General features: G+C 37.0%; 2 protein-coding genes and 2 pseudogenes across 2 annotated transcripts; 2 read left to right on the forward strand and 2 right to left on the reverse strand.

Annotated features, from left to right (window-relative positions):
• Positions 1 to 15,613: 15,613 nt before the first annotated feature.
• Positions 15,614 to 16,032, reverse strand: LOC114028576 (annotated as a pseudogene).
• Positions 16,033 to 23,565: 7,533 nt separating this feature from the next.
• HIF1A (hypoxia inducible factor 1 subunit alpha) lies at positions 23,566 to 72,886 on the forward strand. Its single transcript, XM_027842847.1, has 15 exons — positions 23,566 to 23,964; positions 45,081 to 45,271; positions 46,927 to 47,072; positions 47,163 to 47,247; positions 50,313 to 50,425; positions 52,547 to 52,749; positions 56,889 to 56,995; positions 57,982 to 58,129; positions 61,339 to 61,559; positions 62,377 to 62,648; positions 65,044 to 65,166; positions 65,613 to 66,013; positions 69,412 to 69,520; positions 69,971 to 70,097; positions 71,191 to 72,886. Exons 1-15 carry the CDS (start codon positions 23,930 to 23,932, stop codon positions 71,340 to 71,342), a joined length of 2,433 nt encoding a protein of 810 aa, XP_027698648.1. The 5' UTR covers positions 23,566 to 23,929; the 3' UTR covers positions 71,343 to 72,886.
• A 19,961-nt stretch (positions 72,887 to 92,847) lies between these two features.
• LOC114028621 lies at positions 92,848 to 94,991 on the reverse strand (annotated as a pseudogene).
• Positions 94,992 to 99,218: 4,227 nt separating this feature from the next.
• SNAPC1 (small nuclear RNA activating complex polypeptide 1) lies at positions 99,219 to 136,221 on the forward strand. The gene is made up of 9 exons (XM_027842887.1): positions 99,219 to 99,378; positions 103,599 to 103,758; positions 103,922 to 104,062; positions 107,856 to 107,960; positions 111,410 to 111,568; positions 113,840 to 113,908; positions 117,433 to 117,495; positions 120,145 to 120,283; positions 135,786 to 136,221. Exons 1-9 carry the CDS (start codon positions 99,251 to 99,253, stop codon positions 135,809 to 135,811), a joined length of 990 nt encoding a protein of 329 aa, XP_027698688.1. The 5' UTR covers positions 99,219 to 99,250; the 3' UTR covers positions 135,812 to 136,221.
• The last annotated feature ends 7,958 nt before the right edge of the window (positions 136,222 to 144,179 follow it).

Below are 144,179 nucleotides of genomic sequence, written 5' to 3' on the forward strand. Positions count from 1 at the left end.
GAAATGGCCCAGGATACAATGGGGATCCTTGGCCTTTTCAAGCTAAGTCCTTAACAGGTCTCAGTTTGAGTGAGACAAAGCCTATTGGTGATTAAGGCTTAATAAGAAATGAAGCAAAGAATGCAGTTTAGACTAGATCAGTAGTTCTCAAACTTTTTGGTTTCAGGACTCCTTTACACTCTTAAAAATTATCGAGGACCCTCCCCCAAGACATTTGGATTGTGTGGGTTATATCTATCAATACTGACTATATTAAAAATGGAAACATCTTAGTATACATCTAAATACTTAATATTTTTCTTACTAGGTTTGACCTCAAGAACCCCCTAAAAGGGTCTCAGGGATCCCCAGGAGTGCTTGGGCTACACTTAGGGAACCACTGGACTAAATTATTTGAGGCCTCTTGTAGCTTGAAATCTATGATAATTCATGTTTCAAAAATAATATCAATTAATAAAACGTTGTCTCCCCTAACCCCTCTCCCCCTCTCCCCATATCACATTGCAGGTACTTGAAAAATATACTTAAAAGTTAGTTTCTGACTCAAGTTAGGGAATAATGCCTAGCTGTCATAAAGGTGAATCTACCCCAACACACACACACACACACACACACACACACACACACTGCCCTACTTTTGTTTTGTTTTGTTTTGCTTTTTTTGTTGAAACTCTCTTTATCTCACCTAGGCCAGAAAGGCAGTAGCTGACCCTATCCCACTACTAACAGGTAAAAGAGCTTGACCCACTTTGTTTCCATCCTGAGCTGGTTTGCCCTTCCTTAAACAAGCTATTGGCCCCCTGCTCCCAAGGGCTTACCATATTGGATTTAGTGCAGACACCATAACCACTTAGCCCACTGAAGTTCAGAAGTCTTGAGTTCAAGTGATCCACCAACCTCAGCCTCCCAAGAAGTAGAGATTACAAGCATGTACTACCATGACTGGTTTGACCCAGTTATAAGTCAGATAATCTAAATAAATGAATAAAATTTTTAAAAAATTGGGGCAGCTAGGTGGTGCAGTGGATAGAGCACTGGCTCTGGATTCAGGACCTGAGTTCAAATCCAGCCTCAGACACATAACACTTACTAGCTGTGTGACCCTGGGAAAGTCACTTAACCCCATTGCCTAGTCAAAAAAAATAAATAAATAAATCAGATAATATTAGATCTAGTCTAACACTTTAATTTTTTCAATGTGAAAACTGAAGATCACAGAGGTAAAATGACTTGCCCAAGGTCACACAGCTAATTGATGAAAGAACCAAGACTAGAACCTAGGTTTTCTGACTCCAAGTCTATGTTCTTTCTGTTTCCTCTCCTTTAACTTATATAGAACTTGTCTACTAGGTTCCTGTATTGGTAAAAGATAGAGATGGTAGATATTAATAATACGGACCTATTTTGTCTCCCAACCACAGTCCCATCAATATTAAGCCAAAAATAGACTCCTGAGCAGAGTCTAGCATGGATGACTGAAACAGTATGCTAATCAAAGCTGGAGTCAAATGAACTAATATGCCTCTTTTTTCCCTGGAATCAAAGCCAACAACTGCATTTTGCAAAATCCCATAAAAACTCACTAATTTGTATTCTACTAAACTGTAACTAGCAATATTTATCAGAGCCAAATCACAGAGAGACAACAGGACAATCTCTCCATTGGGAAACAGGCAGTTAATCTGATCCAAAATAGCTACCACCACCAGAAAAGGACTAATGAATCCTAGTCAGATAAAATCTTTGAGATTTATGAGGGCAGCCAGAAAAGGAAGTATTGTGGCTAAGGCTAAGGCTGCTCTGAAGAGTGTGGAAAACACCTAAGGCAGTTCTGAAGGGAGGGAAGCCATGCTTACTATGATTCATCAATACTTGGTTTGGGGATAAGATAGGAAGGGATATGGCCAAGTGCAGGGAACACTACGTCAGGTCCGGAGGGGCAGATCACAAGCAATATCAGTTACCTAAATCTGAGTTAATGTACTACAGCAAAAGAGAGAACTGAAAGAGGTTGTTGAGCTCAAATGAAAAAGAAAAACTGAGAGTACATAGTAGCCAGGGTCAAAATCAAGATGGTCATAGATGGAAATGAAAAGAATGGGTCACTCTTGAGATGAGCACCAGGGCTGGGGAATTTGAGCATTCCTTTTGATAGATGGTACTCAAAGCTAGGTGGTGCAGTGGATGGCGTGCCAGACCTGGAGTTCAAATCTAGTCTCAGACAGTTAATAGCTGTGTAACCCTGGGCAAGTCCCTTAATGCCATTTGCCTGAGTTTCTTCATCTATAGAATGAGCTAGAGAAGGAAATGGCAAACCCCTCTAGCGTCTTTGCCAAGAAAACCCCCCAAAAGGTCACAGAGTCAGACATGATTGAAAATGATTAAATAATAACAATTGGCAAGGGTGCTAGCGACTACTGAAAAAGGAAAGCTTCAGCGGACTAGGAACTTAGAGTTCCACCATCAGCAGGGGCAAATGATAGAAGAAGCATTACACTGGATTCTAGTAACTACCAGCTGCTTGAGATGTGTCAGGCTATGCATTCCTCTGCTAACACTATAAACAACAGGGTCTAGCAGTCTAAAACAATGTCCTCACCAAATCCTGATAATATTAACCAAAGCTAAAGTTTCCTGAGGGGCAAGAAACTTAGCTTCATGTTAAAGAGAACTAACTTTTTATACTGTTTAACATTATTATTTGTATGCTCAGCATAAATGTGTCAATTCAACTAAAACTACAGAACCACTTTTCTTTTTCTAATGTTTATAAGAGAATTGTTGAATTAAGTCTTTTGAGTACATCATTACAAACTTGTGTTGATGGCTTATGTTTACATTTTAATCTTCCAAATGAGTTAGTCATTATCGATAGAACTACTATTCACATACTACATAACATGTGTTCAAACTTTAAAATTAATAGATCTTTTAAAGCAATCTTGAGGTACAACTTAGCTTAAACCAGATCTTTAGTAACTCAATAAAAAGCCATATTTATAGCTGAGCTCATCTGTGTACCTAACAACCCAGGATATTTGGCCATTTGACGTTCAAAGATCACTCCCACTATAAAATGTGATGTAATATTCTTTACTCAAGATTGTTACACAATACCACAATGAACTGTCTTACAGTAATTGAAAAGCAATATTTTACTCAAAGAATTGCAATCAGGCTGTTTACCATATGGAAAATTAGGGACTTTAAACTGAAATACCCACTACTGTTTTCATTTAGTAAACTTACATCAGCACTTGTCTTTGGATAGGTTGACTGGTTAACAAATAGGATTTTGCATGCCAACGACAATATTTTTTTTTTGAAAATATACCACAGCATAAAGTCATATGAGATTCTTAGTTAGACTTTTCCTGTTTAATGAATTAATGATTTTAGAATTAATTTTTTTAAATCTTTCAGGATATTGAGGTGGAGATGAATGCTTTTGTTAAAAATGTTGGACTTAACCAACTCAATCAAAGGCCAAACCTAATCAAATCATTTAAAAGGTAAAAAAAAAAAAGTTTGACAACTTAGTTGTGACTGGTATAAGAGAAAACCTACACATACTCTGAAGAAGGCAAAGGGTAAATATGCACATACTCTAAGGACTGGACCTGAATTGGCTAGTCCCCTATTATATATTTATTTATAAATATGCCTTAAACATAGTAGCTATTCAATAAATGTTTGTTGAGTTGAATCAATTAAATTGAATTAAGTAAAAGCCCTAGTTAGTAACACTATTAGCCAAAAATCCATGTTGCTCTTGAGGTTATTTATTTTCTTTCCTATAGTAATGCTTTTATTACGGGAAATCATTTGTCAGATGACTGAAATAGACCAAAAGGATAGTTTTGCAAGCATTTAAGGTAAAGCTGTGATCTTAAATGTGAACTATTAAGTAAAAAAAAGTGATAGCAAAGTTATGCATTTAATACTGATTCAATTAAATTGAGTCGTTAAATTGAACAGAGATAAGGAGGAAGATAATGGAATGAAATATTTAGGCTGACTGATATTCATTGGTACCATCTGAAAGGTGTGGGTTTGAGCTTTTGCCTTATTGTATTCTGGCCTTATGAGTCAATCTGTAGAAAAATACTATTTTAGAGACAGATCAGAGACAAGCATTTCTTTCCTATTTAAAGTAATATATTGTTTCTGAGGGATTAAGACTATCCTTGAAATGCTTCATCTGATTACCCTGAGCATGTTCAGTCCACTGTAAAGACAGTTATGCATTTTTAATGAAAAGCATTCATTCTTCCAACTGTTAGTTTCCAAAAGTGACTTTTCAAGTTTTATGAAGGGACACTGCTCATACGATAATAGTATTGATATCCTATTATTTTATATTAAGTATGATATAATGATGGAATTCATAATTAAGTATGGTGTAATGATTTTAATTAATGTTCTCTGAAAAGCTCAAGGAAGTTTACTGTACAGATGAAACAAAACTTTGTTTTCCTCACTTGTAGAAGATTATTTTAATAGCTCTGTGATCTCCATGATATTGACATTCTTTGCACTGGTACAGATTACAATCCAATGATTTATCATCTTGTGCTTTTCTTACTGATAGTCTTCTATAGATACCACTCAGGGGATTCACCTCTAGGTCTTTCTCCATTTCATGGGCACTTATTGTTGCAATATGAGTAGCTCACTTCTTTTTGTGACGAGACAGTTTCACAATAAGATCTTTTATGTCACCTCCTATGGGTAGATTATGATTGGAAAAAAATGTTACTGTCTTCCTGAATCTCTCCATTAAGTTTAGTCTTCAAAGATTATGGTTTTTCTAAACTAGCAATCATATAGCAATATGGAGAGAACATTTATTTTAAATTGACAGTTGTGAGTGCATGCGCGTGTGTTTGCTGGGGAGTGTGCAATTTCATACATGCAGTCTAGCCTTCTGTCCTCCTCGTGGAGCAGTACAGTAGAGTGCAAAGTACACTGGCTTTGGAGTTAGGACACCCAATTTTAAATCCTGCTTATGATGTGGGCTGCCCACAAATATGTTTATGTCTCCTCTATCCTTAAATAAAACTTTCATTCAATCCTACAATTCCACTAGCTATGTTCTGATAATTCTCCTTTTCTCGTGCAAAGTCCTTGAAAAAGTTGTGTACGATTTTTGCTTGCATATACCCTCTTATCATTCTCTTCTAAACCTTCTACAACCTAGCTTCCAACCCCAGCACTCAAGTGAAATTGCCCTCTCCAAAGTCACCAGTGATCTCTTAAGTCAACAAATATTTTATTAGATATTTTCTGTGTGTCAAGCACCTAGATATTATTTTATTAGGAATTTTATTAGGTATTTTCTATGTGCTAAGTTCTAGGGATATAAAGTAAATCAAACATACTCTTTGCCCTTAAGGAGTCCACATTTTAATACGGGAAGCAGAATGCAAACAATTATGTGTACATACAAGATATATACAGGGTAAATTAGAGATAATTTCAGAGGAAAAGCACTGTCAGGGAAAATAAATAGGAGACCAAGAAAGGCCCTATCCCCAAACCCATTGGTATGGGACTCTCCTTTTATTAATGGAGATTAATGCCCTGCCCTGTGAAAGGGTCTGGAGAGAGTTGTTGAGAGGTAAGAAAGCTTCAGTTCTCATTTTGTTCCTTTTGAGACTCTTCAGGACAAGTCTCCTTTGGGGACTCATCAGGTATTAAGTCACTTCTCGAGCTTCTGGCTTTCAGCTTCAAGAGAGAAGACAGAAGTCAATTCGACTTCAGGATGCTGAAAAAAAGGACTCTGGGAAAACATGAGAGGCACTGGCAATCTCCATCATGTCCCTATATCCAGTTTGCTACTCTAGAGACTTCAGGGAGTTTCCTCTTGGGTGAGAGCTGGGACTCAATCTCTCTCTCTCTCTCTGTCTCTCTGTCTCTCTCTCTCTCTCTCACTGTTGAACTGAGTTGTTGTTCAGTCGTTTCAGTTGTGCCCAATTCTTCATGACCCCATTTGGGTTTTTCTTGGCAAAGATACTGGAGTGGTTTGCCATTTCCTTTCCCAGTTCATTTTACAGATGGGGAACTGAGGCAAACAGGGTTAAGTGACTTGCCCTGGGTCACATAGATAGTAAGTGTCTGAGGCCAGATTTGAACTCAGGAAGATGAGTCTTCTTGACTTCAGGTCCAACACTCTATCCACTGTGATACTTAGTTACCTTGAGCTGAGTTATCTCTCCCCAAGTGGGGGAGATATATGTCACTCTGTATACTTATTTATATATATATATATATATATATACATATATATATATATATACTCTTATACTTTCTCTGATTTCTGATTTTCTATGATTTGGACAAATGGGTTTCTTTGCTATTCTGTATGTGTGTGCATTGTGGAATGGGTATTTGGAGGGAAAGGGGTCAAGCCTTGGATATAGAATTTGTAGTCTCCCTTTCCCCCAGAAATGGCAAAGAGATCAGCCTTCACCAAGGCTCTTTTCACTTCATTTGAATCTTAAAGGAAGCTAGAGGAACTGGAAGGAAGAGTTGAAAAAAGGGACTATTCCAGGCATGGGAGACAGACAATGAAAAAGAATGGAGTTGGGAGATTTGAATGTCCTTTATGAGGAACAGCAAGAAGGCCAGGGTTGCTGTGAAGAAGAATAACACTGGAAAGGTAAGAAAGGGGCCAGGTTGTAAAAAGCTTTAAAAGTCAAGCAGATTATATATTTGATCCTGAGGTATTAGGGAGACACTGGAATTTACTGAGTAGAGATGGGCTATACATTGTCAAACCTGGCTTTAGGAAGATTTCTTTGCTAGCTGAGTGATGAGTAAACTGAGTGAGGAGTGACTTATGGCAGAAAGACCAACCAGAAAACCATTGCAATGATCCAGATGATAAGACCATACCAGGGCAGTGACAGTATCAGAGGAGAGAAAGGGATGTACATGAAAGAGGCTGCAAAGGTAGAAATGTCAGGAGTTTGCAACAGATTAGATATTTGCGGTGAATGTCAGTAAAAGGTAGAAGATGACACCTAGCTTGTGAGCCTGGGTCACTGGCAGGATGGTGCTCTCTTGAAAGTGATAGAGAAGTTTGGAAAAGAGTAAGATTTTAGAGGAAAGATAATGAGTTCTGTTTTGGAAAAACTGAGTTTTAAGATGCCTATGGGACATCTAGTTGGAGATGTCTAGTAGGCAGTTAGAGATTTAGAGGTCAGGAGAGAGGCTAATCTCTTAATTGCCAAATTGAATAGGTTTATCACATTACTCATCTTTCTTGACCTCTCTTTAGCCTCTGACACCCAACTACCTTCTTTTTCTGAATATTCTCTCCTCTCTTGGTTTTCTTGAGGTTCCCTGCCTATCTGATTCCTATTCAGTCTCCTTTGTTGAATCATCATTCATGTACACTCAATGGTTGTATCCTAAAGCTGTATGGGTTGTCATTCATCCTTTTTTTTTTTTTTTGTAAGACAATTAGGGTTAAGTGACCTGCCCAGGGTCACACAGCTAATAAGTGTGAAGTGTTTGGTCTGAGGCCCTATTTGAACTCAGGTCCTCCTGACTTCAGGGCCGGTGCTCTATCCACTGTGCCACCTAGCTGCCCCCATCCTTTGTTTTTGAAAAGTACTAATGATACCATAAGCGATGTTTTGCCTTGTGCGTGAATTGGGTTTAAGTAAGGCAGAGTTACACAAAGTCTCACTCTCTTCTCCAGAATCATCAAAGGCCAGTGGCAGAACAAAAATCAAGATGACTGACAGTGGCACAAGATGCAGTGGACGACCTTGGCATCTGCCGTCTGACCAAGCTCTAAGCACTCCACAGTGCCTGCTTCAGCTGCCTTCATTGGCTCTTGGAACAAATTGTTCTCATCCACCCATCCTGCTGGAGGAAGTCTTTACATGCTTGGGGTAGATATACTTCTAATTCACTGATGGGTCTCAGGTCTGTTGGTTACCCTCATCCTGGTTTAGCCCCTCTGCTGAGATCGTTTTACCAGAGTGTGGCCATTATGCATGCTACAGCTTTTTCAGAGCTACAGCTGAGAGTTAGGTGACAGGTGGACACCAAAGGTAGATGACCAGCCCTAAAAAGGGCTCAGCAAGCCCTAACACCAGAGGTCTAGTCCTGCCTGAACACTCCATATACTCCCCATCTGTTATTTGTAAACTCTGTCTGTAAAATGGAGATAATAAATAGCACCTACCTCTCAGGGTTGCTGTGAGGATAAAGATATTTGTAAAGTGATTTGTAGCTCTTAAAGTGCTTTATAAACACTAGCTATTATCATTACTGTTGTTATTGTTACTGTTGTTTTATTACTATAGGGATGGTCAAATTAAATATTGCATATGAAAGCACTTTGTAATCATAAATCACTATATGATCATGTTATTGTTATTGGTCTCAACTCTGTCATTATCTGGGCAACCCTGGGCAATTCACTTGCCCTATTTATGCTTCAGTTTCCTTTTATGTCAAATAGGGATAATATTTACTTGTTGCTTCTCAATACTAATGTAAGGACCTGATGAAGTATAGCCTTTAAAAGCTTCTGAAAAGTTAAAATCATTATAAATCTAAGGTATTCTTGCTAAAAAGTAAACTGAAAGACATCTCTCACTAATCAATATAATTCCCAGCCTCACTATTTTCAGAAGCAATTTGGCTCAGGTAGTCAGGTCCTTGGAATGACTCCTTTGTTCATGTTATTGAGAAAGATCAGTGATCAGAAAGATCAAGGACTTCTTAATTCCCTGAGATAGATTAAATGCCTACTATGTGCCAAGTGCTGTGCTAAGCACTGGGAATACAAAGAAAGCTGATGATGATGATGATGATGATGATGATGGTGGTCGTGGTAGTGGTGATGATGGTGATAATGAGATGACAATAACAATAATAGCCAACATTTATATAGCACTTACTATGTGCTAAGCACTGAGGACACAAAGAAAGATGTAAGATAGTCCCTATCCACCAGAAGGGCAGCTAGGTGGCACAGCAGATAAAGCATAGGGCCTGGAGTCAAGAAGACTTGAGTTCAAATCCGATCTCAGACACTTACCATCTGTGTGACCCCGGGCAAGTCGCTTAACCCTATTTGCCTCAATTACCTCATCTATAAAATAAGCTGGAGAAGGAAATGGGCAAACCACTCTAATATCTTTGCCAAGAAAACTCCAAATGGGGTCACAAAGAGTCAGACATGACTAAAATGACTGAACAACAACAATAACATTCTTCAGGAGCTCACAATCTAATAGGGGAGAAAACGTACAAATGAACTATATACAAAATAAATTGTAAGTATTCAACAGAGGGGAGGCTTTGGAATCCAAAAGGTGGGGTGTTAGTTGGAATTTGAAGGAGGCAAAGATTAGGAAGGAAAGCATTCCAGTTATATTGGAAAGCCAGTGAAAATGCTTGGTCAGAAGAAGAAGTGTCTTGTTTGAGGAACAGCTAGGAGGCCAATGCTGCTGGATCAGAGATTCAATGGAAAGTGGGCTGCCACTTTTATTAGAACTGACTGAGGCAACACAGAGCTTGTGGTGAGCTCTGAAGTATTTATTTATACTATTTATTTTGGAAAGGCAGCATAGTGTAGTACAGTGGTGTCAAACTCAAATAGAAACAGGGAAGAGGGGGAACTCAACTATAAATTGTGAGCCCTGCAGGCAGCATATTGACTTAGAAAACCACATGTTAACATTATCTCTGTTCTATTGTGTTTTTATTTATTTTGTTAAATATTTCTCAATTGCATTTTAATCTGGTTCAGCTGCTTTGGGAGTGTTGCAGGCCGTGTATTTGACACTTCTGGTGTAGTAAATAGAGACAGCTGAACTCAGGGCCAGAAATACCTGGTTTCATGTCCTGTCTCTGACACATACTGGCTTTGTTACCTTGAATGAGTCACTTATTCTCTGTGCTTTAGGCCAGAAAGGTCAAACCCATAGCAGTGAGGTGAACCAGATTAAAATGTAATTGGGAAATCAAATAAATAAATATACAATAGAACAGAGATAATGTTAATATGTGATTTTCTGAGTTAATATGTGGCTACAGGGATCCTTATGTACATTTCCACTTGAGTTTGACACCACTGTTGTAGGTGACTAAGACTGTAAGTGGTGGAGAAGGTAGAGAAGTACTCTGCTGGAAGAAATTCCTCACCGGAAGAAACTTCCCAATACCAATGAAATTACAGATCCAATCTCTATCCTCATTTTTATGTTCAGAGTTTCACTTCATCCTCATAATTAATCTCTTTTAGTCATGGAGGATGTCCACTGATACTCTCCTGGGCTCAAAAGGGAGACCACAGTCTACTCAATTCCTAGATCTAGAAGACCTCACTATCATTTCTGCTCTCCCCAACCCTCCAATACTTTGAGTACTGGATTAGTGGCTGAGGCTTGGTTTTCTTGGAAAATATCCAAGTTTGCCCAACTCAGATACAATTTCTTCACTCTGTGTAATGTATGTAATATCCCCTCAAACTAGAATGCCTAGAATTCCCTTTTCACCACCCCTTCCAAAATTTCCTCCATTTCTATCTGTTCAATACTTTTCAGTCACTCAGGGCCCAGATCATGGCACCTCCTCTAAAAAGGCTTAGCTAATCTTCCCAGCCAGAAGTATTCTCTCCTTCCTCTGACCTCTGTACCTCTAGCTATCACATCTGTTCTATCAGACTTGGCTTTCCATGAGCACATTGATTGTATTTTAATCATTTGATCTCTCACAGCACCTAGCTGAATTCCTTGCAATTAGTAGGTGTTCAACAAATATTTGCTATCATGAGCTTCCCCCAATTTTTTTTTGAGAATTTTTACCTTTAGTCATTCAAATTAAATCTAACATGACCAATATCTGTTTCTCAGGCATGTATTCCTAATTTACCTACCCATGCACTTTGCTTATGGATGTCTCCTCTAAGTCTTTTTATAGATGAAGAAACTGAAGTCCAGAGAGGTTGTGACTTGCTTAAGGTCGCACAGGTAGCAAATTAGGAGCTGGGATTTAAATCCAAGTCCACTGATTCCAAAGGCAGTACTTAAAAATAATCCCAAGAACTTCAGTTTGCTTGGGAATCTTGTGTAATTTACATTGAGTAAATATATATATATATATATTCTCTATTTTTTTTCTTCTGTTGTGTTTTGTTTCCTCTTTCTGGTGGTTCCTCCTATTGGTTCTAATTCTTACTTACAACATCACTAATGTGAAAATATGTTTAATAGGAATGTGTATGTATAGCCTACATCAGATTGCATGCCATCTTGGGGAGGGTGGTTGGGAGGAAGGGGGAGAAAAATTTTAAACTCAAAAGCATATGGAAGTGATTGTTGATAAATCAAAACAAATTAATTAAAAAATAAATTAATTTAAAAAATCTCTTTGAATAAATATTCCTAAAGTTAATCAAAGCAATTGTTTCTAAGCTGTCATTGCAAGTTCAAGTATAATATTAATCAACTGTTTTTGAATGCTTATGATTCCCACTATGCTGCCTTTCATACTTAACGTGTTGCTGTGGGACAGGGAGGAGAGGGCTAGAGGAGGAGGGAGAATCAAGGGGATAAGCTCTCAGGTATTTTGTCAGGCAAATTCAATGCCACTGTGCCATTTGGGAGTAACTGGAAATTGCTTTGGGTGTGGAGGGCCATGCAACCATCTGCCAAACTGACATCACAGCACTCTGCTTTGGTGAGACAATATCTACGAGCTGGCCAGAGAGCAGATTGTTAGTCAGGTGGTCAGCCACTAAATGCTAGTCTTCCAGGATCTGTCCTTATTTGTCATCCACAATTCCCTCTAGTCAGGTTCAACCACTTCCCTGCCTCTACCTGCAAATGCTAGGTTGATCAAGCCCTGTGTGAATTTCTGCCCTAAGAGGAATGAGATAAAAAGCACTAGGTGCAAGGAGACCTTAGTTCTGTGGTAAACTCATACTTGTTTGGTACTTGAAAGCGCAGAAAGTTTTTTTTCTTTACAACCTCGTAAATGAGGTAGTACAAATACTAATATCACCGTTTTACAGATAAAGGAAACTAAGTTTCTAACAAGTTAAATGACTGGTCTATATTCACATTCTTAGTAAATGTTGCAGCCAGGATTTAAACTCAGGTGTTTCCTGACTCCTGGCTACTAAGAGGCTATTGGCAATATACCACAATGCCTCTCAGTTTGGGCCAGAACTATCTTAAGGTCTTCATGCAGATCTTAACAAAATTGGGAGATGCCTAAGTGGTTCATCATTTAGAGGTCAGGACAGTGTTTTAATTGCGTGGACTACATGAAGTGTTAGCTCATTATGATCAACTGATCTCCCTTTTTAAACAAGCCCAGAATGGTAGACTGGAAGCAGGGTATAGAAAAGTAGTAAAGATTAGAAGGGGTGACTGAACAATTGCTATGGTTCTGTATTCAGGGCAATTAATTAATTTTAAAGAGAAAAAAGTTACTAGGCAGGATTGGTTGTATTGATGTTACATGTTTTTAATCATTTTTAAAAGACTAAAAAAGTGATGATAGAGATGATGGTGTTGGTAAGTCACTCTGGTTCCTCCTATTCCAATCCTGACACAAAATATATCTCTAAAATGATGGCCCTTGATGATAAAAATAATTCTAAGAACTTCAGCCTGGTTGATCATCTTTTGTAATTTACAACTACATATTCAAAGCAAAAGTCTTTCTTTTAACAATTTTTCTTATTTAAAGTAAAGCAAAGCAATTGTTTCTAACCTGTCGTTGCAAGTTTAGATATAATGTTAATCAACCCCTTCTAAATGCCTATGATTCCCAAAGGCAAGTTCTGACAAACAGCTTTAGAAACCTACATGGTTTTTCCAATATAAGAGCCAAAAAAGCTAATGTTTCTGCATCACCCAGAGAAAATCAAAGGGAAAAAATTTTCCACCACAAATTGTTAGACAACATGAATTATTCATTATTTTAGTGCAATAGTTAAACCCAATGGAAAGAAAAAAGTAGGCTAATTATTCAATGATGCCAGTATCTCTCATTCATTTGTGCATTAATTACCTTAATTCAGGTTTTATAATAAATTTAATAAAAGAATTGTTTTCATATTTCTCTATAACATTGAAAAGCCAGTTTGTAGGGTAAATGATCTTTTAAAGAAAACATTTTCAATTTCCTTCCTTTTCATTTTTCATACCTGGGTAGTGGTGTTTCCTAACTGAAACAAGTTCTTTTTGGATAGAAAGGTTATTTCTTTCCCTAATTGAAAACAAGATAATAGCAATCTAAGGACCTTAGTCCTAAGGTTTGTCTTGTACATTCCTCTAACCTGTCTGCCAGCAACTGATTACTAGTTTTATTACATTTAAAAATATATATCCTTGAAACAATTATCCTGTTACAGAGAAAGCTGGATAGAGATGCAAACAAATTCTTCCGGGAGCTGCCTTATAATTAGGACACAATGTGACAGAAGCTTATGCTTTGGATAGAACTTCAGTAGATTAGAATTGAGAGTGGTTTTTAGTTGATCTTTCACCTTCAGGGGTAAATAAACAACTCTACCTGAGCTATGGACCCAATGGAGTTTTGATTGGGTTGTTTTGGGGTGTATTGTATTCATTTTCCTGCTCTTAATGTCAATCTCAACTCAAAAGGATTGTCAGAGAAGTAGAAAAGAATTGTCTACATCTCTCAGGCACAGCATCCCTCTTGAATATAGAAAAGTTATAAGTACTGTGGCACAGGAGAAAGAGCTGGTCTTCCAGCCAAGAAGACCTCAGTTCAATACTTCTCTCTGACACAGTGGCTGTTTGATCCTAGCCATATGACTTAATCTACCTGTGCTCTATCTAGCTAGGAGGAGGGATATGTGTGCTGGAACCAACTCCAACCAGTTTGCCAATTATTAAATTTTCAGTGTGAATATTTATGCTTTTGAAATCGACAAACTATAAATCAGGGCTTGACTGTTTGCTTTGTTGATTATCTAGACTTAAGAAAGCTATGGAGAAAATATCATTAATACAGATTAAACTTAAAAGTATGTTGTGTATACAGTACATTTCCCCCCAAGGAGATCTGATTGTTAAACATTTACTAGCACACTCCTGGTTCTAACCAACAGATTGTAAGTTGCAGAGAAGGTGCCACCCTACATTGGTAGAGAGAGTTGCCTCATCTGTGAGTTTCTTTTACAAATGAAACCACATATTTGTTAATATTTTTTAACCTTCATTTTTTTTTACTTAAAAGTTCCTTTTTATTATATTGAATTCAATAACACTTTCCTAGATATTTGTAGTTTTTTGAGGAACTATTTAGTAATGATCATGTCATCTGTTTACAAACATAACACATAATTTATAGAACAAGATTCCATACTTTCTATAATGCAAAAAATCCCAGGCAACTTTCCTAATTATAGTCTATATGCTCACTGTCAAACTGCCAAACTTTAATTTAATTCAGGTTATTCCTGAAAGCTAAAATATGCAAATAACTCAAATACCTTTACAAAAGTATGAAACTAATTTATCAAGAGGAAATTTAGTTATCATTCTTGTTACTCTTCTTGAGGAAAGAAAACATCCTCAAGATTCCAAATACGTAACAATGATAAAAGATTATGCAAAGGTATACTGTTTGCATACTTAACTTTTGGTCTCAGCAAGCACTTCATTTCATTTATAGGTAGAGTCTTATATACATGCTCTAAGTTTTCTGTCTTTTTGGTACTATTGCCAGACTTGAAACTTGATGCTCTCTTTTGTACTTAGTACAAAATTTGACAAAGAAAAAAATCTTTTCTTCAGCTCTATGAATATTGCCTATATTTATAAATTTAAAAATCTACATGTATGCTGTAAATTTTATTTCCTATTGTAAGCCAGCTTTTATATTTCAGTTTCAGATCTGTTAACCAAATCAACAGTATGACATTTGCCTAATTTACAGTTTAATTAAGATTATATCAGACTAACCCTTCTCAGCAATACAAGGATCTAAAACATCTCCAAAGGCCTCACAATGGAAAATGTTATCCACATCCAAAGAAAGAATTATGGGATTTGAATGCAGATGGAAGCATACTATTTGCTAATTTTTTTCTTCTGTTGTGTTTTTTTTTCCTCTTTCTGGTGGTTCCTCCTATTGGTTCTAATTCTTACCTACAACATCACTAATGTGAAAATATGTGTAATAGGAATGTATATGTATAGCCTATATCAGATTGCCCTCTTGGGGAGGAAGATGAGGAGGGAGGGGGAGAAAGATTTGTAACTCAAAAGCTTATGGAAGTGATTGTTAATAATTCAAAATAAATTAATTAAATTTTTAAAAAAAGATTATATTAGACTAGTCAAAATAGAATCTTCTAAACAATTTTTAAAGCAAAAATAATTGTCATGGCACTTCCTCTAGCATTCTTCATAAATACATCATTTTTCAAAAGTGTAAGTTATTCTGGTTGGATCGTCTGTGACAAGGACAACAAAAGGTGCCTTTCTAACTAGAAAGGAGGTTAATTTACAGAGGCTTAGAAAGTCTAGACTAGACACAGTAAACTTGATTGGCTCTCAGTTACTTACAATCCATACTATGACATCACTTAAGAAGTTTTCTGTATTCAGCTTAGGAGGTGTTTCTTCCCAAGAAATTGAACTTTTCTGTCAAATGCACTTGATCAAATGGGTAAATTTGGTTCAGAAAATGGATTCATTGCAAACTTTATATATAAATCATAGATATCACTAAAGAAGTTCTTTATTCCCTCTTCTTGTCTTCCTAATGAAGCATAAGAAATACCTTACGGCCTGCAGTAACAAAAGCAGAAACAAACCACTCACTGAACTTGTCCTCAGTTTTCAGGTACACATAGTTAGACAGTCACATATTTTCATCTACTAGGTCAGGGGCTGCATGAGCTATGTGGTTCAGATGATGATGAGCATCCTTAGATTCCACTTTTCCAACTCATAAAAATTCCATTTCAAAAACTGAATTATTGTGATGGCCTACAATTACAAAGTAGAAGCTTCCAGACATTCCTTCCAATGTACAGGTCCTATGGGCAGGACCAGGCACCTGAACTGACCACAAAAGCAACCGTCCTTACTTAGACAGTCAGGCTCCAACTAGAACCTCTACAACAGTGGTTCTCCTTATCTTTCATTTTCATAAAAATAAAATGAATACAAGCTGGTTGAACTGAATTTCAAATTTATTAGCTCATTATAATGTAGACATTTAAATTCTCCATGGCTAATGGCCTTCACAAAAAGATAAGGAGACTGACATGCCTGGATTTGCTCAAACCCAGGAGAGAGTTCAGTAATTCCCAATTAGCCCTTTCAATCTTTTAACCTGCTTAGAGAACTAATTTTGTATGTCTAGCAATGGTGTACAGGGAAGGAGGGGGTGGTATAGGGTAGTATATTATGAGACTAGCTATTCCCTCTTGGCTGGCCCCTACCCTAGTGTGGGCAGCAATATTCTTTCCCAGATCCTTCCTTCAGGGGTGACTTTTTCTCTAGTCACTTCTCTTATTTCTGTCCCTCAGAGATGATTTAGTCTTTTGTTTAAGCCCCACTCTCCAAAAGGGAAAGAGACAACAGAAAAAAAGAAATGCCCAATAAGGCCACCTCAAAAATGCCAGCTCTCAGCTCAGTCACAAACCTCCCCAAACCAGAAGCTTCTAGGATCATTTTAGGTATATAATAGTAATAGATGTTTACATTTATCCCTTGATTTGGGAAGTTATAAAAATATGAATCAATAAAGTCTTCTAAATAGCTCTTAGCTCCTATTAAGCAAGGGAAGAGTCCAGAAGTTATTTTTTTTTTTAAATCTCTCTCGGCACAAAGATATACTCAAAGATATACTTCAGCAATTTAATGGCTCATCAATTGCTGTATCTTAGAGTATCAATGAAACAGAAAATAAGAGAAACTCTAAAGAAACAAGGATCAGAAAATAAGTTCACTTCTCTCTTGACTAGGAGTGAAGTAAAGGACAGAACAGTATGAATTCAATAGTTCTGTTCTCTATAGAATCAATAGTGGCAGCACTCTCTATTTGTTCAATGTGCCTTTTGAATACTGTTACCGACTTTGTCTTAATACTTCAGCTTTTGCTTCCCTTTTCTCCATGGCAATGGCAACAGGGGTAGCTATGGCATGAGGGCAGATTTGTTACTCAAGGTTCCCCATTCTGTTTGCCCAACTCACATAGTCACCCCAGCTGATGTTATCATCTTCAGTTCTCATTCTTGATTCTCTCTGGAGCTCCTCTTGTAAAACTTCTCCTCCTTCCTTTAGGATGAGATTGAACCTAACCTTTTAATCATGGCCTTATGATTCCTAAAGCTCTCCAGGGGCTCAAGTAGGTAAAGGTTGGGAGAGGTTCTGTCCTCCAGAGCAGAAGTGTCACTTATATGGGCCCACAATATTCTTGAGTGCCATCCCCTCACATTAGATTAAAATGTAGGTTTTATCTGGTTTTTAATGTGTTGATATATTAATTTAAAAAAAAGGAAATATATAAACATGGGTGGTTTTCTAAGTTAATATGTGGTCCTTAGGGATCCTTATGTACAGTTTAGTGGCTACCATTTCTATTTGAGTTTGACACCACTGCTTCAGAGGACATGTCTCTGCCAATATTCTATAACATATGTACTTTTTGTCTATTCTTGTTTATAAATATTGATAATATACTGAATCAGGCTAAGGAATGTCTGGTTAACAAATTCTTAAATAAGGAAAATAATTCTTTTTTGACAGTGTGGTAAAAACTATGAATTTGAACTAACCGAAGAAGGGAAAAAAGTAATTGCTCTCTCAGGAAAGGCCCAAATAGGGGGAAAATAGTTTTCTAGGTTGAGTAATGAAATTTGTCAGATATACAAAGACTGTTACAAGTGAACAAAAGAGTGAAATCTATATGAAATGTATTTTCAATTATTCAAAAATGAATTTTCCCAAAGATAAAGTGAGCAGAAATGAGGGCATTATTTATCTTATTATCATTACCAATGCTTTGCACTGAGTATGGTTGCCCAAAAGTGAAGGGCAAGTGGAATTTAGTTTATATTGTTACTTGTTATCAGGTATAGAAAAAGGTCTGATTCAGTTAGACTGTATTAAAACTACAGTGCTTAATATTTATAATTTTTACAATATAATATTTAAACTAAAGTTTTACTGGCACTGCAACTATAATTCTCGTACCACCACTTTCATAATTCTCCAACCACCTCATCCTGATTTCCGGGTCAAAAGAAAGCTGATGTCAATATCTTGTTCAGTCGTTTTTCAGTCATGTCTGCCTCTTCATGACCCCATTTGGGGTTTTCTTAGCAAAGATACTGGAGTAGTTTGCCAATTCCTTCTCCAGCTCATTTTACAGATGAGGAAACTGAGGCAGACAGGGTTAGGACCCTGACATACCCAGGATCACACTGCTAGTAAGTGTCCGAGGCCAGATTTGAATTCAGGTCCAACAATCCATTGCACCATCTAGCTGCCCTTGATATGAATACCTACATCTGGTCATTTACTGGGTAATGTGTTGGATGGGAATTGGTCTGGGCCATAAATTTGATTTAGTGAGATCTAAATTAGAAAGATTTTGTTGGAGTTTGCTCCTCTCCCACTAAATTATGTCTTAGTTTCTTTATAAAATAAAGAGATTGGTCTAGAATTTAGATGACCCCTTTAGTTGACTACCAGCTCTCGATGCTGTGATCCTAAGCCTTTTTTTAGAACTACAGACAAGAAGCCTAAAAGAGGATAGGAGGACATCTTTTCTTTTAGTGGAGATGGAGTTAATAATATGTCTCACATATCTAGTTGTATCTTATATGCATCTACCTTAACTTTTTAACAAGTCTAACAATCAAAACCCCAAAATGGATATAGAGGATCATGGGCAGATTTTAGGGGCAGCTGGCATAAGGGAGAGGCAGGTGGCCATTGAAACCCTGCTGCTGCACCTCAGAGGAACAAGAAAACAACTGGAGTGTAATGGAAGAGCCCTGAATCAGGAGGTGGCTTCCAGTCCTAGACTACAGTCTCTGCTCTGCCACTAGCAAGACAGATAACCTTCCACAAGTCACAAAGCTGCTCTGGCAGTTATGGTAAGGAAACATGAAAACTGTATTAATAAAAGCGCCCTAAATTTTTGATCTATTGTTTCTGCTGACTAGATAAAAGGATGAAGATCTATTTTCTAAGTACTTATTCTTTCCCACTTCCATGCTTTCCTTCCCACACATTTGCTGATATGACTTCATCACAACTGGCACTAGTTGCCCAGCACTTAGAACATGGATACCCTATCAATGTTTAATAATATAATAATAATAGCAACCTTGTCCCATAAATCATGAAGAGGGAGCCACTTTCTTTTCTAAATATACTGCTTTTAAAGTTAGGGCTGAGAGTCAGCAGAGGCAATGTTTAATTTTTTTCTTTTTTTTTCTTTTTGATATCTGTCAAATATGTAATCCATTCCACATTATTCGCATTTCATCTCTTAACTAGGTAATATTGCCGTGCCCCCCACTCCCTACCCCCAGTCCCCAATCAATATCTCTTAGAATCCCTAATTTCCTTCAAGCCTGAGCTCAAATACCACTTTGCTCTATTTGAAGTCTTTCCTGATCATGCTAGCTAACATGCTCTTTCATTTTAAATTATCTTCATTTTATTTATCTATGTGCATGTTGTATACCTCAATAGAATGTTAAGCCCCTTGAGGGCAGGAGATATTTTTGCTTCTGTCTTTGTATTCCCAGAGTTATAGCACAGTGTGCATGGTACGAATTTAACAAATACTTTTTGAATCAAAGTTCAATTATCTATCAAGTTAGAGCATAAGCCCTCAGTGGGCAGAATTTATAGCTGAATGGCACTTGTAACAACATACTATGTTGATATGTCAGTCTCCTTTCATTTTCAGTTTTAATTGTAGTGATTTGATAATTTAAAAATTAATTTTATAAGAGATATAATCATTTCAACAATATATAATAATTAATATTTAGTAATTATAAATACAATCATTTATTAAACTTAGATCATGAAGGAAAATAAGCATCAGTGTTAAATATTGTGGAGGTTTCTTTTCTCTTATTTCCCATACTTTCCTGCCTCCTTGCTAGAAATGGAAAAACTCATGGAGTTTGGGGTTTTGAAAATCTTCCAAACAATTTAGGTTTTGACAAAGCCTCAAAATATCTCCCTCCCTTTCAGTTTTTCCAGCTGGAAGGTATTCGAGGGGAAATTTCATTAAAGACCATTACTTCAGTACCTTGCACATAGTAGGTACTCATTAAATGCTTTACTGAATTTGGATTGAATTATTTAGTTAAATGGAAATCTGAGCTATGCTAAGGAAGAAAACCACTGTACAAAATTAAAGCTTTGGTTTGGTATGAAATGGTGACAATTTGCTGTTGAAGGAGTATAAGCCATTTCTCTAATGAACATCATTTAGAATTCAGAAAAGTGCTGCTGTATCAAGTCCACTCATATTCCACAGCCTGGTGAATGTAGCTATTTATTTCCAGTACAGATCCTTTTTATTTTCATACTCCTTCATATTTCACACCTAAGTTCTATACTTCTTTATTATATAGTCATTTTTTTTGTTAAGAAAAACAAAAACTGTAAGTACTATTAGGCTAGTTTTTTTTTATTAGCCATGGTAGCTTCTTAAATATTGTAACCATTTGTAATAAGATAAATCTCATGAGGTTCATTTTTTTTAAAGGAGTTAGATGCTTTTTATTTTCTGGTAACAATATAGACTTCAGGCTTTACCTTGCATACTTCTGAGTCACTGCCTAACCTTTATTATTACAAAAGCTAGGGGCTAAATAGTCATTTATTAGTAATCTCAAAGTTCACTTAGGAAATATTGCTAACGTGAGTTAGAGTGAACCTTGGATACTTAAAAAAGTTAGAAAAAGTGGTTAGATGAGACCTATGCTTCTGAATTAGTGATCCAATTTAATAGAGTTATATGTGATTGAGGAAAAATAATTCTACATTTCATCCTAGGGAGTGCTTCATCTTGGTTGCTTTTTAAATACTTTTTGAATGTCTCTTCTGATGAAAAGTTGAATTTTGGGGCACTTTTAAGACTTTCAAAGTTTCACCTTTCAAAGATTGAATTGCTAGAAGGTTTGTAATTCAGTTTTAGGTAAAAATTAAAAAGCCACTGTTGATACTTCTTAAGGATGATGTGTGGATTTGCTATTACAAAAACGGTTTGATTTTGAAATGGTTTGATCACACGTAAATGATTAGCTGTATTATGTATAGTCAGTCATTGGTGACAGAAGATGAAACAGTATGTGTAGTAGTACATGTGGTAAATATGGAAGAGATCAGGAATCCTTCTATCCCATAAGGACACCATCAGCTTAAGAACAATAAGTATCCAAAAGCAACCACATGATAATCACTCTAGGTTACTGAATTGGCTAATTTTATCAGAGCCCCTAATTATTGTTAGCTGAGGAACAAATGACTGCTTTAACTAAATTAAGACGAATGTGTATCAGTGTGTAAAATTACCAATATTGTCCCTTTACCATTTTGTAAGATGTACACTATCTAGTTTTTAGACACCTCCTTATGTATATATGTGTTCAGAAATAAGAGACCGTAGCTTTGTAATTGAAACTTGTTGATCTGGGAGAAAAAAAAATCCAGCCTTAAAGGTTAATCTTTAACCTCTCCTTACCCCTTACTTAAATGATCAAAGCAGACATATCCCATACATATATTGGTTGCCTGATCACAATTGTATGTTTTCTCATTTAGACCCTTATTTTTATGTACCCCTGAGGGCAAGACATTGTAACTTCCATATTTGTAAATCCCACTCCCATTGTTGTAATAATACACATATGTTGAAGAGTGACAAGGAAAAACATTGCATAAAGTAAGGATGCACATTTAGAACATATTTATTGATTTAAGTGGGGAAAAAAAAGTGTACCTGTGATGGATGAAAAAAGAATAGGACTAAAACATGATTTCAAAGCAAAAAGATTCCAAAATGTCAGAACTGGAAAGGGCCTTACAGGATTTTGTATTTCAACATGTTGCTGATAAGGAAACTGAGACTGAAACAGAGGCAAATTACTGCTAATCTAGGAATAGAACACAGCTCTTCCAGTCCAATTTTCTTTCCACTATACCATTGATTAGGTATGCTTTTTGCTTTCTTTTCCTTTTCCTTTTTTTTTAAACCATTAAAGCATCGTGATTAACATACTAAGTAGCATCCAAGATACATTAGCAAATGAGAATTAGTGACTAAGGCAATGTTATGTTGATTTTTGGTTTAGTGGAACTCTGCCTGTTCTATGGGAGGGCACATAAAAAGTGCTTAAGAAAAGCTTTTTGGTTGAATGATTAAAGTAGACTTTATAGCTTTCCGACCTCTATGTAAATCAAATTGTAAGCAATTAACCCCGAAACCAGAAGGAAAGAGGGTGGAGAACCTTGCTCAACCTCATAACTCAATTAAGATTCTCTCTTAATGGAGGCAACAAACAAAAAATATTTTTAGGGTACCAAACAACCATAATTAATTCTTCCATCATGCAACCTTCAAGTTCCTTATCATTTTCCTCATATTAAAACATAAAGAAAACTTACATAAAGCAGGTTTTACATGCTTAAAAACTAAGAATATCTTGTCCATTCTTAGTGCAACTTTTTGTCTTGCTTTGCGATTTTGCCTGTTTTTTGTTTTTGTTTTGTTTTGCCTTTACATTGTAACAAATCGCTTGCTCCTAACATTGGGGTTAAGGAGACAGTTCCATTGCATTCTATGCCAAGTATAGGGTGATGGTGCTAGCTATTTCGTGTGTTAGCAAAAGGGACTAAGGCTACAGCTGAAGGAAACAGTAATAATGCATTAAAAAATAACAAAAACTGGGTAAATAGCAGACTCTTAGCCGCAGTACATTACAACGCTGCTTTTAAGGAATGGTGCGTGGGTAAAGGGACAAGAGCCATCTGATACAGGATGGAAGAATGTTCCAACAGGAAATGCAATGACGGCCTAGCATCCAACGCCTGAGATCATTTTCAGCAGCCCGGGCTCGCGAAATCCCGCCCCTTGCAGCTAGGAAAAAGAAAAGAAAAAGAAAAAACAACAACCGGCGAGGCTGGGTACCGCAGCCACTCCAGCTCTTTTTATCCCTCCTCTTCCCACCAGTCCCACAGCTGCACCATAGAGCCGAGCGTGCAAGCGCTCGCAGAACATCTCAGCTGTGCCTCCAGCTGACCACCAGCCGATTGCCCTAGTGGGGATAGGCCAGCTCGGGAGCTTCTCATTGGTGCTTGGGGAACCGGCCTCCCCCTCAGGTGAGGCGGGTATGCGCCTGCGCGTTTCTCGGGCTTTCCCCCCCCCTTTTTTCCTTCCTTCTTTTTACTCTTCCCCCCGCCCTCTCCTCCTTACTGGCGCGCGCGCGCGCTCGCGGCCTTGCTCCCTGCCCACTCTCCTCCCGCCCGACATCCTCCGCCCCCCTCAGCCTCCGGTCCTCCCTCAGCCTCCGCCTCCCGAACCCTCAGAGCTGCCTCTGTGGAAAGAGGAGGGAAGCAGAGGATCGGCGCTGGTGCGCGCCGGGCCAGGCCGCGCTGACAGAAACCGAAGACAGAGACACCTAGACTCGAACCCCTAGGATTTTCTGGACTCTCCCTCCCTCCGGAACGTTTTGGGTTCCTTTTTTTTGGAGTGGGGAGGTGGTGGTGGAGTCGGGGACCGCGTGTGTCCTTCCCCTTTTTAACCGCCGCCTCGGGATCGCCTCTCTCTCCATCCTCCTTCGTTCTCCCTCCCTTTTGCCTCGTGTGGGAGAAGCCGGAGCTTAAACCGGAGCTGACCCGGCCGAGGAAGCGCCTGGTGGCGGGGGCGCTTAGCCATGGAGTGCGCCGAGGGTGCGAACGACAAGAAAAAGTAAGTGAAGGGGGATCTCGCCGCCTGGCGCCCCTAAAGCCCTCCACCACGCGCAGCCGGGAGGAGGAGGAGGGGTGTGGATGTGTGAATGCGGGGGGGAGGGGGCTGCTTCTATTCATTTCTCCCTACCCCCTTCCTCAGTCGGGCTCCCCCCCCACCCCCCACTGTCCACGTCGCCATCTTGGTGTGGGGGGTTGGAGAGCCATTGAAAGTGGGAGTCCGGACGACTTAGCTCCTGGTCCCCTCCCCCGGCAGCCACCGCGCGGGCGCGCGCGCACTTCCCTCCTCCTGACCTCCCCCCCTTACGACCCCAGCCTGAAAATCCAGCCTTGGAAAATAAAGCTGCTTTCGCTCACTCAGGGTCACCATACTCAGCCCCCGGACGGGGCTCCCTCCCTCCTTCTCTGCTTACTCTCGCTTGGTTCTATTGAAAATCCCCTTCGGGAGAGGGGGGTGCAGTTTGACCTAGCTGAGCCCTGTAATTTTCTCCTGGGCCTTACATTTTGCACCCCGTGGTAGTTTAGTGTCAGTGTTCTAAAGTGATTGTGACTGTATCCTGCCAGGCCATGAGTGAATGAGCGAATTGCGATGGTTTGGTTGGGTTTTGTTGTTGTTGTTGTTTTGTTTATTTTTTTAGGACCCCGACTTATTAGATCTCTTTCTCTGCTTTATTTTTTCTATCAGATTGGTGGTGCTGGCATTTATTAAGCGCAGTGTGCCTAGTTAAGAGTGAGATGTTAGCAGCATTACAGAGAACACCCAGACTTGCTCTTTTGTGTTGGTATCAAGTGCCAAAGGAGAACCTAGATGTAGTAAATAGATTTGACTCCTTTGAAATTCGTTAAGGAAAAGGTGATGGATAGTTAAATGTTCGAAGTGACCAAAATGCGAAGCAAATAAAACAAAAGCTGTAAGCTCTGAGAATTCTTGGCTTTGCTCATTTTCCGGCCGGGCTGTGGTTGTGTTAGTTGTATTAAAATCTTTAATAAAATGTCAGAAAGAAATAGCCGTTTTCATGGAACTTCTTGAAAGTGTAGGAAACATTATGAACTTTAATAAGAACGAAAGAGTTTTTAAATACAAATATTTAAGGATTTGGAATGATTTTGAAATCGAGCATATTAGCTCCAAAATGCTATTTTCTAGGTGAAGAAATTTTGTGTGGGTGTGTGGATTCTAGAAGGAAACTTTGCAAGACATTGAAATTATATTTGATTTCTGTTTTGGTAAACGGGTCTTTATAATACGGTAAGCCCATCTAATCTCTATATGAAAAGGATATGTTTATGTCCTATTATCATTTTTGTTTTGGAGATGTTATCTTGGCACATTTGGAGTAGAAACTTTTGAGGAAGGTAAATAAGGTAGATAAAATTATTTAACATTTTTACAATGTAAAAAACAGTTAATTCAAAAAGTGGGTTAATTTCTCTGTAAAATGAGGGGATTGGAGTAGGTAGCTTCTGATGTTGCTTTCAGGTCAATCTAGGTCTATGCCTATGAGAAATCAACACAGAAGCTATTGTTGAAGTTGCCAGGAATGAATTGCTGTTCCTTTCATAGAAATAATTATAAAGCTTTTGCCTGAATTGGACTGTACATCCCAGGTTAGAGAATAACTGGATATTCAAATTGTAATTTGTGTTTAATTTTATAAGTGAAGATGCATTATAGCAAAATTACACACTTCCCCTTTGCAAATAATGGTACACTCCGTTTCACTTGTGTTCCAGCAGCTAATATTAATATTATAGCATTATCATGAAAGATTCGTGTATGGGTCACTCACTTGAACACGGATTATGTGGTAACGACTTTTTTTTGCCTTTGTGTCCTCAGGGCCTAGAAAAGTGCCTTTCACATATTAGAGACTAAAAAAAAATTGTTGAAATGTAGAAATTGCTTTTTGAAAGCTAGTAATTTTTGCATGTTGAGATACTTGAGCACAAGAACCATTCTGTATTTGTATTGGGAGTAAAATGAAGAATCCAGTTATATAAAATGTAACCACACATGGGACATTATTACTACTCCCTCTGTTGTAGGTTTTGTGCTACTCTTTTAACATTCTTAAACATAGCTTAAGAAGTCAACCTGTTTAGTCCTCACTTAGGCAGATTACCACATCCAGACTTTCTAAAGTAGATGTCCAGAGTCATAAATATCTTTGTGGATAGAAAGACCATAATATTCTTCTTGAACAAGTTTTCTTAATTTGGACTCCCTTGGGTCTGTGGATACATTTCAGTGAGTCTGTAAACTTGCATAGGGGGAAAATCATATTTATTTTCACTAACCATTGGTTTCCTTTGTAAAGCATGTATTTTATTTTATGAATTTAAAAACATTTTAAGAAAGAGCTCATAAACTTAAACAAGCGCTGAAGGGATCCATGACACACCTTTGTTGCTTCTCATATGTCAAGATACTTAATGTATCTTGAAATAAATTGCTGCAATTTTAAACCCATATCTTCTTGTCCTTTATTAGTAATGGAAAGTTTTAATATATCTCTATATACTTCAGTTTGCTGTCATCCCTAAGAGTTTGCTATAGCTTCAATTTCTTTAGCTTTCTTAAAGGTCTCTGTGAATGCTTTTATTCTCTGAATTTGGTTCACCATCATCACCTCAAAAATATGAAATTCAAAACTAGACACAGAACCCTAAAAAAAACTTACAAATATGTAATGTAACAGAATCGATCCTTTTTATATTTTTCTACTTCTAATGCATTCTTGAATTGTTAGTTTTTTAATAGTAGTATAGTATACACCAGTATTTAGTTTGTACTTCTCTCAGACTGGGTCTTTTTCTTCAAAGAGTTGGCTTTTTGGTCCATCAATGACGCATTTATTAAGCCTCACCATGTTCCAGCTATTGTGCTAAGCTCTGAGGATACAAAGACAAAAATGAAATAGCCCCTGCCCTTGAAGAGCTTACATTTTCATAAAGGAAACAATGTACACATTTTAAAACGTATTTGTATAATATATACAAAGTAGTGTGGGGAGAAAATTAATAGCAAAATACCTGACATTTGCTCCAGAATAATTAAAAATGTCATAGAACCTGGATTCAAATCCCAGCCTTAGGCAAGTCACTTAACCTTCTAAAAATTTTAGTTTCACCGAAATTATGGAATAGGTGAAACACAAAACAATCTTTGCTAAATGTGGTTATTTCTTTCTGAACACAGAGTGAGTGATGTGCTTAATAATTGAGTCAAATTAAATTGGTTGGCTCATTCAATAATAACAAACTTCACAACATCTTTAAAAAAATAAGTGTGGGGGCAGCTAGGTGGTGCAGTGGATAGAGCACCAGCCCTGAAGTCAGGAGGACCTGAGTTCAAATCTGGCCTCAGACCAAACACTTGACACTTACTAGCCGTGTGACCCTGGGCAAGTCACTTAACCCCAACTGCCTAAGCAAAAAAATAATAATAATAATAATTAAAAAAAATAAAAAAATAAGTGCGACATATCCTTTTTCTTCAGTCATTTGTTTATTTTACAGGACCTGGCACTGAGTTCACAACATTTTGACACATATTCTTTAATTCTTCATCAAGAAAGCACACTTAACATACTAGATATTAAGCATAACTTTGATAAACACAAATTATAGGCTTTTCATTGTAATTTAAATTAGGCAAATTTCAAGACCATAGAAACATGTTTATTTCCATCTCTTAGATTTCTTAATCTTTTGTGACATGGTCCAAGATTGTATTGTAGTGTTTGTCCATCTCCATTTGAAAATTTCTATAATCCTAGAATAATTCAACATAACAACATATTTATCAAGAGTTTCATCATTACCTCCCCTTTGTAAGTAAAAAATCTCAAACGTTTTTTCAGTAGATGTTTTACAGTCTGATGAAGATGTCCAGATCTTACAGGTCATCTGGATTTTTTCTGAAAACACTCTTGCTGTAGATTTGAATGAAAACTTCAGTTTTCATCAGTAAAAATTACTTTTTCCCAGTCTTTAGTACTCTTTTCTTTATATTGTCTTGCACATGACAGTTCCTTTATAGCAGTGGTTAACAGCTAGTTTTTACTAGTGTTTTACTGTTTTTCTAATTTTAGGAAACTTAGCACGTAAGAGAAATCAACTCCTTCAGCTGCCATGTCCTTCTGAACATGTTTTGTAAGGATTAATGAGACTTTCACAGCAATAATATCTAACAGTCATTAAGTGTGCTCTTTAATACCCATAACTTCTGCTCATTTCCTTGGAGAAATATCTATTCTTAAAGATCACAGGATTTAAAACAACAAAAGGGAGCAATGAAATGTACATTTGTCATGAAATTCAGCACTGAACTCACAGAGAACTAGCTAAAGGTGGGAAAACCAGCTCAGTCTGGTTTTATCTAGTTAAAGTCAGAGTTTATGAGTCAGATTACTCAGTAGAAAGACACAGGCATAACTATTGCTATTGAACATACCATCATTGATATTAAAGCAGCCTTTTCTCTGGTATTTAAAGCCTTCCACAATCTGGACCCAGTTATTATTCTTTCTCAAACTCTGGGTTATCACACACCTTCTTGCTTTTTCACAGTCCCTATACCTTGTGCCAATTCCCTTCTCATCTTCACTTTTCAGAAGCACTTCTCTTCAGTGCTCAGTTCAGGCACCATGTCCTCCTGTGTAGTCTTTCCATGATTATCACCTCACAACTTGCAAGTTGAATTGTATAAATTTTGGCAGGGTTGGAGAAGGAGATGGTGACTAGAGAATTTTAGAGTGATTGATACTCACTGGTACCATCTGAATGGTATGACTTTTAAATCTTCAATATTTATCTCACTTCATGGGTTAATCTGCAGAAAAATTCAGGGATAAATCTGCCACAGCTCTTTCTCTTCTGTTTACAATATTATATTGCTTCCAACAGATTTAGACTGTCCTTCAAATGCTTATTCTTAATACCCCAAGCATGTTGATTCTCATTCATTTTGTTTTAAAGATAACTGTCATTCTGAATGAAGGTCATTTAGTTCCCCCCAACTGTTAGGCCCAAGACTTGACTTCAAAGACCTTGTGAAGTAACAATGCTCAAAGGACTGCACCATGGAAATCCTTATTATTTTATGCTAAGTATGATATAATGATTAACTAATCTAGTATTTGAATGTGATTTAGAAAGAACTTAGGAAACATTTTGTTGATCACTGAATGTAAGCTTCTGGAGAATAGGAATTTAAAAAAATTTTTTTTTTTGGCTCTAATTTCCCCAGCACAAGCACATTGCTTGATATGTAGTAGTCAGTCAATAAGTATTTATTAAGTGCCTAGTGTGTGCTAGTTACTATGTTAAGCCCTAGGGATACAAAGAAAGACAAAAGACAGTCCCTGCTTTTGAGGACCTTACAGTCTAGTGGGAGAAACAATATGCAAGCACCTGTGTAGAAACAAAACATAGACAGAATAAACTGCAGAAAATCAACAGAGAGAAAGGCACTAGTATTTGGGAAATCAGAAAATGCTTCTGGGACTTTAGTTGAGACTTGATATAAATCCAGGGAACATAGGAGGCAGAAATGAGGGGGGAGAGAGTTCCAGAATTGGAGGACAGCAAATGAAAATGCCCAGAGTAAGTAGGTGATATGTCTGGTGTGGGGAACAAGGAGGCCAGTGTCACTGGATTGTAGGGTACACTGAGGCGGGGATGATGAGGTGAGAAGATTGGAAAGATAGGAAGTGGCCAGGTTTGGGAGGGTTTTAAAAGCCAACAAAAGATTTTATATTTGATCCTGGAAGCAATAGGGAACCACTGAAGTTGACTGAATGGGAGGAGTGGGGAGGCATGACATGGTCAGACTTTTTGGAATATTGATCTGACAACTGAGGATGAACTGGCATGGGGAGAGAGACTTGGCAAAAAAGACCAACTAGCAGGCTACTGCAATAGTCCAAACAGGTGATGAGGGCTAGCACCAGAGAGGTTGAGGCTTCAGAGGAGAGAAGGGACTGTATGTGAGAAATGTTAGAAAGATAGAAAAGGGAGGACTTGGCAATTGATTGAATCTGGGGAATGAGAAAGAATGGAGAGTCAGGGATAACTCTTAGCTTGCAAGCTTGAGTGACTACAAACATATTGGTACTCTCCAGAATATTAGGGAAGTTAGAAGGAAGGAAGGTTTAGGTAGAAGGAAGGTGATTAATAAATACTTGTTGATTGATGGTCAACTAAAACCTTATTTACTTCACTTGCTAGAGATTATTTCAGTGGTTTTTTGATCTCCTTGATAATGTTATTCCCTTTATCAGTACAGATTGTAACCTGTACATACATTTTTCTCATCCTGTGTGTGGGTAGTTTTTTTTTTTTGTTTGTTTGTTTTATCTTACATAGATTCTACTTAGAGGATCCACCTTGGATGCTAGAGGCTCTAGGTCTACCATTACATGGTTAATATAAACAATAAATTGGATCATACATCTCTTCTTGTTCTTGCAACAAGTGACCCACTTCTTAGGAAGTGAGTAGCCTCTTTCTAGATTTTAAGATACAGGAATGCAAGGCAGGGATGCCTTAGACGAGGTATGGATTGGATTAGATGACCTAAGACATGGCCTTCTAACACTGAGATTCTGTCATTAACCTTAATCAGGTGATCTTGATTTCACTGGAAATAAACTGTATCCTTCTTGGTGCCCATCATGTACCTTTCCATTGCCCCTGGGATTATCCTAAAGTTTGATTCTTCAAAGAAGATAGTATTCTAAGAATTACAGTGAATGTAGGGAAAACATTTCTATTAAACATTTTTTTCTGCTGGGGAACACTTTGGGATTGTGAAAAGCATTGTACAATTTCTTACATGCAATCTCCCTTTTGGGAATCTTTGCTTTTGGACCCTGTGTAATTCAAATCCCTTATTTGAATTGCTTTGCCACTTAATAGCTTTGTAATCTTAAGCAAGTCCATTAACCTCCCTGGCTCACTATTTTCTCACCTGTAAAGTAAGGTGGTTTGACTAACCAGGATGTACCCTTCAGCCGATATCTTGTTTTTATGACTCCTTTTTTTATTAATCAAAGTGTTGAACAACTAACAGCTTACCTGGATCCTCCACCAAATTATTTGAATAGACTCAAGTCTTCTGTTTCTCCTCCTTTCATCCAACCTTCCATATCGCCGATAGATTGACATTTCTTATGCATAGATCTGGTCACATCTTTCCATGTTTAAAAAAAAAATCAGTTCTCCCTTGCCTACTGAGTAAAATTCTTGTCCTGTTAAGCTTTCCACAGTCTGGTGTGATCCTATTCTTCTAGACTTATCTCATGTTACTGATATACATAAATACTTTGCCTCTGCCAAACTACACTAATCCCTGACTCCAGAACACACCCTACCCTTTTCTCTCTGTTTTGCTATGCCTGCAATGTTTTACCTTCCCTCTCACTCTGTTGAATTGCTCCCCAAATTTTAAAGCCAAATTCGGATGTTATCTCTTCCATGAAATCTTCCCAGATATGCTCAATCAATAACAACCTGTTTTATGCCTTTTAAAATTTATCATGTAATTTTGTGTATTACATGATAAAGCCATGTACTTGTTTTTATGTTTTATTCTTTTACTGGATTGTAAGATCTAGGGATGTAAAGCTTAGATCCTTGTTTGAAGAGAGTCTTTTTAATATCTCCTTTCTAAGATATATAGGGAATAGTCAAATTTATAATTTGTTCAGTCATTCTCTGGTGCACAGCCTCTCATTTTCTAATTCTTTGCCACCATGAAAAGGTTGCTATGCATATTTTTGTTCATGAGCCCTTTTCTTCTTTGATATGTAGGTAGTGGTATTGCTGGGTTATTCCTCAGTTGACAAATGGCTAAAGAATATGAGTAGGCAGTTTTCAGAGGACATTCAAGCAATCATCAGCCATATGAAAAATGTAAATTATTAATAATTAAAGAAATATAAATTAAAACACCTTTGAGATACCACCTCACACCCATCAGATTGGCAAAGTTGACAAAAAAGGAAAATGACAAATGCTAGAGGAGCTGTGGACGTTAAGGCACTGTTGGTGGAGCTATGAACTTGTCCAGCCATTCTGGAAAGCATTTTGAAACGGTCCCAAAAGTTGTTAATCTGTTGATACCCTTTGAGCCAGCAATACCACTACCTTTACCCTAAAGAGAGAGGAAAATGACTCATGGACAAAAGTATGCATAGCTGCCTTTTTCATAGTGGCAAAGAATTAGAAAAAGAGAGACTGTGCATCAATTAGGGAATGATTAAACAAATTGTGTGCGTGTGTGCTCGTGTGTGTTTGATGGAATGCTCTTGTGCTGTAAGAAATTATGGAAGGCATGGTTTCAAAGAAATACGGTTATACTTGTGTGAACTGATGCAAAGTGAAATGAGCAGAACCAAGAGAAAAATTTATATAACACCAATAATATTATAAAGACAAAAACCTTTGAAAGATTTAGGAACTCTGATTTGCACAATGAAAACCAACCATAGGTCCAGAAAACTTGTAATGAAACATGCTTCCTACCTTATAGAAGTGAAGGGCTCAGAGTGCAGATTGAAGCATTTTTTTTTTTATTTTTTTGGACATGCCTAATGGAAGAATTTGTTTTGCTTGACCATACATTTTTAATAGGTTTTGTTTGTCTTACTTTCTTAATGTGTGGGAGAGGGAGAGAATTTGGAACTAAAAATAAAATAAAATTGAATTTAAACAGATACGTAGCATCCTACTGATGCCCTCTGCAGGTTTTTAATTATCTGCAGAAATTGATTTTCCATACTTTGTGGCCATTTAGCATCACCAGAAGAATAAATGTTAAAAGATATGGCCATTTTCTTTAAGGAGAAGTTTAAGATTGTTAAAAGCATTGTATAATTTCCCAAGTGTATTCCTCTCTCCTATTCAATTCTGGACGCATCTCATCTGTCCATCAGTAGTATCTTAACTCAGTGTGTACTGACCTTCCAACTTTACATGTCATCTCTTGGACAATAGGCATTCTTCATCGACTTTTTTTTTTCTTCATATGTAGGTAGTTAGGCCAAACTTCTGAATTATTCATCTTATTTAGGAGGCCTCACAGTCTTCTGGGGCTTGATGCAGTGAGCAATGTCATCTGCAGATAGTATCTATAAGACCTCATCAGGTATCAAGATATATTTGAACAACCCTTATCCAATCTGCAGAGATAGTTTGTTTCGAGTTGTCCATTGAAATTATGAGATTACAAATTTTCATTGTCAATAAAATTCATTTCTGTAGTTTGCTTGATAAATGGCATAGACTAGTGTGTAGCACCCTGCCTTTCAGAATACTTAATATACAAAATTCTAGGTTAACCAAATTGATAAAGGAGGTGGTGGGTTTTGAAATGCAAAATCATTCCTCTATTTAAAAAAGAAGACTACATTTTTTCCCCTAATTATTCAGACTCCTGAAGGGACAGTGCAATTAAGAGCTTGTTTAAACCTCTGGGGCTGTTTGCTTTGAGAGTTCCATCCATTATTTGAAGATTTAAGAAAACCTTATTTTTTGGAGTTACAAGAGACTGAACTGGGTGGGGACTTTGAAGTGTTCTAGTCTTGGCTCTATTGTTAACCATTTGTGTGACCTTGAACAAGCTATTTCCACTCATTGGGTCATCTATAAAAGTAGGGGGTTAAACTGGATCTTTAAGTTGTTTTCCAGCTGTAAAATTTTTTGAGTCTAGTGAATGCCCTTGGAGAATGTTAGAATTTTTTAAAATTCTGAAAGAAAATAGCCTTCAGCTTAACCCTGAGGTTTTTTTTGTATTATAAACAATTGTTGATAATTTTGCTCTCTGAACCTGAGTTGAAATAGACTTCTGAGTAATCTAGGCCAAGCTGTATTCTTGAACAAAAATTCTCTTTCACATATCTGGTAAATGGTTATCCATCTTACTTTGCTTGAAGAACACTAGTAAGGAGAGGAACCTTTGTGTAAGAAAGTAAAGCCAATTCTCTTTTTGGAGTCCTGATTTTTATGAAATTTGTCTTTATATTAAACCCTCTGAAGCTGAGCAGAAGTCTAGTCCCGCTATTCTATATGACAGTCCTTTAAATACTTCAAACTATCATGTCTGAACTATGGCTTCCACTTTACTGGCTAAATATCCTCAATTCCTTTGATTAGTCCTAGTATGGCATCATTTCAAAGCTCTTTTACTGTTCTGGTTATTTTCTACTACATGCTCTCCAGCATGTCTGTATTCTTCTTAAAATGTGGTTGCCTGGAACCAAATATAGTATTCTGGATACAGGTTGACCAGGGCACAGAGTATGTTGGTACAGTCACTTCCTGTACGGTCCAGTACACTTTGCATCTTATAGCCTACAATCGTATTTGCTTTCTAGGTTGCCAATCACACTGCTGATTCTAGTCCACTAAACTGAAGGTTTTGTTCAAACTGCTAGTCTAATCATATGTTTTCCATCTTACACTCGTGAAGATGATTCTTTTGAACTCATGTAAAACTTGACATTCATCCTGCTTAATCTTATTAGATTCAATCCAGTGTTCTAGCCTATCATGAGCATTTTTAGGGGTTCAACGTAGTCTTAGTTGTGATGACCTCAGTATATACTATCCCTATTATCAATAGACGTGGCAGAATTTCAGACTTATTCAGAGCTATGGTATTATTTACAGCCACATGTAGGTGCTTTAGAAGTAAAGCTTAGTTTCAGAACACAAACACTAAGGGCTTTGGTTCAGCCTTTAATATAAAGAAATTCACTGATGTACCAAAAAATGCTGAAACATAATAAAAAAAAACAAACATGAAAACCTGTGGCTGAAATTCCCTATGAATGTGCACAAGACATATATGCATGCACCTACTCATAATCACCCACACACTACAGTGGAAACTTAAAACCAATCCAATCCTGTGTGACCAAGAAGCATTGAAATGTGTTATCTTCCATCTTTTGCAGATTAGGATCTATTCCAAGTATTTTGTAATAAAAAATATAACATCTCCCCCCAACAGATATCCTACTCTGAATGGGCCAGCATAAGTAAACCTAAGAAAAAAATTGTACTACATACTTAAATTTAGGACAATAATTAATAAGATTTATCACAATTCTGATACAAGGAACAAATCTTCTTGCTCATTCCATTATATCTTTCTTAGGCTAAGATTGCCCTTGCTGAACATATCCATTCATCTTGTCTTTCATGATTTTTTTTTAAGACTCAGTGAACAATTAGAATCTTCCTTCTTAAAGATAACAATTTCTCCTCATCTAATGGGGTGTTCAGGATGAATTTTAAAAAACAAACCAAAAAAAAAGGAGATCCAGTCTGTGAAAAGCAGGTTCCACTGAGCACCCCTACAATTATACTTTCACTTCCAGTTATACTGACATTAGCCCTTTCAGATCACTAAAGCTGAGGGGAAAGTCATTCCAATGTCCTTGATAATAAGAGCTGCCATTTGTGCATCTGCACACTGTCCTAAGAATTTGAGAGATAGCATGGCATAGGCAGGATGACAGGGAGAGAGCATTTTGAATCTTGTGTAATAATGTATGCTGTCACTAGCAGCTTTGTTTCATCTGCAGATTTTCTTGATCCAGATTGTACCTTTTTTCTTTTTGTAAATTTATCTTTAGCTACATAATAAATTGAAAGATTGGGGGTTTGTTTTTGTTTTGCCATTTGGTATTTTCCCAATTTTTTCTTCTATGTTGACAAGAATTAAATGAATTATTCAGCATGGTATATGGGGAAGAGCATTGGATTTGTAGTTAATTGACCTGTTTGAATTCTGAACTCTGATGGATGTTTTACCTGTGTGATCTTGGGCATGTCAGTTTCCTTCTTTAGGCCTCAGTTTTTTTATCTAAATGAGCCAGTTGGACTAGGTGATCTCCAAATACTCTTCCAACTCTAGATTCTGTGATCCTGTAGATGATTGATTCAAAGGAACTCTACTAGTTGAAGAACAATCAGAAATTAAGATGATCATTTCTAAAATTTTATTCATGTTATATTCCATTTTGTAAATTCGGGTAAGTATTAAGTAAAAGCTTGACTTAATCAACAAGCATTTATTAACTATCTACTATGTATCAGGAATTGTGCTAGGAACTGGGAGACATAGACAAAAATGAAATAGTTCTTCCCCTAAAGGAGCTTACCTTCTATGATGGGGGAGACATGTGTACAAATAAATATACAAAAATAAATACAAAATAAGTAAAGATAATGGGAAGGGATCCTCTAGTACTTGAGCTGAACTTTGATATACAATAGGGATTCTAAAAGGCCAAGGTGGGGAGAGGACCTTCCAGGCATGGGGGAAGGGGGGCAGACAACTTATGTAAAGGCATGGAGATGGGACTTGAAATGCTGTGTGTGAGGACCAGTGAGAAGGTTAATTTAACTGGACAATGTTGTGTTTGAAGGGAAATAATGTTTAATAAGGCTGAAAGAGGTAGGTTGTAAAGGGCTTCAAACACCAGACAAAGGTATCTGTGTTCAGTCTTAGAGGTAGTAAAGAGACATTGGAGTTTACTGAGCTGGGAATGACATGGTTGAACCTGTGCTTTAGGAATACTTAGGCAGCTCTTTGGGGAAGGTTTTGCAAGGGAGACTTTATGTAGGCAGACCACTTAGGAGGCTTTTTGCAACAGTTCAGGGAAGAGGGGGTAAGGACGGAAATTAGATAGATTGATAGATTGGAATTACTACACATGGATTTAGATGTTGTTTGCCACCAAATTCTACCATCCAACATCTTTTTATTTTCAGTTTCCAGTATTCAATGTTATTAATTCCGGGTTTATAAAAATGAGTAGTATTTAACTTTATAATTTGTATGTTAACAATCCTATACAACATTTAAAAAAGTTTAATCTGGGAGAACATGAATTCTAACAATGAAAATATCTAGGCAAGACTACCCCTTAAGCTCTAGTTCTTGTGACAACCCTAAGAGTGATAATAGGATAGTAACCAGTTTGCTACCAGTCTTGAGTAGTTTGGATGGGCCAGGTTTATCCCTGAATTGCTCAGGCATTTTTTTTTTTTTTTTGCATGTATAGCCAGACCTCAAGACTTGTCGTCTCACATCATATGGCCAAACGCCCATCCTTAGGACTGCCTCATAAAGTTTTGAGTTCAAGATTATTGTGCCAAAAAACCCCAAAGAATTTGGCAAACTTAAGGCTAAGTTAATGTATTACATTTAATTTTAGAGAGTAGATGTTAGTGTAGATTTATTCAGATATAAGCAGTTAGATATGAATATTGCCAAGAATCTGAGGTAGGAAATCTTGCATAGAATCTAGCAAGTCATTCATATGATTTGAGGAATCATTGTGCTTAATTTTAAGGGTTGCTAATTAAGTATGAATAAAGAGCTTACTACAGAGCCATGAAGATGACTTGGGTTCAGATCCAACCTCTGACTAACACTGAGATGGGACCCTAGGGCAAGGCACTTGGTTACTTAGTGTTCTAGGTCTGAGGTGTCGAACTTGGGGCCAAACAAGATTAAAATATAATTGGGATGTGTTTAACAAAATGATTAAAATGCAGCACAACGTAGAGGATACTGATTTGTGATTTTCTAAGTCAATAGGCTTAGAAATAAGTCTTCCTAAGAAGATGCCAACCTGCAGGTCTGATCCCTATCTATAATATCTTACAAGCTTAGGTCTAATAGACCAACACTCTGTAATAATACAGCATTTTATTTATAAAATAATTAACATCCACTTCCCCAGTATCCCTTTTGATCTGAGAATAACTGGCATAAAGGACCTGAAGTCTTTAAACCCTTTGGAGCAGAGGAAGTTACCAAAAGAGTAGAAAGAAGAAAAGAGAGGATATAGGATAGAAGCTTGAGTTATGCCCACAGTTAAGGAGTGTTACTATAGATAATGAATAGGCAAGAACAGTGGAGCTAAAATGTTCAGAAAGTTAGGAAGCAAACCAGGAGAGAATAGTGTCAGGGTAATCTAGGGAGAAGAGAATATCCCAGAAGAGAGGGTAGTCAACAACGTCACATGCAGCAGAATGGTCAGAAAGGATGAGGAATGAGAAAAGACCATCATATTTCATAATGAAGAGATTATTGGGAGGGCAGCTAGGTGGCGCTGTGGAGAGAGCTCCGGCTCTGGAGTTGGGAGGACCAGAGTTCAAATCGAGAGAGAGAGAGAGAGAGAGAGAGATCATTTAGGAAAGAGCAGTTTCATTTGAGTGAGGTTAGAAGGCAGATTGGAAACAGTTGAGGCACATTTGAAAGAAGAGAAAGTGGATCTAGTAAATGAAGCTAATATTTTCAGATTCAAGACATGAATGGGGAAGGAGAATATCAATATATGTACACACATACATACATATATACAAACATATACATATATACATGTGTGTGTATGTTCTTTACTCTCTCTTGACTATTTCTCTGCCATCTTCACAGGCATAAATCTACCAAACCCATCCATGATCAAGGCTAACACCCTTAATGCTTCAGAGCTCTTTTAACCAGACCAACTTACACACTATCTCACAGCCCTGCTTCCATTACTCCAAGACAGGAGTTCCCAAACTTTGCATCTCATGTGTCCCTTCTCAAAACAATGTGATTACTTAGCAAAATATTTTTTAAAACCAAGTTCATAGAACCCAGGTTAAGGTATATTGTTCCATGTCATTCTACACAGGAGCAGTCTCTGAGCCTTTTCTTTCCCTCTAAGCTCCAGCCTAGTAAGTCTTCATTCAGGCAGCCAGGTTTCTTCTGTAATTGTTTTCTGAAGGAAGAATGTCATCAACTCCATTTGGTTCCTTGATAACTCAGATACAATTTCTGACTCCCAACCACCTCATGGATTTGCTTTAAAAATTAACATTAAGTTGTCTTATTTTCTTCACACTTGTTATAATAATATTCAAACTTAAATTATGGAGTTGTTATTCACATAACAGAGTGCCCTTTGCTCTACTAAAAGAATTTGCTTAAGGAGATCCCTTAAATAGCTCCTCTGTTAACATTCAAAAGAATTTGTTTGGCAAACAACTTTTCAGGTAATGGTACAAAATTAAGTATGCTTGTACTTTTATGTGTTTTCCTTTTTCTATTGTCAAAGATAATATTGTCCCTCAGTTCCTTGGGGGCAGAAACTGTTTGACTGGACTACATGTAGGCAAATTGCTTAATAAATCCATTTGGTTATAGTTTGCTTATTGCTGTATCCTTAGTTCTATTTTATGCTATCTTTTTCCCTCAGTAAACTTGCTAGCTCTTCAAGAATGAACACTTAAAAATTCTTTTGTACTCCTTCCCTAAGATTTCTAGAATAGTATTCTGCATGTTAGCTTATTTATTTGCCACTGTATTCACTGTAATTATTTTATAACAAAGTAGTAAAATAAGAACTCTCAATCTCTTATGCCAGTGTGAACTGTTAATATTCATTTTTAGAGATTGGGTTTTGAGGGAAGGTAAGTGTAAAATGCACATAAGAACGGTCTTACTCTGGTACTCTGTCATGATATGAAGGTGACACATTGAGTTTTCATAGGCAAAGAGCATAGGGTCTGAGAAATTCTTACCAAGCTAGAATGTGTTTGAGTACAGGCATGGAGGTCTTGTGCTTTGCATAGATAGTCAGAAGATCTCTGCTTTTTCTAAATGTTTTGCAAACTCTGTGAACTCTACTTTAACAGGACATTCTGGAATTTTGCCAGGAAATAAGGTCAAGCTTATTGTCTTAAACTTTGAAAACTCTACCTTTCCCCTTTGAAGGAATTCAATTGAATATTTTTCTCCCCAACTAACCCATGAAGTTATGGAAAAATTGCACAAGATCTAGAGGCAGATTGGATTGAGATAATTTGAGTATGCTAAAGTCGTAGCAGCTTGTTTTTAGGCATAGTATTCATAAAAGAGTCTAATTTACATCTTGAAAGAAGGTAGATTCTTCATTTTAGTTTATTCTGTAACAAGTCATTAGCTTAGATTGTTTGAACCTCTTCCCACTTGTAGTCTTTTTACTTCATGGGTTAACATAGATCCTGTTCAGACATAGGATCTGGGGGGCAGCTAGATGGTGCAGTGGATAGAGCACCAGCCCCGAAGTCAGGAGGACCTGACTTCAAATCCGGGCTCAGACACATAACACTTAGTAGTTGTGTGACCCTGGGCAAGTCACTTAACTCCACTGCGTAGCCCCCCCCCCCACAAAAAAAAAAAAGTTTCAGGTATGCTTTTATGTCCACCAACATCTAGTTTGTCAGTATACGGAACCCTGTATCCAACTCTGGTCATTATTTCAAAACACCAAGACTTGTGCAGTTCAAAACCCTTAGTAGCAACTAACTTACCACCAATCACTAAACTGTATATACCATTAACCCAGTGATTCTACTACTAAACCCAAAGAGATCATAAAGGGAAAGGATCAACATGTACAAAAATATTCACAGCAGCACTTTTTGTTGTAAAAAAGAATTGGAAACTAAAGAGGGGCTATCAGTTGGAGAATTGTGTGTGTGTGTGTGTGTGAAAGAATGAAAAGTATTCATAAAGTGCTTATTATGTTCAGGAGGAAAAAGAATCACATTAACCTAATTTTTGAAAAACCAGGAGATAGAAGGAAGTTCAGAAGGAGGATACTGGTAGGACAGTGTTGGAACTCACTTGTTACATTTGCAATTTAAAAAAAAAAGTTATACTTAGTGGCGATTCTTGGCTTCTTATGTACGTTTTTTGAATTTCTGTTTAAAGTACAGTTTGTTCAAAGAAAGAAAAAAAAATTAAAGTATCATTTTCTACCCTGTCTTCTCCAGGTTAAACATGTCTAGTTTTTTCAACAGGTCCTTTTATAACATAATTTTCAGATCTCCTATCCCCCACATCTCAAATTCCACTTTGTATATGAAGTTTTTCCTGATTTCCTCAACTGCAAGTAGTTCCTTTCTCCTAAAATTATCTTGTATCCATCATGAATATGCCCATATTTATACATGTTGCACCACCCATCTAGATTGTAAGCACAAGGGCAGAACTATTTGGATTCCCTTTGGTCTTTTCTGTACATGGCATGATGCATAGCACAAAGTATGCACTTAATAAATGCTTGTATATTGATTTGGTCACCTTTTTTCTGTATACTTTGTCATGTCAGTGTTCTTCAAATGTACTCAACTGGACAAAAATACTATTCCTGTTATGGTCAACTGATACAGAGTATACCAGCACTCTTTACATCACTTACTCTGGATATTAATGCAGTTATTGGGAACTTAGTGAGCTTATAGACCACTTAAATTCCTAGGCCTTCACATAAACTACTTCCTACACTTTTTCCCTGTGCATCTATAGTCTAGAGGACCTCCAGGAGCTCCCAGACTACCACAATTTGTGGCATCATTGTGCTACTAAGGCCACAGTTTCTTTTGCTGTTCTAGGACTGTAAATCTACACAGCTCTGGTCTCACAGTGACTCTGGAATAATTGGTAGCACCTCCTCACCAAGGACAAATCCTCTTGCAGTCATGAAAGGAAACCAGGGTCATTCTTTGAGTTCCTAAAGCCAGAGTTTGAGTTCTATTATAATGCATGAAACAGCATGGTACAATGAATAGAGCTCTGTATGATTTTGTATTCAGAGGATATGAGCTCAAATCCCAGCTCTGCTACTTAGTAAATTGGGCAGGTTACTCCCTAGGCCTTAGTTGTTTATTCATAAAATGAGGTACTTTGACTCGATACTAACCTCTAAATAAAGTAACTTTAAATTCATCCTATAGGTGACAAAATGATATTCCTAAAGTACAGGTCTGATCTCTTCATCTTTTTTTTTTTCGTTCTTTATAAAAAATGTATTATCTTTGAAATTCTTTTTTTTTTTTAAATTTTGAGTTCCGTATTCTCTTCCTTTCCTTACCTCCTCCACCCAATGAGAAGGCAAGCAATATATCAATTATACATGTGAAATCATATAAAACTATTTCCATGTTAGCCAGATTGTTGCTCCCCTACCCCCCCCCCCCCAAAAAGGGCAAGAAAAATACTTCAGTTTGCACTCATTATTTTTCAGTTTTCTCTATGGAGGTGGATAGCATTTTTCTTCATGAGCCCTTTGAAATTGTCTTGGATCACTCTATTGATCAGAACAGCTAAGTCTTTTAAGAAGTTTCATTGGCTCCTCTATCTCTAGAATAAAATTTAACTAGATCACGTAACCAAAATTTACATAAGTGAACTGAATCTCTTCTTCACCATCAAACAGGTTTGGGTTGGGAAGAAGAGCATTGTTTTTCCATTATTTTGAGGGGGAGACACATAAAAGAACAGAAGATGGAAAAAGCTACAAGGTAGGGACAAAGGGAGGAGGAGTACGAGTTCTTTCTGATCTTGCAAATGAGAGAGATCCTTGCTAGGTTTTATTAGACCTCTTATTTCCAAAATATTTTTTACCTGTAATGGTCTTCCTTTCTACTACTGTACGTTACCATACACCCTGAAACTGATATCTTTCAAAGCCTAACTCGGGTGTTTTTCCATAAGATCTTTTTAACTTCTCAAACTATCCTCAAACAAAAGGCTATCACCTCCTTGAATCTTTCAAATTGTTATTATCTTATGTACCTAATCATTTTCTAACTTTTATTTTTTTATATATGCCCTATCTTCAGCCCTCCATCAAATTGGAAGTTTTTGGAATGCAATAATTTTCATGTGTGTTTCCCTAGCACTGAGGATAGTGCTCTGCACACAGTGGGCCAAATGTTTTGTTTTGGTGTATCTCCTTAAGATGGGCAGCTAGGTGGTGCAGTGGATAGGGCACTAGGCTTGGAATCAGGGGAAAAAAACTCATCTTCCTGAGTTCAAATCCTGCCTCAGACACTAGCTGTATGACCCTGGGGAAGTCACGTAACCCTGTTTGCCTCAGTTTCCTTGTCTGTAAAATGAGCTGGAAAAGGAAATGGCAGACTTTCTAGGATCTTTGCCAAGAAAACCCCAAATGGGGTCACAAAGAATCAAACATAACTAAATAGTTATAATTATAACTAAACAATCTCCTTAAGGAAAGCTTGATTTCTGGATGGTAATTTAGTATGTACAATGTATTGTTCTCTGGTGGGCTGTGATAACTTCTTGAAGGTAGCTTTCCTGTATGTGTGGCATAACCATTACAAGTGAATCCCAGAGGAAGGCTTTTGAATTTTTGCTTGTACTTGTAGTCAACTTCCTTGTGTGGTATGATAATGGAAGGAACATTGGATTTGGCATTAGATAACCTGGATTCAGATTCCAAACTTTACTACTTACTTAAGCTTTGTGATCCTCGAACAAGGTACTTTAACTATTTTCTCAGCAATATGAGGGGTTGGAATTGATGATTTCTGCACTCTGTGATTTGAGAGAAAATATTTTCTGCCTCTTAGCTCATGTCTATTAACTTGTTTAAATAATCCCTTTGGGTCAAGGCCCTTCAAAACCCCAAACAAAATGAAAAATAGTTTACATTTGCTATTCAGTAGGGCTATTGAATAAACATAACCTCTCTATTAAAGACAAACTAGAAGTGAGAAAGACAGACCCTGACTGGTTAGAAGTGAAGCAAATCACCAACAGTGCACCAAGTTTGTTATGAATGCCTCTGATAACAAGTTTCAGATAAAAATTTTTTTTTGTTTTGATGGAAATGTGTGTTTTGCCAGAAAAACTAAAGAAACCTTTCTTTTTCTCCCTTTTTCTGATGGAGTGAGAGCATACTTTTCTCTGAGAAGGGTATGTTATATAGGCAAGGACTTTTTGATAGGGTTATAAGACCAGTAGAACAGGACAGTACCACAAATGTAGCTTGTCTGGGTTTTAGCAAAGACAGAGATGTCAAACAGTACCAACCCATTTAACTGTTGTACTCGCTAGGTCCAAAGTGTGACAATTAGGGGCTCAAAATGAGTCACTCACTCTTCACTGGGAGTCAGTTTGATGTAGTGGAAAGGATTTTGAATCAAAATATACTACCACCTTAGGCAAGTCATTTCACTTCTTTAAGACCTCGATTTTCTCGTCTGTAAAATGAAGGTTTGTATTAGATGACTAGATCCTTTCTAGCTCAAAATCTGGATACTGTGAAGGAAGAGAGGTATTGTAGAATTCCTTCCTTGGTTGATCCTGCTCCACATTTTTATCAACAACTCAGATGAAACTCTAATAGTAGGTTACTTAACATATTTGTGGATACAGGAAGCTGGGGATATTGATAATGGATAACTTTGTTCCTTGACTTCATGGACTTTAGAATCTTAAGGGGAAGACAATACAAATAGATAACTAAAACAAAATAGAACGTCAGGTACAACTGAAAGGGTTACAACATGCTGTGAATTTCAGAGAAGAGACAAAATAATGCTAGGCTGGGCATCAGGGAAAACTTTGTGGAGAACATGGCATTTTGAAAAATGGATAGATATTGGACAAGCAGAACTGAAAGAGGGGCATTCCTCAGGTAGGAAGATCTTTAACAAAAGCATACTGTTCTTGTCAAGACATACCACTTTTATGGTTTAGATGCCAAATAGAAAGCATCTTCTTCATTCTATGGGGTTAGTATTAGTTTAGCCTCAGATTTCTTACAGAAATCCCACACATTCGTAGCTCGCCTGTCTACCTGTACTTATTAGGTGCTACGGCTAGGAACTGAATGTCTCTTGCCATCTCTAGGATTGATAACACCTTCACTCTCTTGGAATCTATGTATTTTTTTCTGTCCAGACCTGTGATTTTATGGAACTCCAGAGAGGAAACACCTTGTCCTATCAATGCAGATTAGCAACAGTTTTTCAATTTATAGTCTTAATTACCTACGGGTGAGTACTGAGAGGTTGTGACTTGTCTAGAATCAAATAGTCATTGTGTGTCACAAGCAGGTCTTGAACCCCCATCATCAGATTGCATGTCCAGTTTTTGCCTGTCCAGTTTTTCAATCCACTATGCCAAGCTGCCTCTCTTTTATATTAAGTAGAAGAAGAATATGAGATTGATGTTATTCAAATGACAAAGGTATACTATTTATTTTTAGAAATATGTATTTTTAAGAATCTAAATGAGCAAATGTTTTGTAGGATAAGCTCTGAACGGCGAAAGGAAAAGTCTCGAGATGCAGCCAGATGTCGTAGAAGTAAGGAATCTGAAGTTTTCTATGAACTTGCTCACCAATTGCCTCTTCCTCATAATGTGAGCTCACATCTTGATAAGGCTTCTGTCATGAGGCTTACCATCAGTTATTTGAGAATGAGAAAACTTCTAGATGCCGGTAAGTAAGTAATCCTAGTATGGTTTAATGTGAGTGAAGGCTCAAAAAGGTACTATCTTCTGTGGACTGGTCAAAACTTTAAAGGTATTCTATTTTATTAAGAGTTTGTTTTTTCTATCTAACTTTCCCACTTGAAATTCATCTTTTTTCTTTGAAATTGTTTTGTTTTTATTTTAGCCTTAGAAACATTTTCAGTTCTTTAACTTATTTTGCACTATTTTTCACACTAAGCCAAGGACTTTGGAGATAAGTTTTTGTTTTTAAATGATAATGTGACTCTTTACTTTCCTTTTTATTGGCCTGATTCATTGCATTACTATTAGCATTCACAGAGAGCAGCTGGCAGATCTTATTTTAGATTTTTTCAGCTTCCAGGGTTTTGTTCTTTCTTCAAATGAGTGTTACAATTGCATGAGAAAATAAACCTTAGAAATATTGAACACTAAAGAAAGGCTAAATGCACTTAATACTGTTGGGTTAAAATTTATTTGCAAAATTCTTAATTATTTTTAATACACTTACTGTGCCCTCTTTCTTCATAGTATAGGCATATTTGGGGTGAACAATTTCCTATTATTGCTTAGAAATATCTGTATGCTAACCTGTCTTGTCCATGCAATCTGAGGTTGAACTTTTCAACCACTTTTATATCATTTATGAATATGATATTTGTTTCTGTACCATCTAGTTCATATTAAAGCCAAGAAAAAATTAAAAAATAAGCACTTTCTTAGATAATTATTATACATTAGAAAAGGAATGTATTTAGTTATTCTGCCAGTAACCTGGCCAAAAAAGACAGGGTTCTCCAAAAATCTTTGTACAGGTTTAAGCTATTAAAGCTTAAACAGAGTTCTTGCTTAAACTTAAAACTTCACTAAGACTTTTAGGACACATACAGGTGCTACTTCTCTATAGCTGCATGCCAAGCAGGAAGTCCTTGCTTTATACTTAAAGGATTGTATAGTAGTTTGATTTCAGATATTCTTGAAGAAATGTGCCATGTGCCCTCAAAATTTACGTGTGTGTGTGTGTGTGTGTGTGTGTATGGATGTTTTTTGTTGACCCTTGTATTTGAAAATTTTTCTGAGGTAGTGTAGAATCTATCAAATGAGAGAGGATTGTATAGTAGAAGGAAATTTGTGTACTGCTAGGTGTACTGCACATTAGTGCAAATAATGTTTCCCATGAGGTGGTCACATTATACATATTCATACTGCATATTTCTATTGGACTGGAACCTATTACCATTTTTCACCCAGTTATAACTTCGAATAGTGCAAATTCAAATACATACAATCACTTCAAAGGATTCATTATTTGCATTAGTTAGAGACCCTATCTGTACATTTAAATGATATGGTATATATCATACCACAGATGGTACAGATCTCTGTGGCTTTATATTGACTTAGAAAAACACAAATTAGCATTGTCTGTGTTGTATTATATTTTTATAACTTTTGCTAAAACATTTCCCAGTGATTTAACTTTTCTTTTTTATTTTGAAGTTCTAAAAATAAAACTTTTTTTTTAGCCTTTGATATCTGAAAATAATAGCTTTTGGAACCACGGTAGCAAGAAGCAGTAACAAATTTAATACATTATAGTTGAAGTAAAACTGAAGTAATTTTATTTAAAAATCTTTTTTATAGGCAATCTGGAAGCTGAAGCTGAAATGGAAGCACAGCTAAATTGCTTTTATTTGAAAGCCCTAGATGGTTTTGTTATGGTTCTCACAGAGGATGGTGACATGATTTATATGTCTGAAAATGTGAACAAATGTATGGGATTAACTCAGGTAAAAAATACTACAATAACGAAAGGTGTTGTGTCATCATTATGTCCTTATTTTAAGAAGTAGAACTTATTTTTCCCCTTACGTTTACAGTTTGAACTAACTGGACACAGTGTATTTGATTTTACACATCCGTGTGACCATGAGGAGCTGAGAGAAATGCTTATACACAGGAATGGTAAGAAGTAGAAAAAACTGTTTGATTTAATGTAATGGATGGTTTTCATGAGCCCTGTTATAATCAGGGATTATCACCAGTTCTACTATATTAAGCACATTTTAATTACTTATTGTGATACTACAATTTAATTCTTACAATTGAAAGATTCACTTTAAAAATAATTATTAAAAAATTTTAAAAAATGGATATTTTATTAAAGTATATGTGCTTATGTGATGTGCTGCATTATTTTCATTTGAGACTGTTTAAATTGAAAAATAATAGATAACAAATTACCTCAAATCCAAGAAAATACAATAAAATTGTAGCTGTCTCCTTAGGCAAAATGTTATTTGGATTGTCAAAGATTTTCAGTTAATGGCTTATTGCTTTTTAAGCATCCAAGTTTTAAAAAACAGTTTAGGGTAGAAATCTACTTTGTTAAACAGTACACAATGTCAATATAGAACTTAAGTTATTATATGAGTGTGTTACTTCAGTTCTTCAAAGATCAGTAATTTGTAGTTATGGGTAGAAATTACCTTCATTAATGCAGATCACATCCCTGCTGTAATTTAGTAAACGATCTTCAGGAGTTGTCATGGCTGAAAAAATTGATTATCCTGCAGCCAGACTGGTTGATGCCCCCCTCCAAACTTAACTAGGTTGGTCTTTGAACACCAGAACTTAATAGTAACCTTCCATAGGCATGGTACTAGAATAGTATTCAAGAATCCAGTGTCATTAAATGGACATAAGTTATTTTACTGTAATACTGATGCCCAGAAAGCCTTATAAGGGCTGTTTACCTCCATAATAAATCTAAGATACAGTACTTTTTGAGTTCTTGTGCCTGCTGTTCCTAAGTTTTCCATCAGGTTTTCCATATCCTGAAACATCTCTTCACCTCATTTAGTTTTGAGGGCATAGAAATTACATAAAAGTAAGAAAGGACCTGAAGAGCTCTTCTCTGGGCAAAGTACATGGATTTTTTTCTTGTTTCTTGGCTATATTTTAGATAAGTAAAACTAGTAGGTATCTGAATTCCATATTGATGAGTTATATAGTAGGCCTATTGGGAAAACTGGAAATATGCAGTAAAAATAAGAAGTTTGTATTCGTGTAGAACCTTAATTTGAGAGGGAAAAATTTTTTTTGAGTAGCCTAATTTTTTAAGTATCAATATTAATATAATTTTGTTGTCTGTGATTAATTTTATAGACTTAATTGAGCCTTCCTTGAGGTAGAGGTTCAGGTTTATTTAAATTGATTTCTTCCTGAAATAGAAAGCTAGTATAACTTCATTTAAAATAATAAAAATTAAGCTATTACTAAACACAGTTTTTATTAATATTTGCCACGAACCTGAATTTACAGGAAGGAAAGTGAATTTTCATATCCTCTCCAATCAGAAAAACAGTCCAGATTTTAATATTCTCCTTCAAAAAATTATGATTCCTTACTGAAAAAGTCAGAATTAATGGTGCCATGTTCCTCCTACTGTTTTTGCATTTATGAAGCATTTTCATTTTTATTTCTGAAAAAAAAAATATACAAAAATGGAAAAATTTCAGTGTATCTAATTTCTGCTTGGTAACTATATAAATGTATTTGTCTAAATCAAGTTTGATTTGCTTAAGTGTATTTCAAATAATACAGGTTTCAAAGCCAATAATTTTCTCTGCATATGTATTGATAGAGATTCAGAAATGACTGCTAATACAAAGTTTACTGATCCCAAACTTGTGCAGAATAAAACGTAGCTTATTCACTTTTAATAGAAACAGCCACCTGTTTTGGAATTTTTTTTTGTTTTTTGGAGTTTTTTTATGTATCATATATATATGTTATGGTCATAGAAAATGGAAAACTATTTTCAGGAATGTGATCTTGAGTTTAATTGGGTAATAAAATATGGTTCATAACTATAATATTTGCTATTCAGTTCATAAAACATTTTATTAGAAAAATATTAATGAGTAATCTTGGTATGAATACACAAGATAGGTTGTTGTAAAAATGCCATACATACTGTCAACATAATTTATTGAGTAGAGAAACCAAACATGATGAACAATACATCCGGGAAAACTACATCATTCATTGATGTTGTCTTTCTCTCTCTGACATCCAAAAATCAGTCTGGCTGTATTTTGTATCAACAGTTGAAAGTGATTTTCAGCTATGAAAAGTATATTGTGAAAGTTCAGATGATTGTCATACTAGACCCTGGCTTTTGGGTATTTAGGCTCATTCTAGCTGTGTAACCTACCCTTGCTTTGATTATATTCAAATATTTGATTGAGACCCAAACCTTCTCTAGCCTCCCTATTGTCATGTGACTTAGGAATAAAGTAGAACTACATTGATCTAATAATAATGAAGCAAGTTGATGATTTGTATAGGAGCTTATCTGGATACACTGTCTTCCATTGCAGCTCAGTAAGTGGAAGTGGGTGGACTTTGTTCATGCTTTGCTACAAAGTTTAGTACATAACTTTGGGGAGACTTGTTGGTATCTATCTTCTGATTAGTAAAATGTTAGTGCTTGCTACATCCTTTTACTTAACAGAGAAATACGGAAAAATCATATGTGCTGCTCTTAATTATTAAAAAGAAACTTATAAAAATAACATCTCCAGTTACAAATAAACTGAAAACTTTCCTAAGACTAATAAAATTTCCTCAAACGAATATATTTCACGAAAGAAAAGAAAGTTTATTCTTTCTCCTAATGTATGCACTTATATTCCATACCTCCTATTGTGATTTTATTTTATTTCCTCAATACTGTTATTAGCACTACTGGCTTGAGTGATAAAGGTTTGTACCACAATTTGGATTCCTCACTTTATCACTCAAGCCAGTAATGCTAATAGTAGTATTGAGGAAATATAACCTATTGTGTCCTTTGAGCAGATCAGTATAACAAGCTAACATGAGATAAAAGTAATCATATGGCAGTGTGAGGTAATGTTATATCAATAAAATAACATGGCAGGGCCAAAAATAATTCTATCATAGGAAATCTATTTATATTTTTTTACTTAAAAATAAAATTCTCTTTTCTTGTTTCATATTAGGTCCTATGAAAAAAGGCAAAGAACAAAATACAGAACGCAGCTTTTTCCTGAGAATGAAATGTACCCTCACTAGTCGGGGACGAACCATGAACGTAAAGTCTGCTACATGGAAGGTAGTGAGCATGGTTTTTGCATGTGATTGGCATTTGACCTAACAATAGGTTCTGAAAGCAGATTGGTGATGTGTTCTACTAGGTGTCATTGTAGAATTGGTATAAAAAATAACTTCCTAATTTAGATAAAAAGCCATGTTGTTTTAAAGGTTATCTTGCAGGTAAAATTGAATATTATGTAAACACAGAAATCCTTAATCTGAACAAATGTTTACATTTTTCCTTTTTTAACTTTGCTTCCTATGCTTCATTTTATATGCATTAGATATTAGCGAGATTTTTAACTTCCCTTAATGTAACTCTGGAGGTTAGAGTTGGTTGAACTTAGCTCTTTTTTTTTTCTTCCCCAAAACAGCTGTAATTTGTGGAACATTATGGCTTTATCCCATTTTTGTTCTCATTACCCACTTTGGATAACAGTAATTTAAACTATCCTGGTTATGTGTTAAAAGTCTTCAAGAAGGACTTATCTCCTCAGTATTCTTTGGTAATATGTGCCAATTCATTTATAATAAAAATTTATCAACCATCTACTATGTTCAAGGCACTGAGAAGACAAAATAAGGTATCATCCCTGCCTTTTATGAAACTACAGTTGAATAGACATGTATGAAAGGAACTATTCTTTATTATTCGTTAAGGCAGAATGTGATGAGTACAAAGGAAAGCTCCACACAAAATACTGTGAGAAATTTAAGGAATCACTTCTGGCTAGGTTGTCAGGACAGCCTTCATGTAGGTATCTGAGTTGGACCTTGAAAGAAGGGAAGAATTTCATCAAGAAGAGATGGGGAACAAAGAAAGTCCATTCTAGGCAAAGGGGAACATGTGAGAAAAGGCAGGGAGATGGGAAAGGTAGGTAATTGAGCAATAGTCCAGTTTAGTTGAATTTGATTATATTAAGTATAAAATAGGACTGGAAAGATCATTTAGAGCTAGATTAGACTGGTTATTTTACTTGGTGGTGGATAGGAAGCTGCCAGTGGTTTTCGAGTTTACCTGTGAGTATATGATTAGAGGAATACCTTTGGAAGGTTACTAAGCAGCAGTATGAAAGATGGATTAGAGAAGGTAGACAGCAGAGGAAGGAAAACCAGTTAAGAAGCTGTATAATAATTAAAGTGAAAAGTGACGGATGCTGAAATTAGATTATTATAATGACAGTGGAATGTGAAGAACAACTACTAGAGGGATAATGTGGTGATAGAATTGACAAAACTTGACTGAAAAAATACCTGTTTTTAACTGACATCATAGCTCATCTCTCTTCCTCAAGTCTGTTCCTTCTCTGATCCATCCTCCAGTTTCCCAAGTGCTATTCCTAAAGCATAAATCTGATCTGTCACATCCCTACTCAAGATGTTCCAGAGGCTCTCATTTGCCTCTGGGATAAACTATAAAAAAGCTGACAGCCTACAGCCTAGCTTTCATACATGTTATTCTCTTTCACAGAATGATTCCATTTAGTGTTCCACATATGCAAAATTCTGTGTCCTGACTCTGTGCCTTTATCCAGGCTGTTCTTCATACCAGAAATAATACTTTTTCATCGCTTTAAAACTTAGCTCAAGTGCCACTTCCTACAGGAGGCCTTTCACAATTGCAGTCATCTATTAGTGTCTTCCCCATCCTCCATTTGCCAAAATTACATTACATGTTTTCTTATTGTTAACTCTGATAGAAAGTCTGAGCTCCTGAAGAGTGAGGACTATTTTATTTTTGTCTTTATATCTGTAGCACCATGTAGAATGCTTGGCACTTAAGTCCTTGATTGCTATTGGAGAAAAAAAATGACTTAATTTAGGAAAAAATGCTTAATTGATACCTTGTTCTTCCTATAGGTAAAATACAAGTATTGATTAGAACAAGAAATACCCTCAAATAGTGTATGTTTTTCTTTTATTCTGTTTGTCTAAGGAGTAAGCCACAGGGAATTAATGTAATATGTAATACCACAGCAAGTAGAAAGTATGAGTCATTTGTTAATGTGTATAGATAAAAAGTTCACACACAATTATATGTAAGCTGTACATCTTGGAGCTCTTTTTTCTGATTGTTTATCATTTTTTAGCTCTTATATAGAATGGATAATAACTGACATGTTTCCATATATCCACCTAGGTACTTCATTGTACAGGTCACATTCGTGTGTATGATACCTGCAATAACCAGTCTCAGTGTGGGTATAAGAAACCACCTATGACCTGCTTGGTATTGATTTGTGAACCCATTCCTCATCCATCAAATATTGAAGTTCCTTTGGATAGCAAAACTTTTCTCAGTCGCCACAGCCTGGATATGAAATTTTCATATTGTGATGAAAGGTAAATTAAGTACTGATACTTAAAAATTATTCCAAAAGATTTTGGACTATTCATAAAATCATAGATTTAGAGATGAAAGAGACCTCAGAAGTTATCTAATCCAACCTCCACATTTGACAGATGAAGAAATGGAGGCCAAGGAGGTAAAGTGTTTTATCCAAGTAGCAAAATCAAGTCAAACACAGGTTCTCTGAATCAAAATTCTAGCCATTTTTCCTTTGGACCACTCTGCCAGTTAGTAAGCAATAAATCATAAGCTTCAATTCACTAACTTTTATATATGGTTCTTTAACAGCCTTGTAGATTGTTATATTAAATTTGTACCCTTAGAGGAAAATCCACCACATAGGCCCTAAGCTACTTGTACTCTTTTGTTGTACTCTTGAATGGGTGGGATCAAGGAAGAGGACTCTGGCTTACCATTAATCCCTACTTATTTCTAAAGTTGAGGAGTAGAGAAGTAGATGTGTAGCAGGGTCAGAAAAAGGAGAGGGCAGCTTTGGCTATTAAGAAATTTCAGTTCTGTTTTTCTAGTTTAGAGGTATTCAATTTGTATAGTTTTCTCAATTGTAAGGTTGTCTTAGGGAATCCCTTGTTCTTTCTAGCTCTAATCTGAAATTTTATAGCTGTGTTTTCTTTTTCCTTATATTATTATAGTACCCAACCCTTCCATCTCCATCTCTCAACCCCTATTTTTAAGGCTGTTACGGTCTTAAAAAGCACAGGGTATTGTGGGAAGAAAGGAACAGGCTGTGTCAGCTTGGTATTAAACTTAATAAACATTTCGCTCTGAGCTAAGTCAGAGTAGTTGATGTTGGACCAGGACCATTTTACCTTGTTTGCTATAGACTAAACCTTGTTAATTCACAAAGAAAGTACTCCTAAAAATTCTCAGGGAAGAATTTCCTATTCTCCTTTCTCCAATAAATTCCAGTTTACCAGGAATTAAAATAACTACAAATCAGCAGTCCTTAGCATGCTGTAAAAATTTCCTTTTTAAAAGGACGTAACATGGAAATTTTAATTAAAAAATAGATTCAAGAGGTGATTTTTAAAACTCACATAGTTCTTTTAAATTCCCTGGTTGGTCCCTTAGTTCATATGAAATATTTAATTAATAAAGATTAAGTTTACTTTCCGGAAGCACATATATTGTAAAATATATGTACTTACTTATACTAACAAATATTTTATATAGAATCACAAAATTCCATAAGAATGTGAATATATTTATAAATTCTTGAAAAGAAATTCCATTTATTATTTTAATACACTGCCCCATGAGTTGAATTGCCTACATTGAGATGGCAGTGCATAGAAATTAATAACAGATGAACTAATTAAAAGTTTGTACTGAGATTTTTGTGAAAATTTTTGTAGAAAAAATTCATTAAATATTTAGCAAAAACCACCAAAAGAAGGAAGGTGCTAAAAATCAGTGAAGCATTTTTAGATTTAATTTGTGGTGTCTGTTAGATTAATTCAAGTGCTATTAAAAAATGTTAGCAAATTTGGAAATAAGTATACAGCCTGCTTTTTCTGTTACTCATTTCCTATATAATAGTGCCATCTGGTGGTCATAAAGTAGTTATTTGTAGGACATTTCCTTTTTAAAGACCAACATACTTTCATTATACCATAATAAACTATCATAGCTTTCAGTTTCTAATCTGACAATACTAACAGTATTCTTCATTATTTACTTTTGGGAGAAAAGACTTTTTTCCTGTGAGCATATTCTGTTTAGTTATTTGCTTGGTGGCTAACCCATGCTTTCTTTCTACTTCCTTTACATCCATCTCAATTGGAAATTTCATTGAAAACCCAAAAGCTTAAATCTAAATATTTAATCTGATGCTGACAGACAGTAGAACCGTTAGTTAGTTATTCTTTGCATGAAGCAGGTTGTAGGGTAATAGGTTGGGAAAAATTAAATCACACAGTAATTAATAAGTCTGATGCACAGTATGGAAGCTTATTTTATTTATTTCAAGTAGATTTTCAAATCATTATATGAACCTCATTCAGATATTGAACAGATCAAATGAGATACACATAAAGTGCTTTGTAGACCTTAAATAGCTACATAAATGTTAGATATTATCATTCAAATGTAAGTTCAAATTATTTTTCCAAGCTAAATTTAAACATCTTGTGCATTACCTTTTCTTTGACTTCGTTTTCATGAAAAAATGGAGGTGATTATTGGAATTTTGTATTGAATGTTACTCTAGGTGGCCTTGGCTCACAGAAGTTCTGTCCTGCAAAGAACCTGGTTATACTATACACTGTATATCAGTCATGAGATTTTAATTTGCATTTAAAATCATGTTGATGACTACTGTCATTCCATGATATATGAACTGTTTGCAGGAATAGTCTGATCCTTTTGTTTTTATGTGAATTTAAGTTAAATTGCAAGTTAATTCAACTGATATTTGAGGACCAAGCATTTACCCAGTATCTTGCTAAGGATTCCAAAAATTCAAAAGAAATTAATTACATAGTCTGTGATTTTGCTGACCTAAATCTTGTTTCTGTAGTAGTTAGAATTATATAAAATGATTAAAGTTTACTATAGATAATTAGGGACAGCTAAGTAGTAAAGTAGATAGAGTGTCAGGCGTGAAGTCAGGAACACAAACTTGTCTTCTGAGTTCAAATCTGGCCTCAGAGACTTAGTAACTTTCTGACCCTGGGCACGTCACTTAACCCTGTTTGCCTCAGTTTCTCATCTGTAAAGAAAGCTGGAGAAGGAAATGGCAAACCAACCCCAGACGGGATCATGAAGAGCTGGATGTGACCGAACAACAAAAATAGATAATTACCCACATTCATCCAAACAGAGGTTGTACTCCTAAAGTGAACTTTGAAAGTTAAAAAATAAAAACCTAGTACAACCAGAAATTATGTGATATTATACTAAAAAATGGCCTGTTTTAAAAATGTTTTTTGCCATGTAAAAATATGAAGCATTATATTAAATTAAAGGGAAATTTAGTGGGAAAATTTAATATGCCAAACAAATAGGGGCAGTTGGCTTTTTTTTTTTTTTGTGGCCAAAGCTGGAAGCTGATACAGTTGGGTCATTCACTTGTCCTTCTTCCTATTGCCTTTATGTCTCCTACCCAGTGGTGTAACACTCAAATCAAAATAGGGGCCACTATCCAAAATGGCCACATGTTGATTTAGTTTTAAAATGTGTGGTTATGGGGTTTTTTTTTGCATTTTTATTTATTTTGTTAAATATTTCCCAGTTATATTTTAATCTGATTCAGGCAGCACTTGGGAGTTTTTTGGGCAGTGTGCTCTGTGTCTGACACTACTGCCCTACCCACCTATTTTTAGGATAGCCCACTTAAAGCTTTGAAACCCTGCCTACTCTGGGTGGGGTATCTTCTTTGCCTCCTTTCCCCACCTGTTTTGTACTCCGTAATATTAGACCCCATAAAACCCTTTCTGCAACTTTAGAAGTATACAGTATCCAAGTGGGAACAAAGGTACAAATTCTTGCAGGACTCCTAGTGATCACTGTTTCTTATTATATACCCCCAGTGATGTTTTCTAGCCCCAATAATTCATTCGTGGGGGGGTGGGGCAGGTGGAGGAGGGAGAGAGAGAGAGAGACTTTGCAGTACAGTGAGATCCCTCTAAGAAATTCCAAGAGTGCTGTCTTAATTTGCACAGGCACCTCATGTGCATATATGCTACTGGGGAAACTTTTGGTACTGTTTCTGGATAGACTTGAAGCTTAAGCTTTCTTTGTGGTATTAAGAAAGCAATTATGAACAACACCCAGATTTTATACCAGCCAGATTTGAGGAGGGGGAAGTGGGCCTGTATTCAAACCTATACCGTAAGTGACAGCTTTCAGATTAGATTTAGTTACCTTCCTCACAGATTGGATAGGATATTTGCAGTTAAATATTTACTGAAACAAACAGGAAAAGCTTAATTTATCATTTGTTCCAGATCTCTAATTCCGAACATACTTTGGTGGGTTGGGTAAGGAGCGAGAAGTAACAACTAAGGTTGCTGTTTTGACTATCTTGAATTTGGGATTTCATATAAATAATGTATTAGTTATTTTATCTTTAAATTATTATATGTTTTTTCCTCTCTTATGTTTTGTCTAAAAGAATTACAGAGTTAATGGGATATGAACCAGAGGAACTTTTAGGTCGCTCAATTTATGAATACTACCATGCTTTAGACTCAGATCATCTGACCAAAACTCATCATGATAGTAAGTAAGACTGAACAACTAAAGAATCCTCTAAATATTTTTCTTATTGGAAACTTATTAGGTGATAAAACATTTATGGGTTGGAGTTAAGTTATAAATACCAATTTCATTGTAATCCAGTAAGAAACAAAATTTATTTCATTTCAAAGGTAAACTGTAATAAAATATGATTGTACTCAGTGGATCCTTATGAAATCACTAATCTTTGGACCCAAGACTAGTGTAGGTGATGAAAATAATGTACTTTTGGTAATGAAATCTCTTACAAATGGGATCCAGCATTCATATATGCATAATTCCACACTAATTATCATTGCAGGGCTGCATGGTTCTTAACACCCAGACAAGTTAGTATTTTATCGTAGAAAATAAAAGAATTAATGGATTGATTGTTAATCATTGATTAACATTGGTTAATTTTGATACATGATATAGGAGTCACAGTAAACAGCCTTGCATCTGTACCAAAGATCCAAATCTGTGGTTGGGGGGAACCCCAGTAGTGTTAGAAGTACAACCCTTACTATTCCTTACATGATGGCTTTAAGTCATCATGCAAGGTTATCTGAATATTAAGTCTGGGAATTTAAATGTCCTTGTTATTTTTGGTGGTAATGCCAGTTCCCTTCAGCAGCATCCTCTATATTGTCAGAGTTATACATCTTGACCCTTCAGTCTCTCCCACCCTCATCTTCTGCATTAGTCATTGAGGGATGCAGTTGTTATTGCTTCTTATAATTTTGAGTTGAAAGTTGGGGTGTGATGGCATATGGGGATTAATTTGATTGTGGGAGGAGTTTTATGATTTTTAAGTGTACAAGTTTTATTTTTCTCCCAACAATTGAATTTTAAAGGGAAATTGCCTCTTAAAGGGAAGACATTAAAATGAAACAAAGAGGAAAATAAAAGTTCTCCCCTTTTCCTCAGTAGCCACGTTTTCACTTTTGGAAAATAAATTTTGCATAAATTTACTTTTTCATTCCTAGTGTTTACTAAAGGACAAGTCACTACAGGACAATATAGAATGCTTGCCAAACGGGGTGGATACGTCTGGGTTGAAACTCAAGCAACTGTGATTTACAATACTAAAAACTCCCAACCACAATGTATAGTGTGTGTAAATTATGTTGTAAGGTAAGTTTGGTGCATAAATTCATTTGGTTTGGGGGAACTAAATGTAGTACTTTTCTACAGTGTCATTTCTATAATGAAATTGTTTACTTTTTCTTGTAGAAGAGCAACAAACAAAAATAATTTGGGGTTATAAGCATTATATCAATTTATTTCACAGGCCTCTATTCTAATTCCCTACCTTTCTCTTGACATAACAGTATCTGAATAGTGCCATGTACTCCAAGTTTCTATGAAGATGATACACAATTCTACCCATTTCACTTCATTACAAATGTGTATTAAGTCCTTACCACATGCAAGGAACTGCTCAGGGTACAAAGAAAAATATAACAGTCCCTGTCCTTTGAATTTTCCCAAATTTCACACACACACACACACACATTTCACTCTTATCTAGATGACATTTTTAACTGTTGAGTTGTTTTGTCTAGCTAAAGCCAAATATGGGTTATTTATCCCATCTCATAACCTTACTCTATTATTTTTGTCCTGTACCCTCTTCCTTCTTCCTCTATACTATTTCATATGGTGATCTCATCAGCTCTAATTATCATCTCTATGCTTCTGATTCTCACATCTTCTTATCCAGCCCTAAACTTTCTACTGACCTCCAGTCTGTTATTTCTAATTCCCCATTAGATATCTAGAATTGGATGTCCTGTAGACATCTTACACTTGTCTAAAATTGAACTCATTAGCTTTCCCCGGAAACTTTCCCCTCTTCCAAACTTTCCTCCTGTTATTGTCAAGGTCACCACAACTCAATCCCCCAGGCTTACAACCTAGGTGTCATCTTTAATGTCTCACTATTTCTTACCCCCTCCCACCCCCCATATCCAATCTGTTGAGAAGGCCTATTGATTTCACCTTTGCATCATCTCTCAAATACTCCCTCTTCACTCCCCTGACACTGCCACCGCTCTAGTGCAGGCCCTCATCAACTCATGCCTGGACTACTGTAATAGCCTGCCAGTAGATCTTCCTGGCTCAGGTCTCCCCACCCCAGTCCATCCTCCACTCAGCATCCAAAGTGATTTTCATCATCAAAGGAGATTGCTTCAAGTTTTGGTGCTCACACGTCTTCAGAACTCTCAGTAGCCTCTGCCTCTCAGATTGGAATGCTGGTGGAGCAGTAACTCTTCCAGAAGCCCAGCAAAGAAGGCTCTGAAACCCTGCAAACTCTTCATTTCCCAAAAGCTTCACAGATTTCACTCCACTATCATCATACTCCACCTTCCTCTTTCCACTCACAGAAAATGATGGTCTGTGCTCCCAATAAACCTATGTTCTAAATGGGGAAGATAGAACAAACATACAAGTAAATGCGTGAATGTATTACATGGAACTACAAGTTGAATAAATACATATAAGGAAATGGAACTTAAGGTTTATAATTGAATTTTTCTGGAGAAAGTAATTTTTAAACTATTTAAAGGAATTTATAGTTCTATGATTTGGTCAAAGAAGAATGAGGGTAACAGTAAAGTAATGTGTGAAGACATAGAGGTGAAAGTGAGCAAATAATATGTAGTACATGGGAAAGCAAAAATACATTCTCTTGTTTGCAACCATCTAGGGAAAGGAGGGTGATAGAAAAAGATGAATACATGAGCTAAGCAGATTGGTTGGTAGAGTGTGCAGCTAGATGACATTTGCACTTGTCCTCATGTGGCAGTGACACAACATATTGAAGGATTCCTAAAATCCAACTCTCCCATTAAGTTTTAACTGGTTAATTGAAAAAAAAATGGCATTTATTTCCTTAAAATTGCAAAACTGACTTGGATCTTTGTTCCCAATGTAAATATATAGTGAATTCTTATATTTCTGTATTCTGTAATCTTGTCTATTAATTATAACACAAAGGGAAAAACCATGTCTATTTAAAATCTATTTGAACAACCCAACAAACTGGCATTCAGCAAATTATTTTAATAGTGTACTTAGGGAAAGATTGTTAAACTCAGTAGTTCTTGGGTAGTTATCATTTCTAGCTGATGATTCTCAGATCTTTTTATCAAGCCTTAACCTCTCTCTTAAACTTTAGACTCCAATCTCCAACTGCCCTTTGAACATCTCATAATGGATGTCCTGTAAATATCTTCTACTCAGCATGTCCAAAACTGAACTCATTACCTTTCTTCCCAAACCTTCCCTACTTCTGAAATTTTATATACTATTCCGAAGGCATTACTATCTCCCTGTCACCCAGGCTGGCAAACCTACATGTCATCCTTAACTCCTCAATCTCTCACTACCCACCTCCCCCCACCCCATATCTAATCTATTTCCAAATCCTGTCAATTTTTCCTTCATAACATCTTTTGCATATGTGCCCTTTTCTCCCCCTGACACTGCCACTACCCTGGTGAAGGCCCTCATCACTTCATACCTCAACTACTATCCTAGCCTGCTGGTCAGTCTGTATACCACAAGCCTCTTTTCCAGTGCATCCTGCACTCAACTGCCAAATTGATCTTCCTAAAGCTCAAATCTGACTTTATCTTATCACCATCACCCCCTTCAATCAACTCCAGTGACTCCCTGTCATTTCCAGGATCAAATAAATCCTTAAAACCCTTTTCAGCCTGTCCTCTTTTTCCTTTCTAGTCCTCCTATGTACTCTGAGATGCAAAGACCCTGGCTCTCCTTGCTGTTCCTCAAACCCAGGCACTTTTACTGTCTCCCATATCTTCCTCCTTTCCACCTCCTGGCTTCCCTGGCTTTTTTTAGTTCACAACTAAACCCCTTTAACACTAGTGACTTTCCTTTATTGATCATCTCCAATTTATCCTGCATTTCATCTTTGTACATAATTGTTTTCATGTTGTCTCAACCATTACACTGAGTTTCTTGAGAACAGAGACTTTTTTTGTATCCTCAGTACTTAACACGGGTTTTGGCTCATAGCAGACATTTAACAAATGCTTACTGACTATCTGGTGAAGTCTCAAGATTTTTTTTTACACAGTCCATTTAGCTATTTGAGAGGAGATACTAATTTATAAAGCTAGTATTTCATTTGAGTTTTTAAGCCTAAGTGATATTTGCTATACCGATTAAGCTGTGAAAGTAAAACTGAATAAAACTTTCTTTTTTCATAAAATGTGTTATTAGCAGATTTCGAGAAAGAATGTCATCTGAAGGTTTTACTTATAGTATCAAGCGCTAATTTAGAGCTTACTAATATGTCTTTGTTTTTGTCATAGTGGTATTGTTCAGCATGACTTGATTTTCTCCCTTGGACAAACAGAATGTATGCTAAAACCAGTGGAAGCAGTTGATATGAAAATAACTCAGTTATTGACCAAGGTTGAAACAGAAGACAGTAGCAGTCTTTTTGATAAACTTAAGAAGGAACCAGATGCTTTAACTTTATTAGCCCCAGCTGCCGGAGATACTATCATATCTTTGGACTTTGACAATAATGGTGGGTACATGTTTAATAATGTGCTTACTATCTAAGGTAATCCACGTTTAGTAAACAGTGAGCTATATCTAGTTTTATTTATCATCCGTTATTGAGCCAAGTACTTAGAAACAGTTGCTTCAGGTTAATTTTATATACAAATATGTGTGAAAAATAAATACACACGAATATGAAATGTGTCATTTCTCTGGTAGGACCAATTAGAGCAAAGAGCTAGCTCAGCAGAATTTCATGCTGGTGTAACCACTTGTAGTCTTATTTCATTTTACTGGTTCTATATTGTCCACCTTAGCCTCCTTCATAAATTTGCTTGTCTCTCTGCTACTCTTGTTTCCATTTCTGTTATCATTGCAGTTATGCTTCAGTGAACTCTTACTCATATAATGTTTGATGTGTTTTGCTTAATTTGGTATCCTGCTCTCATTTAATTTTTGAACTTCGGCAGTTTAACAGAGTTGCATCACAATAAATATTGTTTCATGAAAAGCTAGAAAAACCACTGTTGCCCTCAGGGTCTCCAAGCAAAAGCTGCATTCCCAAACCAGAGTTTATATGTACAGAATATGGACAAAAACCTTTTTTCAGTGATATATGCAATTAGTTATTACTTTGAATAGCATATTAAAATATGAAGAATAACGTATTTTAGTATATCTGTATCCCATAACTTTTGTAAACTTTTCTCTCTTAGTATAGTTTTTGTTGTTTGATCAAATTAATCAGGCATTCTTTATATAGGGACATATGCATTTGAATTTAATGAGATTATAAAGATATCCTACAGATTCATTTTTTCTCACCATCATTCCACAAACAGATGAGCAACAACTTGAAGTTCCATTATACAATGATGTGATGCTCCCCTCATCTAGTGAGAAATTACAGAATATAAATTTGGCAATGTCTCCACTACCCACCTCTGAAACTTCAAAACCGCTTCGTAGCAATGCTGACCCTGCACTCAATCAAGAAGTTGCACTGAAATTAGAGCCAAATCCAGAGCCATTGGAACTTTCTTTTACCATGCCTCAAATACAGGATCGTCCAGCTAGTCCTTCTGATGCAAGCACTAGACAAAGTTCACCTGAGGTTGGTATCTTCAACTAGAATCTAGTTTTTTTGTTTTCTTTCAGAACTAAGTTTTTTCTATGTAAGAACTGAATCTAGAAATTTGATTCAAATTTTATTTTCAACTCAAGCACTTAAGTGTCTAAACATGGAATGCTTATGTTCCACAAAAGAGATAAATATGCAAACATAAATAATCAGCAAGAGAATTTTAAGAGGAAGAGAGCACCAACTGGAGCAATCAGAAAGCTCAGTATTCTGAAAGGTAGAAGTGAGAGTGTACTTCAGATCGGTGGGGAGGGCGCAGATGAGATTAGTGAAACATCCTATGCATTAGTTGAAGTGTACAGTTCATGATAATATAAAATAAGTTTGGAAAATAGGTGGGAATCAGACTCTACAAGGCCAGATTGAGAAGTCTGTACTTTATCATAGAGGCAACAAACAAGAAGGTTGTGAAGATTTTTGAGTAGGGAAGTAACACGGGAAGAGCTCTGTCTTAGCAATATTAATTTGCAGCTTTGTGGAGAAGATTGTAGGAGGGTGAAACTGGAAGCAGGGAGGCAATTAGGAGATTATTAAAACTGTCTGGAAGGTAGGTGATGAGGGCCTGAACTGGGGTATTGGCAGAGTAAGTGGTAGGAGGGGATAGGTGAGGTGGCAAGACACATGGAGATTGAAGGAACAAGACTTGATAAATTGGATATGGGAAATGAGTAAAAGGAGAAAATCAAGGATGACTCCTGGGTTGTGAATCTAGGTGAATAGAAAAATATTTCTAGTGGTGCCCTCAACAGAAATATGGACATCTGGAGGAGGGTGGAATTTAGTAGGAAAGATAATAAGTTTTATTTTGGACCTGTTGAATTTTAAGATATTTATAGGTCTAGGGTGAACTGTTCAGCAGAAAGATAAAGATGCAAAACTGTAGTTCAGAAGGGAGAAAAGGCCACAGGATAAAGCCTTAGTCAACATCCACACTTAGAGGGTAGAAGGTAGATAATGACATTAAAAAATGACATATAAGGAAGGTGGGAGACGGTTAGAGAACTAAGAGTAGTATTATAGATGTCAGCAGAAAAGAACATATCTTTCTCTTTTTTTAAATTTTAATTAAGACTTCTGTACAAAATCACTAATATGAAAATGTTTTACATAAAGTCTCAGGAAAGGGAAAGGGGAGGGAGGAATAGAATTTGGAACTCAAAACTTTAAATAAAAATGTCAATACAAAAAAAAAAGTATATCCAGGAAGAGGGGTGTGGTCAATAATTTCAAGAGCTTCAAAAAATTCAGGTTGGATGAGAGGCATGTTTCTGAGTTCTGTTTTAGGTGTCTTGAGTTTGAAATGCCGATGGGACATCCACATGGTCTGAGGACAGACCATTGGATTTAATGGTCAAGATCATTGGTAATCTTAGCAGTAGAGTAGTGGAGCAGTTGATTAACCTTTGGTAGAACAGTAGGATCAGAAATTAGATAGCAAAGGGTTGAAAAGCAGTAAAGTGGAGGTCTTTTTTTTCTCCTAGGAATCTGGATATGAAAAGGAAAAAGGAGAGGACTGGTACGTTGAGTTGGTAAACTTAAGTAGAGTGACAGGGTCAGAAACCAGATAACAAGGGGGTGACAAAGAAAAGAAGTGGAGTTAAGTATAGCTAATTTTTTTTCTAGGAATTTAGATTTGAAAAGGAGAAAGGAGAAGACTCATAGCTTGAAGGGATGGTGATCAGTATCTAGTGAAAGCTTTTTAAGGAAGAGAGGAAATCTGAACCATTATTAAGTGCCTATCATTTGCAGTGCACTTGTTCGAGGCACTTAGATACAAAGATGAAATGATACATTTCTTATACCCAAGGAACTTGTAATTCTAAGAAATTAGGGTGAAATCAAAAGTTGTTTAAAGTATGTCCTATACCTCACCATTATTTTATGTTAAAGGACAATTAGCCAGTCAGGAATAGGCAACAGAATTGGGTGTGATGTCAGAAGTTAAGACAACCTATATAATAGTTTGGCAATACTATATCACACAAATCTTGAATTTAAATATACAGAAAAAACTGTGGTATGTAGATATATGCAACTTATAACTTTTTTGGCCATCAATTTATCGGCTAGTATTACAGGTTTATCATTATTTAACTGCTCTATACACATGATAAAAGTCTTCTAAGCTTGTCTAGGTTCAGAAGGGCAATTGGGCACAATTTTACTATCTCCAGAACTGGAATGATAAACTAGCTCACCATATAAACTTAATAACTTCTCTTGTCTATCAGTGAAGGCCTCACCAAAGAAATGAATATAAAATTGTATGTTCTTCAAGAATTATTTTGCATCTATTTAAAAATCTAATAAAATGTGGAGATATTGGGGGAGAATAATAAGCATAATTCATTTAAATTTACTTTTACAGCCTAGTAGTTCCAGTGAATATTGTTTTGATGTGGATAATGATATGGCTAATGAATTCAAGTTGGAATTAGTGGAGAAACTTTTCGCAGAAGACACAGAAGCAAAGAACCCTTTTTCTACTCAGGTATGTAATAATTTTTTGCTTGAGTTTTGGAGTAAAATTTTTTAAAATTTTTTTTGGCTAGGCAATGGGGTTAAGTGACTTGCCCAGGTCACATAGCTAGTAAGTGTTATATGTCTGAGGCCAGGTTTGAACTCAGGTCCTCCTGAATCCAGGGCCTCTGCTCTATCCACTGCACTGCCTAGCTGCCACTGGAGTATATTATTTATATTTCCCAAAACACCTTTCTGTATATTCAGTATGCACTGAAAGTCTATTCTCATTCTATCTGCTTCATGGACATGGCAGAGCTAGGAAGTTTCAAGACTTTTTTTCCTTTCCATATGGTTTGAGTGACTAGATGTGGTATATTTTGGGTAATGTTTTGAAAGTATTCACCATTATTATACTGGTGTTACCAATTGAAAACTTTGTTCTCAAGGCAAAATATTTTGTATTTTTTTTTTAAGGACACTGATTTAGACTTGGAAATGTTAGCTCCTTATATCCCAATGGATGATGACTTTCAGTTGCGTTCCTTTGATCAACTTTCACCATTAGAGAATACTTCTACAAGTTCTCAAAGTGTGAGCACCCCTAACATTTTTCAGCAGTCTCAAACACAAGAACACACTACCAGCGATGAAGTTAAACCAGTGAAAATAGAAGGTACAGATGACAGTAAAGTATTGATTGCTTCTCCATATTCTGTTTACGTAATTAATGAAACTGCCAGTGCCCCAGCATCACCATATGATGGGAATCGAAGTCGGACAGTCTCTCCTGACAGAGCTGGAAAAGGAGTAATAGAACAAATGGAGAAATCTCATCCAAGAAGTCCTAATCTGTTGTCAGTCACTTTGAGTCAAAGGTATTAATACTCTTTATATAAAGAAGCTTTAATTTTGTTACTGAGAAAATTGAGACTTTTATAATAGCATCAAATTGTATTTCAAAATAATTTTATTGAAATTTAAAGCAAGTACATGTAAAACTGCTTTCCTAAATATGTTCTTTTTTTTTTTTTAAGTTGATTGTCATTGTCTTTGAAATAAATATTGGACAGTTAGGACACCTTTACTATCTAATCCCTTGTATTAGTTCCTTAAGGTCTCAGTATTATTTTCAGAGCTCATGTGTACGGTTACACCAAGAATTTGTTCTTAATCTGCACTTCTACAATTATTATGTAACCACCTTAGCTGTTATTAATTTCTGGATATCCTAGCCCCTAGGGTTTTTCTTAGCTCTTTAGAAAAGTGTTTTTACTCTTATTCCCAGTGCACTTCCAACCACAGCTCCCAACTTACCCTTGCTATACTCCCATCATTCTCTTGTATCAACAGACTTTCTTTATTCTACTTCATTATGTATTCAACTGTTTTTGAGGTTCCTGATCTGCTCAATCTTTATTGAAACTCTTAATATTAATTTCCCTAATCACTCTTCCTCTCTTGTTTATTTTTCTTTGAGTTTGGCAACAAGAAGAAATAAGACCATAGTACATATATCTCCCTTTAAAATTTATGGCATATCATTTAACTTGAAATGTGTATGTATATTGTGTGGTTTTCGTCTTGTTGATGCTTCAGTTTCCTTTTTCTGTTTCGATTACTTATGACTTACAAAAGTACTTTTCCTTTTCAGTATAGATGTTTAGTATTTCAGCAACACTGTGCCTTAAAGAGATTTATTGGGGATAAGCTGAGCATCTAAATTCTATTCATAGTATTTTTTCTATGTTCTAAACTGATTAAAATGTTAAAGTTAGAAACTTCCTCTTTCGACATTTTTATTTTAATAAGATCAAAGATATAATTAAGGACTCTAGGTTACATCCAAAGTGACTATATTTTCAACCAACTGTGAGAAAGACAGTAGGTGGGAACTATTGCCCTATTTAACTTTTTTTTCTGAACTCGGTTTCTTTAATACTACAGTTTCCTATGTATCTCTTCCTCCCTCTCTCATTCAACAAGTGTTTAAGTGTGCCTATGTGTCAGGCACTCTTCTGGGTGTTAGGGATACAAGTACATGAATGAAACAGTCTTTAATTGGAGGGAGCTTAACATATGTTAGACACACATATACATAAACATATAAAGAAAATAAATATAAAATTGTTTGAAGAAGGCAATAGGGTATCAGGACAATCATTATGTAGAAGAAGTTGTATCTTGAAAGAAGAGAGGGATTATATGAGGCAGAAGTGAGGAGAGTGAATTCTAAATGTGGGGGAGGGTTCCATGCAAAGGTATTTATTCAAAGATGGAGTGGAGTGTCATGTGTAAGAAACAGAGAGCAAGCCAGTTTGGCTGGATTGCCAAGTGCAATAGGAGGATTAATGTACAATGAGGTTAGGAAGACGAGTTGAGGCAAAGTTTTGAAGAGCTCTAAAAGGTCAACAGAGAAGTTTATATTGAATCCTAGAATAAATAGGGAGCCATTGAAGATGATGGAGTAGGGAACCTGACATAGCTAGATTTGTGTTTAAGGAAAATCACTTTGGCGGAAGTGTGGAAGATGAACTGAAATAGAGAAAGCTCTCCTCCCCAAATCCCAGACCCCAATTTTTAAAAGGGGAAAAAAACCCCTTGTTACAAATATACATAGTTGGGCAAAACAAATTTCCCAGGTTGGTTGTGTTCAAAAATGTATGTTTCATTCTGTTGGATTCATCACCCCTCTGTGTGAATTCATTACCTTTCCTCTAAAACCTACTATCTTCTTAAATTCCATTTCTTTATTAAAAGCATCACCATCGGGGCAGCTAGGTGGCACAGTGGATAGAGCACTGGCCCTGGATACAGGAAGACCTGAGTTCAAATGTGGCTTCAGGCACTTGACACTTACTAGCTGTGTGACCCTGGGCAAGTCACTTAACCCCATTGCCTAGCCAAAAAAAAAAAGCATCACTATCTTTCTAGTCATCTAGGCTTGATGATTCAGTAAACATTGGAAAACGCTTGAACACTTGGTTTCATCTTTAATTCTTTCTTCTCTTAGGCCACTCACAAGTCCTCTTGATCTTACCTTTGTAGTATCTCTCAGATTTGTTCTCTTTTTTCTGTACCACCTTCCACCACACTAATTCAGGCTCTTATCACCTCTCAGACTACTAAAATGACTTCTTGACCATTCTCCCTGTACCCAGAATTTCTGTTCCAGACTTCATAATATCCTTCATACTATCTTCCTAATGCATAGCTCTAATCACATCACCCCTTTGCCTTGTTTAAAAAAAAAAAATTCAAGGTGTCCCCTTTGCCAGCTGAATAAAAGTACAAACTCTCTATTCCCAAGTATTCAGGGCCCACCATGATTTAGCTGTAATTTACTTATTTTAGTATTTTCTTGGATCACCAACCATTACATTCTTATCCTTTCTTCTATAACTATGCCTTTGTTCTAGCCATAGAGGTGAACAAGAATTCAAAAATTCAAATTGAAAGTTTCCCTTCTTTTAGGGACCAACTTACATGATACTTACTCCTCAACCATCCCTAGGATATAGAAAAGAGGCGTTGGGATCCAACCTGTTGTCAAGCCTTGAAATTGTTGTGCTTTATTTTGTCAACTATCATGTCTTCAACTTTTACTTCAGATAATATTTCAGAAGTAATATACAGTACATAATTTTGTCTGTAGCTACATGATAGTCCAGGATCACCCCAAACATTTTCTTTCTGTATATTAGGTATGTACTAAAAGTCCATTCTCATGTGGAATGTCTGCTGCATGTACAAAATATTGAATTGGGCATGGTTAAATAGGGACACAGGGCAAAAAACATTGTTGTTGTTTTAGGAGCTTGTTTATTCAACAAGAATTTGTCTGATTTTTAATACTTGATAGGTATATACATTTATAAACACAAGAATGTAATTTCAGGTCTTTAAAATTTGTTTAAGCTTGACAGGTTTTAAGCTATAGCTTTATTTAAAGACAATTACATAAGATCAAGAAAAATACAATATTTTAAAAATTTGGGCTTACAGCTGTGGTGAAATAGTATCACCTTGCCTGTCTACAGGTTCTTTATCCTGAAATCTGAATTCACTTGAATGTAACTTGGAACAAAGAAATAAGTGCTAGACACCAAAATAACACTGGAGGCACCCCTTTGAAAATTCTCCATCCAAAATAATTGCTAAAAAAAAAGTTTTGGTACTTCAGTAATACAAACTTGACATGCCAGATAAATGAGGCTTGCTAATTTAAAGTTTTTTACAGCCTATTCAAATTAGAATGATTTTATTTTCTCTTCAGAACTACTGCTATAGATGAGGAGCTTAATCCAAAGATATTAGCTTTGCAGAATTCTCAGAGAAAAAGGAAAATGGAACATGAAGGTTCACTTTTTCAAGCAGTAGGAATTGTAAGTGCTGGTTTGTGTATATATACTTCTCTACTTGACAGATTTTCCGAACTATGGGCCATAGGTGTTTTCTTGTTTCTTTTTCCAAATTTGAAAAGATACTTATTTTGTCTTCTGTTTTCCAAGTCCTTTCCCTTGTTGATATAAGGAACAGAAGTACTAATTGAATTAAAAAAAAAATGAATATAGCTCTCATTTAAATATGTCCTGGTAAATTTTGTTTGAAATCATTTCCACAGATTGATTTTTACACAGTTAGCAGTTAGTCCTTTCGTTATAGAAATAACTTTATCTCTTCAACACAATGGCATATTGTTAAAAAAGAATGGGTAAGGATTTAGCATAGTCTAGCAGATGGTATCCTGACATATTATTGGTTTAGAAGTGATTTCAAAGCTTTCTCGGTTAAGATTTCATTGAGTGGAATTTCAATTATCTTCCTGTTTTTAGGGATCATTACATCAGCAACCAGATGATCCTGGAGCTACTATATCTCTTTCTTGGAAACGTGTAAAAGGATGCAAATCTAGTGAACAGAATGGAGTAGAGCAAAAGACGGTCATCTTAATACCCTCTGGTTAGTGTTATCTCTTTTTCTTCTTAGCATCACATGAAACAAGTAACTTAAACAAGTTTGAGAAAAAACAAGGTATGATTATATTAATCATTTGTACTAATGGAGGTGAATGAGGCAAAATAGCTTTGGAATTTTATGTCTTAAACATGTCTAAGCTCTTGGAGTAAATGTCGGAACAAAATTATGGAGCCAAATTGTGAAGACTTTAACCCACAGAAAAACTGGGGAGCTATTCGTTTTCCCCTTACATTTGTAGAATTTGAGCAGGAAAGAATCTTAAAGATTATATAACCCATTTGTAAAATACTATATTAAGATTGGTTAAAGGAACTGGCCATGTTTAACCAAAGAGAGAAGACTCAAAAGACATAAGTATTGGAAGGGCTATCGTGGAGAGAGAGATTAGATGCTCTGTTCTACTCACTGGGCTGAATCAGGAATAAATAGGTAGAAGTTTCAAGGAGGAAGATTTAAGCTTGATGTAAGGAAAAACTTCCTAACAATTAGAGCTACCCAAAAGTGTGATGGGGTGAGGGGGAGGGTTCCCCTTCCTTGGAGGTTTCCAAGCCGAAGCTAGCTGACCACCTGTTGGATATGTATAGTAGAAATATCTTTAGTCTTTGGGTTAGATTAGATGGTCCCCTGAGGTCCCTTCCAATTCTCAGATTCTGTCATTCTTTGAAATGAGAACACTGAGTCCAGAAAATAAAGGACAATCCTAAAATTACATAATCTGAAAGAGCCTAGAATAGAATCCATATTGACCAACTCTAGAACTATAGCATTTTTTTCCAGTATTTTGTGTTGCCTTCCTCCCTGTCCAAGCAAGTAGAATACCTAGGTGCTTAAACATTGCCAATTTTTTTTTTCTTTCACAGTATATTGGCAATCAACTGTTGCCTCAGATGTATACAAATTATCTACTTTAATTGAGTATCTAGGGCTTTCCTGATGGTCTTCAAGTGGTAATCTACACTTCTACACGTTAGAGTAAAGAGAATACGTACATAGATGGCTACAAAACTAGTTATCAGAGCTGTTATGCAGCTTTGTAATACTTCTGCTTTTTCTAAGAGACGTTTTTTTTCTTTAGATTTAGTAAGTAGACTCCTGGGCCCATCAATGGATGAAAGTGGATTACCACAGCTCACCAGTTATGATTGTGAAGTTAATGTTCCTATACAAGGAAATAGAAACCTGCTGCAAGGTGAAGAATTACAGAGAGCTTTGGATCAACTTAACTGAGCTTTTCACAATACTCAATTCCTTTTGGACACTGGTGAATCGTCACCTAAAGCAGTCTATTTATATTTTCTATATCTGATTTTAGAAGCCTGGCTACAATACTGCACAAATTCAGTTAGTTCAGTTTTGGTCCCCTTTCTACTTTATTTACTTTAATGGTCTTTTTAGTATGTTCTTTAATGGATCAGAAACAGCGCGTTTTTTATAATTTTTTGGTATTTAAACCATATAGTACACTATCGTAGCAATGTTAAAATATGCACCTTTTTATTTATTTATTTTTGGCTAGGGAACTTGTCCCTTGTTGAATTCTTATTAATGAAATGCCAGTATAGTTAAACTGGCAGTAGCTTTCATCATGATCATAGGCAGTTGAAAAAATTTTTACAGTTTTACTCAATTTTTTCATAAACAATAATGCTTTTACCAGCAGTAAGTCGTAGCCACAATCGCACAATATATTTTCTTAAAAAAAAAAAAATACCAGCAGTTCCTCATGCAATATATTCTGCATTTATAAGACTAGTTTTTAAGAAAATTTTTTGTTTGCCTATGAAGTTGTTAAATCTGGAGTATGTCATTGTTGGTCATATAATAATGGTTCTTAAATGCTGTATGGTTTATGATTAAAATGAGTGAAGCTATTTACATGGTATAGAAAAACAGGGGTTTTATCTGGAAGATCTAGCAGCATTTATTTGGATAAATTCTCTTAATTTAGAGAGATTTAACATTTCTGTAGTCACTGCCAGTTCAAAAGACAACAAAACCCTACCTGTAGTTGTGCAAGTTTATGCTAATATTGTGTAACAGATATTAAATCTAAATGTTCTGCTTACCCTGTGTTATGGTATAGGTGATATTTTGAGCAGATTGTATAAATAAATAATAAATCATGCGTTGTTAGCAAAGTTGCTCAATATTTGACGTTTTGGTTTCATGCACTTTGTCGCTATTAACATCTTCATGTTTTTATATAGATTTCAATAACTGAATATATTTTTAGAAACCTTATTTTAGGAATATATAGTTGTCACATTAAACATCTTGTTTTTTATTGTACAAATTTTTCATTTTCTTATTTTTTTTGTCCTTTGTGGTTGGATCTAACACTAACTGTATTGTTTTGTTACATCAATAAACATTTTATGTGGACCAGGCCCTCTAAGAACTGTTTCATCAACAAACAGTATTTGAATCCTAATGTAGCCACAACTTTTAAAATTGTTCACTTGCCTTTAAGTATTTTGCAAAAATCAAATTTGTCTTGACTATTTCTACTGTTAAAGCTAAATATCCCTTACTGTATTATCATCTTAAGTAATATTCTGTGAAATCCTTAAGTGTCATGTTGAGTAATATTAAGCCCTATTATCCTACCATAAAGGATGTGTTTTAGGGAATATTTGTTTAGATATTTTAAAAATTATAAATATTAAAATGATGCATTGTCAGTACTTTGGCTGGGGTGAGTCAATAAGAAATAATGGATATTGAATATATTAATAAACTCAAAACTAAAAGGGACATTTTGTGATTATCTGATCCACGGGTTCTTAACCCCTGAACCTTTTTCTTTGTATTTTAATAACTCTTTCAATAGAATTGGTTTATTTTGTTTTTTGTTTTTTGTTTTTTTTTCATGAAAAACTTTATTCTGAGAATGGGTTCATGGGCTTCACCTGACTGCTGGGGTGGGGGTGGTCCATACATTACACAAAAAAAGGTTAAGAACTCCTGTTCCAGTAAATAAGGAAACTAAGCTCTACAGGGGTTATTACTTGCCCAAGATCACACTGTTAGTGATGGGCAAAAACCCAGTGTTACTCCAAATCTAGTGCTTTCTTGACCATACAAACTGTACATGCAGCATGGCCTGGACTAGAAACCAGATCTCCTGACATGAAATCTAAAGTCCAGTGATAATGTGCCTTCTTGGAAAAATAAGGTATTCAGTGCCACAGGTATCAAGTTCCTTTCTTCAGGTTATTAAACCTAACGAATTGAGTCATAAATCAGAATGATGTCAAAATAAGTTTGTTCCATGCTCTAAAAGGAAAATAAAATGTGATAAATATAAATCAAATGTTTTAGACTAAAATCTCATATTGAAATAGTTTCTTGATACAGCCTATTTTGAAGAACATTTTAACTTTGATCAGATATAATTTTTATAAACTTCAATGTGCCTTTGAATAATTAATAATTTTGATAACCCTTCCATGCAGACTTAATAAGTTGCTGTGGCCCAAAATACAGAAAAAAAAATGTAATTCATCTTGAAACTAAGCTTCTAGTTATTAGCCTTTCTGGACTTAGGTGGTTTTCAGATGATAAAGCCATAGTGTCTTGCCAGCCCTGTTCTAAAGCCTTTCCACTTTGGTAGGACTAGGACCTGAAGAGCTTGTGCCTTAGAGAATCGAAGGTCACCTCCGTTAAAAGGAAGCAATAAAGTGAGACTCTTAAGGTAGGAATAAACAAGATCTGGGAACTAAGAGACTCAATAACAAATTTACTCAATTTAGGAAGAAGATTTACTGGATCTAATACTTTGACTTTCAAAAGGATAATTGGAAGCAAAATTATATTTAGCATTTTTAATTCATGTGGGAATGAAATTATTTGAGAAATAAGGCCTGGTGATGAAGATTATAACTAGAAATTTTAACAGAGAGCGAGGAAGGCCTGAGTTCAAATATAACCTCAGATGCTAGCTGTGGGAAAAAGGGTTATTATACTGTTGAGGGGAAATTACCATACTGTTTAAATCCAATCTTACGTGATTAAAGGTTGTCCACATCCAGAATGTCCCTTGACCCCTGTAACTCTGGGAATGCCAAAGATGGATACAAGGTATTTCTGATTCCCCCAGGCCCTAGATCCACCCTAAGCATTCTTGTTTTCAGTTACCACACCCAGTAATTCCAAAGGGTCCACCCCAGGATTCTATTTTGGGTTCGTTACTTCTGTTACTTCTATCTCAATCTACCTTGTTTTCAGGCCACCCTCTCAGCAGTATTGCTTAATTGTATATGTGGGCTTACTAGCTGTGTGACCCTGGGCAAGTCACTTAACCCCGACTGCCTAAAAAAAAAAAAATTGTGTGTGGGGGTTCCTGTGTGGGAAACTTTTGTCAAAATTGTACATAGAGTAAATCTTTCAGAATCTGGGTAGACAGGCCACTCCCTTTCTAGCTCACTCCCCTCTGCAAAATGACATGATAAATTTCTCTAAAACTTATTTCAGATTTTCGGTCTGTTCTCATAAGCAACAGACCCGGGCCAGTCATATAATCTTTCAGTCTTAGTTTCCTAGTCTGTAAATGGAAATAACACCTACCTTACAGGGTCTTGAGGATTAAATAAGATAATATTAATGAGATAAAAGTGTTTTTCAAACCTTAAAAGTGTTAATATATTAAAATATAGTGCTAAGATAAAATAAAATCATGGTAGGAAGAAATGAACATCCAAGTTTCAAAATTTTGTTTATTCCTTAGACGTTAATTGCCAAGCTAGGTTACTATGGCAAAAGCAGGTGGGAAATGTCTTGCCATTTCACTTGATTGTAAGTTGAGTGGAATTACCGAGGTAATGTTTTTGTCATATCATAGAGTACCTTCAGAATACCAAGCATTAAGGCACTGTGCTACGTGCTGGACATAGAGATAAAAGGAAAAAGAGCTCTTGCCTTTAGATAGATATATTCAGGGTAACTGAGAGAGAGAACTAATAAGTAGAAGTATCAGAAAAGGCATCTTGTAGGACCCATGAGCTGGATCTCAAAGGTTTGAAGTTTGTTTTTCCTGCCTTCAGTGTCATAAGTATAACAATAATAAGATCATATTTCTGTATTTTCACTATTGCCTTAAAAAAGCTAGCCAACCCTAGTCTTTCACAAAGAAAGTATAAAGTTGTGTTTTATAAAATCTTGTATGGGCCACTCTTACTAAAAGCACCCCCAGGACCTTTGGGCCTTTTCATATGACCTGTTCCTGAACCCAACTAGAATGTGAGCTAGGAACGATCTAGATTTTCCATTTGTACCCCCAGTGCTCAGTACAGTACTTTGCCCATAATAAGTGCCTAATAAATACTTCTTCCTAATTTTCACACTGAAAGCATTTGCCTGTAAATTAGTATTCAAATATTAAATTAACCTGTTTGGAAAAGATCACAAGAAAGGGATTAAGGTCAAAGCAGAAAGATTAAAACATAAGATAATGGGTGGTTGGAAGGGACAGAGCCACACAAAGTCCATTATCATTCAAATGGGAAATACTAGGTTCTTTGAGCTAATTAAAGTTTGATCTGTTAAAAATAGATTGGTCTCAAGGTGCCCTATATTACCTGACATGAAATTTAAATTTTACTTTAAGTAGCCTAACTTTTGCTTCTCTTGAGAAATATCCCTACAAAAAGCCATATGTAATAACAAGTGAAAGGCCACACTAATATATTCATTTTTCAAATGAACAAATAGAATTGAAATAAAATTAAATTTGGTTAACTTAGTGACTGCTTTCTAAAAACTCAATGGTGATTATAATATAGTTAATACTACAGCGTCAGAGATTTTGAGTTTGTTACGTGTTTTTGTTGTTAGTTGTTACATTACCTATTTTCCTATAAATTCTATGAGGATGGTGGTACAGGTGGCTTTACTTTACAAACTAGACAACAAGCTCACAAGGTTAATTTGCCTAAAATGACACAGCTAATTTAGCAGGGCCAGAATTCAAACTGAGGCTTTTTTGATCATTGTTAAGTACATAATAGTTCAATGAATGCTTGCTGAGTATTCCACCCTATTCTCTGATGTGCCCAGATTTCTTTATTGATGAGACTGCATAAGAACAGATACTAGTGTTACGCAGAAATTGCAAAGTCCTAGTTTGGTAATTTTTTCCTCTTAATCCAGGTTTCATCTGGGAATCTTGTTTTATCTGTGTAGCTGACATTAAAATGACACTTAATTTGGTTTTACTTTAAATTTATCATAACTACCACTACCATTCCAAACAAAAAGTTTTTGTTTGGAAAAAAAAACATTTCAAGTGGATAGAAAACCTTAAAAGTAGAAGGACAAAACTTTTGGCAGAAGTCCCTAAAACTGTATTATTTCATTTGAAAAACTTTACTACTTTTTCATGGATTTTGTTGTGATACCTTTGCAAACAGTTTGCTAGTTAGGTTTGCCAAAAATGCAATTAATACAGAAAATAACTGCCTCAACTTTTCCCACATTCTTTAAGCAGTTCCATAACCCATGAACGCCTTTTCCACCTCTGCAAAAGCTGAATATTTAGTTCAGGTGAATCTAAATAATAGCTGACGGTTATCTAGTACATTAAGGTTTGAAAGGCACTTTACTTCCATTTTCTCTTTTGAGCCTCACGACAATCATGTACGACACGATTACCGATGTTTCACCCCCATTTTACAAATAAGGAAACCGGCCCGGAGCGGTTAGGTGGCTTGCCACGAGCACACTTTGACTAAGTGTCATGTCCAAGACTGGACCTCTGGCTCCAAACCTAGCGGTCTCTTTCCCTCCCCTGCAACACATTTGCCTCTGTTAACTTGTTATGAAAGAGAGAATTTAGCTTGGGGGGGAGGGAATTGTTGGGTTCAGCATGCCTCCCTACGTACGTAGTTTTATTCTTACCTGTGGCTGACGAAGAGGTACAGTTCTTGACCGACATCCTCCTCCCTCCTTTCAATACTTGCAACTGCCCACTCTTCCACTCTGACGTCCTCCTCACTTTAGTGACGCAAAGGCCTGGCTTGGTAAAACAATCCTGGCTCTCCTCAGGACCATATCCAAGACAAAGGCGCAAGTGGGTGAGCCTGTCCCCTGAATCCATCCGTTGCAGGGAAATAGAGAATAAGGATGCTAAGCACCAGCCACTCTAGGCGACTCGCTCGTGGCCCCGCCCCGTCCAGCTCCCGGCCACGCCCCCGTACGTGCTTCACCTCAGCACCGCGGCCCCTTCCCCTGCCGCTTGCCCCTCAGGCCCAGGGCAGTTGTGTAGCTGCTGCTGGGCTGATAGCTGTTTCTCCGTGTGTCCGCTCCAGGCTCTCTGGCCGTCTACGTGTGATTGCGCATGTTTGGAGTGGGCTGTTCACTTATCCAGCCCTCTGGCTGGGAAGAGGGCAGCAAGGGGGTCAGGACCGCCTTTTATCTTGAGTTAACCTTAAGAACCTGATGCAGCCTTTCCCTCCCACAAACTCCATTCATACAACAGATGGGGACACACAGTGGAGCTACTTCTATTTCCTAGCAATGACTGGTGTGCACAGCTGATGGTGGTCAAAAAGTAAGGACGCTGGAAGATTCCTAATGATTTGAATATTGGTTATTTGCATTGTATTCAAAATCAGTTCCGAACTGCAAAAACAGAAAGTTGGGCTTATTCTGCAACTTAAGGAAATGTTTATAGAAATTGCCCAGACGTTAATTGCCAAGCTAGGCTACTATGGCAGAAGCAGGTGGGAAATACCTTGCCATTTCACTTGATTGTAAGTTGAGTGGAATTACTGAGGCAATGTTTTTGTCATATCATAGAGTACCTTCAATATACCAAGCATTAAGGCACTGTGCTACATGCTGGACATAGAGATAAAAGGAAAAAGAGCACTTGCCTTCAGATAAATATATTCAGGATGATAGAGAGAGAGAGGGTGTGAGCTAATAAGTATCAGAAAAGGCATCTTGTAGGACCCATGAGCTGGATCTCAAAGGTTTGAAGTTTGTTTTTCCTGCCTTTAGTGTCATAGTTAAAGTATAACAATAATAAGAGATCATATTTCTATAGCACATTGCTCTCAGCTACCATAAGAGGTAGGCAGCACAAGTATTTTTATCTCCATTTTACAGATGTGGATAAGTTTCAGTCATTATTAAGAACTTACTATGTGCCTGGCATTGTGTTAAAGCTGTGGGGATATAAATGTAAGACTGTTCCTTGAGGAGCTCACAATTAAATAACTTAGTGTCCAAGGTCACAGGATTACTATATATTCACTTGAAAGTCCACTGTAAGATATTCTTGAAGATGAGAAAGTCAGAGAAATGTTACAATTGTAGGAAGGGCAATATTTATACACTCTGACATGGTCTTAAATTTTATATGCCTGTAATTAGTGCTATAATTGTACAATTTATATTAATTTATATTTATATTATATAATATTCATATTATATAATAAATATATGTATTAGATATTTATAAACTACTTTGCACATAGTAGGCCCTTAATAAACATACACCTACCATGTGCCAGACACTGCAATCTAGCACAGGAGACAAAATGCAAACAAATATATGCAAAGTGGGCTATGTACAGGATAAGTAGGAAATAACAGAAGGAAAACGCTGGGATTAGGAGGGGTTGGGAAAGACTTCCTATCCAAGAGATTTTAATTGAGAATTAAAAGAAGGTAGGGGAGGAAGAGCCAGGAAGAATGAGAGTTGCAGTGTCTTGTTCATGAAGTAGCCAGAAAGGCAGTGTCTCTGAATAGAGAAGTAAATGTCAGAGAGCAAGGTGTAAGAAGACCGGAAAAGTAGGAGGGGGCTAGGTTATGAAGGGCTTTGAATGCCAGACAGAGCATTAAAAGTATATAAAAGGATATCTTCATCAAGGAATCAGACATTTTTCCTCTTCTACATTCTTCTCCTTGGGAGATCCTGAGAGTGCAACAGTCATATGAATGGGGGGGGGGGGAGACTGAGGTTTGGGTGGTTTAGGAGAAGCACATGGCAGAGGTTAATATGTATTCAACCATACGGTTTGAATATTTTAAATTGCTAAGGGTCATTTATTTAGTACCCCTAAGTTTGAGAGCAATCTTAGAATTAATTCTACTAGCCTGAGAAGGAGGATTTCTTAGGCAGCATGATACCAGAATACAACCTTCATGACAGATAAAGGGAAATTATCTGGGTAGCATGGTCTCGGGGATTTTTTTTTTCCTTTTTCTCTTCCTTTTCTTTTTTTTCTGACTGAAGTTCAAGAGTTCATGGATTCAGTCTTCTATCAACAGAAGGAGAATTACCTGAACATTGTGCCTATTAGAAAGAAAAGAGGATGATATTTTTGGTTCTTAGTGCTAAGAGGATACATAGCAAGGAACTAAAGCCACTCTATAAAGGAGCAAAGGATCTAAACTTTGCAATCTGCCATTATAGTAAGTTTTTCAGATGGTTTGTATCTGAAGGAAAGGGTATTTGCTTGGATAGCACTCATAAATGTGTGGTTCCTCCAGGGGAGTTAATAGTACCATAAAGCTGAATATCTCTATTGCATCTTTGTAAGATAAAGGAGGGACTCCCTGCAATGTGAGTGATCTAGAGAGGATGTTCTCTGGGTAGTCACTCCAAAATGCATTCCCTTCTGGGGAGTTCCAGTCCTCATAGTAATACACCTCTACAATAATTGGTTTGTTTTAAACCTAGCAGGCAACATAATGACTCCTAAAGTTCACTTGTTTCTTTCCTTTTCAGCTTTAGGGAGTTTATTTTAGATGAAAAGTTCCGAGTTCAGTCATAGTCACTACAAGTTCCAATTAGAGGCATCTGGTGGCTGGATAGAGAGAGAGATTGGGCCTGTTGTCAGGAAGTCCTGAGCCCAAACTTTACCCCAGACACTAGCTATGTGGACAGCTAGGTGGCGGAGTAGGTAGAGCGCTGGCCTGGAGTCAGGGAGATTCATCTTCCTGAGTTCAAAATGGCCTCGGACATTTACTAGCTGTGTGATCAAGGACACTTAACCCTGTTTGCCTCAATTTCCTCATCTGTAAAATGAGCCAGAGAAGGAAATGGTAAACCGCTCCAGTATCTTTGCCAAGAAAGCCCCAAATGGGGCCATAAAGAGTTGGAAACGACCAAACAGCAGCAACTGGCTATGTGACCCTGGCAAGCCACTGTTTGCCTTGGTGTCTCTTAATTGCTCTGTTTACCTCAATTTCCTCAGCTGTAAAAAAAGGGATAATAATAGTGCCTACCTCCCAGGGTTATTGTAGGGATCAACTGAGCACTTAGCACTTAGCACAATTCCTTACACATAGTAAGTACTATATGAAGACTTACTCATTTTCCCCTCTCCCTGTTAAGAAAATTAATAACATCTAGGTAGAGAGTGGACTTTTGGCCTAAATTTATATTTGGTTCTGTCTCTAGTTAGCTCCTGGCTTCTTTGTGATTAAGGCAAAAGTTGGTTTATGGAAACAGCAGATATCATAGTGTCTATAGATAAACAGGCAGCAAGAGGAGAAGTTAGGGAAAGAGCTGACCTTTCCTCAGAACTCCCTCATCCTGGGACCTCTACTATGAAGATGCCTGTCGAGCCAGTGACTCTCCTGGATATCTCCCTTTTCTGCCTCAACTTTGTCTTCCCTTTGGTCTTTGTTGGAAATGCCAGCTTGCTTCAATATCTTAGAATCCAAAGACTCTGTTTCTTCTCTCCATTTCTGAGATAGTTTCTTCCTTTTATGCAAATTGCTTAGACAGTGGCCCAGCTGCCTTTCACAGTGGCTGTGACTGATTCAGAGAGATGGACAGACCCCATTTGCCCTCAGTTCTGATTGCTTGATTCACATCAAGGCAGGCACCAGAGGCAAAAGTGCTGGTTCCAACCCTACCTTTAACAGTACTGTAAGGCTAAATGTCTACAAGGACTTGAGACTCCCTAAAACATTGGGTTTTACCTGTCTAGGAGCCCCAAGTTCAATTTCCTTCTGAAAAGAGTCTGTCCATGGTGAAATGCTGAGTTTTGAGGATTTTAGGACCCTTCGGAATAATGGGATCCACACCAGAGAAAGTCAGTCAGTCAATCAACTAGTATTTATTAAGTACTTCTGTGTGCCAGGAATTGTGCTAAGTGCTAGGGGAAAAAAGGCAAAAAACAGTCTCTGTTCTCAAGGAGCTCACAGTCTAATAGGAAGACGATGCTACAGCTATATACAAACAAAATATTCTCTCTCCGGCGCTATCTCTGTTTCTTTGCGCTTTCACCTCCAACCTGTGCAGTTTGTACAACTCACAATGCAGGGGAGGGGAAGGAAGGAGAAAGAGACAGAGAGACAGAGAGAGAAAATCTTGTTTGTACAATTAGTGGGTCTTAGACGTGTAGCAGCCAAACGTTCTAGGGGTCTCTCTTTAAACCAAGAGAGGTCTATACAGATGTTTAGTCTTAGAATACTGTTAAGGGTAGGGTTGGAATCACCATTTTACCTCTCCATAGAGTTGGGAGTGGGGCAAAATAAGGTATAAGAAGGCCAGAAAAATAGGAAGGGGCCAGGTTATGATGGGCTTTAGAAGGCAGTAATTATCAAAACTATCTGGTACTGACTAAGAAATAGAAAGATAGATCAATAGAACAAAGTACATGTACAATTTACAGCAGCAAATAAATATAGTAACATTGCATTTGTCAAATGTAAAGACTTAAGATTTCATTATTTGGGTTAAGAATTCATTATTTGGTAAAAATTGTTGGGAAAACTAGAAAACAATATGTCAGAAATTATACATTTATAAAGATAAGATCAAAATGAATACTTAAGTTAGATATAAAGAGAGATATTGCATGAAAATTTTAAGAACATGGGACATATTACTTATCAGACTTGTGGATAGGTGACAATTTATGAATAAACAAGAGAGAGAGCAGATTCAGGTGTAAAATGTATAATTTTGGATAATAATTTTGAATAATGGATAATAAAAAGGTTTTGTACAAATAAAAACAAATTTAGCCAAGGTCAGAAAGAAAGCACAAAATTGTGGGAAAAAAATGTATAGACAGTTTCTCAGGTAAAGGTCTCATATCTCAAATATATAAAGAACTTTGTAAAATATATAAGAAAACAAGTCATTCCCCAATTGATAAATGGTCAGTGGATATGAACAGGCAGTTTTCTGATGAAGAAATCAAGACAATTTAGAGTCATATGAAAAAAAATGCTCTAAATCATTATTGATTAGAGAACTACAAATTAAAATAACCTTGAGATATCATTTTATATATACCTATCAGACTGGCTAAAATGATTGAAGGGGAAATCAACAAATGTTGGAGGGGATATGGAAAAATTGGGGCATTAATTCATTGTTGGTGGAATTGTGAACTTATCCAATCATTTTGGAAAGCAATCTGGAATTATGCCCAAAGAATTATTAAACTGCCCTTTTACCCAGTAATACCACTACTAGGTCTATTTCCAAAGACAATTAGGGGAAAAGGAAAAGAACTTATATGTTCTAAAATATTTATAGCAGCTCTCTTTGTGGTAGCAAAGAACTGGAAATTTCAAGGATGCCCATCAATTGGGGAATGGCCGAACAAGTTATGTTATATGATTGTGATGGAATACTACTGTGCTATAAGAAGTGATGAGCTCAATGATCTTAGAAAAACATGGAAGGACTTGCATGAAATGATGAAGAGTGAAATGAACAGAACCAAGAGAACCTCAAGTACAGTGACAGCAATATTGTTTTAAGAACTTTGAGTGACTGAGTCATTTTGATTATTATAAATACCCTAAATTAACTACAAAGGACATATGAAGGAAGATGCTATCTGCCTTCAGAGAAAGAATTGATAAATAGATGTATAGAATGATTTTACATATATACATATTTGCATCCAATAGTAGCCACCTCTAGGGTGAAGGGAAGGGGCAGGAGAAAAAAAAGAAATTTACATGATAACTTTATTCTATATTTTAAAAGAATAGTAAGTTGTACATAATAGATTTGCAGTTTCATGTGCAATCATCTTTTTTTTATCATACTATATTATGGAAATGCTTGTTTTATTCCATAAATTAAAAATAAAATAAATTAAAATTTTTTTTTAAAGCCAAAGGATTTATATTTGATCCTGAAAGTAATAAGGAGGTGCTGGAGTTTACTGAATGGGGAGTGGGGTGTCATGATCAGACCTGCACTTTAATAAGAACAATTTGACAATTGAGTGGAAAATGGATTGGAATAGGGAAAGACTTTAAACAGTCAGCAGCAGGCTATTGCAATAGCCTGGTGTGAGGTCCAGGTGTGAGGTGATGAGGGTCCACTTAAGCCCACAGTCAAAGCTCTTTTCTGGGAAGTCACTCTGCTCATGGATAACATAATCATTCCTTTTATAAAAATGGATAAAAATTCCTGTTCTAGGTCCAGCAGGGTATCCTGTGCAGCCACAAGAGAAGTGTGGGAGAGCCCTGCTGATTGCTTCTGCTCTGGTTGCTAGGAGAAGAGAGGAACCAGAGTACTCGGCAATGGATCCTCAGAAAACCTGTATCTTTAAGCCCTGCTAATTGTCTTGGCCAGTTGCATGCTAGACTCTTCATGCCTTCTCGTCAGCTCTTCCCCCTGAGTTTGCATTCCAAACTCTTTTTGAGATCTGAAAGTCAGCAGAGACATTCATTTTCAAAGCACATAATCGTTTTTAAATCAGGGATGTCTTACCCTGTTAACACCAGAAAACTGACTCCTCAATTCTCTCTCAACATGACTTTTGTTGGGGTCCACTTTTGTTGTGGTCAGAGATGAGCAGGAGAGGGGCAAAGTCTTCTGGACCCTGCTTTAATTTGGTGTCAGTTGTAATTACAATATTGCCAATGAGTAAGCAGGCAGGCTCTTCACAACAGATCTTATGAGGAAAGTACAAGTGTGTATTACACATTTTAGGGTTTTTTGGAGGCAATTGGGGTTGTGACTTGCCTAGGGTCACACAGCTAGTAAACGTCTGAGATTTGATCTCAGGTCCTCTTGACCTCAGGGCTGGTGCTCTATCCACTATTCCACCTAGCTGCCTCATATTACACTTTTTACTTAGTTATGCTACAAAGCCATTAGAACAGACAAAGCCGTGGCTGTCATGGAGTTTAAAATCTAAGACATAAACATTTAGAGGAAGTGTGTTAATTTTAAACATTGAATGAATGCATAAATTAAATATTTACTGTTTAAAGTAAAAGCTGTCCTGTGCAGGGTCCACATAAAACAACTCCTGAAGGAGGCAGGGTTAGTTAGTCTGTCCACAAGCATTAAGTACTAACTATGTGTTCCACACACCACAGTAGGAAAAAAATCAAAATTATAAGTAGCCCAAAAGACAATGGAAAGATATATGGTGGCCTTTAGCATGTTACCAGTGATGATTTACATGGTGGGTTGTTGTTGTTCAGTCATGTCTGACTCTTTGTGACCCCATTTGGGCTTTTCCATTTTCTTCTCCAGCTCATATTACATATGAGGAAACTGAGGCAAACAAGATTAAGTGACTTGTCCAGAGTCATACAATAAGTGTCTGAGGTCGGATTTGAACTCAGGTCTTCCTGACTTCAGGTACTTCACTCTATCTACTGTACTACCTAGCTGCCATGACTTACATGGATAAGAAGTGGCTTAAAAGCATTGTGGAAGACATGTACAGCAGTTGTATCAAACTCAAATAGAAATGGGGGCATTAATCTATACATAAGAATTCTTGTAGGATGCATGTTGACCTAGTTTTAAAATGTAATGTTATCTATATTTTATTGTATTTTTGTTGATTTTGTTAAATATTTCCTAATTACATTTTAATTTAATTTTAATGCGGGCAGAACTCAAGAGGGACATCACCATGTTTGATACTTCTGATATACACAGCATGACTAAAAAAAAAAGATTTGGTCCTGTGTCAAGACTGAGAGACAAATAAAGATGCAAAGTGCATTATTGGTAGTAGACTGAACTTAGGTCTCCAACGTATAGGACGAATGCTGTGTGAGTGAGTGAAGCATTTATTAAGCAGTTGCTATGTACAAAGCACATTTAAGAACTGTGGAAAGAAACAACTAGAATAATGAGGGATATTGTTTGAAGGGGTTGTTTTTTTTTAATATGAAGGGAATATTCCCTAGATGACATTATAGGTGCATCAAAGTATCAAATATTCATGTTATAACTAACAATAATATATTGGTTTTTCTGGTGAGCGTTTGTTTTGATGTCAATTCTTTGAGAGATTAAGCTTCTCCTTTTAGAGAGAATGCACAGATACTACCACCATGATAGCCATGGGAATACACTATACAAGATCAGAAGTTATAAAATTATGGAATTTTTTAACCAGGAGGTAATCTTAGAATCTTCCCTTTTCTTTTTATAAAAACTATTTATTACTAAAGCATAAACAATGTAATTAAATAAATATTAAAATTTTAAAGTATGATATACCTTACAGAAAATAACTAATAAAATATGAAGTCACTAATATAGTTACAGTGATAATGATAGTGACCTTTAATGGTTCCTAATATCGTTCATCTCAAGCATTTTCTTGCTATCAGATCTGCAGAAAAGATTACTCCTAACTCACCTAAATTCAGTTTGATCTTACCTCCTCCTCTCCCTTTCTTCCCATCTGTCTTCTTTATTGCATCTTACTTCTTCCTTCTCTCCCTCCCTTGCTTCCTTTTCTCTTAGCAACTAAACTAATTCCTAAAGTGTCAAAATTAGTCAAGAGGGAGGAATCTACCACTACTTTTGCTTTCTTTCCTTTTTCTTGTATCTAGCTTTGTTTCAGTATGCTGAAACTCAAAGGTTCCAGGCTTTTTGTCCCTTTGGGGAAATATGAAACCTTATGTCTGACTATTCCAAATCAAAGCTCATGGGTTCCCCATCTCTCTTCATCTTCTGAAGAAAATGACTTTTGCTTGTCTGTTTTTTTTAAAAAAAATATTATTGACAAATAACCAATCCACTTATTTAAAGACTATTTGAATTTTGAATACTTGGTGACAGTAGAGTAGGGGAAAAGTACTGAATTGAAAGTCAGGAGTCCTAAGTAGGAAGGCTGGCTCTGATAGGGACCAGCTGTATGACTCTGGGAAATTTACTTCTCTGGGCCTCGATTTTTTAATTTGTAAAAATGAAGAATGAAAAAGAAATTTGTACTACCAGCCTTATTTGGTCGATTCATAAATCTTAAAGAGATACACACACATGTTATTAGTTAAGTTTTAAAATTTCGGAACTTGAGATGTATTGCCACGTGTAAGATACATGTGTCCACATAGACTCTCTAAACATATTGATGAGGTTTTGAGATGGCACTCAGGGATAGACATCTCTAGAATCTGGCCCCTCTTTCAAGGAATACTACAATTTCCTTTTTCTGCCGTAAGGAGAGCAGTAAAAGGATTGTTGTGGTCTTGCTCGTTCTCCGGCCTCCTCCCAAGAGGTATCCAGTAAGATTTATATCTACCTGTCCCATTCCCAATAATGTTGATCTAGGGATAGAATATTTTCAGAACAAAAAAAACCATTTTACTGGTCCTCTTAAGGGGGAGGGTCTTTATACTTGACTTAAATCCTTCTCGCCAAATAGGGTTACACAGCCATATTTTTTATCTTGTAAAACTGCTTATCCAAGCAAACAGCAAACAGAAATCAGAGAAGTTATGCAGATTAGAACATACTGGAAAATACACAAATATGAGTGAGCTATTTAGATGGGAGTAATATAAGTTCCCAGTCCAAACCAAGAGAGGAGTCTGATTTTACTCAAGGAGTTCTCTCTCTGTGAAGTCACTAGGGAGGCCAGCTGGAGAGAGGGACATGTTAAAGAGCCGGCTCCCCTTATATGTCAACATTCTACAGCGTCCAAAGTCCTTCTGTCTTTCCACATGTCTCTCCCTAAGAATCTCTGGAACTATACATATTTCTTTCCCAAGAAGCTCTGGCCCTGACTGCCCTTTTCACAGGTATGCAGTCTGTCACCTCAGCATTGTCTCACAAATCAAGCATTACATCTCCCTCTATAAACTCAAAAACATACAAAACAATCCAGGTTTAATGAGAAGCCTGGTTATACTTACAGCAGAAATTGAAGAGAAATTTAATTTCACAAAATTACAGAATTTGAGAGTTAGAAGAAATCTCAGTGGCAATGTAGTCCAACAAATTCATGAAAAGAATTGCCACTATGACATAGCCAACATATATGACATCCAGCTTCTGCTTGAAGACCTCCAAGGAAGGGGAACTCACTTTCAAGGAAAGTTATTCTACTTATGGATGACTCTAATTATTAAGAAAATTCCTGATATCGAGTATAAGTTTTTTTCTTTGCCACTTCTGATTTAGTTCTCTTAGCCATATTGAACAAGTCTCATTTCTCCATATAGCAGCCTTTCAAATACTTGAAAATCATTTTCTGACTCCCCTCCCCCCATTTTTGAATTTTTTCTTTTCCAGCTAAACATACTCAGTTCCTCTAGCTAAGCATGTTTATATCCTGGTTGACTTCCTCTGTATACTCTCCCTCTTGTTAAAGTTCTTCAACTGTGGCACCAGAACTTAATGCAGTATTCCAGATGAGGACTAATGAGGGCAGATTAGAAGGACTATTGCCTCCCACTCCTGTTAAGTTATGTTTTTCAATGCAGCCCAATATCATATTATCTTTTCTGGCTGCCACAACACAATGGAGATTAACATCGAGCTTTCAGCGTACTAAAAACTCCAGATATTTTTTCAGAACAACTGCTGTCTAACCATGCTTTCACAATCTTGTAATTGTAAATTTGATTTTTTGTAAGCAAGTGCAGCACTTTACATTTATCTTTATTGAATGTCATCTTATTAGATTTAACCCAATGCTCTAACCTATTGAAAATCTTTTTTTATCCCAATTTTATAATAAATCATATTAGCTGTCCCTTCTGGCTTTGTGTCACCAGCAAATTTGCTGAACCCTTTCTCAAAGTCAATAATGAAAATGTTCAAAGGGCCAGACATAGATTCCTGTAGTACTACGTTAAAGACTTCCTGCCACATTAATATTGAACTATCAAATACTGCTCTTTGAAATCAGTCATCCAAACAGTTCTGGCCCATACCTCTTCATCTTTTCCACATGTTATTGTATTTTTTAAAAAGCCTTGCCAAGATATAGGTAAATATATCCATGGTACTGCCCTCATACACTAGTTTAGTAATCCAGTTAAAAAGGGATAATTTAAGATGACTTGTTCTTTTTTTTTTTTAATAGAACACTAAGGCACGAACTCTTCCTGAACCCATCATGGCCTCTTCTTTTTTTCAGATGTTCCTCAATCACTTTGGTAATTATCTGTTTGAGGATTTCCCCAGGAATTAAAGTAAAATTCATTGGCCTATAGTTTGGTATCTTGTTTTATCACATTCATATATAAGAAACAGTAAATTAGTCAAATCTTGGTGTCTTGCTACAATGATGTGGAAATGTTGACTAATGGTGGGTCTTTCTAGGAACTACGTCTATACTGTATGACTAACATGCAGCACTATACAATTTACACATATAGGTAAAACTTAAGCAAATTATCTCCTAGCTAGAACTTGGTAACTTAAACTGAGATTTCATTGGAAATAGCCATACCACCCTGAATGTGCCCAATCTAATCAGATTAAAATGGAAACAAATAATTTTAATAGAAGCATACCAGTTATCCTAATTGTTTTCTGCTTTCAGACATTAACTTACAGCTTATATGGTTATAAGATAGAGGTTAGCTACAATTTGCATTTATGTATCAAAAATGTATAGAAGGGGTAATAAGTAAATGAGTGTTAAGTGTTAGTTATATTCTAAAACAGCGAAAATAATGTTATTGGTTCCCTTTCTTTTTGTTACATTTTCTTAAGAATTTAATTGCTTCATTCTTGGTATAATGTAAAAAGCTAAGTAAATTGTTTTAGTATTTAAACTGGTATACTTCTAGAAAAAAATAGTATTTCTAACTTTTTTTTTTGTCAGGGGGTAGTGGATAAGTGACTGCAGAGAGGCCAGTTTTCAGAAATACTCATTTAAATATTTCACATACAAAACAACTATTTCTACATTAATTTTAAAGAAAAGCAACCTTGCCAGATCTGAACAAAAACACTGAAATTTGTCTGACTTTTTTCTGTTTTAAAAAAAAACCGTAAAGCAAAGGAGGGAATTGAACCAATGAAAATACAGTGACCCTCAGAGATGACAGTTTTTATACTAATTAGCAATCTTGTCCCTGAGCATGTGAGCTGATCAGTGAGATATACTTCCTACTACTATATTGTTTCTTGGAGGAGTAAGATGACCATGGTCAGGATCAACTTTAACCTCAAAGGACTCAACAGGCATGCCTGGTGATCAGTAACCCTGGACTTTGTGATTTGATTAGATAGCACAGGCCTGAGGTAAAAGTAAAATCTCTGTACCATAGTCCCACAAAATGCCTTTACATTTTGAAGAATTAAAATGATAGTGATAGGCTATTGTTTGTGTTTTATTTATTTGTTAAAACATGTTTAATAGGACTGTTTTAAAATTTTCTTTTGTAATATTTATAGCAGCTCTTTTTGTGGTAGATAAGAATTAGGACTTGAAGGAATGCCCATCAGTTGGGGAATAGCTAAACAAACTGTGGTATATGGTCATCATGGAAAATTATTGTGCTATTAGAAATGACAAGCAGGATGGTCTTAGAAAAACCTGGAAAAACTTACATGAACTGATGCACAGTGAAATGAACAAAGTCAGGATAAAGTTGTACACAATAATAGAATATTGTTTGATGAAAAATTACGAATGACTTAGCTCTTCTCAGCAATACAGTGGTCCAAGACAGTCCCAGAGGACTAATGATGAAGCATACTATCCGCCACCAGAGAAAGAACTGATATTGTTTGAATACAGACTGAAGCATTGCTATTTTCACTTTTTTTTCCTTTTATTTGAACCTTCTTGTACAAGATGACTAATATGGAAATGTTTTACCTAATTGCACATGTGTGACCTATATCTGATTGCTTATTGTCTCAGGGAGAGGATGGGGAGGGAAAGAGGGATAGAATTTGGAACTCAAAACTTTAAATAAAAGTGTTAAAAATTTAAAAAAAAGAATCTTCTGTGGTGGGTGAAATAAATTGCTATTTTTTCCCAGTGTCCATTCTATACCTTAAATATCTTTTCTAGAAGGGACTCTATACATGAGCCATAGAGAAGCTTTAAGAGGTTTTCCTCAGATTTTGACTCTAAGGAAGGAACATAATGAACCAGAGTACAAGAGAAACCTGACTCCTCTGGGAAGTATTATAATATGAATAATACTGGGGTAAGTATGTCAAGAGCATGAGCCTCTTATGAGAAAAAGGCCCCAGGCCACTGATGGACTTATGAACAGTTATTTGGAATTGTAACAGGTTAAATGATTTGTTCATTGTCACACAGCCAATATGTGTCAAAAATAGTACTTGAATCTAGGTTTTCTTGACTGTAAAGCTAGCTCTCTTATGCACTACATATTGTACTATGGCTGTGTGGTGGGAACAATTTCTTACCACTACTTCTACTAAAGTTAAGCTAGCTTTTTCCATAAAAGGTAACCATCCTCAAGTCTTGATTAATTTTTGGCAGGGGTAGGGAACCTGCTGCCTCCAGGCCACATGTGGCCTTCTAGGTCCTCAAGTGTGGCCCTTTGACTGAATCCAAACTTCACAGAACAAATCCCATTAATAAAAGGGTTTGTTGTGTAAAACTTGGACTCAGCCAAAAGGCCACACTCAAGGACTTAGAAGGCCACTTGTAGCCTCGAGGCAGCAGGTTCCCCACCCCATATAGGGGACGAAGGCTCTGGCTGTTGAGCTATCCCATCCTGGTTGCCCGAGTATAAAACAGGCAGAAGCAGCCCTAAGCATGGTCTGTGCTTGACTGGCCGACCAAGATGAGTGATTACTCAGTCAAAGAAGCTGAATCAGCTCCTGGTGTCCTCACATATCCTTAGCTGACTGTGACTAAGTATGTATCTCCTTTTGTTAACCTTTGAATGACTTCTAAGCATCTCATTTTGTTCTAGTATCAAATTAATGACAGAGGGACTAACCTGAATCTGGCCAAGCCCAGAAAAGTTTGCTTTTGCCTGGCACGTGACTTAATAAATGTTTATTGATTGATTTGTGGTTTGTTTACAGGCTCCTTTCAGTCCTTTGTATCTTCTGAAGTTTCTGTGTCTTCTGAAATAAAACCTGACCTGTACATGATGAATGCTTTTTTTTTTAACCTTAGGTGCCTCTGTAACCATAGGGACGACGTGGTGAAGGTCGTTCAGCTATTTCTTTTTGCCCTTTGCCTTAGTCTCTGTACTCTTATGCCGATGGATTTCCCAAAGTAAATATTGCTTTACTATTCTGTAAAATAGTACCAAAACATCTGTAACTCTATTCTTTTGTTAATTCTGAGCCTCCAGCCAGGTACAGTGCATCTAACAAAAACACCTTTGTGTTAGATTGATCTTTACCTTTTCTTTAGATGGCTGCTTCCTAGTTGCCTCCTCCCAACTGTATTTACAAGCTATTTACACGGGTTATTTATAATAGATACAAGGTTACTGCTTAAAACTAAAGAAAGGTAAACGGACTTCCTGTGCTCAGAGGTTTAAAGCTTCCAAGAAAGAATCCAAGGAGAGAAAGAATGTAAGATTACTGATGGGGTGCTTGTGTTTGGGTGCTTGTACTTGGACCCCAATTTCTCCCTAGCCTCAGAAACATTGTCTCTGACAACCACTCCCCAGCCCAAGGACACTGTGCCTCAGCACGACCTCCCTAGTGCAGCTACACAAAGCTGGGTGAGAGAGTGCTGGGCTGCTCAGGCCCCAGCCCTCAGATCATGTCTTTGGAAGCCTCCCAACTTCTTAGTAAGTTCCTGTCTTGTGAGAAAGCTTTCCCTTGTTGGAGAGCATTCTCTCATCAAGACACAGGGACAGGGGTGCCTTGCCCAGCCCAAGGAGTTTTGTCCTTGGCCAGCCCAAGGACTCTTCCTCCTGCCAGACTCCAAAGATCCATACCTCTGTTATCTCCCTCCCTGTCTGGTATACTCCCTGTACTTTCTCATCCATAGCTCCCAAAGACACCTGTACCTTTAGATTACTTCATCAGTGTCCCTGGCATTCCTTTCCTATGCCCTTTTCCATATAAACCCTAGCTCTATCCTCAGTCTCTAGCAGGTTCCTTAAGAATCCTTGCTGGCTAAAAAGCATAACAATAAATCTTTGCCACCTTGACTTAAAGAATGCTTGAGTCTGTGAATTCATTCCAGACGACCCCATCCTGTACTCTGGTCTTTGAGGGGTCTCAACCTCTCAGACCTAAACATTACCACCTTAGGGTCTATAGTTGAGGGTTTCAGCCACATATCTGTGGTCCTGACACTACTCATGACAGATTGACCCACAGACCCTCACACCTAGAATCCAGGTTCCTTTCTTTGTGAAAGTTGGCTCTGTTTGGATGGTTTCTCTATGACTACACTTAGCTTTTTTTTTTTTAAACACAAAATCCCACCTTTAGAAAATTTTTAAATGTTTTAAATTTTATGGTTTACTGTTTAAACCACTGAGAGAAAATATTGAGACTGATGTGTGCAGTGATATACTTAAAAGTTTTATATTATGAACTTTCACAATACAAAATTGTGTTTACATTGAAACATTTTACAATTTTCTGAGTTTTTTTTTCTCTGAAAGACATCAAAATATGTTTCAAATTACTCTAGGAAGGAATTAATTAGCAGTTAGAGGGGAAAAAGTAGACAACTTAAAACATGACATTATCATTGTATATTTACATATAAAACAAGAAGTAATCAACTATATAGAAAGTAAAAATATTTCATTACAAAGTCAGAGAAATTTGGAGATAGAAAGCCAGAAACTTACAAAGTTGTATTTGGTCACAGAATTAGAAATGTATGTGTAATGTGTAAATGGCATCTTTAAAAAAGATACAGAAGCTTTAGTTAAGGAAAAGTCCAAGATGAAATCTTTCTGTATTAAAAAAATAAAAATTTAAGTTTTTATTGACTTGATTTATACACAAAATAGATGGAAACTTTTCCTTTGACAGCATCAGGATAGTTGGCAAGAACTAACACCAAAGCTTTTTAAGACCTAGTAATATAAGCAAAATTTTCCCCTAGCTAGGTGTCACAGTGCATACAGCACTGGGTTTGAAGTCAGGAACACCTGAGCTTGAAATCCTGCCTCAGACACTTACTAGCTATGTGACCCTGAGGAAGTCACTTAGCTTGTCTGCCTGAATTTCCCCAGCTGTTGAATGGGAATAATAACAGCACCTCTCAAGGTTGTTGTAAGGCTTAAATGAGATATCTGTAAAGCACTTAGCACATTTATTAAGTAAGTGCTTAATGAATGCTTGTTTCCTTCCTTTAGAAAAATTAGAAAAATATCTATTTGTCAAATCAAGCAGATGCTGCCATTTCTTACCAGGCTATCCAATCCCAAGAAGGATAAAAGAGATTTTCCTTTGGGCCAAAAAACCACGTTCTTAAATATTTTTTTTTGCCCAACAGGATCTGCTTCCTGATACAGTCTCTTAACATATCTACTTCCTGATACAGTCTGTAACATAATATTGAAAAGGTTTAACAGTCGCTTTTCCAGAGTTTAATCGTTTTATCATTTTCTAATGCACCTGATGCAATGATGTTTTCTGTAGGGTGACAAGCTGTGGAGATCACAACATCTGTATGACCTTGTAACTTCTGCACAATCTCTTTTGTCTGAAGGTTCCAAATGTAAACAAGGTTATCTTCTGACCCGGACACAATCCACTTTCCACCAGTGACTAAAAAGTTGGCGAAAATACAATACTTCTCATTCTTGTGGCCAGTGTATGTCTTTAAACACTTTCCCTTGCTGTAGTCCCATAGCTTAAGTATGTTATCCAGAGTTGCAGCAAGAATGTATTTACCATTCGGAGAGAATTTCACAAAAGATACAAGAGGATTATCATCACCAATAAGAGTTTTTAAACATTGACCTGATGCGGTATCCCAGATACGGCAGAGCCCATCATAACTGCTTGACACTATCAAAGATCCGTCGCTGTTAAAATGCACAGCTGTAACTGGGTCCGAGTGTGCAGGTAAAGTCTTGAGACACTTCCCTGTTTTCACATCCCATATCCTTATGCTTTCATCAAAAGAGCCGGAAACGACGAGGTTGGATAGGGGATTGAAGCTACAGCAGAAGACGTAATTACTGTGTCCCTTCAGGGTTTTTAGACATTTTCCCGAACTCGCCTCCCAAATTTTAAGAGTTTTATCATCCGAGGCAGACACAAGAAGGTTGGAATCTGAAGACCAGGCAACATCTGAGATTTCCAGTTTGTGCCCAGATATTGTTTTCTCACATTTTCCATCATATGCTCCCCAAATTTTGATGAGCTTATCAGCAGAAGCACTTGCTAACCATTCTCCATTAGGGCTAAATTTTACCGAAGATACAGCTTTAGTATGCCCTACTAATGTAAATTTTAATGTGTAGTTTGGTTTTAAAGGTGGCTTGCTCTGATTGGTTGATGAAGAAGGTGTAGATTGTGTTCTCGGGGCTTCGGTCTCTGGTTTCTTTTCTGTTGCCATTTCTGTTCGGAAATGAGCAAGTCGGGCTTCAGGTGCTTAAGGGCTATGGGCTGAATGAAAGCACAGTTTTAAGCGGAAGGTATCACCGCGAAAAGAAAACCTGCGTTTGGGAAGTTAAATCTCACCTCCGCTAGGTTCCGCACCGGGGATCGGGGCGAGCGCCTCTGCGTCCGCTACTCTGCTGGGGAGCCCCCCTTCTCTGCCCGCTGGACGGAAGCAGCGCACAGGCTCCTCCGCCTGGCACCAGGCCAGTAGTGTCTAAGCATAGCTTGTTACAGCTCTCCCTGGTTCAGCCACGCTTGCCTTTTATACAGTAAACCGACTTTTAAAAGTGTGACCCATTATTCCTCACTTTATTGTGGTTCTTCCACCGCTCCCGACTTACACACCTCTTTGGCTTCTTTTAAGTCCCAACTAAAATCCCACCTTTTACAAGGTTTCCCCCACCCCTACTTAATTCCAGTGCCTTCCCTCTGTTAATTATTTCCTATATATTCTGTATAGAACTTGTTTGTATATATTTCTTTGCCTGTTGATTTTCCCATTAGACTGTAGGCTCCTTGAGGGCAAGGATTGCCTTTTGTTTGTTTTTGTACCCTCAGTGCTTAGCAGTGTGTTTGGCAAAGTAGTAGGGGTTTAATAAACTTTTGGTAATTGATTGATTGTTTCCTTTTTGATTCATCTCAGAGATTTATTGTCTCACAAAAGGATCACTTAGCTCGGTATTTTTAGCAGTTAGTTGAACACATCATTGTTGGGCCCATCCTCACATCTAAATGGATGCTGGGACCTTTTGGGTCACATCGTAGAGACTTAGATTTGAGCTTATATTTGGAGGTATCTTGCAGTAAATTCTAGGAGGGTGTGATGTGAAACAGAAAATAGTATTTTGGGAGTTGCTTGCAAGATGGGACCTGGTTTGTATAAACTCAGAACCAGGGACCCTGAGCCATAAATAACATGTACAGTATTGCTATTGAGGGGTTTCTTGTTTAGCTATCATTGGACTAAATTTGGGATATTGGGATAACCTCATCATTGGTACTCTATCTCATCACTACCCTTTGTCTCTCTGATTGGAGAACAGGGCCATGAACTTTAACTTTTCTTTCCATTTAAGCAGAGAACTCAGCTCAGACATTACCTTATTTCACCTGGCTGCACTAATTTGGGACTTCTCCATTCTCCATTTTCAGTTTCCTTTGGTGTGTTGTCAGAGAAATTTGCAGTAAAATTTCCCCCCGGTTTTCGGTTTTCCTTTTAATTTTGGCTGCAATGTTTTGTTTGTGCAAATTTTTTTTTAATTTCATGTAATCAAAATCATCCATCATATTGCTCGTGAACCTCTCTGTCTCTTGTCTGGTCATACACTCTTTTCTTATTCATGGATCTGACAGGTAAAATTTTACGCTCCCCTAATTTGCTTATGATATCACACTTTATAGCTAAATCATGTACCCATTTTAACTTTGTGTTGGCATGTGGTGTGAGGTATTGATCTATGCCTAGTTTCTGCCAAACTGCTTTCCAGTTTTCTCAGCAATTTTTGTCAAATAGTGAGTTCTTGCCCCAAAAACTTAGGTGTTTGGGTGGGATTCTTGATATACAATGATGATACTTAGGATAACTGAATCACAAAAATTAAAAGAAAAAAAACCTTTGTATCGTGAGTCCAACCATCCCTATCATTTTTTATCAGATATATTTCTTTTGAACAAAATTTTCTGTTCCTATATTACAGTGTTAAATTCCAGATGGTACACTGTCACCCAATGACTGTGACCATTTTTACTTCCTCATGTTAAAATCTCATGTTGATTTTTTATACTCATTAGAACAATATAAATGATGAGTAATAAACAAACAGAATTGTACAAGTATTCTTTATTTGAATGGTAGCTGTGCCATACACACACACACACACACACACACATCCTGCTCTGTGCCGTATCACAAGTGGCACCCCATCTGAAATCTGATCCATCTTTTTGCCTGATTTGTAGAATTCCTAGCTTCCTTCTAAGTATGCTAAGATGCCACTTTGTCTATGGGACTTACCTGATTCTCCAGTTGTTGGATCAGTCTCCCTGAAATCATTTTGTATTTATCCACTTGTGTACATTTCCTGTCTCCCTCAGTGGAATGTAGCCTCTTTGAGGGGAGGAATTGTTTTGTCTTTATCTTTGGGTGTCAGATATGGGGGCTGGTGAGCAGCATGCTCAGATGAAAACCTCTGGGTGGAAAGGTCTGGAGAGGCTTCTTCTGGAGGGCATCATAATGTGTATGTGATTTGGATTGCAACTTGTTCTAGTTTGCTAGCCATATAATGAAAATGAAACTTTTTGAGAAGGCAAGATTAACATTCATGAAACAATTAGATAACAACAATAGCAAATATTTACTTACATCATCTCTTGTGATGAGAGGCATGCTAAAAAGTGGAGAAGTTGAGAGAAGTGAGAGAAAGAAGCTCATTCCTTTAAAGATCCTTTAAACTATTCTTTTCCAACTTTGAGGGAGTGAATTCTTCTCCTTAACTTGTTTGCCTCAGTTTCCTCATCTGTAAAATGGAGATAATAATGGTACCTACCTCCCAGAGTTTTTGTGAGTTTCAAATGAGATAATAATTGTAGCATATAGTTCCTGGAATATATAGGTGCTACATAAATATTATTATTATTATTATTATCATTATTATTAATTGATGGGGCAATCCACTGTTGGGCTGGACCAAGTAGACTGATCAACTGCTGTGGGAGGATATTACTGTGGGAGTGGGAGGATGTCCTTCCCCCATTAGATTGTGAGTTCCTTGAGGGCAGGGACTGTCTTTTCTTTTTGTGTCCCCAGTGCTTAGCATGTTACCTGGCATATAAAAGATGCTTAATAAGTATTTGTTGACTGACTGACTTGGCTTCCATTGGCTCTAATTGCTGACGAGACCTTTTTGAGAGCTTTGCTGGGTCTTCCAGTCTCACCAGTCAACTGGTGCCCTCCCCTGTCCCTCCTTCACCCCCTCAGAATACCTGATTGCCTAATACTAGAAAAGGATAAACACAAAAGTAACCAAAGTGTTGTCAGGTGGGGAGAAGTAGGTAGCTTCTCCCAACCCAGCAACCCAAAGCAATCCTCCTCACTCAAAGCTGAGTGAAGAGAACAGGTTATTTGTCCAATTGAATCTTCTATGAGTACACTGATTTATGGTTCAACCTCTCCTGAGTCATCAGTCTTCCAGATCCTCAGCCAACCAGAAGACTTTTCATTATCATCCAGTATTAACCCTAAGTCATCATGGCAGAAAAGGAAATTCCATGAGTTGGATTGGAAGCAGGGACTATTTTGCATTTTCAGTATAATCCATCAGAAAGGACAAATTGGAGCAGGCTCCAGGGATTAAGCCCTCATGATTTCAGTGTAGTTTTGGAGGAAAGGCCTGAGCCTTGCCAGCATGTGCCCACTTTTAGAACATAAAGGAAAACTGACCAAAAGGTTCCTAGTGGAAAGTGCATTTGAATCAGAGTTCATATCCAGTTTTTGAGTCTGAAACTTTTAGTCTTTGACAAGTTACTGAATCTCTTTGGGTCTCATTTTCCTCATTAGTAAAAAGGAAATGCATAGTGGATAGAGAGCTGGGCTGAATCAGCAAATCATGATTTCAGATCACTTAATGTCCCTGACTCAATTTCCTCATCTGTTAAATGGGAACAATACCACAGGCAAATTTTAAAGCAGTTTATGTCATTATTGATATTATCATTGTTCCTTGCACTAATTACCTCAGTGTTATTGTGAGGAAAGTGCGTTGTAAATTGTAGAGTGCTACTGGAAATGTTAATTATTAATCGCTAATGATAATGGCTAGCATTTAATAGTGCTTTAACGTTTTCGAAGACCTTTACAAGTGCTATCTCATTTGATCACTAGTGGTTAAGGAATTTTATGGCTTTCCATTACGATCTTAAAATTTTAAAAAAATTGTCTTTTCAATTAACAAATTTTTATTTTGCCTCCCTCCCACCTCCTCCTTTGGGGGTGGTGGTGATGGCGGTAGTGAAAAAGATAAAATTAAAACCCTCATAACAAATATGTATAGTTAAGCAAAACAAATTCCCGCATTGGGCATGTTCAAAGATCTCGCCATTCTCCCTCCTTCCCTCCTCTCCTCCTCCCCTCTTCTTTCTACATTTTGGCTTAACGGGCCCTTTAAGAAAGTAAGGGTCTGGAGGACGGAAAAGGAAGCGGAAGCCCGCACATGCACTATAACCTTAACAAGTAGGACTTGTTCCGGGATCTTCGGCGCAAGAGTAGTTTGTAGGAGGGAGTACTTCGACCCGGTACGTACGACGAGCGCGCTTGCGTCATGGCGTAGTCCTAGAGCGACGTGCAGCGTGCCGGCTTTGCGTTTCCTCGGAGACTACGACCGGGCGGTACCGACCGAGAGGTGGCAGCAGCATGGGGACTCCCGGCGGCCTGCACTCGGACTTCGAGGCGCTGCTCACGCGTTTCCAGGAGACCGACAGCGTCCGATTCGAGGATTTCACCGCGCTCTGGAGGGACATGAAGTTTCATACTATCTTCTAGTGAGTGTGTCTCCTTCCAACTCTTGCACCCGGAGCGCGGAATTACCTGCCCGTCAGCAGCGCCCGTCCTGGCGTCGTCCCCTACCCCTGCCCCAGCATTTCCCTTCCCCTCCCTCGGTTTCCTTCTCCCCTTCCCTGTCCCCCCATCCCAGCTTCCTCTTCTCCGGTTCCAGTGTCCTCCTCTCCCCCTCCCCGCTTTCCTCTACTCTCCCCCAGTTTCCCCTTCCCTGTCCCCCCGGCTTCCCCCTCCCCAAACTTCCCTTTCTCCCTCCTTCCACCCTTCTGTCTCTCCACACCTTCCCCCTGTCCACATGCCCCTTCCCTACCCTTCCCCTGTCCACATGCCCCTCCTCCTCCATCCCCCCAGTTCTTCCTTCCTACACCCCCAGCTCCTCCCGTCCACCCCGGATTCCTTTATCCATCTTCCTTGCCCTTTGTGTGTTCCGGCACTTTCCAGAAGGCAGAGCTGGGAAGCAGCTTGGAGGTCTTCTCGGGCAATCCCCTCAGTTTACAAAGGAAGAAACTGAGCCACGGTGAGGTGAAGTGGCTTGCCTAAGATTGTGCATGTAGTTAATGGCAGAGACAGGATTTGAACTCAGTTCTCCGGAGTCCCAAAGCCCCCTTTTAATGCCAGAATTGGATTAAATAAAGGATCTTGGCCTGGAGGGACCCGGTGCCCTCTGGGTTGTGCTGCTACCGCAATTCGGCCATGCCAACCAAGTGAAGTGGAACCCCCTCCCACTACAGAAACAAGGCCTTCCTCTTTCCTTCCTCCTTTTCAGTTCTTCCTCCCTTCTCCTCATTCACTATCTTGCAGCTTCTTCTCTTCCTGAGAGACCCTAGGGGGTCACCATCCCCTCGATGCCAGTCCTTGATTTGACTCGGGCAAATCACACACACACTCCTTTCTTATCCCCCTGCTTCCCTCCCCCTCTTTCATGCAGCCTCCCATTTTGTAGTCACACAAAAAAAGCATTGATTCAAATGTAGTCAGGGTGTTTCAAGGTTTTGTCCATAATGCTTAAGGCCTGCCTTTCCACTGTTACCTCCACCAGACTTACATTTAGAATGAAGGCTCTTACTAGTCTCTCTGCTGTCATGATTTTGCCGTTATGGTCCTTGCCTGTTGCATTCATTCACCCGTCCTGCATTTCTGTTGTCTAGGGTGTTTGAGAAGCAAATAATTTCTTGAGGTCTTTTTTCCCCCTAAGAATATTTCAAATGATTTTTTAAATTATTTGATGTGAATCTTTTTTCATTTGTGGTTAAGACCAGATTCTTAGAATAGGTCACCTTGCACTGCTTTGATTGGATGGAGATGGCCGCCTGTCAACAGATGTTAAGTTAATGCAGGGGTTCTTAATCTTTTGTGTTATGGACTGTTTTGGCAGCATAGTGAAACCTGCAGACACTTTGTTTTTAAATACATAAAATAGCTAGGAGAACAGTTCATGGCCAAACAAGGGATAGAGAGGATCACTGAAGATAAAATTTTGATCACATAAAACTAACTTTTTTGCACAGATAAAACCAGTGCAGCCAGAATTAGAATGAGAGCCACTGCCCAACTGATAAAATGCTCAAATGATATGAAAAGGTAGTTTTCTAAAGAAGGACTCTAAGCTATCAATGTTCACATGAAAACTGTTTCAAATTACTAATTGTTAGAGAGATGCAAATTAAAGCAACTCTGAGGTAGTACTTTATAGCAGTCAGATTGGCAAAGTTGACAAAAAAGGAAAATGACAAGTGTTGGAAGGACCAGTGGGAAAATAGTCAGTTTTGGTGGCATTGGGATATGGTCCAGCTATTTTGGAAAACAATTCAGAACTGTCCCCCAAAAGTTATTAAATTAAATACCTTATGATCAGTGATATTTACTAATAGGCTCGTCACTCTTAAAAAGAAAGAGGAAAAAGGACCCATCTGTTAAAAAAAATTATAGTAGCTCTTTTGTAGTAGCATGGAATTAGAAACTAAGGACAAGGGTTGTTCATCACTTGGGGAATAGTATATGAATATAATGGAATAATATTTTGCCATAAAAAATGTGGAAGGGGACGGTTTCAGAGAAACTTGGGAAGACACATGAACTGATGCAGAGTAAAATGAGAACAAGTGAAGTAATTTATACATAACGCTGTAAGAAATAACATTGTAAGAATTCTGATAAATGCAGTGACTGACCATGACGATTGACGATGAAGCATGCTATCCACCTTGTGATAGATGTGAGGGAAGCATGGTGTTTAATGAGACATATTTTTGACACCATCACTGTGAGAATTAATTTTGCTTGCCTATACATATTTGTTACAAAGGTTTTTTCCCCCCTTAATGAGTGGGAATGGGAATGAAAATAAATTTTTGTTAACTGAAAAAAAAATTAAAAAAATAAAATATGTAATATTACAAAGGAGACCAAAGATTAGTGAAATAAAGGTGTAATTTTTTCCCCTCCAAACTCATGGAGTCCCTGAAATCCATATATGGACAAGTTTTAAAAACTCTGATTTAATGCCAAGTGTGTGCCAGGCACAGAGGATACACAAGACAAAATGAAACCTTCAGGGTTTTTTTTTTCTTATTAGGGTAAATGATGTGTATTTTATAGATATATAAAGAGTAAGATAACATAACTTTTTGGGGAAGACACAGCTAGTCGGGGATATCAGAAAAACCCTCATGTGGGAAGTAGCATTTGAGTTAAGCTTTGAGGAAAACACGGGATTCTAGAAAGCAAAAGTGAGGAGGGAACAGATTCCAGGGATATGGAGGCAGAAGACCGAATGTTCTATGTGAGGAGTTAGATGGATTGTGAAGCAGGTAAAGGGTATACTATAAGCCTGAGAATAAGTAAGTAATTGTGGAAGCAGTAATGCAAGCCTGAAATAAAGGGTTATTCTAGTAAAGTTGAGAAATAGAGAAGAGGAAAAAGAAAAGTGGAGAGAAGAATGGAGGAGTATGGTAGAAGTATTAGAAGCAGCAAAACATAGGATAACAAACTGTATTGCCTTTGGAAAATAGAAAAGCTCCTTAAAGAACCCCAAGCCTCTCATGAAAACAGAGGCTTATCTTTTTAATGTAAACATTCTACTTGATATATATACATACACATGAAAAACCAGTGAGAAACTTCTGAAAAACAGGAGTTAAAAAAATGTCATCAAGGAAATGCATTATAGGAAGAGAAGAGGGACTAGTCACGTGGCAAAGGCAGAGAATGACAGGTTGTCGCTAGAGTGCTACACTGGTTGGTACCTTTTCAGTGTCATGAGAAATGGAGGAAATACTCCAGCATGTTGGGTAGTGAACTTAAAGGAGAAGGTAGACAGGAGTCAAACATAAAGAGTAGGCATGGATGGGCTTTGGTCTCCGTTGTGGGAGGGATCTCTCAAAATCAGTGAGGTCACAGACCCAGTTGAGTGTCTGAAAAGTTTCATTCCATTAAATCTCAGCAATAAATGTGAAGTGAAATTTGTCTTGTATTAGGATCTGATCTTTTTTGTTTCTTGTGTATAAAGAAATTTGGGGCAATGATTTTAATCGGATTTTGTTACTTGTGAGTTATTAGATTTCTCTATGGTTTTTCATCCTAGATTGTAGCTATCTTGTAGTTTTTGACCTGGAAGTTTTCTACTCTATCCCACTCCATTTTTAGTTTAAACTCCATTTGGTTAATCTTGTAAGACTCCTGGCAAATACATTTTCTACCCAACACTGTTAGGTATACTGGATCCCTGGCCAAGAACCCTTATTTGTGTATTTTAACCTGTGTTCCAGAAATCCAAATTCCTTTCTCAGACCCTTTCTAAGATCTCTGCCTTTCTCTTCTGAAGGTTTCATCTTTGATAAACAGCAGTGATGAAAATATCAGATTTCCACTTAATGTCTTTAGTCTTTTGCTAAGAATTTCATAATCTTTAGCTATGTTTTCTTGCTTTCTTTTTTTTTTTTTGGTGAGGCATTTGGGGTTCAGTGACTTGCCCAGAGTTACACAGCTAGTGAGTGTTGTGTGTCTGAGGCCGGATTTGAACTCAGGTCCTCCTGACTCCAGGGCCGGCGCTTTATCCACTGCTGCCCCAGCTATGTTTTTTTAATGTTCTTTTGTCATATCGTTTGTCCTCATGTGAATCAACAGAAAAATTCTTTTTCTTCTCTGTTACAAAAAGATAGCTCTTCAATTCTTTTAAGCCATAATATGCTTTCTTATTTTCTAGTGGCAGAACGAGACATATGGAAAAGAACAAGTTTACAAAGGAAGCTTTAGCTCTGTCTTGGAAATATTTTCTACCTCCATACACCTTTCAGATCAGAGTTGGTGCTTTGTATCTTATGTATGGACTGTATAATACACAACTCTGTCAACCAAAGCAAAAGGTAATATTTTATAGCTTTCTCATAGAGTAATCTGAAACAGATAGAATTTATAAAATATATTAATAGCAGAATGTTTTGGTTAAAAAGGCCAGTCTTCTAACTGTATGCATGTAATGTATATTGAAATATGTATTTAATAACATTTTTCTTTTCTTGTTTTTAGATTAGAGTATGCCTTAAGGACTGGGATGAAGTTATGAAGTTCCAGCAAGATCTGACAAACGCACAACATTATGATGCTTCTTACATTCTTAGGAAGCTGAGACTAGACAAAGCCTTCCATTTTACAGCAATGCCCAAACCGGTATGTTAATATAGTGACACAGTTCAAAACATTTATTAACCCTTTCCTATGTGAACAGCATTGTCTTAACCAGTGGGGGTGATAAAAAGTTTAGACAATACATAATCCTTGCTCTTGTAGATCTTAAAATCTGGTAGAGAACAGGAAGGGAGAAGGGAAAAACATTTATGTAGTGCCTACTATGTGCCAGGCACTGTGCTAAGTGCTTTGCAAATATTATCTCATTTCATCTTCACAACAGTCCTGGGATGTAGGTGTTGTTATTATCTCCATGTTAAAGTTGAGGAAACTGAGGCAGACAGGTTTAGTGACTTGCCTAAGGTCAAATAGCTAACAAGTGCCTGAAGCTGGATTTGAACTTGGGTCTTTCTTATTCCAGGCCTAGTGCTCCGTCCACTGCGTCACCTACCTGCCTGGACTAGTGGGGACTTAAGACAGCAATACAGATAATTATGGTACATAGTATTACATACATGCATTAGAATTATCCACCATCAGTTATAAAACATAGATTCTTTTTTGAAATCCTTGAGAGATGATTTGGTTCCTTTTTTTCTCCCTTTAATTCTTTTATTAATTTATCAGTTTCTTGAGGCTTCTTGCAGTTGTTCCTTTCTCATTTACAGTTAAGAGCTACTGGAAGAGTGCCTTTCTTCTGGAGATTCCTTTTCTAATTTTTTTTTTAACCTCAGAGTTTCTTCATTTTATCATGATTGTTGTTTGTTCATTTGTTTAGTTTCTTTGCTGTTTTTTGGTAGAGTCTTTCTTCAGTGAGACTTTTTTTCTCTCCTTTTGTTAATTGTTCTTTTGCTTTACTTTAGTGAATATCTTGTTTTGAATATTTATAGGGCAAGTGGACCTAGGAGTGACAATATATTCAGCCATCTTACTGGAACACAAAAATATATTAGAGTTACAAAGCAAAATGTTGTTTGAAGTCTCAGGTCTGAAGTGGAGAGAGGAAATATATCAGGGAAGGCTTCTTGGAGGATGTGGTATTTGAAGGATGGATAGGAATACGACAGGTGAAAAGAGAGAGGGAAGACATTACAGGACTAAGAAATAGCCTGGGCAAAGGCGTAGAGGAATAAGAGTGCAATATTTGTTCAGGGGGCTAGAGAGTTGTCAAATTAGAGGAGTAATAGAAAATAAGACTAGAAGGGTAATAATATTGTTGGGTTGTGAAAGGCTTTGATGCCAGGCAAAGGAGTTTGACTTTTACTAGGGAGGCAATAAGGAGTTTCTGAAGATCTCTGAGCAGAGGAATGACCTGACCATGTTTATGAATTAAGAAAGATTATTTTGACAGAAGTATAAAGGATGAGTTGGAAGGGGGAGAGATTGGAGGTGGGAAAACCTATGACGGACTTTTGTAACATTCTAGATTCGAGGTAAGGAAGCTTGTATGAGGGTGATTGTATTGAGATTAGAGTAAGGGAGACAAACTTGAGAGGTGTTTCATTGATGGATTTTATAGGACTTAGTAATTAATTGGATAGTAACAGGAAAGAGATAGGAAGGGTAAAAAAAACTCAATTTACAATCATGGAAGACATATATATGGGAAGACATATATATGTGTGTATATATATATATATTCTGACAGGGAGAAATAATGAAATCAGAAGGAAGAGCAGATTTAGGCTGGAAAATAATGAACTCAGTTTTAGACTTGTTGAGTTTAAGGTGCTGGTGGCATATCTAGATCAGGTGTTCTTAATCCATAAACCTTTTTTTTTTCTTTTTTTAAATTTGGTAACTATTTCGACTTTACTGGTTTCTTTTGTAATCCTACATATTTAATTTTATGGCTTTTAAAGTATTATTCTAAATGATATTCTGGCTTCATCAGACCACCAGATGGGTTCATGACACAGAAGAAGTTAAGAACCTCTGATAAAGATGGAGACATACTATCATTGGGTGGAGATATTAGATCTAGAGCGTAGAAGAAAAGCCAGGACTAGAAATATACGTGTGGGAATCATCTGCCAAGAACGGGTAATTGAAGCTGTGGGAGTGAATAAGATTGCCCACAGAGAATGTAAGAGGAAAGAGGGCCAAGGAGAGACCTCTGGGGAATTCTTGCATTAGAGGATTGTGAAGAACAAGGGAGACAGTGCTTAGAGAGAAAGAAAAAAATACCAGGAGATGTGGTGTCTCTGAAGCCACAGAAGGAGAGAGTATCCAGTTGATAGGTATTGAGCTACAGTGAGGTCAAAGAGGGTGAGGACAGAAAAGGACTTCTGGACCTGACAGTGAGGAGGTCATTTGTGACATGATAAAGCCATATATCAGTAGAATGGAGGTGACAGAAGTGTTGTGAGGAGTTGAGAGAGTCTCACTTGAGGAAGTAGAGGCAACAGGTTTCCACAGCTTTTTCAAGAAGTGTAATAATGAAAAGGAAGAGATAGATGGGATGGTAGTTGGATGGGTTAGAATGGTCAAGGTAAGTTTTCTAAATTTGGAGTGATCGTGTTTGTAGCAGATGGGAAGGAGGCAGTTTTGATGGAATGCATTAGAGGAGTTGACTGCTTACACAGGGTTCTAGAGTAGGTAGGAGGAAGTGCTACCGGGGGGACATACAGAATGGTTAACTTTACTCTGAGGGTAGGGATAACTCTCCTGTGACCTGAGGGAAGCAGGAGAGAAAAGGTGATGACGCTGGGAAAGTTTGAGGACTGAAGGTAGGGAACTGAGGAAGTTCACATTGAGTAACTTCAGTTTTCTTTATAATATAGGGTTAGCGCATAGTGGTGGGGAAAGAAAGAGTTTCGGACAGTTCCCATAGAGAATAAGATAGGGAGTTAGTGTTACCAATATCATCAGATAACCTTAAAAGTATGACTTGAAAAGCTTTCTGATTGAAACCTAATTTTGTCTTTAAAATGAAGATACATATGTGTGTTTCTAGAGACTGCATATAAAAACAGATGTACCAGGGTACAGTCCTGATGATTGCATGTGCTTTTACCCTGAATCTTTGAGCATAGTTGTGTAGTAGAAATCATGGAATAAGTTGTTAAGAATGACATAAAGTAAAGGTCTTTTTATGACAATATTCATTGAGCAGAATAGCAAAATATGACTGTTTGAAAGTGATTAAACTATATGACCATTTTGTTTCACTTCAAAACAGGGTTGTTGGGGCAGCTAGGTAGCGCAGTGGATAGAGCTCCAGTCTTGGAGTCGGGAGGACCTCAGTTCAAATGCAGCCTCAGACCAAACACTTGACACTTATTAGCCTTGTGACCCTGGGCAAGTCACTTAACCCCAATTGCCTTAAAAAAAAAAACCAAACAAAAAAGTCAAATAGAATTTGTTGGGGCAGCTAGGTGGTGCAGTAGATAGAGCACCAGCCCTGAAGTCAGGAGGATCTCAGTTCAAATGCAGCCTCAGACCAAATACTTAACACTTATTAGCTGTGTTACCCTGGTCAAGTCACTTAACCTCAATTGCCTTAAAAAAAAACAAACCAAACCAGGTTTGTTGATCAGAGTAATTATATTTTGATAGTATATTAGATTTCTAGTAAGGCTTTAATGTAACAGCTTTTAGTATTTCTGAATTTGACTATATTCTGTGTTGCTAAAGGGTATCTCAGAGGCATAAAATGGGAAGACTGAAAGACTTAGGATTCATTGAATAATAAATCTACCATATACAAGGCTATTTTAAATTTATTTTTATTTTTCATTATAGTATTTTCATTGGTATCCTTATATCAGTACTGTAAATACACATGTGTTTTTCTAAACAGCCAACTGCATTAAATTATTACCATTTTATGTAGCTTTCATACAGAATGAAAAAAAATATTCCACGAACTGAAGTTACAGAGGAATTTAAGGAACCTAATGACCGGGTAATGAAGCTTATCACTGCTGATACACTAGAGGTAATTTTATTTTTATTCTCTGAATGATTATCAGAGAATTTTACTAGGTGCTGCTGATTTCTCAGATTAATTTACCTCATCATAGTAAAATACTATAAGTATTACCCCATACTCTCAGTTTTTACTATAAATCTTGAAATTTGATGTAGTTTAATGATAGGTCCTCAGTTAAAATTTGAAGAGCCCAAATTAATGTTTAAAATTTTCTTTGATTGTGTATTATAATCTGACCAAAATGGTAGTCCACGAGGGAGTCCATCAGGCTATTGTTTTTATATATATCATATGTATATTTCATGTATATCATTTTCCTGTATTTCTTGGATATCAGATATTTATAAGATTTGCTACACATATTCCTATTAAATTACTTCTTATTCTAGTTGTATCTTTTTTTTTGTATAGAATCTTTTAAATTTTATATAATCAAAATATTTATTTTATGATTACTTTTATCTTTTTTTTTTTTGAGGTATCTCCTTCCAGTTTGCTCTAAGACCTAAATTGCAGAATAGTTGCTGATCTTCACTGTTAGAGGGAATTTCCTTGGCAGAAATTTTTTTTTTACACTAATGAAACTCCAGGTCCAAATCAAAAATTTGAAGATTAATATTTGTATTAAACCTGACAGCATTCTCAAATACTTCTTAGTCCTAATACTTTCTCTACATTCTTCCTGTTCCTTCATACTACCCTTTTCACAGAGGGTTAAATACAAGTGGGGGACCAATCTCTTTGTGATCTGTTCTTGCTCAAATTTTTCATTACCCGTGAAAGCCTGAATTTAAGAGTTTAAAGGTCCTACCTGCAGTGGCTCTCATTTTTGGACATAATGTCTGACAAGTCCTCCCTTGTTTCTGTAACTCATTCTGAGCATACCTCTCTGATGACCTTGGACTTGGGATTCTGTCTCCTCAGTAGAATTAAGGGAAAGAGAATAAGGTGTATTCTTAGCTCTAAATCACTGAGCCTGGTTAAAGGGGAAACATTTTGGCAAACGGTATGCACAGGACCGTTTTAGGAATAGACCAACTGATTTAGGTTCCCCATCTGAAACATGAGCCTCAGCTTGCCCAGTATGGCCTTGCTATGGAGATTTGATGTCTCAAATTAAGCTCTAATAGCTGTTTTCTCACTTTCTGTTGACTTTTCATAGGCTTTTTCTCATCTTTGGCCTAGAAACACTAGGGAACTAAATGACCCAGGATTCCAGAGTGAAAATAAAAGCTATGGAATTCCGTTTACAGTTGGCATCTGTTTATGCTAGTTGGTCCCCAGGTGTATGGGCTCTAGATCTAGTTGTCTGTTATTGATTCTTGGCCCCTCTCATCCCCATCTCTAGTCTTTTAGTTCACATATTTGTTTTTTTCTTTGATATTTTAGGCTATCATTCAGCTGGACAGGTTTATCACTCAGATATGTCATGTTGTTAGAAGGCAAGGAACTGGATGGTTTTGAAACTCCTCATTCAACCCATACTTTAAAATCTCCATTGTCTTGATTGAGCCTTTTCCCTGTCCCAAATCAGCTTAAAATGTGGATATTTTTTCCATGTTCTCCATTAAGGACCTTGTATTCTGCCTGATGGTTGGTGTTAAAGTTGGATACTAGATGGAATTGTGTCAAGAACCTGCACGTCCTCTGGAAAACAGAAGGATGTGATTGGTGACTGCAAAAGAATCTTTAGATTGGGGAACAGTCAACATAACTGGTATTATGCATTTGTATGTGCATCTAGAGCATATGGGTGGTTGCTGGAGTTGCTTCCTCAACCTGCACAACCCTCCATACAGAGTGACAGGAGCCAAGAAAGAGGGCCTTTATGGTAATACTGGTGTTACTGTTACCTTGTGCTCTGTTGGCCAGTTTGTTCCCAAAAACTAGTAGGAGCTCAGAAATCCATGATTCAAGTAGATTTTATAAAACTGAATCAGATTTTGCAGCTTTTCATCAGTTTTGTTTTTTGCTATGAGCTCTGGGTAAGGTGATAGAAATAGATGGACTGAACCTCAAAAGAGAGATTACCCAGTTATGGGGACAGAGGGAGAGGGTTTGAAAGTAGAGGCATTGAACAAGGAGAAGGTTGACGCTTCCTCTAAGCCTGTTGTATTAGGGTACGTGAAAGGTAAGGATTACACACACACACACACACACACATGCATACATATATACATACATACATATACACATACATACACACATACACATCTGTGAAAACCAGAAGTTGGAAAGAGATTTGGGATGAAGAGAAGATTGTTAATAATAGAGCAGGGATTGAGATATGATGTGTGGAGGACTAGACCTGTGATGAATTGGAATCTCTGTGCCTCTGTGTCTAATCCTAATTTCATTTCTGTTTTTAACTCATTTTATTTCTAATCCTAATGTTGACCAAGACTATGGGAAGACATAGGAGGAGGATGATATTTTTATCTCAGTAGCTGGCAAATCTGTGCCGTAGGAGGTGGGAGTTTTCCACCCATGTGAAAGGTTAATGGGGGGCCCAGCTCTCCAGGATTTTATTTGATGACTTAACGTGGTATTCCTCTGGGAGTTTGTGAATCAGTCTTTTCGGCTTGTCACTCAAAATATGGGGATCTGGGGATGGGTTAGTGGCATGTGGAGGCAGCACAGTTCTGGTCAGGTATATGGAGCAGTAAACACCTGATGAATGAGAAGCACTGAGCTCAGGCTTGACACCTGGGAAGTAAAGTCATTCCAAAATGCTGGGGAATGAAGCAATTCTAAAAGATCAGTGGAGCATTTGCCCATATGCTCTAGATTAGGGCTTCTTAAACTTTTTCCACTCATGACCCCTTTTCTCCTTAGCTGGTGTTGCGTGGCCTGAGGGCATGTGCAGTGCAAAGTGTTCAGAACCACGGCTAGAGTGAAGTTGCAAGTTGCAACATGGACAAGCGCTGCCAGAAACACCTCGGTTTCATTGTGCCCTCGGTTTCATTGCACGTTTGGTTCCTAATTAATTTTTGGTCATTGAACTTTCAGAAACCTTTTACTGTTGCCAAAATTTTTGTGACCCCATAGGGTCATGACCCACAGTTCAAGATCTCTGCTGGATGTCTTTTTATCACATTTTGTGTGCAATATTATCTCTGATTCTTTTCCTCCCATTGTTTTAATATGTTTCTCTTCCTGAGCTGTCTTGTAAAATAAGATTGTGTTACCTTCATCGTGACTTTCTTTGGTATGTACTTGGTTTGGTTCAGCTTTTCTTTCTGACTTCATCTTTTGTTTTTTGCAGCTTTTATCATTCTCAAAACCCTATGTTTACATTTTATTTTTTCTTTCCTGGTGTATCCAGAGTCCCTCATCTATCCGGAAAGATTTAAGGGATGGGCTGTTACTGCTTCAAGTTTTTTTGTATTTTGTGGAAAATCTAACATCACTCCCATATTCTCAAAAATATATTGGCATTTATCTTTTGTTTCCAGGAAATTATGAATATCCATGATCATTACCAAGAAATGAAGCAAATAATTTCAGCTGATAAATCCCAGCCTGACAAAGCCCTCAGCTTGATAAAAGATGAGTTTTTAGTTAACATTAAAAACCTGGTTTTAGAACATAAACAATGGCATGAAGACAAAAAGGTATGTGGATGCCTCTTTAATAGCTCAACTAAAAATATGAAGGAAAGTAGTAACTAAAGTGAGTCTTAATTTTTCATAAATATTAGTTACCAGTGGTGTATAATATATTCATTCATTACTGTGTCCCAAATATGTAGTAGTTATAGCTTCTACAGTATGAAGTTAGCAACATTATTGTTCATGTTTGTGAAATAAGACTTTTTGAAGCTGTGTTTAAATTCACCTTAGTTATTAACACAACTTCTCATATTAAGTCAACTTCCTTTTCCTTAACTCCCCTTCTCCCTTCTAATCAGGTACTAAGGTTTATTGATTCTTTCTTTGTAACATCTCTGAAATATTCTTCTCTGGAACCCTACTTTCTGGCTTATATCACTCCTGTCCTACAGTACTATAATATCCTTGTAATTAGTCTCCATGCATCTAGACTCTCTGCTCTTCATTCCATCCTCCACACAGTGTTGAAATAATAATAATACTCATAGGTCATGGGGTCATCCTCCACTCCCTCATCAGAAACACACTTCTTAATTGTCAGTGGTTACCCATTTTCTTTAAGATGAGATACAAACTCCTTAGCCTGGCCTCACATCTACCCTTCCAGTCCTATTCTATACTATACTAGTCCTCTTAATGTACTCTTTTTTTCCAAACAAATTGCATTGTTTATTTTTCTGTGGATTTGACACTCTTATCTCCTGCCCCTCTACATTCTTACTGCCCTCTGTGCCTAGAATATACAGACTACATATCTACTTTAGGAAGTCCTTGTCTGTCCTTAAAAACATAGTTCGTATGTATGTATGTATGTATGTATAAAAAATAATCTCCAATCCCCATCCCTCAGTAGAATGCAAGTTCCTTGAAGGGAAGGACTATTAAGTTTTTGGCTTTGTGCCCCCAGCACCTAGTAAAATGCATTTCAAAAGTAGGTGCTTAATGAATGTTGTGGAATTGAACCCCATAATTATAAATTATATTTTCTAGGAGCAAATTACTTACCAAGGTTTTACCCTAAAAGTTGCATTGGTTGGCATTATGCCATTCCTAAATTTCTAGAAATCATATTTTTAAGGTCCTTAGTACACGTTTTCTACTGGCTGTTCAGCTTAATGTAAGAATTACTGAAGCTGAAGCATTGAATTATTGAAGCACCTACATCCAATGTCAACTACAGATTCTTCATATTTTGATAAATAACTTTAGGTACTGTTTCTTCTCTGGTAATGCTGGTTTTGAAAAGTGGAATTTTCTAAAAAATTAAAAATAAAGTTTAATTTTATATGCAGTATGTATTTCAAGTACCGAAAATATTGGACACTTATGTTGAAAAGTAAATGGCTTTTCTTTGTTTAGATGGTCTCTCATTTTCACTTAGCCTGGTTCTCCTTTCTAACCTTGATGGAGAACATCAAGCTTTGGGATTAAGTCATAGAGACTTCCTGCTGGCTGGCTTCATTTTGTTTTATCTGAAATGCTGGCATATTTTTAATATGTTATCTTTCTAAGACATTTTAGTTTTTGGGTTCAAGATATAGTTTGGTAGCTAGTTAGAGATGGTGAGCAAGGCTAATTAATGGTAGAAAGGAGGGTGCCCCCCAGATCATAGGATTTAGAGCTCGAAGTGGATCCTAGAGACCATCTAACACCAAGCCATGTTTTACAGATGAGACAGTGGACCCAGAAGAAGATTTGCCCAGGGTCACATAGGTCAGGAGCATTAGAGTCAGATTGGAGCTCAGGAGCTTACTCCAGAGCAGTGCTCTTTTCACTGTTCATTGCTGGCTGAAGTAACTTGTAGTAGTCAAACTAACAACTTTGCCTCACTCCCTTAATTTCTCCAAAATCCTAGATAACAATGATTTTAAAAATGTTTTGTTTTTAATACTATTCTGCCGAATCAGATTAGATGATCAGTCAGGCATATTGTTAGTATTCATCTGTATATGAACAAGATATTTTTATTGAAAGTTATAAAAAACAAACATATTCTGGATTTGAGGAAACGTGAAGGAAAAAGTGTGTTATCTGATTTATAGGATTAACTTATAATTGCTTTCAAATGACATTTCATGTTGCTGTAAGTTAGAAATCATTCAATGTGACAGCAGAGTGAAGCTTAACTGTGAATTAATTTCAGGTTGTGGAGGATCCTAGAAAAATGTGATAACTTTTAAAAATATTTTTAATCATTAGAAATAATTGTTTCTCATTAATTGCTTTTGTTCTGAATTACTTTGAATTATGAAATGTTATTCTTTGTTGTAACAGAAGGTATTTGTAAAAGTTAAAAATGAAGATGACCAGACAGAAAAGGAAGGAAGTTCACAAGAATTGGAAGTAAGGAAAATATGCTTTAAAATTTCTTATAATGGAACAAATAGATTAACTTTCAAGTCATTTGTAAAGAAAGTGATCTTTAGTCAGTATTGAAATAATTACCTCGGAAATCCTAATTCAAGGTTCTCAGCTATTTTGTGATGAGGCATCTGGCTTCTTTGCTGTTTTCCTGATGTCTTGTTATTTAGTACAGGTAGGGGGAATGCTGACAGTTCATTGGAGTGGGGGAAGAGAGAGAGATGATAAGGTCCCACAGCTTTTTTTTTTGTTTTAATCTGGGAAATGGCAAGCGTTCAAATCATGGGGCTTAGTATTGGAGTCAACAATTGCCAGCTAAGCATTTATTAAGGGCTTCTTGTGTACCAGGCATAGGATACTAAGGTACAAAAGCAGTCCCTATCCTCAAGGAACTCATAGCATTAACTCTGTTCATATAAGATAAACTGAGTAGATAGGTAATAAGGGAGGGTGAAGCACTGACAATTGGGCGGACTGGGAGAGACCTCCTAAGAAAGTGGGATTTGAATTGAGTCTTGAAAGAATCCATGGAAAAACTAAGAAGTAGAGGTGAGGAGAGATGAAATTCCATGTATAGGTGACAGCCAGTGCAAAAGCACAGATAGGAGATGGAGTGTCATGCTTGAGAAACTGCAAATAAGCCAGTATAGCTTGGTCATAGAGTGTGCAGAGCAGAATAAAGTGTAAGAAGATTAGAAAAGTAGGGTGGAACCAGGTTATGAAGGCTTTTAATGCCAGAAGACTTTAAATTTCATCCTGGAAAGAATAGGGAGCCACTGGAGTTTGAGTAGAAGGGTGATATGGTCAGACCTATACTTTAGAAAAATCACCTTGGAAACTGAGTAGAGGATGGAGTGGAGTGGGAAGAAAATTAAGACAGGGAGACCAGTTAGAAAGGTAATTAAGGTCTACACTAGGATGGTGGTTGTGGTAGTAGTGTACAGGAGACATAGTCAAGAAATATTAAGATAGAAAAGATAGAAATGACAGAGTTTGGATGTGGAGGATGTGTGAGAGTGAGGAATGGGGGGATAACACCTAGTTGATGAGCCTGGATGATTGGGAGGATAGTGGTGTTTTGACTATTACTATAGGGAAGATGGGAAGACTAGAGGATTTGTGGGAAAAGATAATGATTTCAGTTTTGGACATGTTGAGTTTGAGTTGCCTATGAGACATCTGTTTTGAGATGTCCAAAAGGCAAGTTGGTGATCCAGAACTGTAGTGTGGGCTAGATAGAGATTTAGGAATCATATGCATAGTGATAATAATTGAAGTTTTGGGAGCTGATAGTGTCACTTAGTGAGATAGTATAGAGGGAGAAGAGAGAGGGTTCAAGACAGACCCTTGGGGAGCACCCAGTGTAGTAATGAGCATGACAAGGATGAAGCAAAGGAGACTGACAAGTCAGACAGTGAGAGGAGAACAGGGAGAGAAGCAGTGTCATGAAAGAGATGATCCAGGAGGATAAAGTATTGAATGCTGCAGAGATGTTGAGAAGAATGAGGATTGAGAAAAGGCCATTAGATTTGACAATTAAAATATTATTGATAACTTTGGATAGATGAGGTCAGAAACCAGTCTGGAGGGTTTAGAAGAGAATGAGAAGAAAAAAAATAGAGGCACCAACTGTAGACAGCTTTCTTAAGGACAGTAGCCTTTAGAAGGGGAGGAAAGTTAGCAGGAAAATAGCTAATTGGGGATTTTGGATCAAGTGAGAATTTTTAAGGATGGAGGAGACATGGGCATGTTTGTAGGCAACAGGAAAGGAACCAGCGGGTGTGGAGAGATTGAAAAATAAGAGTGAGTGGGGACGATCTGCTCGACTTTATGAGAAGGTATGGATTAAGGGTACATATAAAGGGCTGGCCTTAGTAAAGAGAAGGGCCATCTCTTTATCTGACAGAAGTGAAAGAGGATATAGTAGAGGAAGATGTCTGAATGTTGTGAGATGTGGAAGAATGGAGAAGGGGGGAGCTCATGGTGAATGGCTTTTTTTTTGGTAGAAATATGAGGCAAGGTCCTCAGCTGAGGGGAAGATCATGCCAGGGGAGGTTTAAAAAAGATAAGAGAAGGTTTGGAACAACTGATTTGGAGAATGTGATGGTGAATTGATTAGGAAGAATGATTGCCTTGCTGCTGTGAGGGCCCATTTAAGATCAGATAACATAAATTTGTTGTGAACCCAAGTGGCATGATTTCCTGATTTCCTTTTTATCCATTCACCAGCACTTGAATAGGAGCCAAGGGGGCAGATGGTGGAAGTAATCTACATTTAGGATTACTCAAGGCTCAGTCAGTTAGTGATAAGGGATTCAAGAGTAGATTTTATAGAGTAGAATTGAGATCACCAAAGTGTAAAGGCAGGAAAGGGAACAGAGTGCAGTCAGAGCAGGGGCAGTAGCCTTGCAAAAAATTGAGGAGTAGAAGAGATGAAGGTCATGGAGGATAGAACAGGTCGTGGGAAATGATCAAGTTGGGAAACTGAGAAGTTTAGGTGTTTGAGGGAATATCACTGTGTAAGTTGAAGTCCCCTAGCATTGGAGTAGGAATGGGAGAGGAGAGAAGGACAGTAAGCCAGATACTGAACTCCTTGAGGAAAGAAAGGGAATGTTCTGAGGTCTGTAGAAAACAACTACCAGAATTTTGATTGAGTTGTAGATATGGATTAAAGAACCTTAAAGGAAGAGAGGTTACTAAGTAATGATAGAGGGAGAGCTTGCACATAGCAGTAGGGAGCAAGAAGGTATTCCAATTCCCACACAGCACAACGAGGACTGGAAAAGATGTTGAGGGGAAGCTGTGTCATCAAGAGGGAGCCCAGTCTCAATGAATTAAGTCAAATCAGCAAGTATTTAAGTATTCACAGGCACTGTGCTAAGCCCTGGAAATACAAATACTAGTAGAAGGAAAGACAGTGTGTATTGTCAAGGAGCTTATGTTCTAAGGAGGAAGACAATCTATAAAGGGAAATACGGAGCAGGGAGCACACAGAAGCCTTGGTATGGAGAAGTGACATGGAAGCCTCCTTCCAGGCAGGATAAAGTGAAGGCTCACCTGTCAAAGCCCATCAAAACCTAAGGACAGAGTCCAGGGTTCTAGTGGAACATGGATGAGGTTGATGGATGGAGTGTGTCCTGCTAGCCTTCTGTCTTGCCTGGAAATGCTGGTGAGCTTCAATGAGATGAGGGTGGTTTCTGTTACCTGCTTGTGGTAGTGAGAAAGGAAGTGGTATGAGTGATTTATGTATGCACTCTATCTCAGTATAATCTGTAAGTCTTTTTATGTTTTTAAGACAACTTTTAAAGTAGAAGTCACTTGTGAAGGATCATAGTAATTTGTACAAATTAAGGATGTTGGTCTTAAAAGTCTTGGTGGAATTTAGTAACTTCATTAATTGATCTTGCCTAACTGCCATTTCTAGTTGCATATAGTAATAATTTCTTCTGGTGGGGTTAACTGTTTATTTTTAATTTCTGTCCAATTTTGATTTTGTTTGTTTGCAGGGTTCTGAAAGAGCAGGAGCATTAGCTAAAATAAAATCCAAGGCCTATTCAGTTGTCACTCAGGTAAATTTGTTTGTTTTTTAAACAAGGTAACAAACATTTTTATGAATATTTTGGTCATATTTTTGTTTTTTATTAAGGGATTTTAAGCATTTTAGCTATAAGTTTTAAGTACTATGTTTTTTGATTTTTTTTGCATTTGATTGAATAAGGGGTACATTGCTAGACTTTTAAGTCATTTTATTTATTTAATAATCTTTGAAATCTAGGTTTTTTAAAAACTGTAATTTCAGTTACTGTGTGCAATAGATGGATATATCCATATGATGAGAAATTTATGTGTGTAGACCTTGTAAATGTAGTTATATGATTTCTTACATTCAACTTCAAAACACTTGCTAGTTTTTTTGATAGCATAACACTCTATGATAGTCAATTATATGGTAGTAGTGGCAGGCAGGTGGTCAGGCCCCCTAATAGTTTGCTTTTTTATGTGTGCTAATAACTGTTTAGGTAAAATTATTTTTCCTCAGGTTGGTCCACAGGCTGAATATTGGTTTCCTAGCTAGTAGATCATTTAAAATCCTACAGACACACAATTATAAACTATCTTAAAGTCCACTGTGGGTCATATGTGGTTGTTCCAAGTACCACAGAAATAAACTTTCTTTGATCAAGATTTTACAGCTTCAGCTGATGTTCATATTCTTTGGCCATATTAACATTTTTAACATTAACATTGCTTGACCCAGTTTTGAGAGTCTCATGGAATCCATTGTAGTGGAATTTGAACTTTAGAGCTTGAAGAGACCTGTTCGTTACTAATCAGTTATTTTTCATTTTCATAACACTGTGGCCAAAATCTCACCAATGTTGTCATTTCTATTATCATAGGATCATAGATTTAGACCAAGACTGGATCTTGGAGTCTTTTCGCCCAACTCTTTCACTTTAGATATGATGAAATTGAGACCTCTGATCTCACAGTAGTCTACTTCTCTACCATGCTGTCTCCTAAGTACAAAAACTGGTTTTATGCTTCATTTAGTATTTTATTTTTCCCTAGTTACAGGTAAAAACAATTTTTAACATTTATTTTTAAAACTTTTGAGTTCTAAGTTCTCTCCCTTCCTCCCTCACCCTCTCACCAAGAAGGCAAGCAATTCAGTATAGGTTATACATGTGTGGTCGTGCAAAACATATCCATAATAGTTGTGTTGTGAAAGAAAGCAGACAAAACAAATTTCAAGAAAAATAAATAAATAAAAAGTATGCTTCAATCTGTATTCAGATACCATCAGTAAAAGTGGTTAATTAAAAAAAAATTTATTAACCAGAACTACCCAGTAAATATGATCTCTTCTATTGTCTTGTGATAATAATTATTCATTACATTGAGATAAAGTGCCTTGGGACCAAGGCACTTTAAAGTGATGAAATGTCTTCTGAATCATCAAAAAATGATTAAATTTTGTTTGGATATAGTTTTAGTATTGTTATGTTTTATTGCATGCTGATTTTTTAATAATTTGTAATCCATTAGAAGATACGTGCTATAATAATGTGCTACAGGGGAAACAACTGGAGTTGGAGGAGCTGGGTTTAGATTCCATTACTGCTATTCACTACTTGTATGACTTAGGCAAATTAATTATCCTGTCTGGTTCTGTTTCCTTATATACATGTTGGGTTGGGGTTGGACTAGATGATCTTCAAAGTTTAGCTCCAAATCTATGACATTACATTAACTGCCATGTTTTCTTTGGCACAGACTGTCTTCTTGCTTGTTTTTGTATTCCCAGTGCTTGACACATAGTAAATGCTTAATAAATGCTTGTTGGCTGATTGACTTGTCTTCCAGAAGTCTCTCAGCCAATCAGGAGTCACATCTTCCTGCCGTCCGTAGTCGGAAGGGCTGTCCTTCAGAGGACCACCAAACCTTCCTGGGGAAGTTATTGAAGCATTTTTTTAAAAAATGCACAAAAGGCTGCAGAAGAAATGACCAAAGGAAACAGACAAACAGGGCAGCTTGGAAAGTTGTGTTGCAACACTCCGTTTTCTAACCAGTCCAGATAAAATTTATTAAATATTTATGCTGCCAGTTAGGCATTGTTTGTGGGCATGAGCAACTAAAAGAAATAGTCTTTCTTAAGAAACTGTGGTTACACTTATGTGTTCTGTTGGTTTTATATTTATGGTGGTATTGATGTCTGTCTGTCATGCTACATGATTATCTAGTGCAAGCTTAATAGTGCTTTAGGAATTCAGAGAAAGGAAAGATCTCTGTGGGTTGGAGTAATCAGGGCAAACTTTGTGGAGGAGTTGGGTAGGATTTGATTTGGTGAAGGGGGAGGATAGTCTAAATGACAGTAATAGCATGAGTAAAAGGCATAAAGGCTGGAATGAGCATGTAGGAGAGAGTAGGAAATTAGCCTGACTAGAACAGAGGGTATGAGTGGGTTGGGTTGGGTAAAAAAAGCATAACTTCTTTGGATAAGGATAATGTTATAGTGTGGTATGTGCTAGATGTGTAGTGTACATACAGAGGATGTGAGTTATAAAATACTGGAATTTTTAAAATACATTTTCCTGATAGAATGTCTTTGTGCTTTGATCATATTTTTTGACTTGCTCTTTGTATTAAATATGTTTCTATTCTGTATACCTGTTAAAATCAGGATCCCTTGTAACTTAGTAACTTTAATTCTTCAGGCATCCAAGTCAAGAAGACATCGTCAAGTCAAACTTGAACCACTTGAGACAGAATTTGTTAAAAAGCTAGTCAAGACACCTAATAAAAGAAACAAAGGAAAACTGGAATCAGAAGAGGAAACCTCACCTCAAATTAAAGGTAACTTAATAAGGTCTTTATAGAAATGAGAGACAGTGATTTATATCTTTGTTGTGGACCAGATTCTCTTTCAGTGTATTTAGGGAGCTTGTAATCTTTAATGTCAGGAAATTCATTTGTAGAGTCATAGAATTTTAGAGTTGAATGACATCTCGATGGTGACCTAGTCTATTTTACAAAGAAGTGAGACAAAGCAAGTTAAGTTGGGGCAGCTAGGTGGCGCAGTGGCTAGAGCACTGGCCCTGGAGTCAGGAGGACCTGAGTTCAAATCTGGCCTCAGACACATGATACTCACTAGCTGTGTGATCCTGGGCAACTCATTTAACCCCAATTGCCTCACAAAAAAAAAAAAAAAGCAAGTTAAGTCCTTTGCTCACATCTGCATAGTTATGACTGACAGAGCTAGGGTAAGAACTGTGTACTCAGAGTCAATAATTTTAGTCTTTGTGTCCCCATGGCTGCTGCCAGCAGGTACCAGAACAAAACTATGACAAACTCACTGTGCGAGCTAGAATTCTCCTTACCTGCTTTTCTGTTCAGCATGATGCTTTTACTACTTTGAGTGTTTGGCTCCTGAGGAAGGATTGTTTTAAACAACTGAAGGAGCAGGCCCTGAAAACCAAGTCAAAGTATTAAAATCATATGTCCTGACTACATGCTTTGGGTTTCCTTTGTTTTTGTATGAGTGATAAGGATACACACAAGTATAATAGTCATTGTTGTCAAATTTTACTCCATATAATACAGTGTTCTTCAAAACCTGTTTGGATGTGCTTGTGCTTATGTTAAATGGCCTTAGATTGCTATTCTTTTTGAGTTTTTCCCAGTCACTCCTGGGAATTATTATTATTTCTGCCATATTATAATATTAGTGTTTCTGCCTATAGTGTAAGATGGAAAGAAAGCTTGAAATCATGACACCAGGCTCAGCTGAAGAGAAAATTTAGGACGTAACATAACCGCGTCTTCTGATATTTGAAGGATATTTGAACAACTGTCAGGTGGAAGAGGGATGAATAAACTTGTTTTGCTTGACTTGAGAAATTAGAGCTAGGAGTAATTGTGGAAATTGCAGGGAGGCACATTGCTTGCTCAATATAAAAGAAAATCTTTCTTTAAAAATAGATAGAAACCTCCAAAAGTGGAATTGTCTGATTCATGAAGTAGTGAGTTTTCCTTCACTGATGGTCTTCAGGTGGAGGCTAAATGGTAATTTTTTATAGAGGAGAGGTATAGATGATTCTTCCTTAGGGATAGAGGAACTCTGAGGTAGTCCCTTCCTGTTCTCAGATTCTGTGATTTCCCTTCCTTATAGCCAAGTGTTTTTAATATGTGATGACTCTGTAAACCTGATAACCAAGCCCATGAGAATTATGGGTAAGGTATTTCCAGGATGAGCCTGAGTGGCATTCCTGTCAGTACAGAAAATTAGTTTTAGTGCCTGGATTTTGTGACCTCTATTGTGGCTCATCAGAGGTCTTTCTGCTTACGTCCTAACACTTGGTTGTGTTTGGTTTAGCTAAAGTGTTAGTGTATTTTAGAGCCCCTTAAAATTTGTTTCCCTTTTTTCTTTTGAATTATTGCATTTAATGTTAACAATTTAATTAACCCAAATATAATTAAATAAAGCTTTGTCTCCAAGATAGCTTTTAAATGCTTATTTCATAGTTGTAAAAAAAAAAAAAAGAATAGTGTTCTGAAACTTGCTAGCCAACATAATTTAACCTAAGTTTGTTAGAAATTGGTCACCTGGCTTAGTAAATTTTTTTCCTTTCTGTTAACTTTTTTTTTCTTCCTCCCTCACTTCCTTCCTTCTTTTTTTTTAACATTTTTCATTCAGATGTATTACATTATGACAATTTAGTTCAGAATTTTGAATAATTATTGATCAGAACCATGCAAAAACTGTTATGCCTGTATTATTTGGTATAACGTTTTGGTGGGAAATACAGCATAGATTTATGCTGTATACTTTGACAGTGATGATTAAGAAGGGTTTATATGTTAAACATGTAAGAATATAAGGTCATCATGGTTTAAATATCTTTATATAATTAGGTTCTTTAATAGAATTTGAGAAACAATTAATGGTTGTTTCTTGATGGTTGCCAAGCTTTTTTTTTTTCCTATTTCATTAGTGGTGTCTTCAGTCAATTATCTTTATCAAAACAATTCTTTCCTTTGATGTAGGAATTAAAGAAAATAGATTGAATTGGGTCCAGAAGACTCCTGAAACATTGTGCAAAGCATGTACATACCTTATATTACGTGTATATTTGAAATATATTTGGTTCAGAGTTACTGTCACTATAATTGTATTTCTATTCTAAACATTTAGCTTTGATATGTTGACATAGTGTGTTATATCACTGGATCATAGAGCTAAAGCTGGCAGAGCTCTTAGAGATCATTGAGCACAACTCCTTCATTTTATGGTTGAGTAAACTGAGACCCAGAGATGTGGAGTGACTTTCCCAGTGCCATAGATAGGCAGTAAGTATAAGAGCTAGGATGGGAGTTCAGGTTCTCGGATCTTGTATCCAGGACTTTTTCCATTATACATGTTGTTTTTGGAATGTTCCCCCTCACCATCCCTCCCCCCACTCCCCCCAACTAAAATATTCTTTCTCTAACATATATACTTGAGATTTGGTAGCATGGAATCTGTGATTGGACTATGACTCTAGAAGGGTACCTTTTTTTTTTTTAATTAATTTATTTTGATTTATCAACAATCACTTCCATATGCTTTTGAGTTTAAAATTTTTCTCTCCTTTTCTCCCCACCACCCTCCCCAAGATGGCGCACAATCTGATATAGGCTATGCATATACATTCCTATTAAACATAGTTTCACATTAGTGATGTTGTAAGTAAGAATTAGAACCAATAGGAGGAACCACCAGAAAGAGGAAACAAAACTCAACAGAAGAAAAAAAAATAGCAAATAGTATGCTTCGATCTGCATTCATAGTTCTTTCTTTGGATGTGGATAGCATTTTCCACACGCGGCCTTTGGAGATGTCTTAGATCCCTGTATTGCTGGGAAGGATTAAGTTTATCAGTAATAGTCATTGTACAACGTGGCTGTTATTGTGTACAACGTTCTTTTGGTTCAGCTCACTTCACTCAGCATCAGACCATACAAGTCTTTCCAGGTTTTTCTGAAGTCAGCCTGTTCATCATTTCTTATAGTACACTAGTATTGCATTATATTCATATACCACAACTTGCTCAGCCATTCCCCAATTGATGGGCATCCTCTCAATTTCCAATTCTTTGCCAAGGGGTACCTTATTTTAAAAGGAAAAGGATAGTGGAATGGGAGCTGGTGAAAGCGGGAGGATTGGAGTAACACTTTTTGTTGAGAAGGTGTATGGGGGAAATCTAGAAATCAGGGGAAGTTGTAAAGAACATTTGGGTCAAAATCATTGGAGATAGAAAAAATATTGGTATCAGAGTATACTATGAACTATCTCGATAGAGAGCTCACTTCAAGGACATAGATTACAACCTAGCTTAGAGATACGATATAGTATTGATGGGAAACTTCATGTATTTGGACTGAATTCAACTGAGTTCAGCTCGCTCTGACAAAAACCGAAGTTAATATTTTCTTGAAAAGGAGCAGTTACTTGCTGTGGCCAAAGTGATGGGAACCATCTTGTGTGATCCTATGAATGAGCACTCCATCTTAGCATTTTTGACAGTGAAGGGAAGGAAAGATGGTATAGTATTAAATTTGGGGAGAATATACTTTAGAATGTTCAGGGAAAACATAAATAGGATCACATGGTCTAAGATTCTGTAGGGAAGTTAGTCCCAGAGGGAAAGGACACTCTTAATGAAATTCTGAAGACACAAATAAATAATTCCATTGAAAAGTCAAAGGAGGAATTGTCTAAAAAGATTATTTGAAGGGGAGGAAGGGGGAGGAAATTTGGAACTCAAAATCTTATGGAAGTGAATGTTGAAAACTAAAAATAAATTAATATTAAAAAAAGGGGTATTTGAATTCATTGGGAATGTGTAGACCAACCAAAAGAGTTAGGAGTATTTCTCAGGGAGATTTAATTTCTTTCCTAAATGCTTTTAAGTGTTTATTGCCTCTAGATTATAAACTCAGGTATTGCCATTCACCATTAAAACTTATTTTACATTACTTCCTTTCACACATCATGGTTAAACTGGCATGTGTGCTGCTGTCCATACTTTGCCTTACATTTTTCATCTTGGTATGTTAGTACAAGCTATCCCCGTACTGGGAATGTGTTTCTTCCTAGCCTTTGTTTTGTTTTCCTAGCGTTTTCCAAAAAAATCCTTAGTTTTCTTCAGGGCTTGGTTCAAGTTCCACTTGCTTGATTTGAGGCTTCTCCTGCCTCAAATTATCTTGTAATTGCTCATCTGTTTACATATTGTATACATTGCCCTCCTTGAGGACAGAGACTTTTCCATATTTTTTTTGTGTCCTTAGCATCTACCATATAACCTAATACAGAGTATAGATGCTTTATAAATGTTGATTTGAATGAGTAAATATAGAACTCATCTTTTATTTTGCTTCTGATTTTCTACAAAGAATGACCTTTGGGCTGGAAATTATAGAAAAGCCCAGTTAGCCAACATACGTGTAAACACCAACTTTGTTCCACGCACTGAGTCAGATGTTATGGATAAAATACGATGAAACAGTTCATACTTGAAAGGAGCTTATGTTCTAATAGGAAAGACATTAAAATTATATATAGAATAAATATGAGGAAAATAAGTACAAAATACTTAAGTACAGTGTAAATTGGGAGGGAGGAAACTAACATTTAGGAAGAACAAGAAAGATTTCATGTAGGAAGCGGTGCTTGAGCTGTGTCTTGAAGTAAAAGAGGGATTGGATTCTATGAGGGAGAGTAAGAAGGGAGTACATTCCAGGTGTGGGGTAGACCAAAGCAAAGGCATGGAGATGGGAGGAGTGTTACATAAAGGCCAGTTTATGCTGGATTACAGAGAGAGAGCGAGAGATTGTGTGTGTGTGTGTGTGTGTGTGTGTGTGTGTAGGGGAGAGGGAGAGTAATGTTCTATGAAACTGGAAAGGGGTTGGGACCAGGTTGTGAAGGACTTTAAAAGCTAAATAGAGGAGCTACAGAGTTCATTGTGTAGGAGAGTGACATGGTCAGTTTTGCGCTTAAGGAAAATCGTTTTGGCAAGAGTATGTAGGAGATAGATTGGAGTAGGAAGAAACTTGAGTCAGGGAAATCAGTCAGAGTCACTTGCAGTAACCTAGGGGAGAGGTAATGAGGGCCTAAACTAAGGTGGTAGCTGTGTTAGTAGAGAGAAGTCAGTCTTAAGAGATCTTGTGCAGGAAAAAAATGGCAAGATTTGACAACTGGTTGAATATGTTGAATGAGGAGCGGAGGAGTTGTAGCCTTAAGCTACAAACTTGGGATACTGGAAGCCTTAGTAGTGCCTTCTATAGAAATTAGGGTTTGGAGGGAAAAGTTATATGTTTAATTTTGGACGTGGTGAATTTGAGATATATCTAGGTCATTGAGTTTGAAATATACAGTAGTTAATTGGGGATATGAACTGAAACGAAGGGCTTCATATAGATGGGCTGTATGTGTGTGTCATCTGCATAGAGAGGATAGTTAAATCCAGGGGAGCTGATGAGGTTACCAAGAGAGTTTATAGAAAGAAGATGACATCATAGAATAGGATCTTGGGGTACATACTCAGTTGAAGGATTATGATGTAGTTGATGAACTAGGAGTGGAATTGGAGGTATTCAAGTAGAAGAATAGTCACGCAGATAGGAGATGTAGGAAAGGGTAGTGTCTTGAAAACCCAGAGAGCAGAGTGTAGAGGAGAGGGTGGGTAATAGTGTCAAATGTAGCAGGCAAGTCAAAGAAGGACGAAAACTGAGAAAAGATCATTAGGTTGGCAATTCAGTTGAATAATAGTGTTGGAATCTAGAATGGTTGAGGAGTGAAAAGACAAGTGGAAGCAGTGAGTATACTGACAGCTTTTTTAAGGATTCTGGCTGTAAAAAGGAGAGATATAGGATGACAGCTTGGAGAGATGTATGCTCTAGTGAAAGTTTCTTAAGGATATGAGAGACTTGAGCATGGAGATGTAGAAAATTTTAGAGAGGGAGAAGATGATAGAAATTGCAATCTGCTGGAGAGTATAGGAGGAGATAAGATGAAGTACATATATTGAGTAGCTGGCCTTGGCAACAAGAATGGCCACCTTTTTGTCAGTGCCTGGGTGAAAGGAGGAGAGTGGGACATGATATCAAGGGGTTTTGAGATGAAGAGAGAGAAGAGGAATTGCACATCCATTCTCCTCAATTTTCTCAGTATAGTAGGAGCCAGGCTTCTCAGCTAAAAGAAAGAAGAAAGGGTGAGGTATGGGAGACTTGAAAGAAGGGAAGATTTGGAATAGCTTCTCTGGGTAGTGACCTCAGATAAACTATATTCCAGGGTCTTGAAAGAACTAGTGGAAGTGATTGCCCAGCATAATCTTTGAAAGATTATGGAAAATGGGAGAGTTGCTTCAGAGCTTGGAGAGCGACAAATATCTTTATTTTTGTGTAAGGGACAAGTGTTCCTTGCAAAACAAATCTGCTATTGTCAGCAAGGTAGAGAAATATGACCTCAGATGATAGTGCTTATTGAATGGCAGCAGCCAGAGTTGTTATTAGTGGTTTGGGTTTATTAATGGTGCCGAGCACCAGGAAAATGTTGTTATTGTGCTGTTTATGTGCTGTTTGACAATTTTTTTCAGGGATTTGGATAAAGGCATATGTGATATGCTTAGGTGACACAGATCCAGCAGAGAGAGCCACCATGTTGGATGACAGGCTCAGCATCCAAAAAGATATCTACTGGCTAAAGCAATGGGCTGAATCTAATAGGATTAAATTTGCTAGTGATAAATACAAAATACTACCCTGGGGTTTAAAAACAAAATAAGTACAAGGCAGGGGAGATGTGATGAGATGGTTTGTTTGAAAATGAAATGAGGGTTTTAGTGAATTGCAAACTTAATGTGCATCAGCATTAGAATGTAACAGCCAAAAGTATGCTAATACAATCTTATACTTCCTTAAGATAGGCATTGTATACAGAACTAGGGAGGTTAGAGTCCTGCTGTATTCTGCACTGGTTGGATCATCTATGCATAGGTACACAGAGATATGTAAATACTATTTTCCAAATATTTCTTTCTAGGGGGTCAGTGGAGTATAAAGAAGGAGGCTTCATGTCAGAGTATGCCACTTATTACCAAAGAGGAAGAAAAAAATGAGACTTCTAGTGAATTAGGTAAAGTTGAAGTGTCAGAAAATTCCAGAAATTTCATTTTAGAGGTTTCAAGAACTGATGATAAGACCTGTTTCCCTGAGCATTATGCAGATACTTTACCTCACTTCTGTAGTACATTCAGTACACTATACTATTAATCCATTCCATGCCACTTAAAATAGTAAAGGATTATAGTACAGTGAATATGCCGAACTCATAGAAGCAAGTCTTTAATATGATCTAATATGGTATTCATAGATTTTCCTAATTCATGGGAATCTTCAAGAACATCTTTTGCAAATATCAATGATTATTTTATTATTAGATTTTTAGGTATAAATGTTTTTCAAGTTTTTTGAATAGAAAAGGTAATGGCCACATGAAATGTTCTTGTTTTTTTAAACTAAATATCAATGTGAAACTCAACTAGATGAGTTTAAATTGATTAAAAAAATCATTTCATTAAAATGTCATGGATAGAAGGGATGTATAGTAGAATATAGTTATTTTAGAGCTAGACTTTCTTGTTTAGTATTTTGTTGGCAATAGAGTGTTCAAGGTGGTTAGATAGATATATAGATATACACATATATTTGTGTTCTTCAGCATACTCATAGCCTGATGAATTATGAAGTAGTTCCTAATGTCTCTTCATTTTCTCATTTGTACTGTTTAAGCAGTTGAGGCAAAGAATTCAAATAGTGTAAAGCAGATATTCATTGTTTAAGAATGCTGAAATTATACCTGTAAGAGAAAGAAAAGGACTTACTTTTTCAAATGTTTTTGCAGTGTAGGGAAAACACTAAAAAAAAAAAAAAAACGAAAAAAAATAGGGAAGACCATGAAACCATATAGGTATGACCTAAATAACATCCCTTATGAATTTAAAGTGGAGGTGATGAATAGCCTTTAAGGGTTTGGATCTGGTAGATAGAGTGCCTGAAGAACTACGGACAGAGGTTCGCAATACTGTATGGGAGGCAGCAACAAAAAATATTCCAAAGAAAAAGAAGAGCAAGAAAATAAAATGGCTTTCTGATGAAGCTTTACAAATAGCTGAGGAAAGAAGGAAAGCAAAAGGAAAAAGAGAAAGGGAAAGATATACCCAAATGAATGCAGAATTTCAGAGAATAGTAAGGAGAGAGAAGATTTCCTTAAATGAGCAATGCAAAGAAGTAGAAGACAGTATCTTTTCGACAAAATTAGAGGTATCAAGAAAATGTTTTAAGCAAAAATGGGCATGATAAAAGACAGAAATGTCAGGGACTTAACAGAAGTAGAAGAGATTAAGAAGTGGCAAGACTACACAAAAGAACACATAAGAAAGATCTCACCATCACTGATGTGGTTACTGATCTAGATTCGTACATTCTGGAGAATAAAGTCAAGTGGGCTTTGCTAACAGTGAGGTTAGTGGAGGTGATGTAATTCGAGCAGGGATATTTAGATCCTAAAAGATGAGGCTGTTAAAGTGCTGTACTCAATATGCCAACAAATTTGGAAAACTCAACAGTGGCCGCCGGATTGGAAAAAATCAGTTTACATCCCACTGCTGAAGAAGGGCAATGCCAAGGGATGTTCAAATTACCAAACAATTGAGCTCATTTCACATGCCAGGAAGGTTATACTCAAGATTCTGTAAGTTAGGCTTCAGCAATATTTGAACTGAGAATTATCAGAAGAGTAGGCTGGTTTTTGAAGAGGCAGAGGAACTAGAGATCAAATTGCCAACATTTGCTGGGTTATAGAGAAAAAGGAGTTCCAGAAAAATATCTACTTCTGCTTCGTTGACTACATTAAAGCCTTTGACTGTGTGGATCACAACAAAATGTGGCAAGTTCTCAGAGAGATCAGAGTACCAGATCATCTTACTTGTCTCCTGAGGAACCTGTACGTGGGCAAAGAAGCAACAGTTAGAACTGAACGTGAAACAACTGATTGATTTCAGAATGGGAAAGGAATACGACAAGACTGTATATAATGTTATTTATTTAACTTATGTGCAGAGTACATCATATGAAATGTCAGGCTGGATGAATCAAAAGCCGGAATTAAGGTTGCTGGGAGAAATATAAATAATCTCAGATATGCAGATGATACCATTCTTGTGGCAGAAAGTGAAGAGGAATTAAGAAATTTCTTGATGAGAGTGCAAGAAGAGAATGTAAAAGCTAGCATGAAGCTTAACATCAAAAAATCTAAGGTCTTGGCAACTGGTCCCATTGCTTCCTGGCAAGTAGAGGGAAAGGAAATAGAGGCAGTGTCAGATTTTATATTCTTGTGTTCAAAAATCAGTGTAGATAGCTGCTGCAGCCATGAGATTAAAAGACACTTGCTCCTTGGGAAGGAAAACTATATATATATGGCAAATTTGGACAGTATACGAAGGAGCAGAGACATTACCCTGCTGACCAAGGTCTGTATAGTCAAAGCTTTGGTTTTTCTAGTAGCAATGTATGGCAGTGAGAGTTGGATTGTAAGGAAAGCTGAGGGCTGCAGATTTGATGCTTTGAATTGTGGTACTGGAGAAGACTTGAGAGTCCCTTGGACAGCAAGGAGATTAAAGCAGTCAATACTTAAAGAAATTAATTTAGGCTATTCACTGGAAGGTCAAATACTGAAGCTGAAGCTTAAATAGGCTGGCCACATAATGAGAAGATGAGACTCATTGGAAAAGACCCTAATGTAGGAAAAGATTGAAGGCATGGCAGAGAATGAGATGGATAGATAGTGTCATGGAAGTAACATGTAAACTTGGACAGACTTTGAGAGATAGTGGAGGATAGAAGAATCTGGCATGCTGTGGTCCATGGGGTCACAAAGAATTGGGCACAACTGAATGACTGAACAATAACAGAGTAAAACAGGCTTTTTTAAAAAACCTGTTACAGTGTATCAGCATATTAATGAGCCAGCCATTAAAGACTTTTGGTTTAAAGCACTTATATGCTTGTGACTATCTCATGAAGTTAAAAAGAAATCTATACAATTTTTATAAGCCTTTTGCTCTTCACACTTATTATCTTTGCTTATAATTAAACCTCCTTTATCCAGCATGGTTGAGGAATAAGTTGTTTTGGACAAGTGAGGTTTCTAAAGTTACCTCTTTATACGTTAAAGCTTTTAGTTTAATTATTTTTTTATTGATTTTTCTCTTCTGTCCCCTACCTTCCCCCAATTCTCCCCCAGGATATATTGCACAATTTCTATGCCTTAAGGGGGAAGAAAGTGTACTTTTTTATCATATTTTTGACAAAGGAAGTTACAATAGATTTAGAGCTGAAAAGGATCTCAGAAGCTGTTAACTTTAACCCTGTTATAGCTTATTGTTTGTAGATTTAGAGTTGGAAGGGACCTTCAAAATAATCTAGTCTACCCTTATTTTACAGATGAGGAAACAGAGGGTGTGACTTATTCATTATTACATACAGAGTAACTCATTGAATTGACATTTGAATCCAGTTTCTTCTCAAAATCCTTTTTGAGCTCTTCCATGGCCTGGGACTGATTCATATTTTTCTTGGTGGCTTTGGATGTAGGAGTTTTGACTTTGTTGTCTTCTTCTGGTTGTATTGTTTGATCTTCTTTGTCACCAAAGAAAGGTTCTATGGTCTGACTTTTGCACAGTTTGCTCATGATCCCAGCCAATTACTTGACTATTAAACTCTTTGTTAAGGTAGGGGGTCTGCTTCCAATGTGGAGTATGTACTGTCCCAAGATTCAGGGGTTTTGTACAGCTGTTTTCAGAGATACTTCTAGGGACCTATAAATTTTCAGTTCTAACGAAGTGGTATGATCAAAGGCAAGGTGTTTATTCCTTTCTGGCCTGTGCTGTGGTGAGTGAGTGACCACAAGCACTCTTTTCTGCCTTGGAACTGTGAAACCGCTCCACCGCTGCCACAAGCTGCGTCACGCCAGTGCTCCCCCTTGCCCCAGGACCACCAACCAGGACTGCAACCCAGATCCAAGCATGGGCAAAGCAAGAGAATCCTGCTTCAGCACCAGTAAAGAGATCCCTGCAATCCCCCTTCTGATCAGCCATGTGATTCCTCCTCTGTCTATGGGCTGCAGAAGCACAGCCACTGCCCTTGGGGCTCTGCCAGGCCTGGGGTCAGACTGGGCATCTCTCTCAAAGAGGTCTGACAGACCTTTCCTACTGATCTTCTAAGTTGTCTTTGGTGTTTGTGGGTTGAGAAGTCTGGAAACTGCCATAGCTCCCCTTGATTCAGTCCCCTGAGGCCTGCTCCAGGTTTGCTGAGGCCTGGTTTTTGACTGTGTGGCCCACACTGAACTGTGCTCCTCTCCTAGTCCAGCACAACAGACCTTTCCAGTCAACCATTCAGGTTGTCTTGGGCTGGAAATTTGTTTCACTCTGCCTTTTTGTGGGTTCTGCTGCTCTGGAATTTGTTTAGAGCCATTTTTTACAGGTATTTGGAGGGGTTTGGGGAAGAGCTCAAGCAAGTCACTGCTTTTACTCTGCCATCTTGGCTCCGCCTCCTGAACCCAGATTTTCTTTCCATTGCTCAGCTGTCTGTAGAATTTCAGACCATGAACCTATAGAATAGGATATTTTGCTCTTTCTGAACTCTTAGAATTTATTCTCCTCAATTTAGGATCTTTGTTCCCAGTTCTTCTCCCCTGATTCTGAGATATTCAGGTGGCATATTTGGAGGGTGGCTTCTAAATTAGTGATGAGCCTTGTCTTTCTGTTGTCTGTACCAGCAGTTTCCAATGTTACATGTGTCTCAGAGGTCTGTTTCTCAGCCTGTTGTTTGTCATTTGGAATGTTGTTTTTTGGGAGGCAGTAGATAGAAAAGCAGAAAAGGAAAAGAAAAAAGCAGAAAGCTAGGCCTGACCTCTGGAGACGGAAGCTCAAGCCACTGAGCCTCTCTGACCCTGTTTCCCCTACTATAAACTATGAATGGTATTTGCACTGTCTGTTTCATAGGCTTGTTATAAAATCACCTGAGTTAATTTATGTAAAAGTACACTGTGTGACCTATTGTTATTTCCTTATAGAAAGCCTATTATTAATGTTGGTTAGATTTCTACAGTACTTCATGAAAACTTACTTAATTTGTAATATAGCTCAATCCTAAACCCAATCATGATCTATACCATTGTTTCTGGGGACGGGTAGGGGGTTATAACTATGACATCAGAAACAGATATCTCTTTTCTCTGAGACTTTAAGGAAGAACTCTTTCCTCACCCTATTCTCTCCCTAAACCTAGCAGAGTAACTTTCTTGTCTTCCACTTTTCTGATACCAGGTACTAGGGCTTTAGATATTCCTGGGATGGGATATCATAATGACTCTGGTTTCAAGTATAAGAACTTCCTAATCTAATCCACTGTGATTGGGAACTCTCAGTTTTTCAGCAGCATTTCTCTTGGTACTTTGGTCTGTAGAGATTCCTACAGGGACACTGATAGCAGCGGTTTGGGATCCGTATGGGTTAGGACTTTTTCCCTTTGGTCCTTGAGTAGGAATTATTGGCAGGAGATTTCAGAATAGCAGCAGCATCTCTGATGGTGGTGGGAGTAGACTTCTGACTTGTACGGATTCTATAGGGGGTTGGAAATTTTGGTTATGGTGGTATGTTTGGGATGCCCAGAGGAAGGGTTCAAAAGGAACCTTTTAATATATGAACTTGACAAACGCCAGTAAACATAAACATTTCCTGGTACAAAGAAGCATAGAAAAAGATGATTGTATATAAAACTAAATCTCTATACAGGTCATACTATAAAATTAAACATGGTAGTACCAAAACTGCCCTACTTGGTTGTATCACCTTCTGAACTCTCCTGCTCTCTTCTCTATTTTTAAAATATTTGTCTCTTCTTTTTCTTGGCATCACTGTTCCCCTCTCCCTCCTTCAAAAAACATTTTTTTTTTTTGTATAGCAAAACAAATTACCACATTGTTTGGATCTGAAAATGTATATTTCAATCTAACCTCTAGCCTATCACTTCTGCCAAAAAGTGGGAAACATGATTTATTATCAGTCTTCTGGAGTTATAACTGGTCATTACATTGATTAACTTTCCTAAGTCTTTCATAGTTTTCCCTTGCCATATTATGTTGTTGCTATTGTTCAGTTGTATTCTGACTTTTCTTGATCTCATTTGGGGTTTTCTTGGGAAAGACAGTAGAGTGGTTTGCCATTTCTTACTCCAGCTCATTTTATAGTTGAGAAAACTGAGGCAAACAGGGCTAAGTAACTTGCTTAGGGTCTCATAGCCAGTAGGTGTCTGAGGCCAGATTTGAACTCAGAGAGAGGAGTGTTTCTGACCCCAAGACTGGTACTCCATCCACTACACCATCTTGCTGCCCTATTATAGTCATTACGTAAATGGTGCACCCGATTCTGCTTCCTTCCCTCTCTATCAGTTCATATCGTAGGTTTCTCTGAATCTGTCCCTTTCATCCTTTCTTTATGATGCAATTTTACCTTCATATCCCATGATTTGTTAATCATTTCCCAGTTTATGATTATCCACTTGGTCTCTAGGACTTTGCTACAACAAAAAATACTGTCATAAATATTTTATGCATATGAATGCTTTTCCTCTTTTTTGAATTTCTCTGGGATTTTTTTTTTCCTTTGGGTTGTATTTATGTCTCCAGGTGAATTTTGTTGTTATTTTTTCTAGTTATAAAGTAACCCTTGGGTAGTTTGATTGGGATAGCATTGAATCTGTAAATTAGTTCAGGTATTACCATTTTTATTATATTGGCATGGTCCAACCATGAGTGGTTAATATTTTTCCAATTATTTGGGCTTATCTTTATTCTTACAGTGTTTTGTAGTTGAACTCATATAATTCTTTCTGTATCTTAGTAGGGGTACTCTCCATTCTGTGCTAATTTTAATGGAATTTCTTTTTCTATCTCTCCTACTGAGTTTTTTTGATAATACAGAAAAGCTGTTGGTTTTTGTGGGTTTATTTTATGCACCCCTGCTTTGCTTTATTTTATGCCCCCCTGCTTTGCTAAAGTTAGAAATTTTTCAAGTAATCGTTAGTTGAAATTTATGTTCTTCTGAGTAAAAAAATCATGTCTGCAAAGAATCGTTATTTTGTTTCCTTTTTGTCTATGCTTATTCCCTTAATTTCTTTTTCTTGTCTTTTTGCTAAAGCTGATATTTCTAGAGCTGTGCCAAATACTAGTGATGACAATGGAATGATTTATTGGAAAGGTCTCTAGTGTTTTTCTGTTATAGATAATGTTAGCTATTTAGTTTAGGTAGTTAGTTTAGCATGTTAAAGAATATTCCATTTGTTCCTATTCTTTTTAATATTTTTAACATAAAGGGATATAGTATTTTGCCAAAAGCTTTTTCTGTATCAGTTGATTGTTGTGTTTCTTACTGTTTTTGTTACCAATATGATCTGTTATATTTATAGTTTTTATAATATTAAACCAACATAGGATCATGGATTAGAGCTAGAAGAGACCTTTGAGAACCTTTGGTTCAACCTCCCTCATTTTACAGAGGAAACTGAAGCCAATAGAGATTAAGTAATTTGCCCAGTGTCACATAGCTAGTAGGGGTTATGAGGTATTTGAACCCAGTGCCTGACACATAGTAAATAAATAATAATTAATAATAAATATTTATTCTCCCACCCCCTTTTTTTTTGTTTCCTAGAGCTCCTGGTTTGTTTGGTTAGGCAAATACACATACACACACACACACAAAACCACTGAAGAACCCTAATGTTTACATATTCTTTACTCTTGTGTTTCAGAATTTTCCATTTTAATGCACAAACTCTTCTAATATAACTTTAGAGTAGCCTTTCACCTAAACATACATTTTTTGGATGACTAGATTTCAACATAAATGTTGAATTTCTAGAGTCATTCTGAAGGAAAATTTCATTTGCAGATTAGAGTTGTAATTTCTTATATTCTTAAACCAATATGATTGAGGTTAGAAAATTTCTTTCTGTACTGTTATTTAATATTTTCAGTATTGAAATTAAAAACCTGTATTTAAGCCATGTAGTTTATGTATAGTATAAAGAAGTAAAAGTACTCAAGGAGCCAGCTGTCAGTTATCAGAATAAATATACTTATCTTCCTATTTTTGGGCCCTAATAAAATGAAACTATAGATAGTACAGGAAGCATTGTTTGTTTTCTGGTGCCATCTATTTAAACCTATTGAACTTCTAAATTTTCTTATGCCTTTCAGTACCTAAGAGGAAAAGAAGATGCTGAACAAAGAACTTGGACTGTAGAGTTTTATGCAATCTGAATTTCTGGACAGTTAAAATCTTTATGTGATGAAGATGAAGACTGCAGATATTAAAGCCAGCTGTTCCCTGTTTATTCTGGACTACCACAGTAGTCCTTTGTGAAAATTGGTTTCCAGTGGTATTTATATGCACTCAAAATTGCCTTAACACATTTGTGGCCATGCTAATTATTACATATTCTTATTTTACATTGACCTTTAGTTTAACTTGAGATGTAGATTACATTGTCCTTAATCATAGATTAATTTATGACTTGAATGAAACCATCATATACCTTATGTGGGTAAGTGCAATAAGTATATTTTTCTTCATTACTACTAGACTGTAAATTCAATGAGATAATGCCAGTGCTTAGCACAATGCATTGCATATTGTAGGTACTTAATAAATGTTGAAAGTATGAGTATAGTAAGTTCTTAATAAATGTTGAATTGAAATGCTTTGTTTTATTTTTACATGAAACTCCTCTTGATAGTTCCTACTGTCAAGATCATGCTTAGTTGCTAGTTTGTAATCAATCTAACCATATCAGTTACTTTTAAAGCCTCCTTTGTTTTAATGAACTTTAAATATCCAGACCAGTTAAATAATATATTGACTAATCTTGAGTACAAGCATAATTTAATATGTATTATTTCTAGGTAGTTATTAAAACCTTCCAAATAAAATTTTTAAATTTAACATCTTAAGTACTGCTGTTTATTGAACAAAAAAGATTCTGACGTTGATCATGCTGCAAAGACTTCTTTCATGTTCCTCACTAGAGTTTATCTATTTTCAATGAAAAAAAAAGTTTAAAAGAAAAAAGCTACACTAAGTCTGGAGAAGCTCTCACCAGTAGTCCAGCCACTTGGTGTGATGACAGCCACTTGGTGTGATGAATTCTTTGGCCATAGCAATCCCTGAAATGAATAAAAAATTAAAATGGCCATAGTACTTTGGGGCACTTTTCCAAATGTGATGGTGACAGTGTTGGACAAAGTGCCAGAGAGTGCTAAGAATCCCAACCTTTTTAGGCAGTCTATAATAAAAATTATCTTAGCTGTTGGTTTCTTACATATGGTTATCCATTGACCATTAAGTGGATAATACTACCAGAGGAATTGAATCATAGCAATCTTGACATCTTTATTATAAATAAAGTCAGAAGACAAAAGGAAGTTGAAGTAAAATAACAGCATGACTCCGTTCTCCTTGAAGCAAGTGAAGGAGTTGCTGCAATTGGTTTTTATCATGTGTCCTGAGCCAACAAGAGAATTACTGCATGGAATATTTGGTTATCTTGCAGTGCGCAGATAAACATTTATAAGAAGACCACCATAATTGCCACTTATAGGAACAGAAATTTTAAAAATTCTATGAAAAAATTCATGATACCATAAAGTTAAATTAGTATATATTTGGTAACTCCAGTGAAAAGATAAGGTAAATAAATAAGGAGAGTGGCAAAAATAATGATGGAAAGCATGATTCAGGATTAAACAGAAGACTTACATAAATATTTTCTTCATGAAGAGAATTGGGAAATGTTCAACATTGTAGGTACCAAATAACACTAAAATTAAAATTCAGTTTATTTAAATAGACAGAAAACTACTGCTTGCCAACGGGGGAGTTATTTTTGAATCAACTGTCTCTGTAGAATCAGGCTACTGACCTATCAGAGCAAAGGTCAAAGTCAATGCCAAACCAAAAGAAAGAATTAAACATGAAAAGCAATGGCCTGAAACTGAGGCAGGTACAACCTAATCTATTTAAGTTGTTGCTGCTTAAAAATGGGAAATAGATTGCTAAGATAAACTGTTTCTATTTTCTAAAGAAGTTTGACAAATTTAAGTAAAGTGCTACATTGTGGGATAAGCACCTAGTGGAGAAAGCAGCCAAGGGGATAAGGTAAGAGGAAGCAGTGCAATTCAGGTCCCCCACAGTTACATGAACAAAAGTCTCAGAAGACTGCCAGATGGCACAGGCTCTTTATTTTCCACCAGACTGGATTTAGTATGCCCTATGCCAGTCCCTTCTCCTCACCTTCCCCTCCCTTTCAGCTTGCTTTCATGTTTTGTCTTCCCAGTTAGAATGTAAGACCCTTGAGGGCTTTTTGCTTTTATTTGTATTCACGGTGCTTAGCACAGTGCCCGGCACATAGTAATATAAGCCTTTAGTAAATGCTTGTTGATTAGATGAGATTGAGTAGTAATCTGAAATCTAAGGAGAAGCTACAGTGGGTCATCAGCAGAAGATCAAAAACTCAACCCACAAGCAAATGACCAAGGGCCGGAAATGAGGAACAAGGGCAGGACAGGATCATGAAACCAGATGCTGGATACAGAAGCAGGATAATAGGTATCTTGGACTCAGCTCCCGAGTGAAGAAAAGGGCCTTGGTAACTGTTGCAGCTATTCCTGATCCCCAGAGGGTGGATTTGAGGTTTAGGACTCAGTCCCTGGACAGAGAGTTCTATCTCTCTAACCAGGGAGAAGGGACCTTGTACTATTCCCCCAGGCATGGCCTCTAAACTTAGGAGCTGTAGTAAGTAGTAGTGTGAGAATCTAATGCTGTTATCTTAACCAGGAGAAGGGGATCTTGTATCCAGACCCTTTTAGGAGGAAAGGGCCGTGGTTGTTTCTGTAACCTAGGAGATGAAGTCTAGGACCTAGACACTGGGTGAATGTCAGGACCACAGCTCTATCACTTGAACAATAGGTAAGACAAACCAGGATCATACAAGGCCATGATGGTCTCACCAGAAATGCTCAGTGCCTAGCCCTGTCCAAAGTCTCAATATAAGAAGTATGGAAGAATAAGTAAACAAAAAAGCTAGAATTATTATGGTCAGGGTACCCAAGATACAAACTCAGAAGAATGACTCCAGCACACCTATAAGCACAACCCTAAAGAATCTTGGTCAAAAGATCATTTAGAGTTTCTAGAAGTAGAACAGGAGTTTAAAAAACTAATCACCCATTGAAAGAATCTCCAAATTGAAAACTCTTGGGAATGTCTAAGCAGAAGTCCAGTTTCCTGGTCAAAGAAAAAAACAAGTAGCCATACAATATTGTGCCACCTGGCTGCCTCAGATTAGAGGGAAGGATATATGTTTCTAAGCTGTGCATGACACTTTTACAAAAATTTACTGTAGAATAGGGGATAAAAACCATATAATCAAATAGGAAGAATTCATGACCAAACAAGGAGCAATGATCACAAAAGATTAATTAGACAATTTTGATTATATAAAATTGTAACATTTTTGTACAAACATGGTTAATGTGGTCAAAAATAGAGGGAAAATTAACTTGGAAGAAAAAGATCTTTGCAGCAAATTTATTTGATAAAGGTTTTGTTTCTAAGATATACAAGGAACTGATAGAAATTTGTGACTATAAGCCATTTCTAATTGCTAAATGATTGCAGGATACCAGCAGTTCCCAAGGGAATAAATCCAAACTACAACTATATATAATGGGACTAATATCTATCATGTTTCCCCCATAACATGGGTCAGGCCTTTGCCTTCCCCCAGACTTCACAGTATTGGTTACTTCACGGTATTCATTCTTCCCCACCCTCTTCTCCACACCCTACCTTTCCTAGAGATTCATTTTCCTTAAAAGGAGACAAAATTTCCTCAGATGATTGGCTCCTATTCCTTTCATACAGCTTTCTGATCATTGAAGTATGTAAACAGTCCTATTTTTCTTGGAGTCTGGGCCTCTCAGACTTGGTGGGTACTACTTGAGTATCACTTGAGTTACTGTATTCTGACCTCTTCACCAGACCTTTTTCCGTAAGGAGTCAAGGGAGACCACATCTACCAAAGCTGAAGCTAAGTGTCATTGTATCCTTGGTGCATATTCTTGTTGTATTGGGGCAAAGTAAACCTTTTAACTGTTTAATGACTTATTTCATCCCCAAATTGAACCTGAACTAACAAGGTGCTAGTGGCAACTAGGTGGCACACATAGACTGAACTCAGGAAGACCTGAGTTCAAATGTGGACTCAGACACTTATTATGTGACTCTGGGCAAGTCACTGAACCCCGTTTGCTTCAGTTTCCTCATCTGTAAATTGAACTGGAGAAGGAAATGGCAAACCACTCTAGTATCTTTGCCAAGAAAACCCCAAATGGGGTCACAAAGAGTCAGACAGGACTGAAACGACTGAACAACAGAGTGCTAGCATTATGCTCATTACTAATTTGGTGGAGTTGATACTTGGGTCAAGATTGCCCAGTGGCTCACATTATGGCTGAGATGAGAGAAAGGCACTGCAAATCCAAAGTGTGGGGTGTTTGGATGGCCAAATACCTCTCAGTGATTCATGATCGTTAGGGTTCTTTTGATCATATGTGGAGAGTCCTTTCAGTGGAACAGAGTAGACTCTTGATGCAGAACAGTAACTCAATGAATGCTAGAGGAAACTGACAGGGGGGTATTGATAGCAAAAGGTCCAGCGTTCCCTGGTTATTATTGGTCATTGCAGCAGAAGTTCTGCCATCCAGCAGAAGCTGGATTGCTAGTATAAGAAGATTAAAAGTAAACTGGCCCACGGTATTGAATAACTAGAAACAGAGATTTCAGTTATGTGCATCGTATGTGTAGTACACAAACTGCTCTGAAGGCCACGGGTAAGCTAATTAATCTGGGGTCCACATATGTGAAGGGAGCCCTCCTGAAGGGATTGGAAACCAGTGGTCTGCAGCTCGGAGCTTTTGGACCTGACCCAGGAGTTACACTGTATTCCTCTGAAATCAGAGCTGTAAGAGGAGCATGAGAATAGTTATTAGGAAGACATTTGAATACTCCCACTGATGATAAGATAGCTCCAGGCTTACCCTAATACTGCACCCCAGACTGATTCCCTCTACTAGAGGACTAAGAGGTGTACCAGTTTTTATTAAAAAAAAAAAAAAGCTTTGTAGATTACTAGGGAATTTCAAGCAAGCAACCTGATGAGTCACTGGAGCAGTAGTTTCTGAGGGAATGATTTAACTGATCAAATGAAGAGACCCTCTCTGCAAGGGACTTTCATAGTCTTATGGAGCTTTCTGAGAACTTACTGCTACAAAGTCAGATAAGTCAATTAGTGATTTTAGATAGGGATCACCTTTTGTCCCTTTTTAGGTGGCTGAGATGGGGAATTATTCATACTTGGCTCCATAAAAATGTTTTTCTGTTGAATCTGACTTCCCAATGGAGATCTTCAGAGGAGGAAGAGTTTTTGAAGGGGATGGGCTTGGTAGGATGGTTTTATGCAGCCTCTCCTCACCCTGTCACACTTTATGACCAACCAGTCTAAGGGACAGTTAGATCCTACCTTCTGAGTGGAGCCCCACTAGAATGGTGGCAAGCTTTAGCTGTGGGTCTTCTTTACCAAACAGAGGCAAATCAACTGATGAAATCTGAGCTGGAGACTGGTACAACAGAGGCCATCAGGACAAATATAGCTGTGGGTGTGAGTATGTACTCTGAGGATGGTGGAAGGAGACCCTGCATCCACTAAGCTGCCCTAATAACAATAAAGTTCTTAGGAATTACAAGGATCATCTTCTCATATAGGAACATAAATAGTTTAGCCTTTTTGAATTCTTTACAATTTCTTTTTCATGTTTACTTTTTTATTCTTCTCTAGTCTTGTATTTGAAAGTCACATTTTGTATTCAGTTCTGGACTTTTTAATCAGGAATGATTGAAAGTCCTCTATTTCACTAAATATACATTTTTCCCCCTGAAGGATTATACTCAGTTTTGCTGGGTAGGTTTTTTTTTTGGTTGTAATCCTAACTCCTTTGCCTTCTGGAATATCATATTCCAAGCCCTCAAATCCTTTAAGGTACAAGCTGCTAAATCTTCTGTGATCCCAACTGTGGCTCCACAATATTTTAATTGTTTCTCTCTGACTGCTTGGATATTTTATTCTTGAGCTGGAAGCTCTGGAATTTGGCTATAATATTCCTGGAAGTTTTCATTTTGAGATTTCTTTCAGAAGGTAATCAGTGGATTCTTTCAGTTTCTATTTTATTATCTGGTGCTAAGATATCAGGGTAATTTTCCTTAATTCTCAAATTATCATGTCTAGGCTCTTTTAATCATGGTTTTCAGGTAGTCCAATAATTCTTAAATTATCTCCCCTCAATCTATTTTCCATATCAGATTTTTTTCCAATGAGATATTTCTCATTTTTTCTATTCATTAATTTGATTTTGTTTTATTATTTCATTACTTTGATATGTTTTTATTGTTTTATTGTTTATTGTCTCGCAGAGCCCTTAGCTTTCATTTGCCCAATTCTAATTTTTAGTTAGATTAAAATAATCTTTAATTAGATTAAAATAATTTTCTTCAGTGAGCTTTTGTACCTCTTTTTCCATTTGGCCAATTGACTTTTTTAAAGAATTCTCTTCAGTGGATTTGTGCCTCCTTTACCATTTGACCAATTGTGTTTTTTAAGATGTTATTTTCTTTAGTATTTTGTGTGTGTGTGTGTGTGCGCGCGCCTCCTTTACCAAGTCATTGATTCTCTTTTCATAATTTTTTTGCATCACTCTCATTTCTATTCCCAATTTGTCCTCTACCTCTCTTTTATGATTTTAAAATCTTTTTTGAGTTCTTCCAGGAATTCTTTTTGGACTTGTGTTCAATTCACATTTTTCTTTGAGGTTTTGCATGTAGCTATTTTGAAATTTGTTTTCTTCTGAGTTTGTGCCTTGATCTTCCCTGTCACCATTGTAACTTTCTTTGGTCAAGTTTTTTTTTTTTTGTTGTTTGCTTATTTTCCCAGCCTATTTCTTGACTTGTTAAAGTTGAGCTCTGCTACTGGATGGATGGGGTAGGGGAGGGAAGGTTACTCTCCTAGGCTTCAAGTTTTTTGTGCTGCTGTTTTCAGAGCTAGTTCTGGGGGGTCTATAAGTTTTTGGTTTTTCCAAGGAGGTATGATTTAAAGAGAGGTATAATTATTGCTCTCCTGGCCTATGCTCTGGTCTGTAAGCAACCACAAGCACCCTTCTCTGCCCCTGAACTGTGACCAGGATCCCTGCTCCCCTGAGGCTCAAGTGCTTTTGCTCCTGGAAATGTAACTCAGGTTCTTGCTGTCTTGTGGCCTTAAGTGCTAGTGCTCCTTTCTGTCTTGGACTTGAGACCAGGACCCCTGCTCCATTGTGAGCAACTACCCTGAAACTGTCACGTAGAACTATGTATGGACAAAGCAACAGGGTCCTGCACCCAGGGATGGCAAAAGGTCCCCTGTAATCGCCTTCTGACCAGTTGTCTGATCCCCTTCCTATCTGTGGGCTAAGAGCTCCTGAAGCTGCCACTGCCACTGATGCAGCCACCACCAAGGCCTGCTGCTAGTACCTTGGCATAGACTGTACTGCACTTTATGCCTAAACACCACCTTGGTGAGATAGACCTTTCCTGCTGACCTCTTAAGTTGTCTTGAACCTGAAAATTGTTTTTCTCTCACCTTTTGTTGGTTCTGCCACTGCAGAATTTTATTTGAGGTGTTATTTTAAAGTTATTTGGAGAGGAATTTAGGACAACTCAGGTGAGTCCCTGGTCCCACTCCACCATCTTTTATTTTACCTTTTTGAACCACACAATGACACCCCTATATAACATATGGAAGGCAGCCTTTGCTATATGCTAACAACTTTTTTTTTTTTTTAGGCAGTTGGGGTTAAGTGACTTGCCCAGGGTCACACAGCTAGTAAGTGTCAATTGTTTGGTCTGAGGCCGGATTTGAACCCAGGTCCTCCTGACTTCGAGGCCGGTGCTCTATCCACTGCCCCACCTAGCTGCCCCAAAAGAGCCATTTTCTTTTCTGTTTGTGTTTTTTAAGGCAATTGGGGTTAAGTGACTTGCCAGGGTCACACAGCTAGTAAATGTCAAGTGTTTGGTCTGAGACTGGATTTGAACTCAGGTCCTCCTGACTTCAGAGCCGGTGCTCTATGCACTGTGCCACCTAGCTGCCCTGCTAACAACTTTTTTAGTGACTACCTTCCTATTAGTGTGATGCAAAATATAAATCAAAGAGATGTATTTTTGCCAAAGGTGTTTTCCAGTGTCATGGAGGCCATCTAGCATAGTGTTTGATAGGTGGTCTTATGGATGCCATGGTGTACTGATGGTGGCTGTAGAATGTGCAGGATATGGCAGAATCTTCATAGCTATTAAAAAAGTTTGGTTTAATTATCTATGCAAAAAACCCAAGTGAATGAAGAATTTCTTTTGTCCAGACTACAATATGGAGTTGGATGGACAGCCTCTAAATTTAGTTTATCAGTATACATATCTTATACCCAACAGTGAGTTGGGTCCATAGTTAGAGGAGA

This window comes from Vombatus ursinus, unplaced genomic scaffold (genome assembly GCF_900497805.2).
Source record: "Vombatus ursinus unplaced genomic scaffold, bare-nosed wombat genome assembly UNPS02014893.1, whole genome shotgun sequence".
NCBI classification, from domain to species: Eukaryota; Metazoa; Chordata; class Mammalia; order Diprotodontia; family Vombatidae; genus Vombatus; species Vombatus ursinus.

What these genes read in the sequence shown, in the direction of transcription:
- HIF1A (XM_027842847.1), top strand. Translation starts at nt 23,930, where the DNA reads ATGGAGTGCGCCGAGGGTGCGAACGACAAGAAAAA. An exon ending in GGTGCGAACGACAAGAAAAA is followed by an intron (nt 23,965 to 45,080) that starts GTAAGTGAAGGG and finishes AATGTTTTGTAG; the next exon opens with GATAAGCTCTGAACGGCGAA. An exon ending in TTTTCATATTGTGATGAAAG is followed by an intron (nt 52,750 to 56,888) that starts GTAAATTAAGTA and finishes TTTGTCTAAAAG; the next exon opens with AATTACAGAGTTAATGGGAT.
- SNAPC1 (XM_027842887.1), top strand. Translation starts at nt 99,251, where the DNA reads ATGGGGACTCCCGGCGGCCTGCACTCGGACTTCGAGGCGCTGCTCACG. An exon ending in AAGTTTCATACTATCTTCTA is followed by an intron (nt 99,379 to 103,598) that starts GTGAGTGTGTCT and finishes CTTATTTTCTAG; the next exon opens with TGGCAGAACGAGACATATGG. An exon ending in TCTGTCAACCAAAGCAAAAG is followed by an intron (nt 103,759 to 103,921) that starts GTAATATTTTAT and finishes TCTTGTTTTTAG; the next exon opens with ATTAGAGTATGCCTTAAGGA.